This window comes from Magnolia sinica, chromosome 12 (genome assembly GCF_029962835.1).
Source record: "Magnolia sinica isolate HGM2019 chromosome 12, MsV1, whole genome shotgun sequence".
Classification (NCBI taxonomy): Eukaryota; Viridiplantae; Streptophyta; class Magnoliopsida; order Magnoliales; family Magnoliaceae; genus Magnolia; species Magnolia sinica.
This window is the reverse complement of record NC_080584.1, coordinates 42,300,117-42,444,295: the sequence shown is the minus strand read 5'-3', so window position 1 is coordinate 42,444,295 and position 144,179 is coordinate 42,300,117. Positions and strand designations below refer to the sequence as shown.

The 144,179-nt window shown below is 39.0% G+C and overlaps 1 protein-coding gene across 8 annotated transcripts; it reads right to left on the bottom strand.

Annotated features, from left to right (window-relative positions):
* Positions 1-28,533: 28,533 nt before the first annotated feature.
* On the bottom strand, positions 28,534-140,210 carry LOC131221274 (methylcrotonoyl-CoA carboxylase subunit alpha, mitochondrial). Of its 8 annotated transcripts, none has more exons than XM_058216474.1 (17): positions 139,851-140,210; positions 126,299-126,420; positions 125,914-126,061; positions 117,539-117,676; positions 110,424-110,519; positions 110,287-110,346; positions 90,851-90,943; positions 90,434-90,545; positions 65,904-66,008; positions 65,656-65,792; positions 65,258-65,489; positions 64,984-65,147; positions 47,271-47,387; positions 33,032-33,274; positions 32,854-32,949; positions 31,239-31,317; positions 28,534-28,900 (listed from the first exon to the last, which is right to left on the bottom strand). In XM_058216474.1, exons 1-17 carry the CDS (start codon positions 140,184-140,186, stop codon positions 28,821-28,823), a joined length of 2,358 nt encoding a protein of 785 aa, XP_058072457.1. In that variant the 5' UTR covers positions 140,187-140,210; the 3' UTR covers positions 28,534-28,820. The 8 variants fall into 8 exon arrangements, with proteins under 8 accessions (XP_058072457.1, XP_058072458.1, XP_058072463.1 ...); XM_058216475.1 differs by having other exon boundaries at positions 31,239-31,311; XM_058216480.1 differs by having other exon boundaries at positions 139,762-139,901.
* Positions 140,211-144,179: the final 3,969 nt, after the last annotated feature.

The following is a 144,179-nucleotide window of genomic DNA, read 5'->3' as shown; positions in this document are numbered from 1 at the left end:
AGAAATTGTCGGGGAGGATTATGGAAGTCTAAGGAATGGTACAGTCTAAGATACGGGCCTTACAACTCTCCCCTCCTAATAAAAATTTCATCCTCAAAATTTACAGAACAGACAAGGGAAGAGGAAACATCATATATATATATATATATATATATATATGTCAAGGCATAATCAATTTACAAAAGGATGGGGATACCGCTCTCTAATCTCAACCTCATGCTCCCAAGACGCCTCATCCACACTATGGTGACCCCTTCTGAACCTCAGATCCCAGATCAGAAATGATCGAAACTGGGACACCTTGCAGTCTCACCATCTCATCAATGACTAATCTAACAAGATGGTCCTAATGCCTGGTCGCGTGAATCGTCAGCGACTCCTCCTGATGACTGAGGGTCTTACTGAGCTGTATAAAACCTACCCTAAGCCTACTGGGGAGGTGTATGTCCCCCACCCCAAAGAGGTCATTGCTGCTGAAAATAGGGACACTCACGCTTACGATGCCCCATCTCACCACATCTGAAGCAAATACTCATGAACGGTCTCTGTGGTGGTGCTGAAGGTGCTGCTAGCGCTTCGAAGGATGGACGGTTCCTTTGCCTCTGCGGCCGTCGACGCTGCTGCTGTTGGGAACTACCAGAGGGGGTCTTTCCTCTTTTAGTCTCCTCTATGGTCACGGACCCTCTGCGAATCATTCCATTCTGCCTCATAAATCTAGGCCCTCTGAACTACCTACTCAAATGTCGGGAGTATATGTCCGACGACATGGCTCCTGAGGCCAAAATGTAAGTCATTCTCAAAATGGTGGGCATTTCGCTCATCATATCACATAAATGCAAGATTCATGAATCATACTATCTAGTCATGGAGCATCTTACACGTACCGTGTGCTCATGTAGGGCAACTCCACCTATCAGGGAGTCCCATAATAATCTCCCAAATGGCATGTGCTATGATCAATCACTCCTCATATCAAGCATACATATGGTGCACATGGGCATGGGTCGTGAAGCTATACTAAGCATGTTATATGATGATGATATTCTCTCCTCATATCAAAGATGGGCCTAAGCGGCCTACTCATATCGAGAATGGGCCTAACAATCATGGGGGCCCAATGGTTTGAGTTAGCCCACTAAGGGGAGATGAGAATGGGCCTAACAATGGGCCCTAGGGAGAGTTACAATGTGGACATAACCATCATTGCTCTCAAGGCATGGCCTATTATAAACATTATTACATACATCATGATGGAATCACACATCACATCAGTCCTCATATACATCGCTTTGGGCCTCATAGAAGGGCCTCACATACATCACATTGGGCCTCACTCATGGACCTCACATGCATCACATTAGGCCTCATACAAGGGCCTCATATACATCACATTGGGCCACATCTCATGGGCCTCAATATATCACAATAAGCCACATCCCATGGGCCTCGAATACATCACAATGGGCCACATCCTATGGGCCTCTCATACATCACATCGGGCCTTACTCATGGACCTCACATACATCACACTGGGTGTCACTCCTCATAACTCGAAAACTGGACTCACAAAATTTTCGATCGCCGAATCTGGTACCAACAGCCTCCGTAGTACCCCATTCTCGGCTTCTAGTGCCCATACGCCAGATTTCGATCCTGTGATCCTACAAAAAGGATTTTCAACATGAATTTCTTTGTAGATAAGCATAACCACGAGTTTACCTAAATCACAAAGGTAACATCATCATCACATATCTACTAAAATTTAAAAAACTTGAGTACAATACATGAAGGGGAAATACAAGATAAATGCCAAAAGTTCCGAAAACTCTGCCACATGCTCCTGTCTCGCTATCCTATGGGCCTCTCATACATCACATCGGGCCTCACTCATGGGCCTCACATACATCCAACTGGGCCTCACTCATGGGCCTCACATACATCACACTGGGCCTCACTCATGGGCTGGGACAATGGGCTTCATATACATCAAGTGGGCCGCATCACATAGGTCGCACCATCTACACCATACATCTATTTTAAAGATCATTTTAGAGCATTACCAAAAAAAATGGATCACATCGGAGGATTATCTGGACCATATCACAAATAGCAGTGGAGATAATGATTTTCACCGTTAAACAATTCACCAAGCCGGGGCCCGCCATCACGTTTATTTCCATCTAATCTATTCATATGGTCACAAGGACCTGAATTAAGTGGGAAAAAAATTCATACTGATCCAAAACTTCTGAGATACCAAAAGGATTTTAATGGTTGTTGTTCAATCCTCCACTATTTTCTGCAGTGTGATCCACCTAATATACAGATCTACCTCATTTTTAGTCTCAAGCCTTAAGACGAGCTCACCATTTGGATGGACAGTTTGGATGTAACACATACATCAAGGTGCGCCCCATGCAGCACCGTTCAGTGATGGACGGTGTGGATACAGAATTCACACATCAAGGTGGGTCTCATCCCACACGTGCAACACGTATGGGGTGGGCCCCACACTACTGCCAAATGGACGGGCAGTTAGGATATAACTCATACCACATGATGGGGTCCACAAGACTTGCTGACGTCAATACAGCAGCTATATCGCTGTTGTAGGTACACAGGCTAATCAGCTTCCCATAAAGGTGGGTCCCACATGGGGCCCACCATAATATATTATATATATTCTAATATATATATATATATATATATTATTACTATTATTATTATTATTATTGTACTCTAGCATCCAGGCCCTGGACGAATGGCCTGGATGTAAAACACACATATCATAGTGATCCCCCACTGTCCAAACCACTAGACGGTGTGGATAAGCATCATATACATCATGGCAGGCCTCACGTCCAGACCCTGGACGGATGGCCAGGATTTGAGCACATACATCATGCAGTGGGGTCCTCATCCCACGGGCCTTATGAATGGACGGTCGGATATAACGCATACCTCATGATCGGGGCCACGTGGCTTACTGCCGTTAAACAGCAGCCTCGTAGCTGTTGAGAGGTACTCCAGCCAACCTGCTTCCTAGCTAATCATCAAGGTGGGTGAAATTGCTATGTTGGAAACCCTAAGTTTAGTCAAATTTTGGTGTGTCAAACAAATTCGAGTTTGTGTCATGCTTATGTGTTTTATGTATCAAGCTTGTGCTTTGATTTGCTTTGAATCTTCGATGAACTTGCCAAGATCTTTAAGCTGAAGAAAGTGTGTGAGTTTCAAGTGTTGATTGAAGACTCAACTTTCAAGAACCTAATCGCAATATTACGGTTCAAGTTCGATAACCAGAAACGTCCAAGAAATTGAAGACTAAGTTCGATACATTGATTTCAAGCTTCGAATATCGCAAGAATTAAAGTTGCCGATGTAATCGATAGTTTGATGGTTCACACGTTCTATCTCACAAGTAAGGTATGAATGCCCTAGATTGACCTTATGGCATGTTAAGTTCATTTCATACTTGGTATCGGTCATTTTACAGGTTAATAGATTATTTGTTCGACTAGCCCTAGCACTGGCTCGACCAATACTAGAATTTTCTCGACCAGTCCAGGAGTTCTTACAATTTTTCAAAATTTTTCTGTTGGTCCTCGACCAGTCGAGTGAACAATGCTCGACCGGTCGTGCAGGGCTTGACTCGAATTACAGCAAGCAATCTAGCCCCACTCAACCAGTCGAGCAGGCCACTCGACCAGTCGTGGGACCCACAAGGCCAGTCGAGCACTTGTCAAATCTAATCGCGCCAGAATGTTCAGGAATCTATTGGACTTAAGGCCAGTAGAAGCGAACCTAAGGCCAGTCGAGTGAACAAATTTTTCACCTAAAAATAACACTCGAATTTCAGAGTTTTCTATTCAATTCTAATTAATTTTAAGCAATCACTCTAAGATAATTTTGTGATCATTCTAAGCTATTTTGTGCATATTTTAGATTCTTTATATAGCTCTTGTTATTTGATTTTAGATCTCTATTCCAATCTGATTTTGAAAAGGGACATTTGATTTACCCTTTCTTGAGATAGAAATCAAATCAAGATAGGCCAAGTTGATTTAAATTAAAATCATCTAGACCTAGAGCCCTATACACTTGTAGGACTAAACGTTGAACATCTACATCGTCATCATGTTAGTTCTACCGGGCTACTTCAAAATCTTCAAACAAATAAGTGTTTCCTTTTCTGTAATTCCTTTTTATTTGGTTTATGAGTTAAGCTAGAAAATCTTATTTGGTTTTTTCTGAGATCAAGTAGAAAATCTCAGAGTTTGTAGTTGTGATTGTGTGAGCCCATTTAAAATACAATTGTGAAGGTTTTAGGTGAACCTTGAAAAACCTATTTGATTAGTGAACGCTAATATCTCGAGGGAGTGGATATTAGGAGTGGAGTAGTTGTGTGATTGTTTTCAGACAGTTGGTGTACACACACGAATCACTATAATTCTCAGGCGTTTGGTGGATGTTTGATTTATTTCTTTATCATTTTATGGTTTAAAATTGTGGGATGTATTTGTAGATGTGAATGTTAATCTTTATTTTTCAAGCATTCTGTGGTGAATGTTGTAATAGATTAATTCTTATTTCTTTCATCTCCATTTGAGTTTGAGTTTTTGATTCTCACCCACATTCTAGTAAGGTTGTTCTGCCATAAATTATAGGTTTTTGGTGTCAGGTTGTCCTTAGAACCAAGTCTGTATCAACCTCTCAATACTTAATTTTAGAGGTTGCTTTCTATTGTGCTATCAACTGTTTATTAAGTCTTTATTTTCGCGCTTTATTTTTAAATTTGGCAGTCCTATTCCCCCCCCCCCCCCTCTAGGACATTTAACTTGGCCTTTTCAAGTGGTATCAGAGCCTAATAGCTCGTTTTATTTTGTTATTTGGATTAAATTCCTGAGCTAATCGATCTGTGCTTTTTAAGATGTCAAATTTTGATAGCCTCTTAATTAATAAGCCTCCACCATTTGATGGCTCCAATTATGCCTATTGGAAGCCAGAATGAGGATTTTTTTTAAAGGCCATGGATGAGAGCATGTGGCAAGCCATAGTAACCAATTGGACCCCTCCTATGTAACACCCCGTACTTTCCAGTACTCGAGTGTTACCATGTAACCTAACCTTGTGTAAATACAAGCCTAGCTTAAGGGGAACGTTCACCCTCACTCTAATCTAATTCCGACCCTCGAAAGTAATGCCAACTCACATATCAAACCGCCCATCTATTTGATCCTCAAAATGGTCCACTACAACTTCAGAGACATCTATTCTAGGATCCCAATCACTTTGGTACACCAATTAAACTGATCACCATCGACTTCAGGATATAAACATAAAGATCCACCATCCATCAAGCATGTGGCATCTTGTTCACATATTAACCCATAACTAGGTTACACAATTTTGACCATTAGACAGAAAATATATAGTTGTACCTACTCCAGATAATCATCACGATGCTTAGGACCACAGAGGAATGATTTTTGTAATGATCTAACCATTGAAGTGCAAAGTTGTTTGTTGGATTGATCGAGGCCATCAACTAAACACTAAAGCCCTCGCTGTGTGGCCCACGTAAATAAATTAGAAGAAGAAATTGTAAAAAAATAGTAATAACAATAATAATAATAATAATAATAATAATAATAATAATAATAAGTATTACAACTTATTCAACTAATAACAATTAATATTCTAAAATCCATAGTATAGGTGGTCCTGGGTGTCTGAATAGGTCCCTAGGACCCTTTTAACCGTTGACATCCGATTTCAGAATAATCTGACCGTCAGATCTTCATAGATCATAGGATAACCCATGTACTTTGAAAGTATGGCCCACCTGAGCTTCGTACCCACCTGATCTGCGGTTAAAGTTCGTACTAGTGTCCAACAAGCAAAATGGATGGAGTGGATTTATTTCAATCATCATGGTGGACCCCATACGAGGTGCATGCACACCACAACGGACCGTGCACTGGACCGCGTCTCGGATCAGCCGGGCGCTGACCCGTGAAAATTCAAAAAAAGAGAGGGAGAGGCCTCTGCCTCGTGCGTTAAACGCGATGGACGAACAAGTTCGTTCCTCACAAAATGTGGCCCACCTATGGCAACCATCCGTTAGATCCCGACCGTCCATAGGTCTTGTACCATCCGGACGACCAGACCCACGTCGGTCAATCAAGTCCCTGAATCGTTCACGTGCGCAAGCAAAGAACGGCAGGGAGACGTCCGCTGTTGATGAATTGTGGCCCATTTCTAGCCACCATTCGGACGATCTGAACCGTCCATTAGATATGGAAGCCATGGGCGACCAACCCCATGACGATCGTCCCGGCCCAAGAATGTGTGCATGTGTACGAATGACAGACGGCCTTGGACGGATCGCTATATTCTCTAAAATAGGGCCGTCGTGGTGTCCTCCACGTCAGCGATCCGCGACCGCCTCATTCCTCCCATCCCAGCCGTCCATCTAGGCCTCAATCCACGTTGTTCTTCCGCTGCCAAAAATGGGCAGACACCCGCCTGCACCAGGAAATGACAAAGGAGACATTTCCGCTTTAGGAAGGCGTCTCTGGCACGATCCGAAGCTTCCACCCGGCCACGTGGAGTGCTCTCCACCGTCCGCTGTAGGGTTGCAACATTTCTCTCAGCAAAGCCACCCATCTCACGGGGTATTGCACTCAGACGAGTTGCAAGAGAGAAAGTGGGTCCCACACTAATACCATGCCCCATCTGATCCATCCAGATGGATTGGATGGCCATTTTAACTGACCAATACGAAAACGCCATTGGAGCTGACCTCATCTTCTCCGTTAAACGGGAGAACTCACCACGATCACGTGGACCCCACCCACTGATCTAGATTACTTTTCCTGTGGGCCTCAGCACCTGGAATCCATCCCTGTGATTGGATGGACCCCACGATTAGCGGTCTCTCAAAAACGGCCCTTGCAAAGGACGTTTTAAGCTCAACCGTCGGCTGAGATGAACTAGGGTTTTCTCTCGGTTATAAAAAGCCGTTGCTGCATCTTGGGATCCACACCAGAAGGAGAGGAAAGAAAAGAGAAAAGGAAAGGAAAGAAAGAGAGAGAGAGAAAGAAAATGAAGGAGAGTCAGGAGCGAGCTGCTCGTTGTGTACACCGACTCGACTTGCTCGAGCCACGAGTTGGGTCTGGGCGTGACTGGTCGGGCCTTGTCTCAGTCCAGAGACTGTTAGATGGCAGTGAGGGGAAGATGGAGAGAGATGTGGTGAAAGAGCTTCACTCACACTGAATGTGAGAGCTGTCGCACTAGGCTATTGCACCAACCGCTCGGTCGAGTTGAGGTGTAGTCTGAGTCAGGCCTGGTTCGGGCCATGCTGAGAACCCAGCAAAGGTAGAAGTGGAAGGAAGGAGATAGTCAGGGGGTGAGTGCGTGTCCAACTTCAACCCTGCCCAACTCATGGGCTGTTGGTCGAGTTGACTCATTGCCGAGTTGAATAGACTCGACTCACTGGGGCATCAGTCGAGTTGAGATTTAGTCCAGATATTGCTGGACTTGTGATGTGAGGAGGGAGAAGAAGAGAGAAAGAGAGAGTATAAAAAGAAGAAGATAGGACAGGAAGTGTGTGCATGTGCAACCTCGACTCTGCCCAACTCATGGGTTGATTGTTAGGTTGACTCACTGCCAAAGTGATGGTTGGCGGGTCTGAAATCAAGTCCAATTAAGTCGGGTTAGGCGTGGGTCTGACCTGGTCATCCCTCGAAAGAGGAAGAAGAAGAGACCATGAAGGAGGAAGAGAGAGTGAATTTGTGAGTGAGCTGACTCAGCTAGAACCGAGTTGACTCGGTCAGTTAGGTTTGGCCATAGTCCTGACATTTCGAGTTTCCCAGCATGTGGGAAACCAACAGGAAGAGAAGAAGAAAGAGTAAAGTGGGTGGTTGTGTGAGCTGAGTCAACTCAGTCTTCAAGTTGAGACGCGCCGAGTTGACTCAGTAGGGTTCACTGAGTCTAGCAACTAAAATGGTTGCGCTAGGGCTGTTTAGGTCCAGTTATTGCAGTAAGCCAAGTTGGTGGCTAGTTTCAAAGAAAGACTCGGGTTGGGGCCGAGTTAACTCGTTAGACATTGAGTTGAGCCGCACTTATCTCCTGCCAAGGATCCAAGTCTAATTGCGTGCACACTTCCTAATAACGTTAAAAGGTGAGTCGACAAACTAAGGTGATGATTCTTCCCCTTGAGCTTTCCATCTTCTCATTAGCTTAAGTTATAGTTTTTATTAAAATTGATGATTGATATCTCCATTCTATAATTACATATGTTAACTGTTGGAATTGAATTGCTATATTACATGCTTAATGTTTATCCTGCATATTTATTTCATGCCTGTGGACTATTTGTGGATTGCTTATGGAATTTAAACTGGTACATTAGTGGAAAACCCTCACTTATAAATGTACACCCATACTTGGGATGTAATTCGAACGACAAGTTTCCATTAAACATCCTAAGATGGTAGTCTCATGGGTCGAGGATGGTGATCATGGAAAACTATACCCGAGCTGTTGACCTACGCTGGGTCATGTGCTCCCCGTAGTGACCGTGAGCTTATTTAAATTGGCTGGTTATAAACGGACTAATAATGACTTGGCTAATCATGCATACATAGCATAGACCAGCATCTATTGCTATCATACATGATGTAAGTATCGTTCCGTCTGTATGATGTGTCCCGGGTTCGATGATTGCATTGCCGATGTACATATCATTCCGTCTAGATGATGTGTCCCGGGTTAGATGATTGCATGGGTGGCGGCCCACTGTCCGCACGGATGAGCATCCCCGAGGCGTGAACGCATTACACGCTCCATGCATCTAATAAGGCTGCATTTACTCTGTTTTGGTTGTCTGGATGTTTTATACTATTTCTTACCTAATGCGGCGGTGTGTAATCTTGAGGGGAGTTCACACTGAGTTGCCCACTCATCTATCAAATATATAACCGTATAGGTAGCAGAGGTGGCCCAGGTGAAATTCATGTTTATATTGATGAGGAGGAGCAAGCTACATTTGACAGGGATGTATGATTGTGATTGTTAAGAGTTGCTACAAGATTTCATATCTCAAATTTGTTGTAATTTACTTTATTTCACATGGAGTATTATTTCATTTTGTAATTATAAGAATGGGGACATTGGTTTGTACAAGTCATTATGGGCAGCACTTGTATATTCTAAATGAAATTTGAAATTTTCCTTTATGCTACTTGTCCATTCTACGCTCATCTACTTACTCTGATAAAAGAAAAAATTTATATATACTCGAATTTGACCATCCTTTAAGGTTAACACTCGGGTTTTTGGGAAACGGGTCGTGTACTCGGGTCCGAAAAACACGGGGCATTACATCCTACCACTAAAGTGACTGGTACTGATGGATCTAAAATTGTAAAAGTTACACCTTACTTTTCTTGGATCGCTCTTCAGAAAAGTTAGAGTAGTGCCAATGCAATGGCTTTAAATGCTATTACTTGCGCACTATCACCGAATGAATTCAAGAGAATTATATCCTTTGATACTGCAAAGTAAGCTTGAGATATTTTGGAAATGACACACGAGGTACAACAATTATCAAGAAATCTAAAGTTCAAATCCTCACAACTAAATTTGAGGAATACGTATGGAAGAAAGTGAAAATTTCATGGACTTCTATACAAGAATGAATGACATTGTCAACTCTATGTAGGGTCTTGATGATAGGATCCCAAAAAGTAAAGTCTGTGCAAAGATACTGCGCTCATTGCCTGATCGGTTCAATTCAAAAGTGACTGCGATCCACAAACTTTGTGATACATATAAAATGAGGGTAGAAGAGTTAGTTGGGTCTCTCTAAACCTATGAGTTAAATTTTAAGGCCCCTAAAGGTAAGTCAATCGCCCTTAAGTCTTCTAAAATTATTTCTTATGAAAACAGTAATAATTTTGATTTAGAAACTTCTGAAAATGATATGGCTCTTATAGCCAAAAAGTTTTACAAGATTTTCAAGAGTAAAAAGAGGGTTGATTTGCAAAAACCTATTGAAAAGAAAAGATCTAGATCTAAAAATTGGAAATCTCTAAAAGATAGTCAATGCTACAACTGTCATGAATATGGGCATCTAGCAAACAAATGTCCTAAGAATGACAAGTCTAAAAAGAAAGGTATGTTGGTTATATGAGATGAATCTTCTTGTTCTGAAGTCTCTTCTGAGTCAGAAGATTCTGAAACCGAGTTGGCTAATGATGTTAAAGCCCTAACGACTCTAGCCAAGTTCACTTTCTCAGATAATGATGATTCAACTAGTGAAGAAAATCTGGGTAGTGACCATAAAAATGAAAAAGACCTTCAAGATGCTTATGATGCCCTATACAGGGAAAGTTGTAAAATAGTTGTAAAGTCAAAACTTCAAAAAGAAAAGTTTTTAAAAATAAAAAAGAATTTTGATAATCTAGTCGTAGAAAAATCACACTTTTTAGATTGCTTTAAAAAAACTTAAAATAGAGATATGCCCAAGGTGATCCTAAATTAGAAATAATTACTTAAAATCTAGACTTAGATTTCAAAACGTCCCAAGTTGAAAACTTAAAATCTGAAAATGAAAAGCTAAAACTAGAAGTCTCTTCGCTTTTGAGTTTGAAGGATACATGGAGATATGCCAAAGGTGATCCTAAATTAGAAAAACTTTTATCCGGATCCAGAAAATGTGGTAATCAATCGAGATTGGGCTATGATAAAAGTATTCCTCCCAAATATAAGAATATTCCACCTAAATTTGTTAAAGGGGAGTCTTCTAACTCAAAGGAAAAAGTCTGAATCAAAATATTCTAAAAATACTAAAAATTTTTAGACTTTAAAACCTAAAAGCAACCATATCAACTATAAAAATCAAAATCATTATCCTTTAGCTGAGAAAATTGTTAACTTACTTAAGGAGCTCTTAAAATCTAAATCAGTGGGTGGGACTTATAACAACTATAAACATAAGAAGACCAACTATGCTCTTAAACCCAAAACTGTAATGAAATAGGTCCCTAAGGTTGCTTGTTTGGTTGCTCACACCGCTTTCAAGGCTTCGAACCATTCAAAGTGGTACCTAGATAGTGGTTGCTCCAGACATGACAGGTGACAAAGGTCTGTTCACCAGTCTTAAAGACATGACTGATGGTTCAGTCACATTTGGTGATTGTAGCGACTGCAGAATTGTTGGCCAAGGTACAATTCAACTCTTTAACCTCCCTCTATTTGAGAATGTTTTATATGTAGAAGGTTTAAAACATAATCTATTAAGCATTTCTCAAATATGCAATAATAATCATAGTGTAAAATTTACCAACCAAAGGTGTGAAATTTTAAATAAGAATGGTTCTATAATATTAACTGGCCGCAGAACTTCTGAAAACTGCTACATAGTCAGTGATTCAAGCTCATCTAAGCTATCGTGTTACATGGTCCAAACCGATGAGACTAAATCATGGCATAAGCGCCTAGGACATGTACACTATCGCAACTTGTATTGATTGAGCAGAAGTGAATTCGTAAGAGGTCTACCTAAAATTTAAAAAAAAAAAAAAGTGGATAAAACATGTGGTGAGTGCTAGATTGGTAAACAAACCAGGAGTACTCATAAAAAGGTGAACTCTAATGCCACATTTAAACCACTCGAACTTCTCCACATGGATCTCATTAGACCAACTAGAACGGAGAGTCGACGTGGCAAGAAGTATATTCTGGTCATTGTAGATGACTTTACCAAGTATACTTGGGTAGTCTTCTTAAGAGAGAAATCAGAAACTCTCGACGAAGTAAAAAGGGCATTTAAATGTATCCAAACTGAAAAAGAATCACAAGTCACTAAGATCCGTAGTGATCATGGTTCTGAGTTTGAAAATAGCAGTTTTGAGAAATTTTGGAGTGACCAGAGAATATCACATGAATATTCTGCACCCAAAACACCACAACAAAATGGGGTAGTGGAAAGAAAAAATAGAGTGCTTCAAGAAATGACAAATGTAATGTTAAATAGTATGAAGTTTCCTAAAAATCTTTGGGCTGAAGCCGTAAATACTGCTTGTTATATAATTAACCGCATTTAAACTAGAAAATTAAATGGTAAAACGGCTTATGAAATGTGGTTTGATAAGAAGCCTATTGTCAAATACTTTCATGTTTTTCATAACAAGTGTTACATCTTACGTGACCAAGAAAATCTAGGTAAATTTGACACCAAAAGTGATGAAGGGATATTTTAGGGTATGCTCTGAATAGTCGAGCGTATCGGGTTCTTAACAAGAGGACTGGTGTAATTCAAGAGTCCATTAATGTGGTTATAGATGATCACTTGAATACACCTGTCTTAAGTTCAGAAAATGATGAAGCCCTTTCATTTGATAAACAAAACTCTTCATCTAGTCAAAATAACACTGAACTGCGGACAGTTAAAGACCATCCATCTGATCAAATCCTTAGAAACCCTCTCACTGGTGTGCGCACTCATAAATAAATAGAAGATATGTGCAACTAGTGTGCTTTACATCTCAGATAAAACCGTCTAACGTAAAAGAAGCCCTTACTGACGAAAACTGGATTGTAGCAATGCAAGAAGAGCTCAATCAGTTTGTTAGAAATGATGTTTGGTACTTAGTTCCAAGACCAAAAGATAAACACATTATCGAAACTAAATGAATTTTCAAAAATAAGTCTGATGAACTTGGTAATATTATTAGAAACAAGGCTAGGCTGGTTGTAGAAGGGTACACTTAAATTAAAGATATTGATTATGATGAGACCTTTGCCCTAGTAGCTCGTCTTGAATCAATCAGACTATTTATATCCATTACGTGCATTAAAAAAATTCAAAATATATCAAATGGATGTAAAGAGTACGTTTTTAAACAGCGATTTGCATGAAGAAGTGTATGTTGAACAACCAAAGGGTTTTGAAGACCCTAAGCATGTTAATCATGTCTATCGCCTAAAAAATGCACTCTATGGTTTGAAACATGCTCCCAGGGCATGGTACAAGAAATTGACTAAATTCTTGCTAAGTCATTATTTTGTTATGGGGAGTGTAGATAAAACATTGTTTGTTAAGAAACATAATGATCATATACTAATAGTACAAATTTATGTTGATGACATTATCTATGGATCTACCTATGCTAACATGACTATTGAGTTTGCAGATCTTATAAAATCTAAATTTGAAATTAGTATGGTTGGAGAACTAAACTATTTCCTAGGGTTGCAAGTCAAACAACTCCCTAATGGATTCTTTATCTCTCAAACCAAATATGCTTTGAACTTAGTTAAAAAGTTCAGATTTGAGAGTGGAAAAAATTTTGATACTCCAATGAGTACTACTCTAAAACTCTCTAAGGATTCAACAGGTAAGAGTGTGGATCCGAAGTTGTATCGCAGTATGATAGGTCGTTTACTTTATTTAACTATGAGCTGACCTGATATTGTTTTTAGCGTAGGAATTTGTGCTAGATATCAATCGGACCCTAAAGAGTCCCACCTGATTGTTGTTAAGCGCATTTTGTGATATGTCGCTAGTTTAGTTAATCTTGGTCTTTGGTATCCACATGATACTAATGTGCAATTAGCTGGTTACACGGATGCTGATTGGACTGGTAACATTGATAATCGTAAATCGACCAACAGTGGTTGTTTCTATGTCGGGAACTGTTTGGTTTCTTGGCTTAGTAAGAAACAAAGTTTCGTATTACTCTCCACAGCTGAGGCTGAATATATTGTTGCTGGTAATGCATGCACTCGCCTTGTGTGGATGAAGAGAATGCTAAGCCATTACGGAATTACGCAAGAATTTATGGTTTTATATTCTGACAATTCAAGTGTAATTAATATTTCTAAAAATCCAATTCAGCATTCACGAACCAAGCATATTGACATTAGATATCATTATATTTGTGAATTGGTGGAAGGCAAGATAATTTCATTGAAATATATTCTGACCGAGAATCAACTTGCAGACATATTCACAAACCCGCTCGACAAAAACAGGTTTGCAAAATTGAAATTTGATCTTTATATGTATAATATGAACTGATGATTTGTGCCTATTTGTATCATAATGTATATATTTATTATTTTAAAATTTTTAAAATTCAAATAGATGCAAAATTGTAAATTTTCAGTGGTGCACGACCAGTCGAGTACACACTCAACCAGTCGTGGCTCAACCGGTAGAGTATGTACACGACCAGTCGTGGAACTTAGATTTTGCCTTCTATTTGGGAAAAACACTTTTTTCTTCACTTTATTCTTCTTCTCCAACAACCCCTACCACGACCGGTCGAACCCATCTTCGATTCCTCTTCAGTTAGTGCTTCATTTTCAAATTCCTTGTAGATTTGAGTTCATTAATGTTCCTTTAACTTGATTTTACAACTTGTTTCAAGTTCTATGGTGGTTTGAAAGGGTTTCTACCCTAAATCTGATTTTCTTGGAATCCTTTCTCTCCTTTTTGCAATCCTTATTTTCTTTGAGTTGTTATTGCTATGGAAGGGTGAAATAAGAAGAAAACCGTTTGTGGTCCCTCTTCATCTCGTTCCGCACCCATTTTAGTGCATCATCTTCGGTCACCTGAAGAGGACCCCGAGTGTGCGGGATATCAGATATAGGTATGTCATTGTTGAGCGTGTTGTTAATGTTGATCATATTAAACGCTTCAACATTGTCCCCCTCCTTCAAGCTGCAGGATGGGAGAACATATTATCTTGGGGCGGTTCGGCATACCGGTCCATTGCGCAGGCCATGTATGATTGTATTACTAACTTTTCTCAAGAGAATTTGACATTTACTGTGTCAACTAGAGAAGGTCTGATCGAAGTAGAACGTCATTTGATTTCTTCTATCATGAATATACCTATTGTTGACGATAGTATTCCCATATCTACTTTGACCCTAAACCTTCTGAGAATGCAAAACATCTAATTATTAGAATTCTTTACAACATATATGTGGAATGGAACGGCGGTATTACGCTTGGTTCCAAAGTTATGTTACCCAGATATAGGGTCCTTCATCGCATTTTCATTTCAAATGTGTATCCTTGCTCAGGTAACAAGACTGAGTTAATTGCTTTCATGGCCCGTATTATGCATTTTGTTGTATCTGGTATCCATATATGTCTTCCTTCTCTTATCTATCATCTTATTATTCAGTTTCGTCTCCATCCCGGTCATAGCGATATTCCTTTTGCTTATCTTATGACTGCCCTAACTACCCATGCTTTGGTAGCTATGCCTATTGGAGAAGGTTCCATTAATCTTTGTCCCTTCAACAATTCAAATATCAACAAGATGAACCTAGACCTGAATCCTGGTCAAGTTGATGGGGATGTTGGAGGAGGTGAAGAAGCTGAAGAAGGTGACGCTTTTCCATAAGAAGATGTAAAGATGGATGATTTGTTCAATGAGCTAGATTCAGATTCTGAGGCTGATTCCGATTATCAGCCTTCTGATTTTGATGGGAGACTACATTGTCTTGAGGAACAGGTGGCTCAGATTCATGTAACCCAACAATCGCATTTCAAATATATGCGTAAATATGTGAGGCACATCAATAGGGGTTTACATCATAATGATCCATCTATTCCTCATCAGGATCTGACTAGTTGTTTTATTTGCTTTGGTTCTGTATTATTTACTTTTAACTCTCTTTCCCGTCTGTGAGTTTGGATGTTAACTTCTTAAACTTCTTACCTCTTGTGACATGCTACTTGATGGTTATTGGATATTTATCTTTTTATCATGTCCTTTTCTATCTTATTTACTCTCTTATTATCTCCATTTATCATTTATCATCTATTTCTTTCCTTTGTCATGTTGTGACAAAAAGGGGGAGAATATTATGTGGAATAAGCTTGAAGCTTGATTTTGATATGGAAAAAGTTTGAAGCTTGATTTTGATATGATGATGTGGATGAGGAGTTTAATTTGAAAGGAGAAATGGATTAAGGGGGAGAGTTGCTTGGTGTGCACAGATGGTGCATGATTCTTTATTGATCATATGTTATTGATCATTTGTTGACTAAATGGTGCATGATTCTTTGTTGAGCATGTGTTCATATTGAATATCTATAGCATAACTCGTATTTTTGTTTTGTCAAAAATTTAACAAAGGGAGAGATTGAAAATTGATATGTTGGAAACCCTAAGTTTAGTCAAATTTTGGTGTGCCAAACAAATTCGAGTTTGTGTCATGCTTATGTGTTTTATGTATCAAGCTTGTGCTTTGATTTACTTTGAATCTTCGATGATCGTGCTGAATCAATCTTGTCAATATCTACGACGAACTTGCCAAGATCTTCAAGCTGAAGAAAGTGTATGAGTTTCAAGTGTTGGTTGAAGACTCAACTTTCAAGAACCCAATCGCAATATTGCGGTTCAAGTTCTGTAACCGGAAACGTCTAAGAAATTGAAGACTAAGTTCGATACGTTGAGTTCAAGCTTCGAATATCGCAAGAATTAAAGTTGCCGATGTGATCGATAGTTTGATGGTTCACACGTTCTATCTCACAAGTAAGGTATGAATGACCTAGATTGACCTTAGGACATGTTACGTTCATTTCTTACTTGGTATCGGTCATTTTATAGGTTAATAGGTTGTTTGTTTGACTAGCCCTAGCACTAGCTCGACCAGTCCTAGAATTTTCTCAACCAGTTCAGGATTTGTTACAATTTTTAAAAAATTTTCTATTGGTCCTTGATTAGTCCTGGAAACTGCTCGACCAGTCGAGTGAACAATGCTCGACCGGTCGTGCAGGGCTCGACTCGAATTACAGTAAGTAATCTAGCCCCACTCGACCAGTCGTCTGTACTCCACGACCAGTCGATCAGGCCACTTGACTAGTCGTGTGTAACGTCTCGAAAAAATTCATACAAAAACCCGAATACCACCTCAGGCAGAAATCCTTAAGGACCGAATTCTTTAGGAATTAAACGAAAATTAATTAAATGTTAATCTAAATAATTAGTGGATTTAGTTTGAACCACTATTAATACAAATGGCAAGACCCAAAACTATTAAAATCGCTAGCTTAACACTACTTAAAAACTTAGGAGAAACCCCAAACCCAGTTGCTCTTAGGAGCACATTGAAATTCCGTATCGGACCGCGCATCAAAAGTCCAATTATCACGAAACTATAAGGTTATGACCGCCTTATTGGGCTTGACAACCATCACAGGAATCGAGCCCAAATAGTATCTAGAAACGCACAACATGAGTCTTGAGCGAAGTTTGTGAGAAACACGAATATCTTTAGAAATTGACATGAAACTTAAGTGATTTGGGCCATTCACTTTAGGATAAAATTGAAGACTTTGGACCGTCAGTTTCTGACCTAATTACACCCATGGATCATGAAAATTTTCCTGCACGTATTGGTATACTTGTGGCCCTGATCGAGTAACGATGATTGTTGATCTGATGTAAGTCCTTCACGGCCGATCAGTTTGTCAGATCGCACCATAAACACAGTCTTAGCAAAGATCCATTGTCAGGGAACTTGCTTCATGACTTAGGTGAGAAATAGACCTTCCTAAAGGCCCTGTTTATCAAAAACAGACACCCTTTGGCTATAACCTAAGTATACCATGGCCCTGGAGCCATTTACATCACTTCTGGGCCTATTTAAAGACCTTAAACCACCCCCTCTCTCTTTCATACGAATTTCTCAAACCCTAGGTGAGAGAGGAGAGAAAAGAGGAAAGAGTGCGGAGAAGAGAGAGAGAGAGAGAGAGAGAGAGAGAGAGAGAGAGATAGGGAGATCGCTGCTAGGATCCTTTCCCACGACTCTATACGCTGTTTCGTCTCCCCGCCATCGCTACACCATCGATTCTAACTGCAATTTGGGTAAGAAATCCTAACCCTAAACTTGTTTTAGAAGCCCAGATAGGGTAATCAGCGAAATAGCTAACCTATTTCGATGTTTAGGTACTGTTGTTCTGTATACGGGGACGTGGGATTCGAACCGAGTTCGAAATGAGCAATCCGAAGAAAGGTGCGGACTATAAACATTTAGGTTATGGTTTTCAAGGCTTTCAATGTCAGCAATGATTTATGTCTGACTTAATTGTTATCATATGATCTTAGTTACGATATATTTGATAGACTATACATGTGTGTGAATTATGTGAATATATAATGCATTTCATGTGTTTGCTGAAATATTTGAATGAAAGTGCAATTATGATTTATGCTTGCCATGACTATTAATCTAGAATACATGTTTGTTGTATGTATGACAACTCCTTTATGAAGGATCTGCCATAATATATGGTATAACTAATTTACTTTATGTATGTGAGATTGTGTAGTCTAAGTATTTGATAAAATGTCTGAATGAGAAATTGTTTGATGAATCGCTTTTAACAAGGGTGTTGGGATAGGATTCTCAACTGCTTTATCCACTATTGCTGCTATGTGATTTATGGATGAAATGCATATGTATAATAACTTGCTCATTGTGTTTGATAAAATGCTCAAATGGGAATTATGTTTGAATTGTTCGTTAAATACTGTTATGATTAACATATTTAACTATCTATTGCATTTGAGTATGATTGGGACTACTACACAGTCCAGGCAATCGGTAACGGCTCCCGATTGAGTGGCCAAACTAGTTTCACCATATTGATACGTTCGATGAATCCGAGTTGTACGGTGATTGTCGACAGTGGTTAGGCCACGTGGAGTGCGTATGCGCTCCATGTCGATTTATTCAACGTGCGCTCGTACTAATCAAACTTGTCAAATAACCTGATTGGCTTATTGTGTGTTTACCATGTATGGACGTTACTGTTTGAATCTAAGGTACCGCTTACCAATGTAAAGCCCGTTTTAACCATGGTACCAAGATCTGCTAAGACTCATGAGCTGGGCATGGTGTGTATGGGACACCGTGGTCTAGCTGTCGGCCTACGCTGGGGTGACGAGCCTCCTTGTAGTGACCAGTGAGCAACCCAAAACTCATGAGCTGAATATGGTGGTGTATGGGACACCGTATTCGAGCTGTCAGTCTACGTTCAGGTGACAAGCCTCCCGTAGTGACCTCGAGTATAAACTACGCCTATGCTGAGGTGCAAGCCTCCCCGTAGTAACCTCAAGTGTAAACCTTGAACTTGCCTATCTACTGCTTTCATCAGGGGTGATGCCCTACAACTTGCCTATTATATGTGATTAACTAGGATTGATGACCCTAGATTGATCCTTGTTTGGGTAAATGATAAAAAGGGAGGTACCTTAGCTTCCTGAATTTGCTGTATGAATAAGCTTAATAAATTACTTTGTTAACACGGCCATGCACCACATTGCATGTGCTTTGGCGAGGAAGCACACGTCTAGGGAGTTTGCCATGCGCAATCATTAAATGAAGTCGCTGAGGAAATGCAGGAGAGGGCATGCATCATTACTGCATATCATTCCTGCATTAACAAGAGTAATTAGGAAGTGATTGCTGTATTACTTTATCATTACTGCTTGATTGAATTGATAACATGTTAACCTTTGCCTTATAGTACCACTAAGTTGATCACTCACTCCCACTCTAGGACGGTGTTTTAAAACACTAACAAGACTCTGATTTAGATGCAGCTTATGGTGAGGCTTACGCGACAGAGTTGAATTTCTTAGACGAGGAGGAGGAGTTCTCCTACGTACAGCTCTCGGGCGGGTCTGTGTAGACCTAGAGCCGCGTCGCCGGGATTACAAGGATTACATGGATTAGTCATACATTCACATTTTGTCATTTTGTTTATTTTGAAACAAATTATATATATATATTCAACTCGATAACATGTTCATACTCTGAAGGTTATGAAACATGTATATACTTTATATATTTAGTTCAGTCTTCTGCTTGCTTATTTGCATTAACTCTAGAGTATGATATGCTGATTTGGTGTGATCTCACTCATGTTTGATACACTAATATGGACAACATTTAAACATCATTATCTATGTTGCATAAGTGATGAGTTGGAACTCGGGATATGAGCTTTGCTTGACCCTTGATTTTCGAGACGTTACATCGTGGGACCCACAAGGCCAATCAAATACTTGCCAAATCTTATCGCGTTAGAATTTTTAAAAATCTGTTAGACTTAAGGCTAGTCGAAGTGAACCTAAGGCCAGTCGAGTGAACAGATTTTTCACTTATAAATAACACTCGAATTTCAGAGTTTTCTATTCAATTCTAATTATTTTTAAGCAATCACTCTGAGATAATTTTGTGTTCATTCTAAGCTATTTTGTGCATATTTTAGATTCTTTATATAGCTCTTGTTATTTTATTTTAGATCTCTATTCCAATCTGATTTTGAAAAGGGACATTTGATTTACCCTTTCTTGAGATCGAAATCAAATCAAGCTAGCCTAAGTTGATTTAAATTAAAAATCATCTAGACCTAGAACCCTATACACTTGTGGGACTGAACGTTGAATATCTATGTCCTCATCAAGTTGGTTTTACCAGGCTACTTCAGAATCTTCATACAGATTAGTGTTTCCTTTTCTGTAATTCATTTTTGTTTGGTTTATGAGTTAAGCCAGAAAATCTCATTTGGTTTTTTTTTTTTTTTTGGATCAACTAGAAAATCTCGGAGTGTAGGGTTGTGATGGTGTGAGCCCATTTAAAATACAATTGTGAAGGTTTTAGGTGAACCTTGAAAAATCTATTTGATTAGTGAATGCTAATATCCTGAGGGAGTGGATATTAGGAGTGAAGTAGTTGTGTGGTTGTTTTCAGACAGTTGGTGTACACACACGAACCATTATAATTCTCAGGTATTTGGTGGATGTTTGATTTATTTCTTTATCATTTTGTGGTTTAAGATTGTGGGATATATTTATGGATGTGAATGTTGTAATCTTTATTTTTCAAGCATTGTGTGGTGAATGTTGTAATAGATTAGTTCTTATTTCTTTCATCTCCATTTGAGTTTGAGTTTTTGATACTCACCCACGTTCTAGTAAGGTTGTCCTATCATAAACTGTAGGTTTTTGGTGTCAGGTTGTCCTTAGAACCAAGTCTGTATCAACCTCTCAATACTTGATTTTAGAGGCTGTTTTTTATTGTGCTATCAACTATTTATTAAGTCTTTATTTCCGCGCTTTATTTTTAAATTTGACATTGTCCTATTCACCCCCTCTCTAGGACATTTAGCTTGGCCTTTTCAGTGAGTCCACACGTGTGGCCCACCTTAGCTTAGAATAAGCTGATATTTGTATTTTCCTTTCATACAGGGCTGCTAGACAGTGCCAGCAGCGCTGGACCGTCCACCCACCTGCTGGACATCGACAAGGTGGGCTTCACAGGTGGCCGGCTTGGATATATTATACATACTTCATGGTGGGGTGCATCAAGGTGGGCCACACACATATCATCATCAATCATAAGAAGAAGAAGAAGGAGAGAGAGAGAGAATCGAGTGATGGAGGGCTCCGCCACTATGAGCCCTCCTAGGATTACAATACATACATCAAGATGGGTCCCAAATAGGATCCATACCATCAATCGGTAGGCCCCACTTACTCCATCATAAAAATCATAATCTAATCCTACAAAACACCCACCTATGGCCTTCTTCTTTAGCTCCTTGGAATCCTTGGCTCCTAAGCTTCTTCTTTAAGGGTGGATGATGAAGTTTGAAGGGTTAGATGGTGAGATGAGGGGGTAGGATGTGGGCCTTGATCTTTTCTCTCCTTAGAGCTTTTCTCTCATGGAAGCTTGGGAAATGGTGGAGAGAATGAGAGAGGAGAGGGTGTTGTAAGAGAGATGGGATGGGAGGAATGGATGTTGTAAGGAGAGATGACATGGAGGGTATGGGCTTGGTTGAATTTTGGATGAGAGAGGGATGGGTGGAGAGGGAGAGAGAGAGAAAGTTGATTTTGAGTAAGGCTTGTGTAAGAGAGGGATGGGTTGTGTACCTGACTTGTGATTGATTAATTGATGTGATGGGTTATCGAGATTCTCTCGTAATTCGCAACGCGCGACGTTTTTCTTGAAATAAACGCGGGCCCACAACTCTTGGCCTGAGTATTGCATCGGCGTGCGAGCGTTAGAACCGCAGTGACTGTGCGGTTGCTAAGGTACAAGTTTCGAGTCGAGTCGATACAGATATACAGAATGCTACTTAAGATCAGGCGCAGACACCAATTACAGGTCAGGGTCGCCAGAATTCGACCGGGAGAATCACGGAAGTCTAAGGAACGGTACGGTCTAGGATATGGGCCTTACAGATCTACTATGCTTCTAGCGTTCAAGTTTTGAGAAACACCTTAGGTGTTAGCAACTTATAAATGATTTTTCATAAATCAAGTATCATTTTTCCTACATCGACAACCATTCAGCTTATCATGTTACGCTAATTGGGTAACGATCAAAGGAAGATAAGCTAGAGAAGGCACCTTCCATACTAACCTAAGTACGCAGAAATAGTCTAAGAGACGCACAGATGAGAGTCATGTAGAATTCAACCTCTATCGCCCTTCACCAAGCAATAAGCCTTGTTCAGTAAAGTTGGTAGGCAAGGAATGACAACTATCGCTACAGGGAGTTAGAATCGCACCTAAAGATCTCACTTCCTAGCTCGAGCAGGTCAAGCTTAGAAGTGAGGGGCAATAAGCATACAAGTAAACGGGAATACAAATAAGAGGAAAACACATACAAGTGAAAAATAAAATTTTAAAATAAAGTTTTTTGTTATTACAATAGAGAACTCTTAGAAATACGATGAACAAGTAGCCGAATAGAAAGCTAAAAAGATGCTACAAAAGTGAAGTGGCTAGCATTGACAATCTATGAAGGTGGGGGGACCCTCCTTTCCCCCATAGTAACACCCGTAGGAGCGAGCTTCAGTGCTTAGAAGCACCCTCTACACCTAGAGCCTCCTCAGCTCAAGCCTGCTTGACCATTTGGGAGGGCATATCAAGATCAACTACCTCCTATGGCCGAGTAAGAGTAGCAACAGGAGCATCGGCAGTGGCCTCAGTTGTTGTGGAATCAGATATGAGCATGACATCAGCGCTCGAATAAGTATGAGGAGCAGGAGAAGGAGCTGCCTTCTTCGCGGAAGCTCTCAACCTATCTAGCTCAGCCCTGATAAGAGCCCTCTTCTTTAGCCTGGGACAATTAGACATTTTTTGTGAAAGATAAAATTCTATTAACGAACCACCAACCAGTAAGAGAGAGCTATCAAGCTGAGAAACTTACCAGCTGGAGTCAGGCTGAACTATAGTGACCAACCTCCTATAGTTTCACTGGTCAATAGGTCGTAATCAAACAACCCCAACCTAATGTTGAAGATAGTCAGGAAGGCTGGGTTGCAACCTGGAAAAAATTGCAGATAGAAACAACCTAACGTCAACATTAAAAGGAAGTGAATGAGATGCAAGTTCAACAGCTTAGTGTGTGTTCTGACTTGGCGAGGCATAGGAGATCGGGACCCGAGATAGTAATCCCTCCAGCTCCGCCACTAGAGCATCTCATTCTCTAAATGAAAAAAAAAAAAACCTCTTGTCCTTCCGGCCCTTGTTGGAGGACCAATTATTGGTAATAATGGTATGGCATTTGCCCGGCCAAGATGAAAAATAGTATTAGCCATGAGAGTCGGGATTGCTCTTGGTCTGATACAAGTGAAGGAGCTCATCCACTGTGATTTCAGAGTTCCCAACTAGCTACAAGAGGATGTATCAGTCAAAAATAGCTCGTCATATGTTGGGGTTCAACTGCCCTGGGGTGAATCTAAGACAACAAAGTACCTCTCTCACTAGAAGGGAGAAAGGCAGCAGACCTCCCCCTTAGGTGGTCAGCTCAGGGAAGGTGAAGGCCCACCGAGCTAGGAATACTGTAGACCGACCTTAGAGTTTGCAGGTCGGCCACTGTCAACCTTGACACAAAAATATCAGCGGTAAGGATCAACTCGCTAAAGGAAGAGGAGGTTGGCTCCTTAGCTTCCGATCCCACCTCAGATGGGGGGATAGGCCCTAGAGGACTAGACTCAACAAATGATAGAGATACGAAATCAGAGGCAGCACCCCACTAACTCATCTAGAAGACCATCAAAATGGTGGTCGTACTGGAATCCTCCTCAATGGACATCAGGAATGATGAAATGAAAAAAAAGAAGAAGAGGAGAATGGAGCAATGGAAAGAGCGTACTGGGAGAATGCTCTAGCATAAGGACTCCAAGGGTGAGGAGATGCCGAAAGCCAGGAAGATGACGAAAGCAGGAGCACCAGCAGGTCGGCAGATCTCGGACGCCTTGCAAAACTAATGAGGAAAAATAGAAGTAGACTCCCCTCATACCACAACTACTCCTGTACAGTGCCACATGTCGGCACATGACTCACTTATCTGATGAAGCGACGCCTCGACTGATGCTCCTCTCCATGTGTCGCCATAGTGTATGCCCGCGCAAAGGCATGACGGCTCGGTTGACATGCTATCACCTCCCGATTAATGGTGCACCTCTTCAGTATCGATACAATAATGACACCTTTTTTTATTTCTGTGCCTACCACTAACTTTTCAGCTCCTGCTCTTCCAATTAGTGAAAATTTGATTGCTGAGTTCAAAATTTAAAATTCTCATGTATTTAGGCCAGTTTAAGATCTCACTTCTGGGCTTGTGTAGGCCGAGCTCAGGAGTAGGGAGTAACTGTTGTGGGGGAAACTAAACTGGTCCCCCACACGGGAAGAGAAAGTCATTTAGAAGCGATATGCTTCTAAGCTGAGGTGACCGAGGTCCGAATAGAAAGGTCATCGACACGGGACGAGCAATTCTTTCAGCTCAAAGACGAGTTACTGAGCTAAGCCAGCAGAAGATAGAGTTCAATAAGAGAGGACTGGCCCCACTAAGAATATCTACAACACGAGTAAGGAATCTGTCGGGAGGGAGCTCGGGCCTTGCATCCCGAGCTAACTAGGTCAATCATTACCAGAGAGGCAGTACGAGAAATCAAGAGCAATCTCGACCTGAATCCGGAAGAGAATGATCTCGGCCGAAGATCACTCCGACATATTGAGAATCGGCCTAAGATCACTCTGACATATTTGGGCTCAACCGAATATCACTTTGACATATTCGGGATAAGGATCCCGCGGGACTCTCCAGCGTAACACATTGGGATACGGAGGTGCGGAACTTTCTACCATGCATTATATATATGACCACTCTAAACCAAGAGGGGGACCAAAAAAAAAACTAAAGGTATCTAATCCCTAGTTTACTTGCGATCATCTTCTATAGAGATATGTTATATACAAAATGCGCCTCATAATTTGGATAGTCACGATGGTCGAACGTGAATATAACTGAAGATGATGAGTCACCACTATTTTTGGGGTAGATTATCACAGGGGTTGGGTCCAGCTCTTGAAATGCAACGGTAATACTCTTTGATTGGAGGCTCATTTAGGTCACGGACTGCAAAAGTGAACTATTTAAATGCCCATGTATGTGCCACCCGAGACATTCTTCAGGATAAAAGCCATCCATCAAATGGGCCCATGGTGTGAATGTCCTGGGCCATTCCACAAAAGGATTGTTGTTATGAGGTAAGCCAGAATGGGCTAGACTTGCTTCCCGTGAGAAATAGGGGTCTCTCTCTCTCTGTCTGTCTCACACAAATTGCTACCGTATAGTCCTAGTCCATGTGTCCAGGCGGGCCTTGTTGATTATGCTCGTTAGGCCTACAAGATTATTAGTTAGTCTTCGTCATCAGTTACTTTGATTGGGCCGATGTTGAACATCAACGGCGTAACTGGATTGATGTCAAAGTCAAATAGTTTATTTGATCAATACTAAAGATAAATTGTCATATTGGACCTATATCAAAGATGATCAAACTGATTTGTCCAAACATGAGGACCAATGGTCCAATGGGACTGATAATGAAGATGAACGGTTCAATTATGCTGGAATAGGGCCGATATTGAAAATCAAAGGCCAGATTGAATTGATGTTGTACCTGAATTGTCCAATTTTAACATACCCACTGGACTGATGTCAAAGATGAACGGTGTGAGATGAAAGATATGAAATTGGAGCTGAATGGCTCGATTAGACCAAATTTTCGAAATCAATCTGATTGGATTGTCAAATTTGATTGGCCTGATTCAATCCATACTAAGGATGAACAGTCTATTTTGGCTGATATAAAAATAAATAAATGGTCCAATTAATCCAAAATTGAAGATTAATGGTATGTTTTCGCTGAAATTCGAGATGAGTGGTCTAATTAAGATGATATTAGAAATCAATGGATCAAGTGGATTGATGTAGAGGCTGAATGGTCTGATCCGAAATCTATTAAAGAAAGACCTTATTTGTCCGACATCAAGATGAACTGTCTGAGTGGTCAGCAGTGCAAAAAAGAACCAATATTGAAGATGGCCTGTATAATTGCAAAGATATAAAAGATAAATAGTCTGGTTTGATTGATACCAAAGATGACATGTTTGGATAGTCCAAAATTGGAGATATTTCTAATTGGTCTGATTTTAGAAATCAATGGTCTGTTTGGATCGATGTGAAGGATCAACGATTAGATTAGACTGATATCAAAGATGCATTGTCTAATCGAACCAAAAGAAGAGATTATGATCCCATTAGGATGATACTCAACTGTCTGCTTAGGTTCGTATGATCAACCATCCGATCTTAAAGCTGAACTGTGCAATTGGATCCAATCAAACCATTCATCTACATTATCTATTGATCATTGATATCAACCCAATTCAACCATTCATATATAAAATGGATATAACCAAACCATAAATTTTCAATATTTGTCCATTTGGACTATTGATAACCAATATCAGCCCAATTACACCATTCATTTTTTTTTTACTTTGATATTCGATTTTGGGCCAATCACACCCTTTGTCTTTGACATTGGCCCAATTGACCGTTCATCTTTAATTTGTTTAAATTGGACGATTCAATCTCAATCAGGCCATTCACTTTCAATGTCAGCTCAATTGTAGCATCAGTCCTTCCCAATTTCCCGTCAATTAGATTGTTCGTGTTCAATATTCGTCCTATCAAACTATTGATTTTTCAATTTTGGACTAACAAGACAATTCATCTGCAATATTGGTCCAATTGGACCATTCATCTTTAGTATAGTTCGAGTGGACCATTTGTCTTCCACATTGATCCAATTGAGCTATTGATTTTCAACATTGGCCGAATCTGACCATTCATCTCTAATTGTAGTACAATTAGACCACTCATCTTTAATATCATCTAATTGGACCATTGATCTTCAATTTTAGACTAGTTAGACCATTCATATTTGAAATAAGTCCAATCTGACCGTTGATCTTTAAATTCGGACTAGTAATATCGTTCATCTTTGACATAGGTCCAGTATGACTGTTCATCTTTAGAATCATTCGAATTGGATCACTCAGCTTCGACATTGGTCCAATCATAACATTGATTATCAATAAAGGTCCATTTCAACCAATCAATGATAAGGACTTGACAACCATAAAGTATAGATCAACAGTGTGGCCCACATCATGTAGGCCCAGCAATTGTCTTTTTTTCAGGCCATTTCTTTTCAAAAGATAACTGAGAAAGTCCCATCACACAAAATGCTTACCAACATGAAATGGTTACCACAAGCACTAAAAATCACGAAATTTCATGATTAATCAATCTATGTGAACATGCCATGTGGCAAAAATCAGAAGCGACACCTGTATGTTTCTAGCAGTCCAATTTCCTGGTACCAATCTGACCTGCCTGAGTAGCACAACAATACAATCTGAGGTTTTGACAAACAGCATCCTACCATTTGACCCATAGACAAATAACACCCTCATAATTTTTACACATAACACCATCTGATTTCCTAATATTAGGTTAATAAAATTTCTTTAAAATGATAATATAATAATTGCGTGATGTGCATGGAAAATGCGGAATCAATTAATCATCTTTTCATTCATTGCCCCTATGCTCAAAGGGTATGGGAGAGGTTCCTTGTTATTTTCAATGTATTGTAGGTAATGCTGGGGACTATTGAAGATCTTCTCTTGGCTAGGTATGGAGGGGTTGCTAAACAAGATAGGATACTGAGCGTTTTGTCTTCATGGAAGTCCTATAGGCAATTTGGAGGGAAGGAATAGTCAGTGTTTTTGAAATAAGAGAGGTTCAGTGGAGGTGATTAGTAGGGTTTAAGCTTGAGGTAGTGGGATGGGCTTCCTGCCTGAAGGCTGTTATCATTTGTAATTTGCCACTGTTGTTAAGGATTTAGTTTTGCGCCTGCTTATGGCACTATTTTCTGACAATTCTGACACAAGGGAGTTGGAGCCTTTTTTTTTCTTCTTCTCCTTTTTACACACACACACACACACACACACACGTACCACATGGGGCACCCAATCCCCTAATCACAATGTTGAAAAAGAGTCTGTCTACCACTAAGCTATGGAGCCGGACCCATGAAATTGGCTCAGTTGATGCTAGCTTTCTCCATAGATGCAATTTTTTCAAGCATTTAACACAAAAGGAAAGAGAAGCAAGAAATATAACTTGCCTATTCGAAGATTACATCTTCTTTGCTTGCATTCTTCCATAACAAATAGAGAAATAACTGCCAATTTATTTTCCAGCAACACCAATCTTTCCATTACATGAGCAAGTCAATAATTTCCATATGGAAACAGGAACAGATTACTGGATTTGATATGACACCCTCGAGAAATTCTGTCACAGATTGTTTTCATACCGTCACAAAGGCCATTCTGACAGGCAGCCTTAAATTAGGAAGCATTAAGTTGAGAATGAGAATGGACTGAGGAGGTTGCTCCAACAGGGTGTCCCACCGCAATGGCTACTTGTCCTGGTCGAAAGAGTAAGATTTTAGCATGGAGGTGATGCATATATAGATAAAAGATAAAAGGATAGCCAGATGTGGAGATCACACATGCATATGGGGATCACGCATTTATATTGAATCAGACCATCTACTGGTCTGATTTACACTGTTCATTACTTTTCTACAGTGCCGTGCCTGATGAGTGGGAGGACCTGAATTTTTTAGCTAGGTGAGCTTCATGGTGGGGCCTGGCTTTCCCATGGATTCGATGTCTTTGTTAATAAGCCCACACAAGTACAAGAAGAAATTTAACGGTCTTAAAGCAACCTAAAAAAATGACTGAATGCATCAACGATAGTGCACCATTGACAAATATCAATATACAAAAACCTACTAAAATGTCTACTTCAACTCACTGTTTGCATCTTAGGTGGACCCTATTTTGTGTAGGCCATAGCCCAAAATTTGCACCATCCATAGAGACACCATGTATGGAGTGTCACCCAATTTTGATACAGTCCAAATTGAGGTCTATGATTTCATTAAATATACATCTAGTTGGACTGCTAAGTTATGGTCCAACTAGTGCATAAATCTCAATGTGGGCCATATGCCAAAAATCTCTGCCGATGGAAAATTCCTAAGATGTGATTTAAAAAGGTATTATACAATGCTCGGGCTGAGAGATTGCATAATGACATTTGTGATTTTAAGTTTGTACAAGTGAGGCCCATTGTGTAGTCACCCACACCGTTGTTACAAAGTGCCCCACTGTGTATGGTTCGTGCACCAAAAATCTCCTTAGGAATACTCAACGCCATGATCTGACAAGTTGGATAGTTAATGTAAAGAGGTAGCATACATTACTAAAGCAAATAGGTCGTACAATACCTGTTTTTTTTGGAACATTGATCAATTTATTGATTAGACGCCAAAGCCTAAATAACACAGAAACCTGAACCCAAAGAGGATTAAAATTACAACTGTAACCAGCTATCTGAAAAATGAACAATCGCCCGCCCCATTACGTGGGATATAGCCCTCCAAAACGCCTCCAATTCTCGCCTCTTTTGATTCCTGAAACATCGATCATTCCTCTACAGCCATAAGAACCAGTTACCCGCTAATAAATTTATATGCCAAACTAACACCCCCCCACCCCTGGCGGGGCACATAAAAAAGAAGCGGTCGACGGAACTCGGAATTACTCATTACTAGTGTTTTAAATAGCAGTAGCGTGTGGCGTAGCGTTCAACCCTCTATACTGTGCAGCGTAAATGCGTAGCATAAGCTACACGATACTTTCATTTTTAAATTTAAAATAGAAAAAAATATGATAAATAGTAAAGAAAAAAAAATTATAAAAAGACCTAAAAAACTTTCAAGTATAAGCATATTCAAACAAGTTATTAATTATCATTTATCAAAAGCTAATCTGCATATATAAATCAAATCAAATAATTATCACATCAAAAACTTTCTAAGCAAACCACTTGGACCACACCATAGAAAATAATGCACATCCACCCATACACACACTTCAGTGGGCCCCACATGGGCCATACCATAGAAAACAATGCATAGCCACACAAATATTGAAAAAGAATTGAAAAAAAATAAAATTGATAGAGAACAAAAAATGCAAAATAACTGGCATTTTCAAAAGAAAAAAAGAGTCAAAATACTCAATTATTTTCATTGTATATGAAAAGAGACTCAAAGGGGAACAAATGTACCTATTGTAGACTCAAAAGGAAATTCAATCAATGAAAATTTTGAAAATTGAAGCTCCATAGCCGTCCGGAACCGGAATTGGGGAAATCTGATTTCTCCTTCATTTCTTCTCCAATGATCGTGAAACTGCACCAAATGGACCTCCTTATAGGTTCCAACAATCAGCCAAAGAAGCCCCTTCAATGGCTTTTTGGATTGAAAGATTTGAAGAGAGGGAGAAAAAGTTGCATTGGCAAGGGCTTTCCAATGGGTTTTCAAAAACCCCGATTTTCTCTTTTAAAGTTAAGTTTAGACTTCTTGTAGTGTGAGTTCAACACACGTTATATGAAATAAACACCATTCTTTAACAACAAAATCAATACAATAGTACTAGCTGCTGGTTTTATAATATAAACTTTTTAAAAACATGAGTTCACCACCATTTTTAACAAAGTTATTAAAAAAAAAAAAAAAAAAGAGGTGCAGTGTAGAGCACGCTACCTATGCCACGGCCCCTGTAGCATACGCTAAAGGGGACTTACACTATTTGGCAGCGCCACGTAGCACTACGCTACGTAGCGTATGTTATGGATGCTTTTTAATACACTGCTCATTACAGGTGTGGGTTCGACTGCCCTCTTCACATTACTCGATACACGTAATTGTGGGTGATTGCGTGTATCTGTAGGGAATAGTCTCGCATCAAAAGGGGCGGGGACACCCTGTGTCTTCCAAAAAAAAAAACAGATCAGTGAATTTGATTTTGAAGTCAATGGATGTATTTTAGATAACATCTTCAACAAGCTTATGAACTTTTTGACCTTATGATCCCCAAGATTCCTTCTACATGGTGGGATCCAAATGACTTTATCACCCTGGATTGCAAAACAACTATCCATCCTCAAATCTGCCTCTAAAGCATTCTCTGCTAGTCATGGAAATAGATTGCTCAATTTCTGATCCCCTAACCATATATATCCTCCCAAAACCTAATATTCTTCCCATCTTCCAAACAGAACCCTACCACCCTTCCCAAAGTTTATTTTTATCGATGCCACCAATTTACATATATACAATGACCTATACAATGATGATGACCTAGTCCACATGCCCCCTCCCTCCACTCCATATTTCCTACTTACCACCTCTTTCCATATAACACCCTCTTCCACTCCAAACCTACAAACCCATTTTCCGAGTGATGCTAAATTCAAAACCTCCAAGCTTCTTAACCCTTCTCCCCCTTGGTCACGAGGCTTGCAGACATTCTCCCACTTAAAAAAATGAAATTTATGTTTTTTTTTTCTATATATATATATATAAAACCTCCTTATTTTTCCCAGCTTAAGCAATACCAACTTTGAGCATCTGAATAGAGACATAAAGTAAACTGGAAGATTAGACATCGCCACCTTGATCAAAGTTAACCTCCATTGAGACAACTTTGTTTCAAATCTGTCTATCACTATCCAACGTATATCTCATCGGTTTACCCATACACAAAGGAAGATAGAGATATGTAGTAGGAAAGGAACCTCCCTACATCAGAAGATTCTCAGAAAATTCTCTAGTACTTCTAGTTCATTTTTATTTGGTGCCATAGTAAGTAAAATCTCAGGGATTTACTGTAGCTTGTTTGTTCCCCCCAATTTCCCATATCTATGACACCCTAGATTTTTTTTTATTTTTTTTCCAAAACTCACAAACCTTACATTCTAGATTGGGCAAATTCCCCAAATTCCAAAACTATAAACCCAATTTTCCCGAACCCCAATTTTCATAAAACCTAGAAGGCTAGAACCTCAACTTTGCATAATTCCAAAATTTCCCCAATTTGCCTAAGCCTAAACCCCCATGTTTCCCATTTTCACCAAAGTTCCAACCGCGCACCTCTCATCCTACTCCAGATCCTAAATCTAAACATCAACCTTTAACTTCTTTTAACTTCATTAAACCCAACTGCAGCCTATTAATATATAAGCTCAAATAACAGGCCCTATCCTACCTCAAACCCTTAAAGCCAGTCCTATATTCATATCTAAGCTGCAAATCTAAACCCTAATCCCATCAAAACCATAAATTAACAGCCAATATGTGCACAGATTAATGCCCTAACCACAATTAGACATTCACACATTACACTCATGCCAGCATTTCATGTGTAAATAATTTGTGCAGGAATTTAGAATAAAGTTGTAAGGTAATGTCATAGCACAAGATATGATATGAAGAGAAAAAAAAAATATGAATATAAAGAGGCATACCTTAATGCTGAAAAGAACAGTGGTGTCAAGAATCTGTTGTCCAGAAGTGACTTTAAGTCCACGGACATACCCAGCATGCGGCGCCTTCACAACATGCTGAAACAACAACAAAACACATCAAGAACCATCGAACGTGATAAATACTAATTGAAAAGATATAAACCATGCCCACACAAACCTCCATCTTCATTGCTTCTAAGACTAAGATGGGCTGACCTTCCTCCACAAGTGTCCCATCCTCCACCAAAACCTTGACCACTAAACCGGCCATGGGTGCTGCAACACTTCCTTGAGGATGAGATGCTATCTCAAACCTTGGTTTGTCATCTGATGCATCATCAGCAGACAGCTCAAGCCCAGTTGTCTGTCTGAAATGATGATGATGCTTACCATGCCAAATATGCATGTGCTTCTTTTTTTCCTGATGGAATAAATGAGAGAGTCCAACAAGACAGATAGGGAGGGGTGAGGAGACAGTGAGAGAGATTATATTTAAAGAGAAATGCCATTCTGCAAAATTATCCAGAGGAATAGGAGCATCATTAATATTCACTTGTAGGGCTACCAGAGCATTTGTGTTTAGCAAGGAGTAAAGGGATAGTGGTTGGATGCATGGATTGGCTCTTCCATCCAGCTCTACGTAATAAAGAAGACCTTATCCCGTGATGGATAGGGAAAATTATCTTTTCTCTAAACGTTTAATAGTTAGTGCTAAAAGGAAAAGAAGCATGAATATCATCCTAGCTTGGATTTTGTTTGAAAACAAAAGAAAGGTGCATGATACAATTGATCAAAGTCATTGCAACAATTTTACTCCGCCAACAAGGGGTCTCTCAGTCACCTAAAATCCTCAAGACAATCTCAAAAAAAAAAAAAAAAAAAAAAGAAAGAAAAAAAAAGAAAAGAAAAAAGAAGTTACATCAAAGAAAGTACTAGGATCTACATGTAAAAGCATAAAGCACTACTCAAATCATTCATTCACAAAATGCAATTGTACAATTCACGTACAGAATATGCATTTGTATCCACATTAAACAATGATCGTAGTGATCATGTAAACCAAAAGGGCCTGAACATTATATTAAAAAGGAAATAGATGAGATGCCGGGTTTTTGATGCATGGTGAATGCATGCATACTAGTGTCGGCAGTGGTTTTACCACTAAAAGAGGAATCCAAGCTCACATAAATTGCCACCATAAGCTCCACAAAATGAGAATATCAATCCTTCCACCAGAAGAGAGAGCAAGGCTGATAAGATCACATTTTTATGAAGACCCACGCGGGGCAGATGACAAGGTGAACAAAATTTGATCAACAGTTTAGACTTAACTCGGATGCCACCTTTTGATGACTCGGTAGGCGGGGCCGCATTTCAAAGGATCATGAGGGACACCAACAGCTGATGAAGGCACTGTCCTTTCTGTTGCATTCCTCACTGCGCTCTTTCTACAGACTTCAGATGTTCTTTGGGATGAATGGCTAGCCAAACATTTTGGAGTAAGTTACGCATAAATCAAAAGAGAATCAGGCGTACAGTAGTATGGCCATGGAGAGTCAACTGCTTCTCATCTTGCAAATCCCCTCACCCCTCTACTTCATTGAGCTCCCATTTTTACATGGTATTAGAGCTATTCTGATCACCAATCACGCTGCAGCTCCAACAATTTCAAGACTGCTGCCCTTGTGTGATCAAAATCGAGTAAATCCTCCTTCCATTCCCTTTCTTTCTTTTTTCCTTTAAAAAAAAAAAAAAAAAAATAGAACTAGTTGGGTTCTCCTTGATGATAATGTGGATTCCATGCTTGTCTGCAACACCATGTGTTGACAATTTGGATCAGTTTGATCCATTGTTCAGATCAGATGAGGCACTACTGCATCTACACTGATGTGATCTGTTGAACAATTGCCCTCATTATCAACGTTGTTTGTGCTGCCATTGCTGCCATATCTGGTGTAGATCGTTGCTACTGCTAACGTTCATCATCCTCAGATCTACTGATAACATCTGCTGCCGTTGTGTACGTACTGCTGTTGTTGTATACTTGTATACAGATCCACTGTTATTGCTGGAGGATGAAGAGATTCGCTCATCATCATCTACTGATCGATCTTCATCAGTGTCCAAGCATCCCAGCAGTTTCTTCTGTGATTAGTGTCCAAGCATCCCAGCGTTTCAGTACCCATTGATTGATCACAGTTGTGTAAGCATTGCGATCCAGTGATTGTGGTCCATTATCATCATCTGCGATCAGCATACAACAGGTAAGTTGATCATCAGCAAGATCTATTGGTAATGATTGCTGAGTTGCTGACAATGCACCAAGCCTCTTGCTCTGTCGCTACAGCATCTGCATCATCTCTTTTGCTGGATTGTGGTCAGCATTTAAGATTTGGGGCCAGTTGGGCCAGTTCCCGTTATTCGTTGATATTGGCGGCCAGTTGGGCCAGACAAGAACTTTCTTATCATCACCAATCACCATTGGTATTGGGCACATTCCAGATCTTCATCTGCTTCATCTGCATTTGCTTCTGTGGACCCCAGCTTCTGTACATTCCATGATCTGCACGTTGTGCTGCTGCTGGGACCACAACTTTTCCTTGTTCGCTCTTGTTGGTGGCTCATTCATGTCCTGGTGCCAATCATTGAAGACCCACGGTGTTTTGCCGTTGCTACTATTTTTGGTGCATTGATATTCCTGCTATGGTACATTGATATGGTCCTCATGGATTGCTGCTGACTATAGATATTTCACTTGGGAAGAAATCTGATTGGTTGCTGGCCCAATCTGTGGTCATTCATATCTTCCTGATATTATGCACGTAAGCATTTCTTGTGAAACCGTTCAGAACATTGGCTACTCGATGAAGCATCATCTGGACTTGATATCAGTATCAGAGTGTGGTCTCCTTGATCAGCTCGTACTTCGCTGAGTAATTCATCTCACTGTGGGCCCATCAGATTTTCTTGCATCTGGCCCACCTTCTATTATGCTTGCATCAGATATTGCTGGTAGACACGCTGTTTTGCTGCAGTGCTAAGACTCATTCACATAATGTGACTGATCGGGATCATGGATCAAAAGGTGGGCCTTCGGACAAAGTCTGTGACAATCCCTTGCAACCATCTCGAGAATCTTCTATGAGGAACCAACACGAAAGAGTCTCTTCGTTCTTCCTCCACTCTTTTAGCTAACTCAGGTAACGCACTACTTGCCTCTTCTGGAATATTACCTTAGGTGATTGACTCAAGAGCCACCAACCACATGATAGGTAACAAGTTTCCATTTTTCTCTAATGACACTTCCATCACCTGCTCACCAGTTTCCTTTGCCAATGGTTCCTTTTCTCTGGTTCTTGGTAAAGGCAACATTTCACCCAGTCCAGGCATAATGCTATCCTTTATGATATATGCACCAAAATTTCCTCTTAGTCTCCTATCAGTTACTCAATTAACCAAAACCTAGAACTGTTCAATTACATTCTATCCTTTACACTGTCTTTCAGGATATCAAGACAAAGACGACAATTGGTGGGGGGTGAAGTACGTGATATGTACCACTTCGAGCCATGGGATGTTGCAGTAGCTCTCAATGTCCAGGACAACAAGAATATCTCACCTCTGAAATCTCGTCATCGTTTCAAAATAATAATAATAATAATAATAAATTAAAAAAAAAAAAGAAAAAAAAGAAAGAAAAAGTGGCAAGATCTAGAACTAGAAAAAATCTACGTCAAAAAAAAAATGTTTGTGACTTGTTGGATGAGACAAGCATGTTGGATACCAAAACCAATAGATACACTAATGGATTCTCAACTCAAACTTGAACCTAAAGAAGGAGAATTGTTAGAAGATCTTGGTATATACAGAAGGTTTGTTGGGAAGCTCATCGATTTGACTATCACCAGACCTGATATTGCTTTTTCAGGCATTGTGGTTAGGCAATTTATGCAAAGTCCTAGACCACCACATCTAGCAATAACAATGAGGATCCTCAAGTATTTAAAGGGTTCACTTGGGAAGGGTATTCTATGTAGGTCTCATGGTCATCTCCATGTAGCTGGTTATTTTGATGTAAATTATGTTGGATCAAGATATGATAGGTGGTCCAATACTGGTTATTGCAACTTCCTAGGTGGTAATGTAGTCACTTGGAAAGGTAAGAAGCAAAATGTAGTTGCCAGGTCAACTGTTGAAGCTGAATATAGGTCAATGGCTCACACAACTTATGAACTTATCTGGCCGAAGTCTCTTCTTGAAGAGTTGGGGTTCATGGTTCAAGTTTGGCCTTCACACTACGACAATTAAGTTGCAATACATGTTACCAATAATCCGGTGTTCCATGAGAGAACGAAGCATATAGAGATCGATAGTCATTTCATTTGGAATAAGATATCTCAGAGGGAGATCCACACTCCTTATATCTCGTCTCACGATCAAGTTGCAGATTTATTCGCCAAAGCCCTTGGGAAGTCTAACTTCAAAAGGCTCATCTTCAAGCTAAACATGCAAGATATCTATGCTGCAGCTTGAAGGGGAGTGTTAAATTCGTAAAAACATTAGGGTATATTGTTTTTATTTGTAGTGGGCGTGTTGGTTGGGATTTAGTAGAGTTTGGGCCCATGAGCTACTCATTTAAGTTATTGCTCAAGTAAGAGGGGTATTTATGTAATTTTCAGCATATTGCTAGAAGTAAGGTATTCAAAATCGCACGGCCGATACGTAACGGTCAACACTGTTACACGATATGGGGTCGAAACGGTGACCCCCTAAAATTTGAACTCGAAATGACCGTTACAGGGCCATAACGGCTGTTACGGGCCATAAAGGCCATAACCCCCCATAATGGTCAAACAATAACGGAATTTTTTTTGATATTTTTGTTTTTAAAATTGCGAATTTTCTCAATTTTTGTCACTTTTTTCTTTCAAATTCTTTTCTAAACTATTCTACTACAAATTTCGACCATTCTTAGCTTGAATTTGAGGATCAAAACATGTTATTTCAAGAATTTTGTTGAATTGAAGCTATGTGGGCTATTTTTCGAAAAATCTTCAAAATTAAGTATTTATACTTTTTTTTTTAATCTCTATTTTTATGGTTGAATATTATGCATTATTCAAATTAGAACATAGGAATGTGTATTTTGCATATTATGCAACTGATTTCCTTTTCTTTTCTTTTTTCGGAACATTTTTGGTCGATTTTTAAAAATTAAGAAAATTATTTTTTTCAATCCTTTTCTATTTTAATGGTTGAATATCATAGTAGAACATATCAATATGCATTTAACAGATTATGCAACTAATTTTTATATATATATATATATATTAATTTTTTATTTTCAGATTATTTTTTGTCGATTTTTAAAAATTAAGAAAAATAATTTATTTTCCAATCTTTTTCTGTTTTAATGATTGAATATGATGTGTCAATCATAATAGAACGTATCAATGTGCATTTAACATGTTATGCAACAGATTTTCTATTTTTTATTATTTTTGGACTATTTTTGACCGATTTTTAACAATTAAGAAAAATCATTTTTTCAATCTTTTTTTTTTTTTAATGGTTGAATATGATGTGTTAATCATAGTAGAACATATCAATGCGCATTGAACATATTATGCAACTGATTTTCTATTTTATTTTATTTTCAGACTATTTTCGGCCGATTTTTAACAATTATAAAAAATCATTTTTTTCAATCATTTTTTGTTTTAATGGTTGAATATGATGTGTTAATCATAGCAGAACATATCAATGTGCATTTAACATATTATATAATTGAGTTTCTTTTCTTTCTTCTTCTTCTTCTTCTTCTTCTTCTTCTTTTTTTAAATAGTTGAATATGATGTATTAATTATAGTAGAACATATCAATGTGCATTTAACATATTATGCAAATGATTTTCTTTTTTCTTTCTTTTTTTTGGATTATTTTCGGCCGATTTTTAAAAATTGGGAAAAATCTTTTTTTTTTTTTTCAATCTTTTCTGTTTTAATAGTTGAATATGATATGTTACTCATAGTAGAACATATCAATGTCCATTTAACATATTATGCAACTAATTTTCTTTTTTTCCTTTTTTTTGGGGGGGGACTATTTTCTGCCGATTTTTAACAATTAAGAAAAACATTTTTTCAATCTATTTTTGTTTTAATGTTTTAATGTGATGTGTTAATCATAGTAGAACATATCAATGTGCATTTAACATATTATGCAACTGATTTTTATTTTTATTTTTTTTTAAAGAATTTATATTCGGAATATTTTCGGCCTATTTTTAAAAATTTGGAAAAACCATTTTTTTTTCTCAATCATTTTCTATTTTAATGGATGAATATGATGTGTTAATCATAGTAGAACATATCAATATGCATTTAACAGATTATACAACTAATTTTATATCTTTTTTTTATTATTATTTTTTTCAGCCAATTTTTAAAAATTAGGAAAAATTATCTTTTTTCAATCTTTTTCTGTTTTAATGGTTAAATATGATGTGTTAATTATAGTAGAATATATCAATGTGTATTTTACATATTATCCAACTGATTTTCTTTTCTTTTTTTCTTTTTTTCGGACTATTTTCATCCGATTTTAAAAAATTAGAAAAAATAATTCTTTTTCAATCTTTTTCTGTTTTAATGGTTGAATATGATGTGTTAATGATAGTAGAATATATCAATGTGCATTTAACATATTATGCAACTGATTTTTAATTATTATTATTATTATTTTTTGGATTAATGACTTTATGTTTATATTTTCTTATTTTGGATAGGTTTTGGAGCTTTGTAGGGTTTAGAACTAATTATCTTCTTCATTGATTAGATTCAGAAGCTTGAACTTTATTTCATTAATCTATTTACATTAAGTTTCAAGATTTAATTAATTCATTTTCTTATAAAAATTGTATTTAAACTTAGAGAATCGATTAGACTCTCACATGGGCCATATCTACTTGAGAAAATATATGGGTCTGGCCAACGAGGAAGTGAGGATATTGGATGGCAACATTGTTAGAGGGTTGGTAATAGTAGGCACCAAATGAAATGCAACTATTGCGATAGACTAATAACTGGTGGAATTATGCGACTCAAACAACATTTGACACATCGAAATGGTCTACCAAAGTACCAAAACAGATAATGACCTTAATGCAAGACAGTTTGGATGAGTCGAAGGGGAAATGTACTGTTGTGCAGAAGAAGAAAGATGTGATTCTGGAGGCGGCTCAACAAAAGGCATTTGATTCGGATTATATGGACGTTCGTGATAAAAATATTATTGATTCTGATGAAGATTCAGATCGGGAAGTAACTATACTTGGGGGAGAGAGCTTGCGCTTTGCTCATGAAGAGGAAGAACGTCAGTGCATGATTAGAGCGAGGGGGTCTATGCATGATACAAGGGGGGCAATGGGAGTGGGAGTGCAGCTAGGAGTGGAAGTGCAGCTGGGAGTGCAACTACATCTACAAGTGGCAAGGTGTCCCGTATCGGTATCGGTTGGCGTAACGGTGACCTCCAAAACCGATACGGATACGGGGGCGTAACGGCCCGTAACGGCGTAAATTTTTTTTTTGCCAAAAAAATATGAAAAAATATGGATTAAATCCGGAATATTCTAAGCATTCCAAATATGCATTCATTTATAAATTGGAACATGTTTATGGTGGTGTAACGGTCCACTCTTTGGTGAGAAGTTGTATCGGACTGTCTGATGAATTTATGAACCAGATAACCTGAATTTGACTACAAAATTCATATATTTAATTTTCTAACTATCTACTATCAATGATAGATATATTAGAATGAATGTAATATGAAAATATCTTACATTTAGGTGTTTGCAATTATTTTTGAGGGCCAAAATTCATGCGTAAATAGAAAAAAATATAAAATGGCACCCCAAATATGTAAAATGCACATTAACATGTTCTACTATGATTAACACATCATATGGCATCATTAAAACAGCAAAAGAATCATTAAAAAATGATTTTTCGAATTTTCAAAAAAAGGGCCGAAATAAATGCGTAAATAGAAAAAAATATAAAAAAATATAAAATGGCACCCCAAATATGTAAAATGCACATTAACATGTTCTACTATGATTAACACATCATATGGCATCATTAAAACAGCAAAAGAATCATTAAAAAATGATTTTTTGAATTTTCAAAAAAAGGGCCGAAATAAATGCGTAAATAGAAAAAAATATAAAATGGCACCCCAAATCTGTAAAATGCACATTAACATGTTCTACTATGATTAACACATCATATGGCATCATTAAAACAACAAAAGAATCATTAAAAAATGATTTTTCGAATTTTCAAAAAAAGGGCCAAAATAAATGCGTAAATAGAAAAAAATATAAAAAATATATAAAATGGCACCCCAAATCTGTAAAATGCACATTAACATGTTCTACTATGATTAACACATCATATGGCATCATTAAAACAGAAAAAGAATCATTAAAAAATGATTTTTCGAATTTTCAAAAAAAAGGCCAAAATAAATGCGTAAATAGAAAAAATATAAAATGGCACCCCAAATCTATAAAATGCACATTAACATGTTCTACTATGATTAACACATCAAATGGCATGATTAAAACAGCAAAACAACCATTAAAAATTGATTTTTCAAATTTTAAAAAAAGGCGTCAAAATTCATGCGTAAATAGAAAAAAATATAAAAAAATTATTAAATGGCACCCCAAATCTGTAAAATGCACATTAACATGTTCTACTATAATTAACACATCATATGACATGATTAAAACAGCAAAACATATTAAAAAAAGTATAGATACCTATTTTTGACGAATTTCTGAAAAATAGCCCACCGAGCTTTGATTCAAAAAAATCTGTAATATAATGTGTTTTTATCTCAAATACCTAGCCAAGGTTGGTCGAAATTAGTAGTAGAAGGAGTGAGAAACAGTTTGGAAGCAAGAGGTTTTAAAAAAACAGCTTAAAATGAAGAAAAAAAAAAAGTTACCGTTACGGGCCCGTAACGGCCCGTTACGGCCGTTACACCCCGTAACGGGCCCGTATCAGCTGATACGGGTACAAAATCGGGTAACGGCCGATACGACCCCGAAACGCGTAACGGTTCCCACCGTTACCGTTACGTATCGGCCGTTACGGCCGATACGTAACCGTTTTGGCACGCCTTGGCAAGTGGGGGTGAGGGTGGGGGTAGGTTGGGTGGATTACGACATATGTTTGGCAGCCGACGGGAGACACTTTCATGTGATGCCCCTGTACATGTGGAAGAAGAAGTAAATGAGCCAAGGAGACCCTCTGTTGATCCAATCTTGTTTAATAAAGAATCAACCAAACAAAAGAAGATAAAATAAATATGGAGTAAAACTTTCATTGAGAAGCTAGGTAGGGCATCAACAAAGTTATTTATACATGCCAACATAACGCGGCCAATTCTCTGTATTAACAGGTGGTAATTGATGCAGCAACAGAAGTGGACGAAAGAATTAAAGTTCTCACGGCTAGGGAGATTAGGGGGAAATGGACAGATGCAGAGTATGCGGATTGAAAGCATATGTGGCTACCTTTAAACCCACATGGCAAGCCAGAGGATGCATGATCATGTGCAAAGGTAGGAATAGCCCAACTAGACACAAGATGATCAACTTCATGGAGTACTACCACTTGGGTCATGGAGTACTACCACTTGGGAACAGTGTAACATAAGTCAATTGATGCCTTGGAAGAAACAAAAAATGATAATTATATTTGTCCCTAATGGATAAAGTAGCGGATGAGATTGGATGAGAGAATGTGATGCAGATTGTCACAGATAACAAAGCAACATATAAGGCTACAGGACAAGAGACCACATATATTTTGGTCACCATGTGCTGCCCATTGTATTAATCTTCTATTGAAAGATATTAGGAAAAAGAGGAAAAGTCCTAGGTAAATGGTCGAAAGGGCAAGACAAGTAACAACATTTATTTACAACCATAATCAAGTAGTCGCAATAATGAGGAAGTTCATGAAGGGATGAGAGTTGTTGAGGGTCACGACGACTAGATTTGCAACAAACTTTATAGCCTTGGAGAGTTTATACCAGCATAGGAGAGAGTTGAGTGAGATGTTAGCTTCCTGAGATTGACTCAACACAAAATAGGAAAAAAAGACATCAGGGACACCGGTTGATGTTGTGAACACCATAAGGGACAACAAATATTGGAAGAATGTCCAGAGGATCCTAAAGGTGATGGAGCCACTAATGAAGGTACTCCGTCTTGTTGAAACCAATGAAGCACCTACCATGGGCTTCCTCTACAATGCCATGGATAAGGCGAAGTTGGCAATTCAACGTGATTGTACAACCTGGGAGTCTTATTGGAAGATGATCGACAATACAACTCCATCACGATCTTCATCCAGTAGATTACTACCTAAATCCTAGGTACAGATATGCCCAATCAATTATTCCGAATAACGAAGTTTGTGTCGAGCTAAAGAATGTGATAAAGATATTAGAGCCTGCCTTATATATACAAATAAAGGCATTAAATGCATTGTTGTTAAATGCGATCACATATGCACATACTGTTGATCAAATCACATAGCATATGTGATCCTGGCAAGTATGCCATAGCATACTTTTATATGCGACCAATATGCGATCGCATATTTCCCAATAGCCAAGAGCGGAAGAATTTTTTATTTTTTATTTTTTTTCAATTTGGAGAACTTTTTCTTATAAATAGGCACTCATATTCCCTCCATTTTCACTATTCTTTACTCCAAAGCTCTAAATCTCTTACTCTCTCTCTCTTACACCTCTTTTTCTTTTTCTCTAATCTCTCTACAATTATTTCAATTATGTTTATTTTTTGTATTTTATAAGTTGTGCTTAACTTTTTGTAAATTAAGTTGCAAGTTATAACTTGTAAGTTGTTTCAAGTTATCCATTTATCAGTAAAATTTCTTTGTTTGAAGTTTATAATAATTAGTTATCTTTTAATGTAGCTTGTTGATTGTTTTGTTAAAATTTGTATAATATAATATAAGTAATTAAATATATTACTTAATGAAACACTCAAACTATAATGAAATAAGTAAAATAACCCAATCCAATCATGTGTACTAATTAGACAAGTTTTTCCTTCTTCTTTTTTAGAATTTTTTCATTTTTTTCCTTTTTTTTTTTCAAAATTTTATTATTTAATATATATGTATATATATATGCCATAGCATGTGTGATTATGCGATCGCATATGCGAACGGCATATGCTAATCGCATATGATTGCATATGTGATTTGACAACATTGGTTGAATGAATTGGATAGATTTGGAAATCACTAGGGTGGCTTTGGAGATGCTCCTGCGTAGCATGTAGTATCTAGGTTGCAACCGACCGAATGGTAGATGAATTTCGGAAAGAGTACGAAGGCTCTCCAAAAAACTGCGGTAAAAGTTTTGAGCCAGACAACATCTTCTTCTAGCTGCAAAAGGAACTGGAGTTATTTTGCACTTATTCATTCAAAGAATAGGAATAGATTATAGACTAAGACGTTGGATAAACTTGTCTTCATGTAGTATAACATGAGGCTAAGAATGCGATGACATCATAAGAGCATTACAGGCACTGGTGACACGGACAATTGTCCAATAAACTTGGACAATATTTATGATGAAGACGACCCGCTTCTACCTTGGTTGAAAGCAATGGAAAAATATATTGAAAAGGATAGTGAAGAATTGAAAGCAATAATACGCATGGCGCAACAAGAGAGTTGTGCAACATGTTAAACCCAGAAAGAGGGGCAGAGTTCATGCAAAGTCCGGCTCAACAGAAGAGTACGATCAGTAGTAGTGGCGAGACCAAGCTGGATGATCATGATGGTGGTGGTGATGACGCACCTGATGCTCGTCCCACTTCTGGTGTTGCTTAGCACACCATACAACCGTCTATAGATAGCAAAGCCGATGAACATCGACAGGGTACACAAGGTCGGACTTATGAGTGCACTGAGTCACGATATAGCCAGCAGGAGGAGGTTAGGTCTAGTGGTGCACTGGGAGGTCCGAAACATCAGCAAGCCCAAGGTCCCGGGCATTATGATGGATATTCTTATGGGCCATGGCCAATGGGATTATAGCAAGGTGTCACGTATCGGTATCGGTTGGCGTAACGATGCCCTCCGAAACCGATACGAATACGGGGGCGTAACAGCGCAAATTTTTTTTTTTGCCAAAAAAATATGAAAAAATATGGATTAAATCCAGAATATTTCAAGCATTCCAAATATGCATTCATTTATAAATTGGAACATGTTTATGGTGGTGTAACGGTCCACTCTTTGGTGAGAAGTTGTATCGGACTATCTGATTAATTTTTTAACCAGGTAACTTGAATTTAACTACAAAATTCATATATTTGATTTTTTAAATATGTAATTTATATACTTAACAATTTGATATCATTTCTCCCAATAGTTCTTTAAAAAAATGAAATTAAATTCAGGTAGATGGCGTTGCCAATTTGGGGCTGACTTGGAGGACCAATCTATTCTCCAAATCAGCCTCAAATTCATGCCATTTATTGTCATTATCCCACTTATAAATTGGTGGACATTTATTGGATAGTGAATCATAAAAAATAAAAAAATCAAAATCAAAAGGGCCTATTTTAAAAAATAAAAGTTCACAAATTAACAATTAAAACTATTCAAATTTTGGCATTGTGAGTTAGCAATTGCAGTCCATAATTTAATTGTCAAATTTTAAGTTAATATGTCTCGTGTACAATTTTTTAAGGCTTGAATTAAGAGAGACTCGGATGTAAAGTGCAGCACACGTGTCAAAGTTTTTTGGGCCTCACCCGTGATGAATGTGTTATATCCATACCGTCCATCCATTTTGCCAAATAATTTTAGGGCATGAGCCCAAAAATGAGGCACATTCAAAGCTCAAATGGATTGCACCATAAAAAACAACAATAATTAAACGTTCACCGTTAAAAATTTATTGGGGGCTAGAAAAGTTTTAGATCAAGCTGACATGTGTGTTTTCCCTTCATCCACGTCAATGTGACCCAATTAACAAGTTAGATTGAAAATAAACATTACAGTGGACTTTAAGAAATTTTTAATGGTGAGCATTCTATAACCACTATTTCCTATGGTGTGGTCCACCTGAGATTTGGATATTACTAATTTTTTGAATCCTGACCTAAAATGACGTGGCAAAATGGATGGACGATATGGATAAAATATATACATCATAGTGGGGCCCACTCGGGTCTGATCAGATTGGATGGAAAATAAACGTTACCGTGCGCACTATGAATATTTAACCGTGAAAATCATTCTCTGTTGCTATTTTTGGTGTGGTCCAGATGATCTCTGGATATAATTCATTTTTTAGGTGGTGATCTAAAATGATCTTTGAAAATAGATGAACGGTGTAGATGTAATAAATACATCACTGTGGGGCCATATAACTTTGATCTCCTTTGAACCGTTCGTACAACTCGGAGCTCGAGGAGTGTCAGCGCTCGTCTTTGCGTGACACGTACCTACAACAGGCAGCAGCTAGCTGCTGCAAACTAAAAAAAAAAAAATGGAGAGAGGGAAACGAAAAGAAAAAAAGAGGGAAAGGGGGAAAGAAGAGATTGAGAGAGAGAGAGAGAGAGAGAGAGAGAGAGAGAGAGAGAGAAGAAGAAGAAGAAGAAGAACAGGAAGCAGGCCGAGGCCGCAGCCACAGGCCCGCAGTTGCCGAAGAAGAAGAAGAAGAAGAAGAAGAAGAAAAAGAAGAAGAAGAACCGTAACAGCCGTTTCGACCCCGTATCGCGTAACGGGTCCCACCATTACCGTTACGACCGAACGGCCGATACGTAACCGATTTGGGATACCATGGATTATAGTTATATGGAGCCTGTTCTGTCACATTTATGTTGAAATAGTCCTCTTGATCCATGTCCATATGATTATAGATATCCACATCCAAATCCAAGTTACTCATCACAGACACATTCTCAATCTCAACAACCTAAATACAGGCACCAATATGGCTATTCAACAGGCACTGGTGGATCTCCTTACTCGGGGTCGGAGTCGTTGCCTAGTTAGGATCAATCATCCTTTGGTTTAGTTGACTTGATCTTTCCCTCTAGCACTTGATATTATGGATATGCAACACCTATTCTACAGCCGCAACCTGATGATGACGATGACGTGGAGGTCGAGCAACCACAACAAAGCAGATTTTCAATTTAAAACATACTCATTCCTGATGTTAACCTCCAGAGAAATTAATTTTACTAAAGCATATTGCAAAACTGAATTTAAAATCTTTCCACATATTCTAAGAAAAAGGACCAAAAGAAATAAAAATAATAATAATAATAATATGCAGAATGTCACCTTTGAATAAAGTGCCATGCTAACATCCATGATTAACCCATTAGCATGAACTCTGAAATCAAGATCTCCTAAATGTGCAACTTTAACTTCCATCGCAGGAGAATCACTGTCTTCTATCTGAAAATATAAAACCCAGCAGTTGTATATAACTAGCTCAATCAGATAATAAGCAAATGCAGAGATCAAGATAAAAACAGCAGAATTTGTTGGAATAGAAGGTAGACAATGATAAATATACGTTTGCAGGAAGACAAACACTTACACCCCGCATAACCATTGAGAACCATCTCACCAGTTGTACTAGAGGACAAAAAGTATAAGACTTGAGGAACTAATGTTCAGACAGTACCCAACTTTTCATTAAGACAATAAGGCTGCATCAATGATTAATACATGATGCACATGCTGATAGAACACAATTAGAACCTGGGCTTGTGAGAACAACAACTACGGACCCAAGCCACACCATGAACATCACCTAGCAAAAAATCAGGCCAATCCACTGATTCAGTACCTAGACCATTGAGAGATGGGCTCCGCTATTGATTGAGGTGCCCCCAAAGATCATCCTGAATCAGCAAGGAACATCAAATCACTAGTCTGAATCACCACAACTTGAGCTCCAGATGTATGGAATATAGTGCACCATTAGGCATCAACAAATTATACATATGATGAGGCTGAGCACACTATAATTTCTCTGATGGAAATTTGAAATATCCTTGTGCATCATCATCATCGCCGTCATCATCTAAGCCTTGTCCCATACACACCTCACGCATCAATGTGGACAGAAAACAATGAAAATTATGAACAATACTAGGTACATGAGAAATTATTAAAACACTGTAAATTGCAGAGACAATTCTTGAAAGGTCAAGTTATCAAGGTAGTGTTGAATATGACACGTACGGGCAATCACAATCACATATTCGAACCTCCAAAAGGGTACCTAAATTCAACTAAATTTCCTCAAGATGATTTATTAATAGGCCGAACATGGTAATAAGAAAATATTTTAAATTGGAGACATTTTCTTACATTAGTGAAGGCTATCTCCTCAATTTGTTGGAATAAGGCTTTGATGATGACGACAATGACGATGATATTAGTGAAGATTATCTATATTTGTTTTATAGTGAATAGAACTCTAAGCCAATATGTTCCCATTCAAAGACAGTATCTGCTCGTTTATTGGTCAAAATGTTAAAGTTTATAAATAGCTAAGATTACCATTAATATTGTTAAATACTTGTATAACTACAAAATTTAAATTATTTTAATCATTAGGATCAGATGCATATTGGACATTTGTCCAATGTACAACACCCGATAAAGATTTATGGGTCAACTTGAAGTTTATAAATGATTAAGATTACTATTAGTATTGTAAAATACTCATATAACTACAAATTTTAAATTATTTTAATCTTTGGGATCACATGGACGTTTGTCCAATGTACAATACCCAATACAGAACTTTGTGATACATCACTCATTCCTGAGGTGCCGAGCTATCACAGTTAACAAGTACTTAAAGATCCGATAAGCTTTAAGAACCTAGAAGAGTTGCACCTGATAAAGTATCCTAGATCAAAGAAGACATTAAATGCCATCATTCTTCCTGTTAAAGAGTATGGATGTGGCACAACTCACCTAAACACAAGTAATAAGGGGTTGTACAGTTGTACAGACCACCTAGTAACAAGGACATCCGAGCACCATACTAGAGGAGGGCGGAGCCAGTCTCCTTTGGCTAGACAACCATTACATAGAGCCCACTTGGCCCAATTCACATTCCTAGCCATGTTGAAGACCTCACGTGCATATTCGAGCATCTTTGAAGACCCCACACTAGGAAGATGCACATGAGCTGCATATAGGAGCTTGACGGACACATTGGACCGTTGGATCGAGTGGACATGATGATTGGACCATTGGATCATCATCATCGGACATCTTGATCGTGGACCCCTATGGGCCACGAAATAGTTTAATTGTGTATATGCTTCGTTATTTTTTGTATAGCTTGTATTTGTGTTGAGATTAGGGAGTTCGGAACAACTAATTTATTAAGCATCTTTATGTTTAGAGTCTTATCTGAGGGAGTTTTCTTTGTAAAAGATATTTTCTAATACTATAAAAGAGAAAAGCAGGGGGGGGGGGGGGGGGGTGTGGAGCCCTAATGCCATTATTTTGAAGTAGAAAAAAAAAAAAAGTTTTGTGCTTTCTCCTCTTCATGTGATTTGAAGAATACTCCATGTGATTTGGAACTTGAGTATGGTATGATTCCATTTCCTATTCAAGGGAGGTGCGAGGCTTCCATCTATCATCTTTCTTTCTATAAAAATTTAAAAATAAAAATTAAAAATAAAAATAAAAATAAAAAAAAGAGGTATTTTCCCAAAAAAAATCATCTCTCTTCTTCCCTTCTTATCTAAAACCATCCAAATCATCTTTTTCTTCAACTTTTCATCATTCAACTTCAACCTCAACCAAAATCTACCATTGAGGACCCCAAAACCCTCGCCAATGACCCACACGTGTGACCGTACGGCCAGATGTGCGAGCCCCTAAGCTGACCATACAAACAACCCCTCAATCTCTTGATTTCTCCTTGCTTCCCCCATCAAAACCCTTTGATTCCCCATCCCTAACTCTACTTATAAACCCTAATCCTAAATTCTCTAATTCCCCAATTTCCCAAACCCTAAATCTCAAATTTCCTTAATTGACCAAAAATCCCTAACTTCCCTTCATCCAAAACCTTAATTCCCATCTACCAATACCTAAATCCATCAATCCTCTTAACCAATTCACCCAATTTAGCCATAATTTCATCTTTTCCCCAAATTCTAAAAAGTCAAAATACAAAATCCCTAATTCCTACAAGTCAGTCCCTTGAGTGTGGAACATGCCTATGCTAAATTTGAAGTTTTATCCTTCCATTGGACCTAGTTTTAATTGATTTATATGATTTCTTAGCATGTGGTCATGTGATTTAAGTTAAATTAGATTTTATTTCCTATTGTTTACTCTTAATTATGTGGAGGGTTAGCATCTTTTGCTAATTGAATTACTTTATGGACTCTTTCATAACTTCCACGTTGCATGTTAGCATTAAATCATGTGTCCTGCATCAAATTTGGTATTAGAGCCATAGGTTTAAAATGGATTTTTGTGTTGCAAGGTTAGAGTCACATCTAGGGTAGAACATACATCTCGGGTTATTAGAGCAATATATTGCATATAGAATCTACGATCATATTATTGATTTTTGTTCTTAGTTTGGAGTGTCCCATTGCTGAATTTTCAGCTAGGGTTTTCTACTTATACCATTGCTGAATTTTCAGCATGGTAAACTCATGTTGTCACCTTACTGAATTTTCAGTTCGTAATTTTCATAATACACTCTTGCTGAATTTTCAGCTTGGTACACTCAAATTGCCATTCTACTGAATTTTTGGGGTAGTATTTCTGGTTAACAGCTTGCTGAATCTTCAGATTAGTGTCTCTAGTATGTCCAATTTGATCTCTAGGTTGGTTTTGTCTTTGTCATAAAATTACCCTAGGATGTAGATTTTCCCCTAAGAGTTACCTTGTATATGCCAACTCGTTCTGGACGTGCCTACATCCCACTATGAATCTATAACAGATTGTCGACGCCCTTAACGCTATCAAGAACCGTCTGATGGCTATTGAAGCGCACAATAAGACCACCACAACTCAATTGACCGTGACCAATGCGCGTGTCAATCAACTTAAAGCCTCCCTTTAGGGGAACCTCAACATTGGGGAAGATGTCTAATCACAAGTTGGGAATCAAATTGAAGGAGTTGAGACTGTGCTACTTGCAATTGTTAGCTGCCCCTTAAGCCAAATTGTAGAAAGTGATGATTGGCGCAGGAATTCAATTTTCCACACTTATGCTGAGTGTGATGGCCAAACTGCAAGGTGATCATTGATAGTGGCAGTTGCATCAATGTGGTCTCCACTAGCATCGTGTACCGCTTAGGTATGCTAGTTGTTCCTCACCCTCAGCCCTATCAAGTCTCATGGGTTGATGTGTCTTCGATTCCAGTTTCTCAACGTTGTTCCATTCCCATCCAGTTTGGTTTCTATACAAACATATTATGATGTGATGTATTGCCTATGGATAAAGGCCACATCATTTTGGGCAAGCCTTGGTTGTATGACAGGGATGCAATACTATTCGGTCGCTCAAATACGTGTCCATTTCTGTATAAAGGCAAAATGATTGTTTTGAAGCCTCTCCCGCACAAAAGCACCCCAGAAAAGGAGGACGTCAAGAAATGTGGTCCTTAAGATGTGATGAAACTCCAACTTGAGTCTCTTTCTATAGGTAATGTCAAAGAGTTTGAAAGAGAGACAAAAAACTGGTTTGACGTTGTATGCTCACGTGGCAAGTGAGGTCACACGTCAGGTTATTATGGAGATGCCACCTAAGGTTACACCTAAGGGTAGTGTAGAGTTATCACTTGAGGTGAGTTCAATATTGGAGGAGTTTAGTATTGTTATTCTATAGGACATACTGGTTGAGCTTACACCTAGGGGTGTACATCGAGTCAAACCGAGTCAAGCTGGCCTCAGCTCAACTCGGCTCAGCCACTAGCTGAACTCAGCTCGAACTCGGCTCAGCTTGGTTTGGTTAGCAACTTGGGCCAGTTCAAGCCAAGATCAAGCCAAGTTTGCCATTGCAGCATTTTCACAAACACCTGGACTACACCTTCAAAATCTCACTGTATTTGAGACAGCAGTAATGGTTTTACAGGTATTTTATCAAACACCTTCTACGCAACATAAAAATCAAGAAAAAAAGGGTGCTGGTTTCATATACATACCTTCCTTGCCACCAGTCACACTTCTTTGAGTCATTTCATCAAACACTTGGTGAGCAACATCAATATCAAAGTAACTGAGTCACCGAACTGGTTCGATCCGAGTTTGATTCAAGCTGGGTTCGATCCGAGTCGATTCGAGCTGGGGCTAGCTCGAACTCATTTTCGAGCTAAAAAAATCAGCTTGACTCGGCTCGAACTCAACTTCGAACCGAGTCGAATCGAGCTTTTTGGAGTCGAGTCGAGCGAGCTAACCGAGCTAGCTCGGTTCGTGTACACCCCTACTTATACTCGTGCAGGAGATTCACATGTTGACTCTACCAAACCTTCGCCATGATCACATTAGTCCCGGAGAGGAAATGGATCTGGAAAGACAAGTAAATGAGCCTAGGACCCCATAGATTGCATAACCATGTCAGTGTTCCAAAGGCCTTCAGAGTCTGCACATTCATCTACACAACATATGCATGATTTGCATGTGGAGATTAGAAAAAGAATCAATATAAGTAATGAAACACACAAAATGATTGCTGACTCACACCGTAGGTTTAAAGAGTTTGTTGTGGGTGATGAAGTCAAGATTAGAATACATCTAGAAATGTTTCCACATGGAATAATAAAAAATTACAAGCCCATAGCACTGGACCATATAAAATCAGATACTGGGTCTGAATGCTTACTTGTGTATCTTCCACGTAATATGGGTATTAGTTCCACATTTAATGTGGAAGATCTTGTACTGTTTCATGGACCTTCCCCTAACCCACACATAAACTTTGATGATGATGCCCCTAACCTGTCCCATAACCCATGACTATAACCTAACTCCACTTCTCAACTTGAACCTGTACCATCCATACCTACGAGAAGAGAGGAGATAAAGGATATCTTAGATGAAAAAGCGATTTCCACAGGACATGGAGGTTACCAAGAGTACCTTGTCAAGCGGAAGGGCATACCAAAGTCAAACAATACGTGGATCATAGAGGCAGAGCTTCAACGACGAGACCTGAATCTCCTCAAGCATCACCAAGGCTTTATATCAATAAAGGCGAAATCTCTTCAACTGAGGGGAATTGATGAGGACGTCCGAGCATTATACAGGAGGAGGGCTGAGCCAGCCTCCATATGGATAGACGACCATTACATGGAGCTTGCTTGGCCCAATTTACATTCCTAGCCATGTTGAAGACCCCACGTGCATGTTCATGCACCTTTGAAGACCCCACACCGGGAAGATGCATGTGGATTGTATATAAGAGCTTGATGGACACATAGACTATTTGATCGGGTGGACACGATGATCAGACCATTGGATCATCATCATCGGACATCTTGATCGTGGACCCCCATGGGCCACGAAATAATTTCGTTGTTTAGATTGCTTATATGCTTCGTTATTTTATGTATAACTTATATTTGTGTTGAGATTAGGGAATTAGGAACAACTTTAAATTTATTGTCTTTATGTTGCACCTTTTTGTAAAAGGTCTTTTCTGAGACTATAAAAGAGAAATGGGGGTGTGTGGAGCCCTAATGCCATTATTTTGAAAACAAAAAATTGTGTTTTCTCTTCTTCATGTGATTTGAAGAATACTCCATTTGATTTAGAGCTTAGGTGTGGTGTGATTCCATTCCTCATTCAACGGAGGTGCGAGGCTTCCATCTATCATCGTCCTTCTCTCTTCCTTTCTATCCAAAAAGATGTATTTTCCCAAAAACTTCTTCTCTCTTCTTTCCTTCCTATCCAAAATCATCCAAATCATCTTGTTCTTTAACTTTTCATCATCCAACTTCAACCCCAACCAAAATCTACCATTGAGGACCCCAAAACCCTAGCCAACGACCCACATGTGTGACCGTACGGCCACAAGTGCGAGCCCCTAGGCTGACTAATGCAGGGGCATTTGCACACCAGGCTTGAGTGGGGTCGCCTGTGGGATGCAGGGGCACACACGGGGTGGGCGGGGCCCTCATTTTCAAGACTCCTCACCGAGGGTGATTAATGCACATTTCACACCGAGCTCAAGTGAGGTAGCTTGTGGGATGCAGGGACACACGGGGTGGGCGGCCTGTATGAGGTGGTACCCATGTGATTTGGGGCCCATGAGGGGGGTTCGAACGAGGTCCTAACCCATGAGATGTGGGGCCTAGGCTATGAGATAAAATGATTAATTCATCATGCTCTAACAGTTAGAGCTTTTAGAGTAAGTGGTTAATTATCCTACATCAAATTGGTATTAGGGCGGGAGGTCTCGTGTTCAAGACTCCTCATCGGGGGTGATTAATGCAAAGGCATTTTCACATTAGGCTCGAGTGGAGTCGTCAGTGGGATGCAGGGGCACACTCGGGGTGCGTCGGGCCTACGGGGGAGGTCTCGTGTTCGAGACTCCTCACTGAGGGTGATTAATGTGCATTTCACACCGGGCTCCAGTGGGGTACCCTGTGGGATGCGGGGACACACTCGGGTTGGGTGGCCCGTGTGAGGTGGTACCCATGTGATTTGGGGCCCACGAGGGGGGTTCAGCCGAGGTCCTAACCCATGAGATGTGGGGCCTAAGCTATGAGATAAAAGGATTAATTCGCTATGCTCTAACAATTTGAGCTTTTAGAGCAAGTGGTTAATTATCCTGCATCACTGACCATATGAACAACCCTGCAATCCCTTGATTTCTTATTGCTTCTCTCATCAAAACCCTTTGATTCCCCACCTCTAACTTTACCCATAAACCCTAACCCTAACCCTAGATACTCTAATTCCATAATTTCCCCAAATTACCAAACCCTAAATCTCTAATTTTCTTAATTGACCAAAATTCCCTAACTTCCCTTCATCCAAAACCTTAATTCCCTTCTACCAATACCTAAATCCATCAATCCCTTTAACTAATTCACCCAATTTAGCCCTAATTTCATCTTTTCCCTAAATTCCAAAAAATCATAATTCCAAAATCCTCAATTCCCATGAACCGTATTTTTTCAAATTTCAAATTTTTCCCTTCCTCACCCTAATCATAGAACCTACAAGTCAGTCCCTCGGGTGTGGAACAGGCCTATGCTAAATTGGGAGTTCTATCCTTCCAACGAGCCTAGTTTTAATTGATTTATATGATTTCTTAACATGTGGACATGTGATTTAGGTTAAATCAAATTTTATTTCTCATTGTTTACTCTTAATTACATGGTGGGTTAGCATCTTTTGTTAATTGAATTGCTTTATGGACTCTTTCATAATCTCCACATTGCATGATAGCATTAAATCACGTGTCCTGCATCACTTAGTCTTCAAGTTTTATCCATTTGCCCCTTTATTTAGTTTATTTGGTGCATTTAGCATGCATATATCATATTACAAGTTGGTGTGTGTGTGTGTGTGTGTGTGTGTTTATATATATATATATATATATATATATATAAAGGAAGAGAGAAGGGGGCGTGTAGCCCTAATTCACCCTTTGTCTATTCACTTTTTCCCATATCTTTATTTGTCCATTTCGCTTCACTTCTACATGATGATACATGGTATCAGAGAAGACTTCAATCTAATTTACATAACTTTAATCTCTTCTATCTTATAAATTCCTCTTTTTCTTTTTCTCTTTGCTCTTAATATTCCCCTTGTCCTGAAAGTTATCTGTGAAACCTAGGGTTTTGATGCAGGACATGAAAATTAAATATGATATGCGAGATTTCAGGCTTAAGATCACGTTAGTTCAGAAACAATTACACAAATTCCATATCCCACATAAAAGTCCAAACATTCAATTAAGAGGAATCTATGTGGGTCCAAGCCCACACATGATAGGGCTGGATCAATAAAAATTATGAACCAAACGATACTCAAAGATAAGAAATAATCATCCACGCATGCATAGTAATCAGTCCCTAATCCAAGAGATTCAAAAATTTCAATTCGGGGAACCCTAGGGTAAGAAAATTGGCAAATAACTTAGGGAAAATGTAATCTAGGGCTAGTATTCATGAAAAACGGCTATGAGAGGATAAAAGAGGATAAAAACCTAAGCCAAAAGACGATCCCGCGTGTGGACAACAACAATGGCCAGATGGACGTACGTGTGATCCCGGCCGCACGTGTGTGGGGCCCACTATTCAGAAAAAGGTCACCTTGACCCTGGTCGGCCAGGGATGGTCTTTAAAAACCCCAAATCTCAGCTCGATCCGATGTACGATTTGTGCGTGGTGCTTCGCCGAAGTTTCAGCTCGCCTGCGGGCCGAAATCTGGAAACCTGCTGTAATGAAGAAATCTGATGCAACAAAAAGACGAATTCGAAGTACGAATGGTGGGGGAAGAAAAAAAAGATGGAGGATGGGGGTGAATCGGGATCGATGTGGCTTCGCACCACGGTAGTTAGCCCTTCAAAAAGGGAGGGCTTCGCACCCGCTTTTGAATTCTTCCACAACTGATGAAGAGAGCAGAAAAATAAAGCAGGAATTTTTTTATTAACTTCAATAAATCAAAAGAACTACAAGGGGTGCCTATTTATATGGAAAACCCTATACCCCAAAACTCGCACCATGTGCGCAACCTATTACTTGGCGATGAAGTAAACTAAAATAAAAACCAAACAGAGAAATCTAAAGCGTTCACAATGTTCTAAATAATAACAATAAACAAAACCTAAAATATGAAATCAATCCGATGAGTGGGCCACGATTATGAGATCCCATGATGGGCTTTTCTTGATTATCGGGCCCAATCTTTTGAACCAAACTTCATCTTTTAGGTAGGAGGCCCTCCCTGGATGTTGTCATCAAGACAAATCGATGGTGGGGCCCTCCTACTCCGTGCGTACGTGCGTAGGTGAGGCGGCGTGCGTGCACGTATGCGCGAGATGTCCCCATCAATTCTCCTCGGCTGCGAAGATTTCGCCACTGGCGAAATAAAACTCCTAAACCACTCCAAGACGTCAAGATCAAGTCTCTAAAGCTCCTCCGCAGTGAGCCACGTGCTGTCTGAAGCTGGGCGTGACTTCCACTTGACCAGGTACTTCTGAAACTTGTCGTTCAACGTTAAAACTATCTGATGGTCCAGGATATCCTCTATTTCCTCTTTGGGTGTGTGAAGGTTAGGTATAGAAGGGAGTGACTGAGAAGAAATGTCAGGAAGAATAAGCATACGAGGTAGATGCTGAGAAAATGGGTTAGGACAGGTAGGTATGGGAGGTAGAGGCTAGGAAAATGGGTCGGGATGGGTAGGTATGGGACAAAGAAGCTGGAAAAATGGGTCGGGAAGGGTAGGTATAGGACGTAGAAGCTGAGAAGATGGGTCAAGACAGGTAGGTATGAGAGGTAAAGGCTGGAAAAATGGGTCGGGACGGATAGGTATGGGAGGTAGAGGTTGGAAAAATGGGTCGGGAGGGGTAGATATGGGACGTAGTAACTGGGAAGATGGGTCGGGATGGATAGGTATGAGAGGTAGAAGCTGGGAAAATGGGTCGGGAGGGGGCCATGGATCAATGGAAAGGTCTGATGAATCAGGATGGTTAGGCGAAAAGCTAGACAATGCATCAATGGCCCCTTGAAATGTAACTAGATCCTCCACATTGAATGTAGAACGAATTCCCATGGAGGGTGGAAGATTTGCCACATACGCATTGAGACTGTTTCGTTTTATAATTTTGACAGGTCCAGCACTACGCGCGTGTAACTTACAAACGGCCCCCGGAGGATACCGCTCGGGCCTGATGCGGACCATCACAGTCCCTTACATTGAATTCTTTGAAACATTTATGCTGGTCTGCAGAAAATTTGTAATGTTCATTACTAGTAGTAATCTTCTGCCTGATTTCTTGATGCCATGAATGAATGTGATGCACAAAAGACTCTGCAGGCTCTGACGGCCTATGGGACAGTGACATAGGGACAAGATCAATATGTTTCTCATGTTTATCCCAGTAGCGACGTCATAAGAACTGAGACCTGTGGACCCATCGACAAAACTATTAAACGCAAACTCGGCTATAGGTATCACGGTGTCCCATGTTCTGGTGTGCTCTATATCCCTCCTAGGGGGAGACTCATCCAGTAGATCATCAAGAAAGACATCACGAAACTCATCTACTACCGGAATGGCCTCAGTGGGTAACTTTATACTAGCCTCCGAGGCACTCTCTCTAGCCACAAGGCCATACGTGTTGTGCCACTCAAAATAGTGGTCTTGATGCCCCTGTTGGGGTAGGTGCACGAGTGCATGCCCATGACTGATTCCTTGGCCACATCCATTCATCGGTCTATCCTCCTAGCCACCTGCTTGAGATTGGACATCTACCCCAATGCTGGGATTTGTCCTGGCGGAGGCCTTTAGTTGGGTAATGCGAGCATCAAATTGATCAATGCGTTGGTCTATATATTGTTCATAGGACTTACCCAAATACTCAATTTGCTGGGACAACTTGTTCATTGACCCTAGCAGTTGCTCCATGTTTAGTGTAGGGTGCAAGCCAAAACCATGACCCGTACGTGTGGGCATACACTAGCTAACTCAACCTAAGGACTTTCTATGACGACTATATGCATCTAAAAACTAAATGACCCTACGAGACTCAATATGAAGGAGACTACACACCATTACTAAAATTCAGCTATATATGATGGACTGAATGCATGAAGGACTCAAACTAACTAAACCCCAAATATGTGGTGAATTCCCTTATAAGAACCCTAGGCTCTGATACCAAATTTGATGCAGGACATGTTAATTAAATATGATATGCGAGATTTCAGGCTTAAGATCACGTTAGTTCAGAAACAATTACACAAATTCCATATCCCACATAAAAGTCCAAACATTCAATTAAGGGGAATCTATGCGGGTCCAGGCCTACACATGATAGGGCTGGATCAATAAAAATTATGAACCAAACGATACTCAAAGATAAGAAATAATCATCCACGCATGCATAGTAATCAGTCCCTAATCCAAGGGATTCAAAAATTCCAATTCGGGGAACCCTAGGGTAAGAAAATTGGCAAATAACTTAGGGAAAATGTAATCTAGGGCTAGGATTCATGAAAAACGGCTATGAGAGGATAAAAAATGATAAAAACCTGAGCCAAAAGACGATCCCGCGTGTGGACAGCAACAATGACCAGATGGACGTGCGTGTGATCCCGGCCGTACGTGTGTGGAGCCCACTATTCAGAAAAGGCCACCTTGGCCCTGGTCGGCTAGGGATGGTCTCCAAAACCCTCAAATCTCAGCTCGATCTGATGTACAGTTTGTGCGTGGTGCTCCGCCGAAGTTTTAGCTCGCCTGCGGGCCGAAATCTGGAAATCTGTTGTAATGAAGAAATCTGATGCAACAAAAGGATGAATTCGAAGTACGGATGGTGGGGGAAGATGAAAAAAAAGATGGAGGATGGGGGTGAATCGGGATCGATGTGGCTTCGCGCCACAGTAGTTAGCCCTTAGAAAAGGGAGGGTTTCGCACCCACTTTTGAATTCTTCCACAACTCACGAAGAGAGCAGAAAAATAAAGCAGAAATTTTTTTATTAACTTCAACGTATCTAAAGAACTACAAGGGGTGCCTATTTATAGGGAAAATCCTATACCCCAAAACTTGCACCATGTGCGCAACCTATTACTTGGCGATGAAGTAAACTAAAATAAAAACCAAACAGAGAAATTTAAAGCGTTCACAATGTTCTAAATAATAATAATAAACAAAACCTAAAATACGAAATCAATCCGACGAGTGGGCTAAGATCATAAGATCTCATGATGGGTTTTTCTTGATTATCGGGCCCAATCTTTTAAACCAAACTGTCTTCTAGGTAGGAGGCCCTCCCTGGACGTCGTCATCAAGACAGAATGATGGTGGGACCCTCCTACTCCGTGTGTACGTGCATAGGTGAGGCGGCGTGCGTGCACGTATGCGCAAGATGTCCCCATCAGGTTTCTTTTTCTTACTTTTTTCCTTGTGTCAGACCTTTGTAATGGTCTGTGTGTGAGAGGGTGAATACTATGTTCATGATCATTGCTCCTCTCATGTTCAATTAGAACGTGAGGGCTAGTGGTTTTGACAAGTGTGGCATGTTCATCGTGTGAAGCGTTCTTATATATGGAGTCGACCCTCATTCTTGTAAGCATTGTAGTATTTTCTTTAATTTCTTCTTCTAATGGAGATGAAGGGTGATCAAAGATATGGGTTCCTAAATCCATCTGATTTTCTAGGGGTTCAAATAACCTCCATAAAACTAAATTGAGCAAATTACTTCCAGTCGTCCAAAACGATGCAAGTGTTTTTAAAATATATGAAAGTTAAAATATATAACCACGGATAAACCAAATGAAAGTGGTATCACGTACAATCAATGGATCTAAGAAAAATGCTGAAATCATGACGTGGTTATGGAACAGTATGGAAACATCTGCAGTGGGAATGTGATGTTTCTACATATTGCAAAGTAGGTGTGGAATACATTAAGAGAGATGTATGCATCCAATAAAAACGCATCTTGTGCATATCAGATATTGAAGAGATTTTTGCATACCCACAAGGGAATAAGTCCCTTAATGAATATTATCCGAAACTTAAAAGGAATGTGTATCAGCCACTTACCGTTGATAAATGTGATATGGAGAAACAACATCAGCAACGTGAGGAGTTTCATATGTGGCTAAATTCCTTATCTGGCTTTAAACCAGAATATGATCCAGTTTGTGCAAAGATCTTGGGAGGCAAGGATGTTCCATTTCCAAATGAAGTTTACGGTCACCTTCAATGTGTTTCTCTTGGCTCTGCGAGTGGAGTCCATGATCATTCTACTTTGGCATCATTTGTTGGATGAGGCAGAGCAGTAGTTGTGGTGGCAAGGTAATCAAGGTGGAGCAATGGGCACCGTTCTATTAGTTTTACTCATACAACTTAGCAGTCAAGTACATCCGATGACATAGTCATGCTTACCAAAGATAAGTATTCTAAGTTATTGAAGAATTAACCTACTTTTGCTGCTACTACCGCTACTATAACCAAATTCGTGAACTCAGTTATAGCTTGTTTAGGGTCCAAGTACTCTGCTCCATGCGTCAATGACTTTAGGGCATCTAACCATATGACAGGTGAGTCTAGTGCATTTTCATCTATTAATACATTGTCGAGTACATCAGTCACTTTTGCAGAAGAAACCCAATCCAAAGTGTATAGAATGGGTATCGCCCATCCAAGTTCCTTTCTTTCATAGTCATATGTTCTCTACGTGCCTAAATTTCTTTTTAGTATACTCGAGAAATCACTTAACTACTCTGTGACTTTTTTATCATTCACAGTGTTTTCTAAGATCTAAAGATGAATAAGAAGATTAGTTGAGGCCAGTAAATGGGGGGCTTTACTATCTTGACTGTGAAATAATTGAAGTAACAACATAAACAACACCTCTCCTTACCAGTGGCATTGTCATCTTGGTCACCCATTCTTAAAGATGCTCAAAAGTATTATTCCTTCATTATCGTCAGCACAGTATGAGTTAAATAAGCATCATTGAGTCACTCTTCTACCACATGTGAAAAAACAATCTAGTTCCATTTGCTTTAGTTCATTCATATGCTCGCAGACTTGTTCAACTCTCTAGTTTGTCGGGGTATGAGTATTTTGTTAATTTTGTTGATGATTTTCAAGAATGACTTGGCTTTATTTAATGAAAGATAGACCTAAATTGTTCTCTAATTTTAAGATTTTCCATGTGGAAGTACAAAATCAATTTAACTCCAAAGTGTGTGTTAGATTCAGATAATGATAAGAGTACATGTCCAATTCTTTTAACTTGTATTTATCTAAAAGGGGTATTTTGCATCAAACACTGTCTGCCCACTCCAAAACAAAATGAGATCACAGATATATATATATATATATATATATATATATATATATATATATATATATATATATATATGCCTTTTTAAAAGTTTTGGGTGGGCTGCTCATGTAGGTCCCACCTTGATGCTATCAAATTAATTAAATGCCCTCTACTATCTTAATGGGTCAGTCACCACATGCAGTTTTGTTTCCAAGTGTTCCATTGCTTTCTTTACCCCCCAAGGTTTTTAAATGTGTACACTTTGTTCATTAGTTGGAGTCGAGACACGATGAATTAGATCCTAGAGCAATTAAATATATGTTTCTTGGGTATTCTAGAATGTAAAGGGGTTACAGTTCTCGTCTTCGAAGACAATTTATGTCGATATTACCTCCTTTGAGTTTAGTCCATTTTTCTCTAATAACGGTAGACCTCTTAACTTGGAAGCTTCACCATCAATGCCTGTGCCTATTCCCGTTGAAGAAGACACTATCCAATCACCTCCTTCCACTAGTTCATTCATTCCTGTCACTATGCTTACACTCAAAGACTACTTAAGACAAAAATTGGTAGATAGTGCCTCCAACCATGACGCGCCATCCACCATAACTTCTTTCAAGCCTGTTGATCACTCCACCTATATCTCTTTATTCATCTAATATCTCTATTGCTTTGCGAAAAGGTAAGTAGGCATATACCGACCACACTATTTCCAAATTTGTTTCTTTTCAGTGCTTGTCCTCCGCCTTTCATAAAATTTCCTTGTCTTCATCATCTCATTATTTCCCTAAGTTATAGCCAACATCATTAACTATCATTACATTATGGCCAAATTAGGGGGGGGGGGGGCGCTTGTAATGGATGTTATGGGCCTACAACGTGTGACGGTACCCATCATTACCGTCGCACAACAACCTTTACATAACCTTTTTTATACCATGGCCAGGAAGCCTTATCACACAAGGGGTGGAAGCAAGCTATGGAAGAACCGGCTTCACTTCATCAAAATGACACTTAAGAGCTAACTAGTTCGTCCATCAATAAATGTATTGTTGGTTATCGTCAGGTGTTTACCATTACATTTCAACCTAATGGCACAATTTAATGATCGAAGGCTTGCTTAGTGCTACCCTTGGCTCAACTATGTCGAAACCTTCTCTCTTGTTGCCAAGCATAGTACCATGCCATTCTTTCTATCACTATTAATCATGGATAGCCCCTCTTTCAACATGATGTTAAAAATGCCTTTCTTCATAGTGATCTCACATAAGAGGTCTATAAGGGACAACTACTTAAGTTTATTGCTCAAGGCATAGTTAAGGATTGTAAATTGAGAAAAGACTATTTATAGATTGAAGCGGTCACAAGTATGGTTCGATAAATTCAATAAGGTTATGCTGGCCTACGATTTTGTTCGAAGTCATGTTGATCATTTTATCTTCATACGAAGAGGCACCACCATTCTGATTGTATTGGTTGTATATGTAGATGACATTACAGTTACAAGGAGTGATCACAAAGGAATTGAGGATCTTAAGTATCTTCAATATCACTTCCTAATGAAAGATTTGGGTCATCTTTGATATTTCCTTGGACTAGAAGTTGTCAAATCAAAAGAATGCATTAATCCATCTCAAAAGAAATATGTTTTGAGTTTTCTTACAGAAACAGGCTCTCTTGGTACCAAGCCAACTAATTTACCAATGGATCTAAATCATAAACTAGTTAGTGATCAGGGAGATGTGGTTGAAGACCCAAGAAGGTATAGAAGATTAGTCAGAAAACTTATCTACATAACAATCACTAGGCCAGATATATCGTATGTTATGTGATAAGTCAATCTATAAGTTCTCCTTGGGTGCCTCACATGGATGCAATTGTTCAAATTTTGCAATATCTTAAAGGAACACTAGGCTAGGGAATTTTACAAAGATGAATAATCATCTTCAAGTTACAGGGTATTCTGATACAAATTTGACAGGCTCCCGGACTAATAGGCAATCTACTACAGGGTATTGCACATTTGTGGGAGGAAATTCGGTCACGTGGGTGAGTAAAAAGCAGTGTTGTAGTTAGATCAAGCGTTGAAGAAGAATATAAGGCAATAGCTCATACCACTTGTGAGCTTGTGTAGATTAAGAAATTGTTGCGGTAAATGGGTTTTGCAGTGAGCCTACCAATGCAGTTATTTTGCAATAATCAAGTAGCCCCTCATATTGCAAACAATCCAGTTTATCATGAGAGAACTAAGCATATTGAAGTCTACTATCACGTGAAAAGGTTTCTAGTGGTGAAATTCTACGTTGTATGTTCAGCCTCAAGATCAACTTAGTGATGTGTTTACCAAAGCTCTCGGTTGGAATCAGTCTGCTCGTATTTATTCCAAATTCAACATCGATGACATCTATGCTCCATCTTGAAGGAGAGTGTTGACAACTGTGCATGTGGGTCATACAACTATACTACCCACCTAGATGAATGTAATAAGGGGTCGTACAGTGGTACGGCAAACCTAGTCTTGAAGTTTTGTCGATGGGCCCCGTTAGTGAGTCTATTAGGTGCATTTAATATATATGTCATATTGTAAGTTAGTGAGGTGCATTTTTAGGATATTTGCTTTTTCAACAATATATTAAGAGAGGAGAGGCATGTATTTGTGTGTGTGTGTGTGTGTGTGTGTGTGTATTTGTGTATATGTATGTGTGTATTTGTGTATACACATACATACATATATATATACATACACACACACACACACACACACACACACATTCTCTTTTCTTCCTCTTTGCTAGTTCTTTTCACTTCAAGATAATTCTACACTGCCCAAACAGGCACTCCTTGCTCACTACTGAACTATATTCAATGTAGAGAAAACAAAATGCCAACCACCATCAAACTATGTTGCTATTGAGTACAAGTAATCCTTTTAAATGATCTAATCCATCCATCCACAAGATGACATCAAAATGGCTACAGTACACTTTTCAAGTTTATTGATTAGATAACATAATGCAGCATATAAACAAATTAAATACCTCAATAAAATAGTTTCCATCGGATTGATTAGTAATATCAAGTTTCATCTTAGAATCAATGCCATCAAACTCATTCTCCCACTCAAGTTCCATTGTTCGTCTTGCAGTGTGATGGAGTCTAAAAGGTGGGTGTGCATACCATAACGAGAGCAAGCTGTCCCCTCCTGTACATACCAGCTGATAAGAAAATTTGAACTAAACATGCCAAAACAACTAATAAGGATGATGGGAGATGTTCTACTGACAAGTGTAATGTACGATCAGGTCATATTACCAGTGAAACTTTCCTTCGAGGAAATCTGCTCCAGTTTGCAAACACAGGCAGCAACTAAAGTTGCACTTAGCTTAGCAGAAGCCCAAGAGTCCTTCGCTATTGTATCAGTTGAAGCAACAAATAGATCATCTTTAAAATGCTCGATAAAATGCGTCTCAACCTGGCCATTTTCAAAGGCCCAATGATTGGCAAGCCTTTGAAGGAAGCTGATGTTTGTTGGTAAGCCTGCAACCTGTCAGGATGGTATTTGCAACAGATTAGAGGACTCCTAGAAAATGGCCACTGCTGTTAAACAATTATTGAATCATAATTAGAGCAACACCACGAAATTGAAGAATTAATCAAATGTGTTATTTTTTCAACATTCCAATGATGAGAACCAAAAATAAAAGATGTACCAGAAATTTTAATAAGCAGTCATTAAGTTTAACTAATGCCACATTGCGATTTTCTCCCCATACTACAAGCTTGGCTATCATTGGATCATAATGCATACTAACAGAGTCTCCTTCTTCAACACCCGTCTCAACTCGCACTGCCCAAGGATTGCGTCCAAAGTACAAAAGCCGTGAGACAAATGATGCCAAATGATAAAAGGAAATTGCATTAAAAAAATTGAGAAGTTCCATTAATACATATGCATAACCTGTTGGTGAAACAGGAACGGGACGGTAGTGATGGAGAACACCAGCAGCTGGAAGAAATCCCTTCAGGACATTTTCAGCATATATCCGAGCTTCAAAGGCATGTCCTGTCAAATAAGAAATATGTTGAAAGCCTACCACATAATACAGCATTAACTACAAGGATGGAACCAAGGTGTGCCGTATCAGTTTCAGGGGGTGTATCAGTGTTCACCAAAACCAATACAGGTATCAGCCCATGATGGTCTGTTTTTTTTTCAGAAAAGGGGGGAGAGGAAGGGAATATGGATACAATCCCAAATATTCAGAGGATTCCAAATATGTATTCGTTTTTTTTTTTTTTTTTTACCATGATTGTGGTGTAACGGACGGTCCACTCTTTGGTAAGAAATTTGTCTCAGTCAGTCTAATGACTTTATTATCCTAATAGGCTTAGATTCTGACTAATGCACATTCTTAAGTAGTTGACATCACTATCCCCAAGAAATTTTAAGAAATTTTTGAAACTAAATTCAAATTAATAATGTCGCCAATTTAGGGGCCACTAGAATGCTCCCAAATATTCCTGAAATTCATGTAATGTATGGCACTCATCCTACAAATGCATATCCCTAAGGATTTGATATCACTCTCCCAAGTAATTTTAAGAAAAAGAAAATTAAATCCAGATGATGAATAGTATTGCTGATTTGGGAAGCCACTCAAATGCCCCCAAATCGGCCCTAAATTCATGGAATCTATTACACCCATCCCCTAATAAATATTCCTAACCATTTGACATCATTTAGGGGCCACTAAAATGCTCCCAAATATTCCTGAAATTCATGCAATGTATGGCACTCATCCCACAAATGCATATCCCTAAGGATTTGATATCACTATCCCAAGTAATTTTAAGAAAAAATAAATAAAATTAAATCCAGATGATGAATAGTATCGTTGATTTGGGAGGCCACTCAAATGGCCCCAAATCGACCCTAAATTCATGGAATCTATTACGCCCATCCCTTAATACATATTCCTAACCATTTGACATCATTTCCCCTGATAAATTTTAAGAAAAAATTGAAATTCAATTCATATGAAAAGTGTTGATGATCTGGTGTCGATTTGGGGAACCACTTGATGCTCCAAATCGACCTCAAATTCATGTAATCTATCGGCACTCATCCTAGTAATGTAATTGGCCAAAAATTATACTTATTTCATCACCCAACTATCAAATAGGTGGACATTTATTCGACGGTGAAGATTGAAAAATATCCAATGGTCCTATTTCAAAAAACAAGTGTCCGAGGAGGATATTTATGCAAATCACAATCACTTGTGCCAAAAGCAATTAGACAAGGAGGATGCTCCGAAGATGCTCTTTTTTCAGTCTCAAAACCAAAGATCTTGGGCTAGTCTAATTTCCCGATAATAGTGATATTTGATTATTCATATCCTGGGCTCATCTAGGCTCATATATTAGAAGAAATTTCCCATGCTTTCATATATTTCTTAAGCATGAAGTTTGTATATACCGTTATAAATAACCGTTTTGGCATACCATGCTTTTTATTAATGTCAAGTAGCTTATCTTTTGTTAGTATGTCCAATATTCATGTAGTATCTGAATCTATAAAATGGCATAACATATTGGGATATATAGTAAAAGATTAAACGACGAGGTTAGTGTGGGATGGATTACTGGAAACATTGACAAAAGTAGATTGGCCCTTTTGCAAATATTGTGTCAGGAAAAGCGACTAAAAAACAATTCCCTAAGGCAGTTAGATCAAAAGAACTGTTGCAAATTATGTGTAGCAATATATATAAACCTCTAAATGTGCAAGCTTGAAATGGCTGACAATATTTATAACATTTATTGATAATTATTTGCGATATAGAACGGTATATCTAATTTTCCAACAGTTAGAGGCACTCAACTACGTTAAAAAATATAAATTAGAGGTAGACAATTAGTTAGATAAAATAATCAAAGTATTGAAGATGGGATTGTGAAAAATACACATCAGATACAGCATCATTCGTCGATATAGTATGCCTTGCACTTCTCAATAAAATATTGTAGCCAAATGGAAAAATAGAACTTTGAAAGATTGATCCCTACCAGATTACTACAATGAAATCAACCATTAAAAAACATGTACTTGACCACGATTCAGAAAAATCGTATTTAACTAGCTAGGTTCTAACCAAAGTTATCAGCCACCATGCATAATCAATATAAACTATGAAAGATTCGTCCCTACGAGATGTGGGAATCCCATTCTAACATAGGATAGTCCCAACACTCAACTAGATTGATGATTTCAAGGTTTAGACATAATTTGGGGCTAAGGGTTCAAAATAGGAAACTTAGGGTTACGCTTCAGGTGAAGATTAGGGTTAGGGTTTCAAAGAGGGATGGAATAGGGTGTTAGGGTTAGGGTTTTATGGGAGAAACAAAGTAAAAAACAAAGGAGAAGTAGCTGTCCACATGGACAGCCTTGCACGCTTGGCCGCGAGAAAGGGTGCACGGCTTAGGGTTTTAGGGTTTTGGATGGGTTGAGTGTTTGGCGAGGAGAACAAAGGACGAAGAGAAATAGAGAAAAGAGATGGGGTTTAGCCGTTTAGGGTTTGAATAGGAAGTGAATAAAAAGACAGAGAGATTGGGACTTACCTTTAAAGAAGAAGAAGAAGAATGGATAAACAAAGATCACTCTCGAGGCTTCGCACTTCCTCTCCAATCCCTGGAGAGTCTACATCTTCACCTGCAAATCTCATACAAGGAAGAGAAGAGAGTTTTTTGTTTTCTTCAATATTCTTGGGCTAGGGTGTGGACATCCCCCCTCCCCCCTTCCCTTTTCTTTATAGTCTCAAAAAGCAAAATTTACAATAATGGCCTTAGAACTAAACAATGTGCAAACTCAAAAATAATGAATAAAAGTCATCAAATCCCAATCCAAACCATCAATCACGTCCAACATAAAGTAAAAAATAAAAACGCCCACAACTAGGGACCTATGTGATCCAAAATCTGAGTGAACCAGCGGTCCGATGGCCCACAGATGATGATCTAACGGTCAGATGGGCCAACAGTCGAATGCTACTATAATAGCAACCCACATACATCTTCCCAGTATAGGGTCTTCCAGACGCATGATCCATGCATGTGGGGTCTTCAAGGTGGCCCATTGGGCCCCATAGAAATGTCTTCCACCCATAACGAAACTGGGGCTATCGCCTAGGCCCTCCTTTGGTAGACCTTATGTGATGGTCTGATGTCCTCATCAATCCTCCTTGCCTGAGAAAGATTCTCCTCTGGCGAAGAAAAACTACAGAACCACTCGAGAAGGTCAGGATCCAATCGTTGAAACTCCGCCTTTGTGATCCATGTGTTGTCTGATGCAGGTTTGTCCTTCCATTTCACAAGGAATTTCTGGAATCCTTGCCTCGTGGAAACCACGTGGTGATCCAACACATCCTCAATCTTATCTCCTCTCAGGTAAGGATGGTAGAAAAGGTAAAGGATGGGGTAATGGGTCAAGCAAAGGCTAAAGACTAGCGGACAAATCTAGTATATTCCAGTCTATAGGAGGGCTAGTGGGTGCAATAATAGGTCCATCACAAGAAACCAGGTCATCTACGTTGAATGTGGAACTAATGCCCATGCTGGATGGGATGTCCATCACATATGCATTAGCGCCCATTCTTTGCAAAATTTTACAGAGACTTACACTACGAGCATGAAACTTTGCAACGGCTCTTTGGGGAAACCGCTCTGGTCATATACGAACCATGAAGTAGTCACCCACTTGAAAATTCTCTGAACCCGTGGTGAAAATCAACATGAATCTTATACTTTTCATTACCTATACTAATTCTTCTTATGCTGTTCAAATGCAGATGCTGACTCAGATGGCCTATGTGAGATGGACATGGGGATGAGATCTATTGGTTTCCTAAGTTTATACCCATGCACGACTTCAAATGGACTCATACCTATGAACCTATTCACTGAATTGTTGTATGCTAACTCCGCTACAGGTAAAACTACATCCCAGGTCCTAGTATGGTCTCTCACAAGACAACACAACAAGCTTCCTAGGCTCCTATTGACCACTTACATTAATCCTTCTTTTGATCTCAACGTGCAAATCATGGATATGTTGTTCAAATGCATATGCTGACTCAGATGGCCCATGTGAGATCGACATGGGGATGAGATCTATTGGTTTCCTAAGTTTATACACATGCATGACTTCAAACGGACTCATACATATGAACATATCCACTGAACTATTGTATGCTAACTCGGTTACAGGTAAACTTGCATCCCAGGTCCTAGTATAGTCTCCCAGAAGACAACGCAACAAGTTTCCTAGGCTCCTATCGACCACTTTCGTATGCCCATCGATTTGAGGATGGAATGGCGACAAGAAATGAAGTCTCGTGCCCATCACATGCCAGTGTCTTCCAAAAGTAACTCAAAAAATGTACATCCCTATCAGACACTATGGTCTTCAGCAAATGACCTCCCCAAAGAAAATCTTAGCTATGTTGGAGGCGTTCAACGTTTTTGAACACGGCAGAAAATGTGCCATTTTAGAAAAACGGTCCACCAAGACAAAGATAGAATCGTGCTTCTTGATAGTCTTGGGAAGCCCAGGCACGAAATCCATACTAATGTCCTACCACGGAGCTTAAGGTACTGGCAAAGGCATCTACAACCCTGTATTTTGCCTTCGCTGCTTTGCCAGTTGACAAGTCCTATATTGCCCAATAATTTTAACTACATCTCTCTTGAGACTTGGCTAGTAAAATATGTCCTCTACAACGACAATAGTCTTGTCCCTCCCAAAATGACCAGCCACCCCTCCAGAATGAAACTCCCAAACAAGAAAATCTCGGAGTGAGGTATGAGGAATACAGAGTCTGTCACCCCTAAATAGATAATTGTCAATAATGACTAACTCACAATCATCCCTCACCTGATCAGCTAAGAATGATGCATACAACTTTCCAAAATCCGGGCACCAAGAATATTCTTCCTTCAAACACTTGAACCTAGTGACCTCAACACTCATGGATTGGAGTAGCATCACCCTGCGGCTAAGGGCGTCAGTTGGTTTATTTTCAACATCAACCTTGTGTTTTAACACAAACGAATACTCCCGAAGAAACTGGACCCATTTGGCATGCCTTGGGTTTAATTTCTTTTAAGAGTTAAGATAGCGCAACGCCTCATTGTCAGAAAATACGACGAATTCTTACGGTAAAAGATAGTTAAGCCAATGGCGCGAAGACTGCACAACCACATAGAACTCCTTGTCATAGGTAGAGTATCCTTGCTTGGCCTCATTTAGCTTCTCACTAAAATAAGCGAAGAGGTGCCCCTCCTAAGTAAGGATTCCACCTATACTAACCCCTAAAGTATCATACGCAACTTTGAAGACTTTAGAAAAGTCAGGAAGGTGCATGATGGGAGCCTCTGTCATCTTGCCCTCCTTAATCTCCTTAAAAGTTCTGGAGGCCGCCTTAGTCCATTTAAACTCCCCTTTCTTTATACAATCTATGATGGGAGCCACAATGGAACTAAACCCTCTAATAAACTGCCTATAGAAGGTGGCTAAGCCATGAAAGTTGTGCACCTCATGAATGTTTTGTGGTTTAGGCCAACTCACTATGGCCTTGAGTTTCTCGGGGTCCGCAGACATGCCCTCAGACAACACGACAAACCCTAAGAAGATGACTCTATCTAACATGAGCATACACTTCTTTAGGTTCGCAAATAACTTTTCGGCTCTAAAGACCCCGCAAACATGACTCAAGTGGTGATGTTGTTCCTTAGTGGTATTATAAATAAGGATGTCATCAAAGTAGACCACTAAGAACTTCCCAACGAAGGGTCTCAACAACTGAGTCATCACCCTCATAAATGTACTCAGAGTGTTAGTCAAACCAAAAGGCATGACCAACCACTCGTAAAGCCCATCCTTCGTCTCAAGCAGTCTTCTATTCATCTCCTGGGCGAATACGTATTTGGTGGTACCCACTCTTGAGGTCGATCTTCGAAAAGATCGTGGCATTGGTCATCATATCTAACATATCGTCAAGATGAGGAATGGGAAACCGATACTTGACTGTGATCTTATTGATGGCATGACTGTCCACACACATGCGCAACGTGCCATCTTTCTTAAGCATGAGAAGGGTGGGTACGACGCATGGACTCATACTTTCCTATATGAAACCTTTTCTGAGGAGCTCATCTACTTGCTTCTTCAACTCTGCATGCTCCATAGGATTTATCTAGAGTCGACCTAGGGACCAAATCTATGACATGTTGCATGTCCCTCATGGGTGAGAGTTTGTCCGACAAATCATCAGGAAAAACATCTCTAAACTCTTCGAAAACCAAACTCACCTCATGTGGCAACCCTCCTAACCTGGGGTGTAACCTCTTTAGCTATGAGGGCATATAGCTCCGAATAGGCCCTAGTGTCTTTCTCAAACTCACTAGCATTTATGATATGTAGAAGCTTAGGGTGGGACTTCCTTAATACTTTAAGATCACTTTTCTTAATGCTCTCCTTTTCTGGGGTGCTCTTGGGTGGAAGGAGGACCAACTGATTTTCTTGCCCTTGTTTATGAATGAACAAGTATTTGAGAGGCCGAATATTGTCACATCACGATCGAACAACTAAGGCCTACCCAAGATGATATGGCCTACATCCATGGGCAACGCATCGCACCAAAGCATGTCCTTATAAGATCCAAACTCAATAGGAACCTCACACTGCTGGGAAACCGGAAGAGAAGTATTATCTACCCAAGAAACTCTATAAGGCTCAAGATTAGGGCTAGCTTTCAACCCTAAGCGATCCAGGGTGCTAATGGAGATCACATTTGAACAACTTCCACTGTTTATGATCACTTTGCAGTTCTTCTCTCTCCACACTCGGTGTAAGTATAGAAAATTGTACTCTTGCACCAAGCATCGTTACCCATAGCCTGTGCTAGGGCACATTTGACAACTGTAAGTAGCATGGCCTCATATTCCTCCACTTCATCACTAGCACCTTCAATAGGCTCATGCACTTCTTCATATTCGCCATGTTCTTCGTCATCCACCTCTCCGATAACTAGTGCATTACCGTGCTCTTTTATGGGGCAATGGTGCGCAAAGTGGTTGTATCATTGGCACTTGAAACATTGGGTGTGCTCATTAGCCGTAGCACTCGTACTAGCTACCCCTTTTCCTCTAACATCTCTAAGACTAGGTTGTGTACCACTGAGGGCCTTAGTTTGATTACCAATACATGGCCTGGCTCTATGAGGAGTGGGCCTAGTATTCTTATCAAGCCGCCTCACGAACGGGAGTTTAACGTACTGCTCCAATTTTTGCCCCATCTAATAGGTCATGCTCTAAGGTGCTTACATTGTGAGGAATGAGCTCACGCTCAAGCTCGGAGTGGAGGCCCATCCTAAATCGAGATAAAGTCACGGATGGGTCCTCCTCGACATTACATCGCATCATATACTCATTAAACTTAGCAATGTAATCAAGGTATTCAAAATCGGTTACGTATCGGCCAATACGTAGCAATAACGGCCGATACTGTTACGCAATACAGGGTTGAAAGGTTGACCCCCCTGGATTTTGGAATCGTAACAGCTGTTACGACCCGTAACAGCTGTTACGACCCGTAACAATTTAAAAAATGGCTACTTTTTTGTCTTTTTCTTTTCTTTTTTTTGAATTTTTTTTAAAAAAATTTTCGGAAGATTTTTAAATTTTAAGAAAAATCATTTTTTTTTTCCAATCCTTTTCTGTTTTAATGGTTGAATATGATGTATTGATCATAATAGAACATATCAATATGCATTTAACAGATTATGCAACTGATTTTATATTTGTTTTTAATTTTCGGATTAGCAACTTTATGTTTATATATTTTTTTATTTTGGACAGGCTTTGACTTTGGAGTTTCATAGGGGTTAGAACTTAATTTCTTGTTTATTGATTAGATTCAGAAGCTCGAACTTTATTTCATTAATTTATTTATATTAAGTTTCGATATTTAATTAATTCATTCTCCTATAAAAACTGTATTTAAACTTGGATAATCGAGTAGACTCTCACATAGGCCATATCTGCCTAAGAGAATGTCTCGGTCTGACCAACAAGTGAGGATATTGGATGGCAACATTGTCAGAGGGTAGGTGGTACCAAGCACCAAATGAAGTGCAACTATTATGATAGAGTAATAACTGGTAGAGTTACGGGACTCAAAACAACATTTGGCACATTGAAAGGGTCAAGTTGCGAGATGTACCAAAGTACCAAAAGAGATAATGACCTTAATGCAAGCCAGTTTGGATGAGTCAAAGGATAAACGTGTTGTTGGGCAGAAGAAGAAAGACAAGATTCTGGAGGCGGCCCGACAGGAGGTGTTGGTTCTGAATATATGGGCGTTCCTTCGTGATGAAGATATTATCGATTCTAACGAAGAATGAGATCGGGAAGTAACCAAAGTTAGGATAGAGAGCTTGCACTTTGCTCGTGAAGAGGAAGAACGTCGATGCATGTTTGCCGCAAGGGGATCTATATATGAAACGGGGGAGAGTGGGAGTGGGAGTACAGCTGCATTTGCAAGCGGGGGTGGGTTAGGTGGATTACGACATATGTTTGGCTGCTGACGGGGGGGCATCTTCACGTGATGGCCCTGTACATGCGGAAGAAATGAGCCTAGGAGATCTTCTGTTGATCCAATCTTGTTTAGGAAAGAATTAACTAAACAAAAATAAAAATAAAACAAATGTGGAATAAAACTTCCATTGAAAAGCTTGGTAGGGCAATAGCAAAGTTATTTATACATGCCAACCAAGGAATGCCAAATCGGTTACGTATCGGCCGTATCGGCCGATACGTAACGGTAACGGTACGCACCGTTACCCGATTCGGGGCCGAAACGGCCGATTCCAATTTTTGTACCCGTATCGGCCGATACGGGGCCGATACGCCCGTAACGGCCGATACGGGCGTAACGGTCAGCCGTAACGGTCAGCACCGTAACGGTCGAAAAACGGCAATTTTTTTTTGCATTTTAAGCTCCGTTTTTGATGTTTTTTCGAAACTTCTTGCTTCCAAACTCCTTTTCACTTCTTCTACTACTAATTTCGACCAACCTTGGCTGGATATTTGAGGAAAAAACACATTATATTGGCGGATTTTGTTGAATCAAAGCTTGGTGGGCCATTTTTCATAAATTTGTCAAAAATAGGTATTTATACTTTTTTTAATATGTTTGGCTGTTTTAATTATCTGATATGATGTGTTAATCATAGTAGAACATGTTAATATGCATTTTACAGATTTGGGATGCCATTTAATATTTTTTTAATATTTTTTTCTATTTACGCATGAATTTTGCCCCTTTTTTTTAAAATTCAAAAAATCAATTTTTAATGATTGTTTTGCTGTTTTAATCATTCCATATGATGTGTTAATCATAGTAGAACATGTTAATGTGCATTTTACAGATTTGGGGTCCCATTTTATATTTTTTAAATATTTTTTTCTATTTACGCATGAATTTTGCCCCTTTTTTTTAAAATTCAAAAAATCAATTTTTAATGATTGTTTTGCTGTTTTAATCACTCCATATGATGTGTTAATCATAGTAGAACATGTTAATGTGCATTTTACAGATTTGGGGTCCCATTTTATATTTTTCAAATATTTTTTTCTATTTACGCATGAATTTTGCCCATTTTTTTTAAAATTCAAAAAATCAATTTTTAATGATTGTTTTGCTGTTTTAATCACTCCATATGATGTGTTAATCATAGTAGAACATGTTAATGTGCATTTTACAGATTTGGGGTCCCATTTTATATTTTTTAAATATTTTTTCTATTCACGCAGGAATAGTGCCCCTCTTTTATAAAATTCGAAAAATCAATTTTTAATGATTGTTTTGCTGTTTTAATCATTCCATATGATGTGTTAATCATAGTAGAACATGTTAATGTGCATTTTACAGATTTGGGGTCCCATTTTATATTTTTTAAATATTTTTTTCTATTTACGCATGAATTTTGCCCCTTTTTTTTTAAATTCGAAAAATCAATTTTTAACGGTTGTATTACTGTTTTAATCATGCCATATGATGTGTTAATCATAGTAGAATATGTTAATGTGCATTTTACAGATTTGGGGTGCCATTTTATAATTTTTTAATATTTTTTTCTATTTACGCATTAATTATGGCCCTTCTTTTTTAAATTTAAAAAATAATTTTTTAATGATTATTTTACTGTTTTAATCATGCCATGTGATGTGTTAATCATAGTAGAACATGTTAATGTATATTTTACAGATTTGGGGTGTCATTTTATAATTTTTTTCTATTTTCGAATTAGTGATTTTATGTTTTTATTTGCTTATATTGGACAGGTTTTGCCTTGGAGCTTCTTAGGGTTTAGTTAGAATATAAAATCATCTTTATTAACATAGGTCATACACTCATACTCAAATCTAATTATCTAGTGTCTACCTAAGCCTAAAGAAATGTCTGGATCTGGCCAACAACAAGTAAGTGATGATATTGGATGGCAACATTGTGAGAGGGTTGGTGGTACTAGGCACCAAATGAAGTGCAAGTATTGTGATAGACTAGTGACTGGTGGAATTACCCGTCTCAAACAACATTTGGCACATCGAAAGGGTCAAGTTGCGCCATGTAATAGAGTACCGAAAAAGATAATGCTTTTAATGCAAGCTAGTCTGGATGAGTCGAAGGGTAAACGTGCTGCTGTACAAAAGAAGAAAGATGATATTTTGGATGCAGCTCGACAGGAAGTGTTTGGTCCTGAATATATGGGCATTCGTGATGAAGATATTATTGATTCTGACGAAGATTCAGATCAAGAACTTACTATAGCTAGGAGAGAGAGCTTGCGTCTAGCTCGTGAAGAGGAAGAACGTCGCCGCATGTTTGGCACGCATGGGTCAGTGCGTGATACAGGGGGGGAGTGGGAGTGCAACTGCTTCTGCAGGTGGGGGGGGGGGGGGGGTAGGTTTGGTGGGTTACGACGTATGTTTGGGAGCCGACGACAGACATCTTCACATGATGCCCCTATACGTTTGGATGAAGAAGTAAATGAGCCTAGGAGACCCTCTATTGATCCAATCCTATTTAGGAAAGAATCAACTAAACAAAAGAAGATAAAACAAATGTGGAGTAGAACTTCCGTTGAGAAATTAGGTAGAGCAGCAGCAAAGTTATTTATACATGCCAACATACCTCCTAACACAGCCAATTCTCCATATTGGCAGGTGGTAATTGATGCAGCAGCAGAAGCAGGTGAAGGAATAAAAGCTCCCACGGCTAAGGAGATTAGGGGGAAATGGACAGATGCAGAGTATGCGGATGTGAAAGCATACGTGGCTACCTTTAAACCTGTATGGCAAGCCAGAGGATGCACAATCATGTGTGATGGTTGAACTGGCCCAACCAGACGCAGCATGATCAACTTCATGGTATACTGCCACTTAGGAACTATATACCACAAGTCAATTGATGCCTCAGAGGCAACAAAAAATTCTACTTATATTAATGGACTAATAGATAAAGTTGTGGACGAGATTGGAGAGGAGAATATAGTACAGATTGTGACAGATAATGAAGCAACATATAAGCTTGCAGGACATATGTTGATGGATAAGAGAAAACATCTTTTTTGGTCACCATGTGCTGCCCATTGTATTGATCTTATATTGGAAGATATTGGGAAGAAGAAGAATGTTAAGGAAATGGTCGAAAGGGCAAGGGAAGTGACGACGTTTATTTACAACCATAATCAAGTAGTTGCAATAATGAGAAAGTTCACGAAAGGACGAGAGTTGTTGAGGCCTGCGGCGACTAGATTCGCAACAAACTTTATAGCATTAGAGAGTTTATTCCAGCATAGAGAAGAGTTGAGTGAGATGTTCGCTTCCCGAGAATGGCTCAACACAAAACATGGGAAGAAGACATCAGGAATACCGGTCGAAGTTGTGAACACCATACGGGACAACAAATATTGGAAGAAGGTCAAGGCGATCCTAAAGGTGATGGAGCCACTAATGAGGGTACTCCGACTTGTTGAATCCGATGAAGCACCTACCATGGGCTTCCTATATGATACCATGGATAAGGTAAAGCTTGCAATTCAACGTGATTGTAGAAGTTGGCAGACTTATTGGAAGATGATCGACAAGAGATGGACAAACCAACTCCATCACGATCTTCATGCAGGTTACTACCTAAATCCTAGGTATAGATATGCCCAATCATTTGTTGCGGATGATGAAGTTCGTGTCGGGCTAAAAAATGTGATAAAGAGATTAGAGCCTGACTTAGATCTGCAAATAAAGGCATTAAATGAATTAGATACATTTGGAAATCGCCTTGGTAGCTTTGGAGATGCTCTTGCACAGCATGCAGTATCTAGATTGCAACCGGCCGAATGGTGGATTAATTTCGGAGAGAGTACGAAGGCTCTCCAAAAAATTGCAGTAAAAGTTTTGAGCCAGACAACATATTCCTCTAGCTGCGAAAGGAATTGGAGTTGTTTTGCGCTCATTCATTCAAAGAATAGGAATAGATTGCAGACTAGAACATTAGATAGACTTGTCTTCATGCACTACAATATAAAACTAAGAATGCGACGACATCATAGGAGCATTACAGCTGCTGATGACGGAGACTATTGTCCAATAAACTTGGATAATATTTATGATGAGGATGACCCACTTCTACCTTAGTTGGAAACAAGGGAAAAACAAATTGAAGAGGATAGTGAAGAATTGGAAATTGATGACCCAGAAATACGCAGAGCGCAACAAGAGAGTCGTGCAGATGTGTTGGACCCAGTAAGATGGGCAGCGTTTATGCCACGTACAGATACGGCTCAAGATCAACAAAAGAGTACGAGCAGTGGTAGCGTGACCGTGTCGGATGAAGACGATGACCCCCCTGCCCCTGGTGCTGGCACTTCTGGTGTTGCTCAGTGCCCTATACAGCCGTCTACAGATCACGATGTCGATGAACAGCGATGAGGTGGTACACGAGGTCGGACTTATGAGTGTACCGAGTCACAATACAGCCAGCAGGAGGTGGGTACATCTAGTGGTGCACCGGGTCCGAGAGGTTCGGAACATCAGCAGGCTCATGGTCTTAGTTATTATGATGGATATTCTTATGGTGAATTGAATTATGATGGTTATACTGAGCCTGTTCCATCACATTCATGTTGGAGTAGCCCTCCTGATCAATATCCATATGATTATAGATATCCAGATCCAAATCCAAGTTACTCATCACAAAGCAGACGCACTCTCAATCTCAAGATTCTCAACACTGAGTATGGGCACCGGATGGCTATTCGACGGCACCGGTGGATATCCTTATTCCGGTCGAGTCGTTGCCTAGTCGGGATCAGCATCCTCTAGTTTCGTTGATCTAGTATTTCCTTCTGGCACCGGATATTATGGATATGTAGCACCTACACCTATTGGACAGACCCCGATGGTGACGATGACGATGATGTGGAGGTCGAGCAACCACAAAAAAGCAGATTTTCATTTTGGTGGTGACTTGTGATTGTGACTTGTGAGTATATATTTGTGTTAAGATAAGTATTTGTTGCAGCAGACAGCTCACAACAGTATTATTGCAAGAAGCCATGCACACACTTGACACTGTCGAACTTGTATTTAAAATAGCTCCCCTGACAACCAATCAAGTAATCCTTAATCAAGTTGCAGGGGAGTATATCAGACACTACTAATTATTTTTTTTTAATATTCTTGACTTGAGGATGACAGGTCATAGACAGGAATTACACTATCACAGTCACGTGCATGGTGCACCACACTGCACAGGACCACAGGTATGTTCGAGAAATTCCTCAAAAATAATTGCAAACACCTGATGTAAGATATTTTCATTTTACATTCATTCTAATATATCTATCATTGATAGTAGATAGTTAGAAAATTAAATATATGAATTTTGTAGTCAAATTCAGGTTATCTGGTTCATAAATTCATCAGACAGTCCGATACAACTTCTCACCAAAGAGTGGACCGTTACACCACCATAAACATGTTCCAATTTATAAATGAATGCATATTTGGAATGCTTAGAATATTCTGGATTTAATCCATATTTTTTCATATTTTTTTGGCAAAAAAAAAAATTTTGCGCCGTTACGGGCCGTTACGCCCCCGTATCCATATCGGTTTTGAAGGACACCGTTACGCCAACCGATACCGATACGGGACACCTTGATGCCAACATACCCTTAACGAGGTCGATTCTCCGTATTGGCAAGTAGTAATTTATGCAGCAGCAAAAGCAGGAGAATGAATTAAAGCTCCCACGGCTAGGGAGATTAAGGGGAAATGGATAGATGCAGAGTATGCGGATGTAAAAGCATACGTGGTTACCTTTAAACCTATATGGCAAGCCAAAGGATGCACAATCATGTGCAATGGTTGGACTAGCCCAACCAGACACAGCATGATCAGCTTCATGGTGTACTACCACCTAGGAACGGTGTACCATAAGTCAATTGCTAATTATATTTTTTGCCTTATGGATAGTGGTGTATGAGATTGGAGAGAAGAATGCGGTGCAGATTGTGACAGATAACTAAGTAACATATAAGATTGCATGACAAAAGTTGATGATAAAGAGCCCACATATATTTTGGCCACCATGTGATGCCCATTGTATTGATCTTCTATTGAAAGATATTGGGAAGAAGAAGAAAAGTTTTAGGTAAATGGTCGAAAGGGCAAGACATGTAACAACATTTATTTACAACCATAAACAAGTAGTTGCAATAATGAGGAAGTTCACAAAGGGACAAGAGTTGTTAAGGGTTGTGGCGACTAGATTTGCAACAAACTTTATAGCCTTGGAGAGTTTATACTAGCATAAGAGAGAGTTGAGTTAGATGTTCGCTTCCCGAGATTGGCTCAACACAAAACATAGGAAGAAGACATCAGGGATACCAATTGACGTTGTAAGCACCATAAGGGACAACAAATATTGGAAGAATGTCTAGACGATCCTAAAGGTGGAGCCACTAATGAGGGTACTCCGTCTTGTTGAAACCGACGAAGTACCTACCATGGGCTTCCTCTACGATGCCATGGATAAGGCGAAGTTGGCAATTCAACGTGATTGTACAAGCTGGGAGTCTTATTGGAATATGATCAATAAGAGATGGACAACACAACTCCATCACGATCTTCATGCAGTAGGTTACTACCTAAATCCTAGGTACAGATATGCCCATTCAATTGTTGCGAATAATGAAATTTGTGTCAGGCTAAAGAATGTGATAAAGATTGTAGAGCCTGACTTAGATATATAAATAAAGGCGTTGAATGAATTAGATAGATTTGGAAATCGTCGAGGTGGCTTTGGAGATGCTCTTGCACAGCATACAGCATCTAGGTTGCAACAAGCCGAATGGTGGATGAATTTTGGAGAGAGTACGAAGGCTCTCTAACAAATTTCAGTAAAAGTTTTGAGCCTGACAACATCTTCTTCTAGTTGCGAAAGGAATTGGAGTTGTTTGTACTTATTCATTCAAAGAATAGGAATAGATTATAGATATTGGATAGACTTGTCTTCATGCAGTACAACATAAGGCTAAGAATGCAGCGACATCATAAGAGAATTACATGCGCCGGTGACAAGGACTACTGTCTAATAAACTTAGACAATATTTATGATGAGGACGACCTGCTTCTACCTTGGTTGGAAGCAAAGGAAAAACATATTGAAAAGGATAGTGAAGAATTGGAAGTAAATGACCCAATAATACGCATGGCACAACAAGAGAGTCGTGAAGTTGTGTTTGACCCGAAAAAAGGGGCAACTTTCATGCAAAGTCTGGCTCAAGTTCAACGAAAGAGTACGAGCAGCAGTAGTAGTGAGACCAAGTCAGATGATCATAATGATGGTGGTGATGACGCCCCTAATGCTGGTCCCACTTCTGGTGTTGCTTAGCACACCATACAGCGGTCTATAGATCGCGAGGCCAATGAACATCGATAGAGTACACAAGGTCGGACTTATGAGTGTACCAAGTCACGATAGAGCCAACAAGAGGAGGCTAGGTCTAACGGTGCACCGAGAGGTCCGGAACATCAGTAAGGCCATGGTCCCGAGCATTATGATGGATATTCTTATGGCTAATGAGATTATAGTTATATGGTGCCTATTCCGTCACATTCATGTTGGAATAGTCCTCCTAATCCATGTCCATACGATTATAGATATCCCGATCCAAATCCAAGTTACTCATCACAGACACATTCTCAATCTCAAGATTCTCAACAACTTTAGTACGGGCAACAGTACGACTATTCGACGGACACTGGTGGATATCCTTACTCAGGGTCGGAGTTGTTGCTTAGTCAAGATCAGTCATCGTCTGGTTTCATTGATCTGGTCTTTCCCTCTAGCACTGGATATTACGGATATGCAGCACCTATTCCACAGTCGCGGCCTAATGAAGACGATGACGTGGATGTGGAGGTCGAGCAACCACAACAAAGCAGATTTTCATTTTCGTGGTGACTCGTGAATTTTATTATGGTAACTATAAGTATATATTTTTATTAAGGTAAGTATTACTATATACCCATTAATCCATTACCCACACATTCACCAAGCAAGCACACACTTAATACTACCGAACTTGTACTTAAAATAACTCCCCTGACAACGAATCAAGTAATCCTTAATCAAGTTGCAGGGGAGTATATTAGACACTACTAATTTTTTATAATATATATCTTGACTTGAGGATGATAGGATAAGAGAAGTCTCTGAGATGTTGAAGACTTTAAAATAGAATGAACATTATAATTTATGCAAGTCCTCACTCCTCAGGCATGCTAATATAGAATAAAGTATGAAAAATAATTGCAAATACCTACACATGTAAGATGTTTTGATATTACATTCATTCTAATATATCTATCATTGATATTAGATACTTACAAAATTAAATCTATGAGTTTTGAAGTCAATTCCAGGTTGTCAGGTTCATAAATTCATCAGACAGCCCCATACAACTTTCTCACCAAAGAGTAGACTGTTACACCACCATAAACATGTTCAAAATTATAAATGAATGCATACTTGGAATATTTAGAATTTTCCAAATTTAATGGATACTTTTCCAGATTTTTTTTACCAAAAAAATTTGACCATTACAGGCCTCGTATCAGTAACGGTGGGGACCATTATGCCCACCGTTACCGCAATGGTACACCTTGGATGTAATCTGTCACAGGCATTGTTCCTTGCCTTGGGGGTTGCGACTAATTCAAGAGTTTCTGGCGGTAGGAAAGTGGAAGGTACTTTTCCCACAGCAATCCTTTCATCTCAACCCAATGCACAATTGGCTCTTCTCCACGCCTTCCCATGGTGCGCTCCATGTTAGTCCAAAATAGTTTACTTCAACTTAGTGAATTTGACCTGGCATTGATCAGACACGTCATACCACTCGAAGAAGTGGTCCATGTCTACTAGCCAGTTCAGAAAAACTTTGGGGTCCAAGCAACCATCAAAACTAGGAGAGTAAACCTTAACACTCTTCATCACCCTATCCTCAGGATCCTAGTGACCTTGAAACTCTCAGCAGGGTGGTTGGGCACAAACCCCTCCACGACCTACTCCCTGACCTTGGTACCTCACACGTCCACTAACAGGCTCTTTCCTATCATACCCACCTTCAACTTATTCCTCAGCTTGAGAATGGTGATCTTCCCCAATGTTGGGGTTAGCCGTACGGGACGCTTCCAACTGAGGTACGCATTGGACACTAGCGGTTATCTGGGAGGCAGTGGTCCACTAGTTGTTCTCAATATTTGTGAGACAATGGTTGATATTCTCAGTAGCCTCGGCAAGTTGTTCCATGTTCAACGTGGGAGAAAGACCAAAGCCATGAACTCTGCGAGTGTGCATACACTAAGAAATTTACTAGACACCACCCTAAGGACTTCTAGACAAGGACGGGGGTTATGCAATAACAAAAGCTAACTTCTATACCTAAACACTACAACATGATGCACCTATACTCTATAAATGACTTTAGATGCTCAGCCCTAGGACACTTCTAATGATGCAAAAACTGAAAATCCAACAACCAGGGACTTTAAAATTCACCAAATATGGAAATTCCAGCAATATGGGAATTTTAAAATACCATGTTAGAAAAATTCAGCAACTTATCCATGCCTACATGTACTACAATAAGTTAGGAATTTCGCCAAACACTTCTACGTAGACCTAGGCTCCGATACCAAAATCGTTGCAAGATGAAGGTTTTCTAAGCAAAAGTGATAAATGAGATCAATTTCTAGATTACTACAATTAAATTAAGCATTAAAAAACATGTACTTGACCACAATTCAGAAAAATCCCAAAGTTATCATCCACCATGCATAATCAATATAAAATTATGAAAGATTGGTCCCTACGAGATGTGGGAATTCCATTCTAGCATACGATAGTCCCAACACTCAATTAGATTGATGATTTCAAGTTTTGGACACAATTTGGGGCCAAGGGTTCAAAATAAGAAACCTAGAGTTAGGGTTAAGGGGAAGATTATGGTTAGGGTTTCAAAGAGAGATGGAATAGGGCATTAGGGTTAGGATTTTATAGGAGAAACAAAGCAAAAACAATAGGGAAGTGGCTGTCCACCTGGATGGCCTTGCATGCCCATGTGTACGTGCATGCGCACGTGCGTACGGCCACGGGAAAGGGTGCATGACCTAGGGTTTTGGATGGGTTGGGTGTTTGGAGGATTGAGGATAAGAAAGGACGAAGAAATAGAGAAAAGAGATGGAGTTTAGGGTTTGAATAGGAAGATAATGAAAAGAGAGAGATTGGGGCCTACCTTTGAAGAAGAAGAAGAATGAGGATCACTCTCGAGGTTTCGCACCTCCTCTCCAATACCTGGAGAGTTTAGATCTTTACCTACAAATCTCATGCAAGGAGGAGAAAAGAGAACAAAAGAGTTTTTTTTTTTTTTTTGGTTCATTGTTCTCGAGCTAAGATGTGGACGTCCCCCCCTATTTATGGTCTCAAAACACAAAATCTACAAGAATTCACTTAGTGTTAAAAAAATGTGCAAACTCAAAATAATGAATCCAAGTCATAAAATCCCAATCTAAATCATCAATCACGTCCAACATAAAAATGCCTACAATTAGGGACCCATGTGGTCCAAAATCTGAGTGGACCAGTGGCCCAATAGCCTGCAGATGATGATCTGACGGTCAGATGGGCCAACGGTCGCAATCCAACAGTTGAATGCGCCTATAATAGCAACGCACATGCATCTTCCCAATATGGGGTCTTATAGATGCACAATACATGCATGTGAGGTCTTCAAGGTGGCCCGTTGGGCCCCATATAAATGTCGTCCATCCATAATGAAACTAGGGTTGTCGTATAGGCCTTCCTCCTCTGATAGACCCTGTATATGGTCTGATGTCCTCATCACTAGTTGATCTTCCAGCTAGCCGTAAAGCAATGTAAATGTTGAAATCCAAAAATTATGGTGTTGGCGCCGCCCAAAAATATAGCGATGGCATGGCCTAAGGAATGGAAATTTTCCCCGCAGGCATGGACTTGGAACCCGCTAGCGCAGGCCAACCAATTGATGCTGGTGCAGCCCATAATCTGGGTTGTGCCAACCCCTTGCCACATGAACGGATGAGATTCGTCGCCCCGCCATGTCAGCATCAGTCCCTTCTAATGCGGTACAACTTACACGTGTCACAATTTCAACCAATGGGAGCTCACCACCTCATCAACAACTCCCCTTAAATGCCTATAAATACCCCATTGATGCCCTTTTTCATCTTTCTTTCTTCATTTTCCTAAGTTTTTCTCCTTTAGGCTAGTGTAGTCATCCCCAAGTGAAACTTGGGGAATTTTACAAAGGAAATAAGCCAACTTTGAAATTGGCGCAACCATGCCAACCCGCCTGCCAAAGAAGGGTCATGCTAGGTCTTGTAGAGGAACACATCAAGTCCCTTGTCATCGTCCCTTTGTCATCCAATCATGTTGAAATGTTGCCAGATCATCTATCACAGCCGCGCCAACTCCTTTATGGGGGCATCCACCCTTATTCTTCCCCTCTTATACCTTTATTTCATTTCATCACATCAGGATTATTGGTCTCATCTATATTGCCACCCACATGGTGATCAAATACACTATCAACGGAAATACTCATTATTCTTTGATCTAGTACGAATTCATGGACAATATTCCATATACAATCTAATTCGGTGCCACAACACTATTCTCTATATGCAAACACGCGTTCTCCAATACAAACAGTACTTCACTCCCTATCTCGGAGATTCATACACATAATGTGCATAGCTCCAAATCCTCTCTATATTGTCATGAATTCATACTAGAAAGGAGAACACTAAAAAGGTTCCCATATCCTAATATCTCACCATGTGAGGAGGCCATAAAGACTAGACTGGTGATCACATAGTTGATCCACAAATTGTCTAAAGACAATGGTCCTTCCATTCATCATTGCATATCATGCATCTCTCGCTTTCTATTACACATCACCGTTTTGTCACTATATCTATATTTATCATTGTATTGTCACCATATTTTACCTTAGAATCAAGGGTTATTTTATGAAATGTAATTAGGGGTTTGTGGTAAATCATAACCCGGAATATAATAAGAAACCCAAATAATAATAATAAAAGCTTTCTAACTACATGCGCTCGTATCTCTCTTGTATAGACATAGCAATGTGATGAGAATGTTTTATGAATGTTAGAATGTCTTATGGATGAATGGAAATGAACTCAATCTTTGATGCAATATTTATGTCATGCTTATATCCGATCTAAATCCCAATCAACAATAAATAAGTAGGTGTCCAAAATCAAAAGAAAGATGGTTCAATTGATAAATATAAAGCTCATTTAGTGGCAAAAGGTTTTACAGTAGTACAAGGTGTTGATTATTATGAAATTTTATCCCTAGTGACCAGATTTACATTGATTCGCAATATTTTAACTATTATAGTGTACCTCGATTTAGAGTTATATCAAATGGATGTGAACACAACTTTTGTTAATGAATATTTATAAAACATTTGTATGGAACAACATGTGGGATATGTTAAGGTCAGGAAAAACAGGTCCTTTAGCTTTTGAAATCAATCTACAGGTTGAAAAAAATCATCGAGGCAAAAGTACATGAGATTCTATGAAGTCATTACTTCCTTTGAATTTTCTATGAGTGAAGAAAACCACTGCATAAATATGAAGCACTCTAGGAAGCACTTCTTCATATTGTCTTTGCATGTCGATGATATTTTATTAGCGGGCAATGATAAGAGAATGCTACCCTCAATCAAGGAATGACTATCTTCCAATTTTGAAATGAATGACATTGGTGAAGCATACTTTATACTTGGAATGCAAATCACAAGAAAGCTCGAGAAAAAATAAAAATAAAAAAATTAGGTTTGTCATAGGCATCATATATTGAGAAGATAATAGAACGATTTAGAATACAAAATTCCAAGTCAGTCGAAACTTCGATAAATAAATATTTCAAATTGATTAGAAGTATGTATTCCCAATTTGAAATCAAGAAGCAATCTGTGTTATCCATACCTTATGTTAATGCAATAGGCAGCCTTATATACACCATTCCATGTACCAAGCCAGGTGTATATTATGTTGCAGGTCTTGTGAGTCAAAATTAAAGTAATCTAGGAAAAGCTCATTGGTAGAAAGTTAAAGAAGGTTTTCCATTATCTTCAGTGAACAAAAGGACTACATGTTATGTTATCAATGCATTGAGTTAAGGGAGTCGGATTATTCTAATGCATCTTGGGGAGATGATCAAGATAAAAGTAAGTCCACTTCAGGTTTATATGTTTATGCTAAATAGAGTCGTTTCATCGTGCAGTAAGAAACAATCTTGAACTTCCCTTTTGACTAGAGAAGCTAAATATATTGCATGTTATGTAACAGTTCAAGAGGGTGTGTGGATTATGAGATTTTTCAAAGCCTTGCATATTCCTGCTACTAGACATCCTCTCCTGATAAAGACAGACAACACATCGGTTGTTAAGCTCACGAATGATCAGAAACACCACAAAAAAATCCAAGCACATTGAGAGTAAATATCACTATGTCAGAGATCAGGTGAGAAATGTGCAAGTTGCACTTAAATATATTCCCACTAAAGACATGTTAGTTGTCCCATGACAAAACCCATTACTAGAGATTATTTGAAATACATGTTAGGCATCCGAGAGTCAAAAGAGTTTGATATCTCTTGCAAAAGTGGGTGTTGTAATCTTATGGGAACTTTTCAACCGTGTTCCCCACAGGTAATGGTGGTAGAGATCCCATTGCGCAATATTTGAGACTTGTGCACATGTGTTGGGCTAGAGTCCTTGTAACCCTGAGAGTGGGTGATGTAAATTATTGATGTTTTACATTCAGAATCCTTTTTACGAAATGAATCTTCTAAATACCTCAAACATTAATTAAATATTCATGAGCAGTCAATTTTTTCTAGGCCTTGATAATCCGCGGTGACCATATACTATGTTTTTCGTTGGCAGGCCGGTCTTCCCCACTTGCACGAGAATTGACCACCCCCTAACACATGCGTGGAAGGCATGTTCAAGATGAGGAAGCATGCTGAGGTGCACAATGTGCACACTTTCTAGAAAATACAGAAAATGAGAAAGCACGAGTTAAGGTACGATCACCTTCAATCACAACTATATATATTTATTATCCATGGTGTGTTTAGATATATTTTGCACATGTTAGTGCTTATTAACCTATGCTACCACATAGTGGATAGCTTGAGTGACTAGGGATAAGACTCTAAGAGACGAATGACATTTATATTGGTAGTGGGGTCATGAGTTACTGTGTTGAGTCCGCACTCACGCACTTTTAAGTGGAACCTCTATTTAATGAGGTTAGGAGTTTTTGAGTCAGTACTCCCGCGCTTTAAGCAGGACCTGTCTCCTGATAATGTCATGGCCTGTATAGAGCCAAGGAGTTGTTGACCTGTCTCCCAATCGTTTGTGGACAACATGAATCACAAGTCATCCCAATATTTTAGCTCCGGGCCTAAATTAGGATGCGCATATTTTAGCTCCGGGCCTAAATTAGGATTACGCATCTAATGGTCAGAGTAGATCTTACATAAACATCACGGTGGGCCCCGCCCAAAATCATTGCCTGACATCCCTCTCCAACTGTACAGATCGTACTTTAAAAATAAAAGACTAATGGGATGCCCCTCTTGATTTTTGACAGGACCCACCATGATGATTATGTAAGATGCACTCCTACCATTAGATACTTAGTCCCATATTAGGACCAAAGGCAAAAGATCAGGCTGATCTGTGATTCCGATGGGCCATACCAAGGGAAACAATTGGGAGAGGGACGCCTATCCTTCATCTTTACAAGGCCCACCATGATAATTATATAAAATCCACTCCAATCATTATATTCTACAAAACATTTAGGCATGCGTCCCAAAAATTGTACCCATCTGTGATTCACGCAGAACACTAATGGAAACAGTTTGGAGGGCGAGCATTGCCCTGTACACTATTTTCAATTATGTGGTCCACTTGAATCACAGATGCAACTAATTTTTAGGCCCTTGGGGTCACATGGGGTGATGCACCTAGTGGTCGAGCGGATTTCACATAAACATTATGGTAGGGCCCACCTGAACCACCCACCCATTGGGTAACTGGGCGGCCATGAAGGAAGGTAGTGGAATGATAATTATCAATTAAAGAGGTAGCATTTTGAAAAACTTTTTGAAAATGGTGCCCAAATGTAAATTCCATATTAATTAGGTAGTTTTTTTGTAAAATTCCCTAAAAAATAACTTAAATTTAACCTGGCACGCTGTTCTGCTGCACCCAACACAGGTTCTATCCGGAAATCTGTTGATGCTCTTTTTAATTGCTCATGCCAGAAAGTCATTAAGCCGTTGAATATTGAAAGAAAGATTACACTGCCCATGAAGATATGTGCAGGAAGAAAGGCATATTTTTGGCATGCTTGAGATGATATTTCCATTACTGAAGTAGTTTGAAAGAACAGAAGAATTATTATAATTAATGAACTTAGAACCAAGTGATTCATATTACAACTCGCAAGATCATAGCAATTTAAATCTCTCAATCCCCTCAACCATGTCCAAGAACAGTACGCAACAGAAAAGGGAAAAGCAAAGTAAAATCAGGTCTGACAATTCTGGAAGCCAAGTAATATCAAACAAAAGTGAAATAAAAGTTGATGTGGAATTCCGAACAATTCCAGTGAGGAATGGTTAAATTGATTCAAATTAACATATCATGCAGCATACTTTTCTAGCTCGTGTCTGATGTCAAGTATTGCTTCTTGGATAGCAATTACCTGATAAAGGCACTTGTGACTGAGTCAAGGGAAGAGGTTCTCCATTTGCTACACGGATCTGCCACTCTACAAGGTCTTGGCCAACAATCATCTCAGTTACAGGGTGCTCAACCTGAAAAAGGATAATGATACGTTCAATCACCCCTACGATCACCATACATGCAGCTTCAGAACAAAGATATGTCAAGAACACCAAATAGGAATTGCTGGACAGATGAGACACCACTCAGAAAAAAAAAAAAACTTAAAAATAATGAAAACCTTGTATTTTCTCTGCATCATTATCATTCAATAAGAACACATTACATAAAGCCAACCCCAAATATCTAGAACAAGGCTATGCTTATTATGTTGAAGACAATGACAATGACAACATTACTGGTAATGTGATGTTAGAAAAGGAAATAAACATAGCACCTGAAGACGGGTGTTCATCTCCATGAAATAAAATTGGTCAGACATCGTGTCCACAATAAATTCCACGGTCCCAGCATTGTGATAACCAACTGCCTTTTCAGATACTCAATATCAAACAGAGGCTATTCAAGTCAGTGAAAATACAAACAGTAGGAAATTATAGGAACTTGAATCACGATGTAGCCAGAATCAATAACAAAGAAAACCCGTACATGATAATAGAAACAACAAAAGGAACCACGAAATAATGAAATAACAAAGTATAACAGAACATGGAGCAAACTCTTGAGGAAGATGAGAAAAAGACGTCAGATAAGATATTCTAAACTAGAACATTTGTAGCCAATTCTACAGCTTCTTCCCTGGTGAGAATAAGCCACAAGCTGGTCCTAGTTTGCTAAATTCAGCGTAATGTTCCAAGACGACTTATAAAGGCCAATTAGCACAAACTGACGTAGAAGATGTCAGTCTATGCTCCAAAAAATAATAACTGCATAAACTACAAATATGTATGAATTAATTACGAAATAATACATTAATCAGAGTATAACACTCACAAGAGATCAGTAAATAAGGTCTGAGACTATCCATGCAAAGTTTTACTCAAGGAAAAACAAAATGAGTAAAAGAAAAGTGTATTGAGTAAATGAACATGCCATAGTGAAAGAACTGAATAAAACAAAAATGGCGAATACTAAACCATGTGCATCCATTGATTATCTGCCAAGGCAAATCAATGGCTACTAGTATATTTTGGGCAATATAGAATGTCATTTAGGTGAACAATTTGGAGCATAGATTGCATCTTCCCATATTTTGGGCAATATAGAATGTCACTTGTGTTTAGAATTGTCCGAGAGAAAAAAGCCTTACAGAGATAATTGAAGGCGAAGAAAAACTAATTAGGGCTGGACATCCACCCCCCTGCTTATTTATATTCAGTGTTGTCCTAAATTACAATATATATATATATATATATATATATATATATATACCGTTCGAGTTAAGGGAAAAAGAGGAAACATAATAAGAGAAATATGAGGAGAATAAGAGAGGACCCATGGTCCAAAAATATATATCTACACTTCCCCCCAAGCTAAGGCATAGATATCAATCACACTCAGCTTGCTAAGAATACGCCATCCAACTAAAAAGATAAGAACCTCAATGGAGATATCCACAAGTTGACCAGTAGATGGAACAAAGGAAGTAGAAATAATGCTAGCACAACCTTCTTATGAATAAAGTGACAATCAGCTTTATTGTGTTTTATCCACTCATAAAAACAAGATTATAAGCTAAATGAATTGCAACTTGATTGTCACAATACATAAGCACAGGAGTCTGCACTAGAAATCCTAATTCAACAATAAAAAAAATTAACCACAAATTTTCACATGCAGTATTCGCCATAGCATCATGGTACTAAGCTCAGTAATAGACCGTGCAAAAATTGTATGTTTTCTAATCTTCGAGGTAATGAGATTACCTCTGAAAAAACTACAGTATCCTATAGTAGCACATCAATCATTTGGGGAACCTCCCCAATCTGCATCAAAATAGCCTTCAATATCAAGATTATTGTGATAGGCAGCTAAACAAGATGATACGTCCTAAAGAAGACTTAATGAAACATAAGATGCGACGAACTGCCTTAAGGTGACTGGATCAAGGAGTATGCATGGACTAACCAAACACACTGCTTGTGATGAATCTACCTGAATAGTGGTCAAATATATCAACCAACCACCCAGACGCTAGTACATGCAAAGATCATCCATAAATTTTTCACAATCATTCCGAAGCTTCTTATTAACCTCTAACGATGAATCAATAAGTTTAACACCAAGATTACCAATTAAAGTCAATAAATCAAGGACATATTCGTAGAAACATGCGGGTGTATGTGCATGTGAGCTTATGACTAGGCCCATAGGTACAAACACCTAGGTCTTATATGTTATGGTCCCTCTCTCTATATAATTTTTTAGCCTTTTATCTTTGTTTCATGCATTCCACATTTGCCCATTAGCCTTCCATTAGTTTTTCCTTCATAAAAGGACATACATGTAATTTTACCTCTTCTTCTATTATTATAAATAAGAGAAGGTTGGACATCCCAACCCCATACGATCTCTCTCTCAAATTCTTTTTTTCTTAACATGGTATCAAAGCCTAACTGCTTCAAGGGTTTCTTCTTCTTCTTTTTATTCTTCTTCTTCTTAAGGTTTTTTCTTTTTCTTCTTCTTCCTCTTCTTTTTCTTCTTCTTCTAGGGTTTCTACTTATCTTCTTCTTCTTCATTCCTTTTCCGTTTGTTTCCAGTCAAGAGGCCTTTTCCTCACTAACTTGTGATTCGTGAGAGGAGGGTGGCTTGCAGCAGGAATTTTTTTTGGGTTTTAAATCATGAGTTGTTGGATTTGAAGCCCTTGCTGACTTTTCTGCTGTCCAATTGAAAATGTTGCTGGAAATTCTTCTTCAATTCTTTTTTTGAAGATTTTTTCTGAAGGACTCGTTGATTTTTGTTGAATGGTTGAGGGTATTGCTGTACATTCAGATTTGACAGATTTTTTAAGTTGTTTCCAAATTTTCAACATCTGGTTTAAGTTGAAGTAGATTTTGGGTTGCCTTAGATAGGGGTTTGCTGGATTTTTTTGTTGAAGCAGATTTTGTGATGCCCTTGCTAGGGTTTGCTGGATTTTTCTATTTAAGTAGATTTTTATGCTACCCTAGCTAGGGTTTGCAGAATTTTCCTGTTGAAACAGATTTTTTTGTTGTCATGGCTAGGGTGTGTTTAATTTTTCTTGTTGAAACAGATTTTTGTGTTGCTCTGAATAGGGTTTACTGACTTTTTCTGTTAGGACAGATTTTTAGGTATTTTTCCCTAATTTCCAGCCACCATATTTTTGGACAGCAATCGAGTTATTAATCTTATTTTTTAGCCTATTTTTTCCGCAAGACCCTCTTTCGTGTGTGATTGGGTTTGGACATTCGTTAGAATTTCTTATTACAGTTGTTCATTCTCCTTGCTATTTCTATTTATAGCATTATTCTGCCATTAGTGTGTGAGATTCTATATGGCTTCATCATCCACATCTAAGACTATCCACCGCGTCGATTCCAGAATGGAACGGTTAGTTGTTCATTCTGAGAACCCTGGCCTGCAGATTACAACACATAAACTGAAGTCAAGTAATTACCTTCGGTGGTCTAAAGCAATTGAGGTGCTTATTGGAGGCAAACAGAAGTTGGGATATATAGACAGTAGTATAAAAGAACCACCCTCTATCACTGATCCCTCATATGCTAAATGGAAATAAACAATGTGTTGGTTACATCCTAGCTCTTAAACTCTATGAAACCAGAAGTTAGGGAAGGTCTTTCTTGCTATCCACTGCTCATGAGATTTGGTTACCAGCCAATGAATTGTAAACTAATTAGAACAATCTACCCAACATTTATAATATCCAATGTTCAAAGTATCGGTAGAGGTACAAGTTTTGCTGGCTGAAGATACGGAAATAATATCGATATCATTGATAATATCCCCAACAACCGGACATGCGGGGAAACATGCGGAAAACGGTAGAATTTTCGAGTGAAACTTCAGGATATGCTAAAATATACATATTTGCATATTTAGATTAAAAAATTACAAAAAGAATGCATAAATATTAAATTCTCATTTAATTGGGGCCTAAAAGCATATGTTGTCATTAGAAATCAATCCAATTGTAACTAAAATTAATTTATATAGTACAAATGCAGGCACCATACAATAATTAAAACATATAATAAAAGTAAATCAACTCGAAAAACACATCCATCTGGCCATCCAACCATCTCATTCATCCACCCATCCATCCATCCCATAATACACACACACACACACGCACATTCCATCAATCCATCCATCCATACATATATCTACAAACATAAAAACATGCATTCATCATACAACCATGCGCCCATAAAAAATTTGAAATGGAAATTTTTTTAATAAATAGATTTTTTACAATATCAATACATTGGGGATATTATCAAAATATCGTTGATAAACTGGCAATACAAGTGACACCTAGAATTTACATAGCCGAAGATATTGGCGATGTTAATACATTGGCAACACAAGTGACACCTAGAATTAGGGCTGTACACGAGCAGAGTTAGCTCGGTAGCTCGCTCGACTCGACTCAAAAAAGCTCGATTCGAAACTGAGTTCGAGCTTACTCGAGCTCGACTCGACTCGGATCTAACCCAACTCGAATCGAACTCGGATCGATCCAGTTCGGTGACTCGGTTACTTTGATATTATTGTTGCTCACCAAGTGTTTAATGAAATGACTCAATGAAGTGTGGTTGGTGGCAAGGAAGGTACATTATAGAGAATGCTAGTGTATTGTTCATGTGGTTAGTGGCCCCTTTTAGTGTAAGTGCATGTGCACACTTCTCTCTTCTCCTGCGGTGTACTATATACTTTATTATAATAAAATATTATGTGTTAGGGCAAGCAAGCCTAACACAACATCTCTCCCAAACTCTCCTTCTTCTTCTTCTCTCTGAATATTCTCCTCTCTTCTTCACATTATCATCATCAATCATTCTCTACTTGGTATCAGAGCTTAGATCAAGGCATTCCACATCCAACAGATTGAGAGGCAACACGTCACCTTGCTGACGTCAGCAGCCGTACGACTGACGTCAGCATTGTACGGACACATGGACTCCGTTTGAGCTACAAGTTTAGGGGTTTGATAGATCTTGATTTTAGAAGATTTGTCATGATTTTTTCACAATTTATTGGACCTCCTTTGATGGTATTTTGGGCGAAATAGAGAAATTCGAAAATTGGGCCCATCTTCCGTTTTTCTTCGATCTAGCTCAAATCGGTAAGCTTTTCTTTGGTTTCTTAGCTCAAAATGGACCGAAATCTTCCTCCCAAACTACCCATGGAGGATTTTTTACTTAAGATCAATGTTTGAGAGGTTTTTAACCTCAAACAGACGTGCGGCTGAGCCATTTTTCACTCGGTTAGGCATTTTTTGACTGCGTTTCATGGTATTTTGGATAATTGATATTTGTTTGAGGTTTATCTCTTCTAATCTTGAAGGATTGAGTGAGATAGAGTTGCTTGAATCAATCTTTCTTGGCGTATGGGCTCTCTTGACATAAGTTTATCTCTCTTGGACCCTCCAATGGCTGACAAAGGGCCCTCATCTCTTAGCATAGGGTCTCTTGAATCCAATCCCTTGCCGGTTACCTCCACTAAGTTGAATGGTGACAACTATCTTCAATGGGCACAATCTGTAAAAGTATTTTTAGGAGCCCGTGACAAATTGTCATATATTTTGGATGATCCCCCAAGCTCTACAGATGTTACCTACAAGTCTTGGACAAAGAAGAATTATCAAGTTATTGCATAGTTGTTGAATAGTATGGATTCCTCGATTAGCCACTCAATGATGTTTTTATCCTCGGCTAAAGGCTTTTGGGATACGCTTCATGATATGTTCTCGGAATGTCAGAATTTTTCACGAGTATTCCAGCTTATTCAAGAAATTAGTCGGTTCCAACAAAACTCCAGATCCTTAAAAGATTACTATTCGACGCTTCAGGGTATGTAGGATAAGTTGGATATGTATCAGCCTCTTCCTTCCAAATGTAAAGAGGATCATGAACATGGTCATAAGCAGCGGGATGATACTCGTATCATGCAATTCTTAGCTGGGTTGAGTTCTGATTATTTTCATGTTCAAGATCAGGTTGTTATGCAAGATCCTCTTCCCTCATTGACGACAGTCTATGCCATGTGTCAGCGTGCTACTGTCTCTACTCTTCCTTCTCATTCATTTGTGCCACCCAAGTGTTCGGTGCATCTTGCTAGCGATCAGTCCTCTCTTGGTCTTCGGGTACCATCCTTGAGTTCAGGGCGCATTTCTGGTTTTGGTAGTCGTGGTAAAGGCCGCGAGGGAGATCGCATTCGTGGCGGCCGTAGTCTTCGTGGTCGTGGTGGACGTAGACGTGATGGTTCCCGCATTTGTTCACATTGCGATCGAACTAATCACACTGTTGATTATTGTTGGCAGATACATAGTCATCCTACGTATGCCGATGCTTCTGTTGCATCCACTGTTGCTTCTGAGACAGTCTTCCACCCCGACAGCTGAGCAGTCTACTTCAGGGGAGTCTCTTATCATTTCTCGGGCTGCATATGATGCCCTTATGCGGCTTCACATTCGTGATATTCCTGAGCCTTCTCACGCAGCTTCAGCCCAATCAGGTACTGCCCTTCTTGCGTCATCCTCTCCCATCTCCTGGGTCATCGACTCTGGAGCTTCCTCCCACATGATTGGTAAGTTTCAATACTTTTCTTCTTATTCTCCTTCTCCTCACACTCAGTATGTCACAGTCGCAGATGGAACCCAATCTCCCATCTTTGGGATTAGTTCCATCCCTCTCTCTTCTTCCTTGTCTTTGTCCTCAGTCTTACATGTGCCTCGTTTTTCATTAAACTTATTGTCTGTTAGCTCTCTTACTAAATCATTCAATTGTTTCATTACCTTCTTCCATTCTTATTATTTGTTTCAGGACCTACAGACGAAGAGAGTGATTGGTGGGGGGCATGAGCGAGGAGGCGTTTGTCTTCTCGATGATACACCCGTTGCCACTTCTAGTACCCTTTCTCTAGATCGAGAGTCCATGACTCGGTCGCATTGCCGCTTAGGCCACCCATCCATAGCTAGATTGAGACTTTTATTTTCCTCTTTATCTGTCACTAAACCATTGAGCTGTGATATTTGTGAATTGTTTAAACATCATCGTGCTACGTTTCCTCCTAGCTCTTCTGGGAGGAAATCTCAACATTTTCTTCTGGTTCACTTGGGTGTTTGGGGACCAGCTCCGGTTACTTCGACTTTTGGATTTTGATATTTTGTTACCTTTGTTGATGATCATTCATGCATGACTTGGATTTATCTTTTGAAATCTAAAAGTGAAGTGTTTGATGCGCTTAAAATGTTTTATCATGAAGTGTGCACTCAATTTCATTGTTTCATCAAATCCCTCCATTCTGATAATTGGGGGGGGAGGAATACATGTCTACTGCCTTTCTATCCTTCTTGCAGGAACGTGGTATTTTGTCTAAGACGTCATGTGCTCGCACACCTCAACAAAATGGTATTGCAAAACGAAAGAAACATCATCTTCTTGAAGTTGTTTGCACTCTTCTGCTTGATATGCATCTACCTAAACATTTTTGGGGTAATGCTCTTCTAACTGCTACTTTTCTTATTAATCGTATACCCTCACGTATCCTATCTTACAAATCTTAATTTACTATATTGTATCCTCATGATAATCCATTTCCTCTACCACCTAAAGTTTTTGGTTGTACATGCTTTGTTCAAATTTTGGATGGGAGTAATGATAAACTTAGCCCTAGGGCAATTACATGTCTTTTTAGGGTATACTCGGAGTCAGAAATGGTATAAATGCTTTAACCCATTGACTCCAAGAAATATGTCTCTGCCGATGTAACCTTCTTTAAGGATATTTCTTTTTTCTCCGCTCCAGGCCAATCCCTTTGTGATCCTCTTGCGAGTCAGGGGGAGTATGACTCTTATCCTCTTTCCACTAGTGATCATGGGAAAACTCATCTCCCCTCTATTCAGCATCCTGTTGGTGATATGGGTGAGCCTAAGCCTCTGCGGGTGTATCATCGTCAAGAAAAATCTTCACACGTTTAGCCATCCACCCTTCCGCTTACTTTGGTAGGTGACTCTCCTACCTCGAGTTTAAATCTTCCCATTGCCTTGCGCTAAGGGTCATGTTCTTGTACTCAACCCCCCATTAGTAATTTCGTTTCATATGACCATCTTTCACCGTCTTTTCAGTCGTTTGCAGCTTCCCTTTCATCACAGACTATTCCTAGATCTCTCTCACATGCTCTTCAGAGTCCTGATTGGACAAAGACGATGATAGAAGAAATGTCTGCTCTTGAGAAGAATCATACTCGGGACCTTATGCCACTTCCTTTATGTCATAAACCTGTTGGTTGTCGATAGGTTTATACGATCAAGTTTCTTCCAGACGGCCCAATTGATCGTTATAAAGCCCGTCTTGTTGCTAAGTGTTACACACAGACTCATGGTGTGGATTACTTCGAGACATTCTCTCCAGTGGCTAAGCTTAATTCGATTCGCGTTGTGCTCTCCTTGGCCGTTAATTTATCATGGCCCTTGTTTCAGCTTGATGTTAAGAATGCATTTCTCCATAGGGATCTTGCAGAGGAAGTTTACATGCATCGACCTCCTGGCTTTGTTGCTTCTCACAACCCTGCACTTGTATGCTGGTTGAAGAAAGCTCTTTATGGACTCAAACAATCCCCACTTGCATGGTTCGAAAAATTTAGTCAGGCTCTCTTGGAGTTTGGCTTTGTTCGTAGTCATGCCGATCATTCTCTCTTTATGTCGTCGATCGATGAGCATCATGGTTCTTATTGTCTATGTGGATGATATTGTTCTGTCTGGTAGTGATTCTGCTGGAATGAGAAAGGTCAAAGATTTTTTGAGGACCAAGTTTGAGATCAAGGATCTTGGTCTTCTTCATTATTTCCTCGGAATTGAAGTTGCTCGCTCATCATCCAGATTGGTCTTGTCACAACGAAAATATGCGCTCGATCTTCTCATGGAGACCGGCATGTTAGGGTGCAAGCCTGCTACCACTCCCATGGATACTTCACAGAAACTTCGACCAGATGATGGTGCTCTCCTTACTGATCCCGAGATGTATTGATGACTTGTAGGCCGACTTATTTACCTGACTATTACTCGCCAAGATCTCTCCTTTGCAGTGGGGGTTATTAGCCAATTCATGCAAGCTCCCCGAACTTCCCATCTCACGACTGTCTACCGCATACTTCGATATTTAAAATCAGCCCCGGGTCTTGGCCTCCGCTTTCAGTTGCATGATCATCTTCATCTTTCTGGCTATTCCGATCCTGATTATGCAGGTAGTACTTTTGATCGCCACTCTACATCCGGCTTCTGTACCTTCCTAGGTGGCAATCTTATAACCTAGAAAAGCAAAAGCAGCCAGTTGTTGCCAGGTCCTTGGCTGAAGCAGAATATCGTACTATGGCTCATGCGACGTATGAACTCATGTGGCTTCGCAACCTTCTTGAGGAACTTGGCTATCCTCCTTCGGATCCTATTTCTCTTCACTATGACAACCAAGCGGCCATCCATATTTCTCGTAAACCAGTTTTCCACGAGCGAACCAAGCATATTGAGGTCGACTGTCACTTTATTCGGGAGAAAGTCGCTTCTAAGGAAATCGTCACTCCTTTTGTTCGATCTGAGGAACAACTTGCTGATGTTCTTACAAAGTCCTTGAGTCGAGATGCTCTTCATCGTGTTCATGACAAGTTGGGCATGATCAACATCTATGCTCCGGCTTGAGGGGGAGTATAGAGAATGCTAGTATATTGTTTATGTGGTTAGTGGCCCCTTTTAGTGTAAGTGCATGTGCACACTTCCCTCTTCTCCTGCGGTGTACTATATACTCTATTATAATAAAATATTATGTGTTAGGGCAAGCAAGCCTAACACAACATCTCTCCCAAACTCTCCTTCTTCTTCTCTCTCAATATTCCCCTCTTCTTCACACTATCATCATCAATCATTCTCTACTGACGTATATGAAACAAATACCCTTTTTTTTTCTTGATTTTTATGTTGCTTACAAGGTATTTGATAAAATACACGTAAACTCATTGTTGCTGTTTTATAAACAATAATATTTTGAAGGTGCAAACCATGTGTTTGTGAAAATGTCGCACAGGCGAACTCGGCTCGAACTGGCCTGAGCTACTTAACCGAACCGAGCTGAGCTGGCCAGTCAGGCTCAAGGAACGAGCCAAGCCAAGTTCGAGATGGGGTCAACAAGTGGCCGAGCCCAGTCAAGTTGTGCTAAGCTCGACTCGGTTCTACTCGTGTACACCTCTACCTGGAATTTACACAGTTGAAAACATTCGTTACAACGATCCATCGGGCGATACTTGGTGATAAATCACCAATACCTGGAATTTCTGATACTACCAGTGTTATCGATATTGCTGAGTTGGAGATACGGATAATATCAAGGATATTATCATAATATTGAGGATACTCAGAACAATGATAATATCTATCAGGAGATTAGTCACTTGCGACAAGGGAAGAGATTTGTGTCTGATTATTATGCCAAGATACATGGTCTGTGGCAGGAATTGTCCTTTCTTGATGATCTTCCATTCGTGTGTTCTACAAATGCAGACGCATACAAAAAGTATTGAAAAGAAACAGATCTTTGAATTATTAATGGGTCCTAAAACTGTTTTTAAACCAATTCGTGCTCACATTCTTGGATCACTTGCTTTACCATTGCTTGGTACTGTGTATGCTTTGCTATTACATGATGAGAAGCGTCATATAGCTATCAGTTCAACTGTGGTTGAAAATAATGCCCTAGTGACAAGATTTAGAAACTATTATCATATTAGTATGGTTGTGGATGGCGTATGGGAAGAGGTGGTCGTGATGGTGGTAGAGACTGTGGATGTAGTCCTGACCGTGGTCGTGGCATCCATCGGTTGTGTACTCATTGTGGCAAACATGGACGCACGGTTAGCAGTTGCTAGGTTCTTCGTGGTTATCCTCAGGGTAGAGTAGCAAATTATGTTGCCTTTGATGGTAAGGACTCTCAAATTATTGTTAGGGAGGCAATACCTTAACACTACTTCATTTGTCATTCCATTAGTTGGTGATGTGGTTCATCTCTCAAAATCCGAATATGATATTCTTTCATGGGATGCAACTCAAAATAAGGCCTCCTCGTCCACTTCCTTCACCTAGACAAGTAGCACATCCACTGTCTTTCATACTATTTTTGCGTCAAGTCCTTAGATTATTGATTCAGGGGCTACCGATCATATGACAAGTATATCTAGTTCTTTTTCTTCATTTATTCCTAATCCAAATTTAGGTCGTGAGAAACTAGCATATGGTAACCTAACACCTACTAGGAGTAAGGGTTCTTTATTTGTTTCACTGTCTCTCCTTGTAATTTGTTTTATTGGTTCCTAATATTGCATCTAATTTGCTATCAATTAGTAAAGTTACAAAGGACCTGAATTATAGTGTGACTTTTTATCATGATCATTTTGTTTTCCAGAATCTAAAGGTGAAAAGAAGTTGCTTGGTGGTAAACATGAGAGTGATGGTTTATATATTTTTGTTTAAATACTTCAAGTCATGTTAGTGAGTGTCTTAGTGTCAAAAAGGAAAATCTTTCCATCTAGCTTTGTAGGTTTGGTCATCCCTCAAGTTTAGACTTAAGTCCTTATTACCCATGTCAATCAAGTCTAATGATGTTAAAAACTAAAAGTGTGAGGCTTCTGTCTCGCCCAAACACCATAAGTCTGTTTATCCTCCTATGAAGAAACGGTCCAATGGAATTTTCTCTAGACTTCATTCAGATGTGTGATGTCCAATTCCTATTATTTCTAATATATTTAAATATTTTGTCCTGTTTATTAATGATGCATCTCTTACAACGTGGATTTATTTAATGAAAACTGAAGGTGAGGTTAGCTCTAATTTCAAAATGTTTCATAGGTGGGTCAAAAAATTGATTTAATGTGAATATCGGAACTCTTCATACAAATAATGCAAAAAAATAAATAATAAAAAATAATTTTTTTTTAAAAAAAAGTGTCTTTCCCATACTATGTTATCTTATCTATGGTATTAATTCTTAGACCACGTGAGTATATACCCCGCAATAAAATAGAATTGTTGAAAGGAAAAAATAAACATCTTTTGAAAGTCATGCGTGCTCTCCTCATTAGTATGTCAGTTCTTGAATCTTTTTTGTTAGAGGTTGTTCTCATATTGTTATCCAATTAAGCATCTTCCTACTAAAGGTCTTCTTAAATTCTTACATGTCCAATATTTTTCGACCTTTTATCCAATCCCTGAAATTTCATTGCAGGCCTTTAGGTGTATATGTTATGTCTATAATAATGACCATCTTAGAAATAAATTGTCAAATCGAGCTGTCAAATGCATTTTTTAAGGATATTTGTTTTCACAAAAGAGGTATAAATGTTTTGATCCAATTACTAAAAAGCATTATGTTTCAATGGATGTAAAATTTGTTGAATATGCTCAAAGTTTTTTTTTTTTTTTTTTTTTTTTTTTTTGGTGAAAAGAGGAAACACCATTCTATGGTTGTTCTTGTCCCCGTCCTTGAGTCTAATGAAATAGTGATTGTTCCATCCAAACCTGATAATGTTAGAGATAAGGTTGTTACTGATTCTACTGAGTCCAACTTAAAGGTATAAGAACGAAGGACTGTTCATAATCCTATTCTTCCTTAGGACACCACAGCATGCTCATTTGCCCACAGTACCGATAGTACTACTTGTTTGCCTATTTATATTGATATGTATTTAGACGGTCCTTCTATGGACTTACCTGTTACTATTAGAAAAGCAAAAGGACAGTGCACCTCTCATCCCACTCAACACTTTGTTTCCTATCATTATTTATCTCCTCAACACAGGTCCTTTGTTTCTGCTCTTGAGTGCTCTTCCTCCACCATTCCTAAAAATCTTAAGGAGGTTCTTATTTCTCCTCTTTGAGAACAAGCTATGGAGGAGGAGATGGTAGCCCTTAGAAAGAATCATACATGGAGGATACTTGCGTTACCAGCTGGGGAGAATCCCAAGGGTTGTCATTGGGTTGTGCACTCAAGTACAATCCATATGGAAGTATAGCTCGACATAAAGCTCGCCTTATTGATAAAGGCTTTACGCAAACGTTTAGTCAGGATTATTCTGAGACCTTTGCTCCTGTTGAAAAATGAGCTCTGTTCAAGTGAATATTTCTCGTTGTTAATCTACATTGGCCCCTGTATAAGTTGAATGTTAAAAAATGTCTTTTTGAATGATGATTCGATTGAGGAAATCTATATGCTTCCTCCCGAATTTACTCAAAAGGGGGAGGAGAGGAAGATATGTCATTCGAAGATGGCGATATATGGTTTGAAGCAGGCTCCTCAAGCCTAGTTTAATAAGTTTAGCGAGGCCTTGATCAATATTGGACTTTTCATATTCATTCTGATCATCTATGATTGCCAAGAGGCATGTGAAGGAGACCATTTATTGTGAATGATATTCTTATCACAGGTGATGATGCTAACGGCATTTCTGAGTTGAAATTATATTTGAGCAAGGTGCCTGATATCAAAGACTTGGGACCGCTAAACTATTTCCTTGGAATTGAAGTCTCTCGTCCCAAAAAAGGCATAGTTTTGTCTCAACGAAAACACGCCCTTGATTTGTTGACTTCAACTGATAATCTTGTGTCAAACCTATTGATTCTCCATCATAAGTCAATAAGAAGGTTAGGGAAGATGATGGGGAGCTTCTTGATTACCCTCGCATGTACCAGAGCTTGGTTGGGAGACTAATATATTTAACAATTACTCGTCCAAATCTGCCTCATGCTATGAGTTTAGTTAGTTAGTTCATGCATGATCCCCGTTCTAGCCACCTTAAAGGAATTCATGACAACTTACGCTACATCAAATCGTCTCCTGAATGTGGCTTGTTATTTAAATGCCATGATAAACTTAATACCAAAGCATACTCTAATACAAATTAGGCAGGTTCTCGAGATGATCATCACTTTATGGCAAGCTATTGTACTTTTTTCAACGGCAATTTAATCACTTGAAAGACTAAGAAGTAGACAGTTGGAGCACGGTCCAGTACCAAGGATGAGAATTGTGCTGTGGCGAAGACTATGTCAAATTATGTTGTTGAAAAGCTTTATCTCTGAATTGGAATTTCCTGTTAAGACTCATGTGCCTATGTATTACGACAATCAAATTGCTACTCACTTAGCTTTTATTCCAGTTTTTCATGAGCGCAAAAAACATATTGAAGTTTATTGTTACTTTATTTGTGAGAAGGACGTTACAGGTGTTGTTTCCACTCCATTTGTTCCGTCCTCCAAGCAGTTAGTACATATCTTCACAAAGGCTCTTATAGTGTAAACTAAATAACGTGTTCTTAACAAGCTAGGCATGATTGACATCTATGCCTCATCTTGAGGGGAAGTGTAGGTGTACGTGTGTGGGCCTGTAATTGGGCCTGCAGTACATATACCTAGGCCTTACATGTTATGGACCTTTTATCTTTAATTTTTCAGCCTTTTATCTTTGTTCCATGCATTCCTCATTTGCCCCTAAGCCTTCCTCTAGTTTTTCCAGTGCATATATGTAATTTTACCTTGTCTTCTAATATTATAATTTATAAATAAGAGTGGGCTAGATGTCCCAGTCCCATATACTCTCTCTCTCAGATTCTCTCCTTCTTAACAAGACAAAACAACGCCTTCTTAGAATGAGATCTACAATTCCAAGAAAGAATTTAAACAATCCCAAATCTTTAATGTCAAAAACCTTGCTCAGATAGTGTTCAACTAAAAAATTGGTCTAGCAACATCACTAGTAACAATGATATCATCCACATACACACAATGATGATACCTTGTACATGTTGCTTAACAGATACGGAATTATCAAAGTCAATGCGAGTAAATCTAATATGACTTTGGGCCCCACTAAACTTTTCAAACTAGGCTCGAGGAACCTGCTTCAAAATTAATATAACCTTCTTAAGACGGCACCTCTTCCCTCCCCCCTTCTAACAAAACCAAGAAGGGAGGCATTTTCAACATTTAATTGGTGCAACACAACCAATTCAAATTAACAACAAGAGAAATTACCACTGGTAATAAATTCATCTTAGCAAGAGGAGCAAAACTCTCAAAATAATCATCACCATATGTCTATGTTAAACTATTTAGCAATAAGATGAGCTTTACATCGAGCTATACTACCATCAGGGTTGTACTTAGGAACATATACTCGGTAAAAACCCAACAGATTCTAACTGGAAAATCAGTCATCTCGCATGTATGATTCCTCTCAACGGTAGCGATCTCTTCCTCCATAATTTATCTCCATAAAGGAGGAAGAGCATCTTTAAGGTTTTTAAGAATAGTGAAGTAAAACACTCAAGGGCAGAAACAAAGAACTTGTATATTGGAGACAGAATAATCTTAAACAAAATATTTAACAGGAAGAGAAGTACACTATCTTTTTGATTTCTTTGATACCAATAGGCAAATCTATGGATGAGTCTAAATATGGATCAATATAAATAGGCATGATAGTAAGAAAAATATCAATACCTATTGCCAAAGAGCATGCTTCGTGGTGCCCGAGAAAGAATTTGAGTGCAAACGTTCCTTTCATACACCTTCAAGACTGATCTAGTCGATTGTGAATAAAAAAAACAACTGTATCTTTAACATTATCATGTTTAAAAGGAACAACGGAAACAACCAAACCACATACAAGAATAGGAACGGGAAGAACCATAGATTTGTACTTCCTTGAACTATAGAAAATAATAGGGGCGCCTTGAAAAAATTTAACAACTATAGAGACTGCGCTTTTTAATGACCAGATCAAAACATTTATATCCCTTGTGTGAATATAAATACCCTAAGAAAACAAATTGGATGGCACAATTTGGCAATTTATTTCAATGAAGATCAATATTATAGATATAGCAAACACACCCAAAGACCCATAATGAGGATTTTAGGGATTGGATAGAACGCCTAAAACTTTGATTGATCAGAAAGACATTAGTACGCAAACGATTAATCAAATAACATGAAGGACAATATCTAATAAAAAAAGGATTTATGAACGAACATATCAATGAGAAGAGCACAAGTAACTTTTAAAAGATGTCTATTCTTGCTTTCCACAATTTCATTCAACTACGGCGTATACACACAAGTGGTTTGAAAATTAATACCATGTTCATGAAGATATGACATCATAGAATGGGAAAGATATTTCTTACCATTATCTATATGAAGAGTACTAATATTTGTATTAAATTGATTTTTCAACTGTGAAACACTTTGAAAATAGAGCCAACCCCATCTCTATTTTTCATCAAATAAATCCACATCATATGAGATGCATCATCAATAAAATACTTAAATTAAATAGAAATCATGGGAACTGGACCCCATAGATCAAAATGAACCAAAGAAAAAATCCACTAAACTTTCTCTACACAAGAGAATAAATAGACGTACGATATTTGGTTAAATCACAAGTTTCACAATATAAACTCTTGACATTACTACACTCAATTGGTTGAAATAACAAAGAAAAACTAAACTAGAAAGATGACCAAACCAACAATGCCAAATATAAAGTTCTTTCTTTTTAACACTAAAACACTCGTTAAACTGACTCAAAGAATTTAAATAAAGAATGTATAATCTAAACTTCTCATGTCCACCACTAAGCATCTTCTTCATCTTCAGATCCTTAAGACACAATGATTAGGAAACATGTCACACTACAATTTAGGTCCTTTGTAATCTAACTAATAGATAACTAATTAGAAGCAATATTACGAACTAATAAAAAGTAAGACAAGGAAAACAAAGGTGAAACGGAAACAGTACCGTTTCCCCCAATATGTGTTAGAGTTCATTTGCTAATTTCATATGGCCTAACTTAGGATTGGGGATAAATGGGAGGAAAAAAACAGATGCACGTATCAAATGATCGGTAGCCCCCGAATCAATTACTCAAGTGCTTAATACAAATGCAGTGTAAAGAGTTGTGAAAATATTACATATTTGAGCTAAAGATGCAAATCAAGAGGCATTATTCTGAACGGTCCTTAATTAAGCACTATACTCACTTTTTGAGAGATGGACCACATCACCAACTAGTGTCATAATCAGCTAACCATAAGTGAATTTGCCAATGGTATAGCTTCACCGACAGTATTTTGAGAATTCTTACCATCTATAACTACAAAACTAGCAGCTCGGCCTTGAGGTCTATCATGAAGTGCCCAACAATAATCAACAATATGTCATATCAACCGCAATGAGTGCACAGATGATCCATACCACAACCATGACCTTGGCCATCATCACGACCTTCTCTTCGTGTACCCTTACCTAAGCCTACACCAGCATTATCAAATTACTAAATCCTGTCAATATGGCAGATTTTCCAAGCACGGTTGATCCCATAGCTGTATAATGCCTCTCATCTCATAAAAGCAAAGTATATACACTATCAAGTGATGGTAAAGGAGGAGGAAAAAAAAAAAAATTTGAGCTCAACTCAAAATCAGAATTAAGGCCGAGCCGCCCAGCAACAATTTAAATATCATTTTCTTTTCAACACTTACTTTTGTATGCCTCTGCATCTGTAAAACAAATGAATTAAAGATCATCCAAGAAAGACAATTCCTATCACAAACCACACATCTTAGCATAATAATTAGACACTGATCTCTCCGTCTCAATTGACTAATCTCCTGATAAATATTGTAAATTCAAGTCATATTATTCTGATAATCATGTAATTCATAAGCAATCAACCAAACCTAATGTGCAATAGACACAGAAAAAGTCATTCACCAACCTCTGGTTCCATAAAATTCAGGAGCCAGGACAAAACTAACAAATTGTTCAATTTCCACTCTTCATAAGAAGGATCAGTTAGTCAGAAGAGGTTTATACTGCTATCTATATCCCAACTTTTAATTTCCCCCAAGAAACCTCTCAACAGCTTTTGACCATTGAAGATTATTGTTGGAATAAAATTAATGAGTTGTAACCTACAACCCAAGATTCTCGAAATGAACAATCAACCTCTCCATCTCATAAGTGGTGGGATTAACCGTCTCAGATGCTAATGAAGAAGCCATATTTAATTCCAAACAATTGAAATACTACTAAACATCAAGATTTCATATCAATCAATATTAAAAATTGCTATAACCAACTATAACTTGCAGCAGTCTCACTAAAATTTGTTATAACCAACTATAACTTGCAGCGGTCTCAAAAAACACTAAAAATTATCAAAAAAGGCACCTATCCTCGTAACTCCAAATCAAAAGACCAAAGAGGAAAACAGGATCTCACCACTAAATACACTAGATATTAACAAATCTTGAGAATCTTCAAAATGAAAAATAAATCTCAAACACGTGATTGCTAGCCATCTCTGTAAATCGAGATGAAAAAAAAAAAACCCAAAAAATTGTCCAAACAAAAATATTCAGCAAACCCCAGCTACTGCAAACCAGTTTCTAAAAAAATGAAGAAAACGCTCCAAAAAACCTGATTAAAACTAAATGTCCAGCAACCCTTCAAATAATATCAGAAACCAACACAAGATCCCTCCCGTTAATCACATTCAATTGTTGATTAGGCTGCAACGACTCTCAAACCAAGAGAAAAATCTAAAAAGAATAAAGAATAGAAGAGAAGAAGAAAACAGAGAGGAGAGAGGAGAGAGAAGGGAGGATGAGGAGAAAACCATAGGAGCTTTTTTGCTCCGAAACAATATCAGAGAAAAAATCCTTGGAGAGACAAAAACTCTAACTAGGGTTGGACATCCAATCCTGTTATTCTTTATATTAAGTGATATTCCAAATTAAATTATATACCCTTGGAACCAAGGTCAAAAGAGGAAAAATAAAAGAAAGAAAAATAATAAGAGAAATAAGAGGATAATAAGAGACGACGCATGGTCTAAAGAGAGAGCCCACGGTCCAGAAAGTGCAGACCCACAATACAAAAATATACATGTCAACAAGAAAAAATGTCAGAACCGGTCATTAGCTGGTAACATCCCCATTACATAGCATATAGAAATGGTTATAGCATATAGAAATGGTTAGAGCCTTGGACAATAATTTGGACAGCGAAATTACAGAAAGATAACACGAGAGAATACTCCAGGAATTTTTTTCTTACAACAAAAGATGACACTACAACTAAAGGATTCCAGGTAGCATCTCACTGAAGTTAACAAGTTCTCAATTCTCATAGAGGACTACCATTTGATGGTTGAAATCAACATATGGGTTTCCGTTAAAAAGACCCTTTAAACCTTGAATCAAATGACTACAAAGAACGAAGTATTGATTTCACAATTTGATGAATAACAGAAAAGACGGAAAAAGATAAGAGCTTCAAGAGCCTGATGGAATATTCCCAAAATTCCGATCTCCTAATCATTTTCATTGAATATAGTCCTATTTCCAGCCTTCTCTTGACTACATTGAAATATTTGTCAAAGTAAAAAAATAAATCAGCATACTAAGGAGCTGTCAATCTGTCATGCTAACAAGAGAATCTCCCTCCATTCTAGTTCCTAAGCAGAAGAGCTGTCAGGGAATGACACTATGCAAGGAACAAGACAAACAAAAATACATCTTGCTAGTAGATAGAATAGTTGTGAAACCAAAGTTCAAAGGCTATACCTTGGCTGCAGCAACGGCCGCTTCACCCAGGTGGGAGCGGAACTCATTAACAATGTTTGGCTGCATTAATGGACTTGTTATGACTATTGAAAATTCTGAAACAAAAATGTAAAGCAGCAAAAGAATGCAAGCCTTACTGCTGGAGCTTCTTCAATTATCTTCTGGTGCCTTCTTTGCACACTGCAGTCTCTCTCATATAAATGTAAAACATTACCATGCTTGTCTCCGAATACCTACAAAATGCAGCAGATTCAATTAGTAATCATTACGTCCTTGTAGACACTAACAAACAAGTTGTTATAAGTATAATGTACCAACGAGATAAAATATGCCATCATCATCATCATCAGTGTTCGAAATATCCGTATCGCGCAATATATCGCACCCTTGGGATACAAATACGTATCGGTTATCGCACGGGATATATCATTTGTATTGCATAATTTACCGCACTTTTTTGGGAAACGTGGGGAAACATTGGGAAAATTGTTGAATTTTTCAATGAAACTTCAAGGATTATTTAAAAAGACCCTAAGGGCCTGTTTGGCCGGATGGATCCCATGGGCTTAGGAGGGATGGGATGGATTTTAAGGTAATGATGGTGGTGTCAATGGATTGGTTTAAGAACCATGGGATTGTTATATCCCGGAACAAGTTCGCTGAGTCTGTTTGGCACGCCCAGCATATCCCGGGATTTTACCTTCCAATCCCTTCCAATCCGTCCAACCAAACACGCCCCAAGCAAGATTGAATGGGATTAGGAGGGATGGGATCAATTTTAAGGTAATGATGGTGATGTCAGTGCATTGGTTTAAGATCCATGGGTTTGCTATATCCTGGGACAAGTTCATCGGGTCTGTTTGGCTCGTTTGGCATATGCCGGGATTTTACCATCCCATCCCTCCTAATCCCTCTTAATCCGCCCGGCCAAACAGGCCCTAATACACACTTTTAAATCATAAAATCTCAAAAAAGAAGTGGACATAATAGGTTTCCTTTGTATATGGTACTAAGCTATGCGCTATTCAATTGAACTAAGACAACTATATTCAGTATCAACCCTTTCCATCCGTTTTTTCATATCATTTTAGGACATTATCCAAAAAAATGAAGCAGATCCAATAATCAGGTGGACCATACCATAGGAAACAATGATGATTGACCATTAGTGGGCCATAAAAGTTTGGATCAAGCTAATAATTGTTTTTTTCTCTTCATTCAAACTTATGTGAAGTTATCAACAGATTAAGTGCCTAATAAAATATAGGGAAAATCAAGGTGCGCACTAAGAAGTTTTTGATGGTACCGTGTTCAACCACCATTGTCTCCTTGGGTATAGTCCACTTGAGACGAAAAATAAGACAAATCTACCAATCAAGTGGACCACACTAAAAAAAAGCAGTGGGGGGATTGAACGTCTGCCATTGAAACCCTTTTGGGGTTCACGGAAGTTTTGGATCAATATGAAATTTGTTTTTCCTCTTCATCCAGGTCTTTGTGACCTTATGAACAGATTGGATGGAAAATAAACATTATGGTGGGCCCTACGAAATTTTTAACGGTGAAAATCATTATCTCCGCTGCTATTTGTGGTGTGGTGCAGTTGATCTTTGGATATGATTCATTTTTTGGTTAGTACTCTAAAATGATTTCGAAAAATGAAGAAACGGTGTGGATATAATAAATACATAATTGTGGGGCCATGTACCTTTGATCTCCTTTGAACCGTTTGTACAACTTGGAGCTCGAGGAGCGTCAGCGCTTGTCTTCGCACAACACGTACCTACACTAGCTATATAGCTAGTGTGTGGTACACCAGCCAATCCGCTTCCTCCTGTAGGCTATTCAAAGTTATACGGGTCCACAATAATATATTTATTATATCCACACCATTCAACCATTTGGAGAGATCATTTTAGATCACGAGCCCAAAAATAAGTAATATACAAAGCTCAAGGGAACCACACCACAAATAGCAGTGGGACAGTGATTCTCACGGTTAAAACATTCATAGGCCCACCATAACTTTTATTTTCCATCCAATCTGTTCATGAGGTCACACAAACCTAGATGAAGAGGAAAAAGAACTATCATATTTATCCAAAACTTCTGACCTCAAAGAGGTTTCAATGGTAGACGTTCAATCTCCCACTGTTGTTTGCAGTGTGGTCCACTTGATCTTTCGATCTGTCTTATTTTTCGGCTCAAGCCTTACGACGAGCTCGCCAAATGGACAAACGGTTTGGATATAACGCATACCTTATGATGGGACCCACAAAACTTGACGACGTCAACACATTAGTAAGCGGTGGTGTGCGGTACACCAGCCAACCCAAAATCATGTAAAAAGGGCTCGGACGCCCTTTTTTCGACGTAGAGAGGGTTCTGGCCTTCCGGAACCCTAAAATCTCGCCCAAATCGATAATTTTTCAGATCTTGCGATGATTTCTCCGGATTTCTCCAGATTTCACTTGGATTTCTTCGGATGTCAACAGATTTCTCTCCTATGACCCGGAAATGTCAACCACAACCCACCAAATTCAGTAGAAAGCTTCGCTTTTAGGCAGATTGAATAGGTAATAGTTTTTTTTCTATATATTTTTGGAATTTCTGGATGGGATGCGGATAAAATGTCATGGTATGTCACGTGGCTACAGTTCTACGCAAAAATCTGCCATATCATGCATTATCGTGCGATATATCGGCGATATCTCACGATATTTTGTGATATATCGCACGATAAATGGAAGTTTGGCAATTTTCAGTATTTTTTTTTTTTGTATTTTCGGAGGGTTTCATATCGCTGACTACCGATACCGATATTATCGGCCGATATTATCGATATTACGAACACTGATCATCATTTATCATCATTCATCACCATCATCATCATAGCCTTGTCCTAGCAATTTGAACTTGGCTTTCATGATCTGCTTAGAAAATGTCTCATGTTCAGCTCCGAGCCTGACAACAACCCTCCCTTACAGGGCTTGAGACTAGCTGGAGAATTGCTACTCGTTACTCATCTATCTAATCATTATTTTATCATTTTAGTGAAAAGATGAGAGGAAAACAAAGAAGAAGAAAAACTTACTTTTATTTGGCTTGCTTCCATATCTAGACATCATATGAGAAGGAACATGAATGCATGATAAGGATAGAATTCTCATATGAGCTAACACATCACATTGAGGTACCTCTTACCCTCAACGTCTCACCCTCAACAACAACATAAAAGAATAGACTTTAGGTGATGATCCAGGCCACACATCACACATTTATTGAATGAGAGACAAGATGGACCCAACTGATCACATGTATGATAGATAGCCTCTTGAATGTTATCTGATGGACGACGGATCCACATGTCACTGGATATTGCTAAAGGGTCCAAAAAACCAACCAGTAGCCCGTGTATACAACCATATAGCAATGAAATACCACATGGTTATATACAAGGCTAAATGGTTGGTGTAGATAGTAGTAGAGTTGGTTTTGAACTCATACTGTCAGTCTATTTATGTTTCCCTGATGGATGACGCTCTTTTATGAGCAGTTTGAGCGTGATTGTGACTAATAATGTGGACCAACAGTGTCTAATTTATGTCCTGCATGGATTCCCTTGTAATCTAGCCTATAAATAGGTGCCTACGCCTCGCATATATAAACATGTATTCAACCAGAAAACCAATATGTGTGTGTGTGTGTGTGTGTGTGAGAGAAAGAGAGAGTGTGAATAATTATGTGGACCGCTAGGGTCTAATTCACGTCCTACATGGATTCCCTTGTAATCTAGCCTACAAATAGTGACTAAACCATGCATATACACACCTGCATTCAACCAGAAAATATGTGTGCACACGCACACGTGCGAATACACACACTGATTTTCTGGTTGAATATATGTTGTGAGGATTCTTCATTACTGTGAGCATTGGATATGTGTTAATACTAGTTTTGACGAGTAGGCTACCTATTTGATCTTTCTTCTTGACCGTATGCCTTCTTGAAGTAGAGTGAGAACTCTATATTGGGTAATACTTACAGATTTCTGCAATGCTAGTTCTACAGCCTCTTTTTTCTGCATCATTGGGCTCCTCGGAACAACACAAATTTGTGAATTTTGAGCTGCAAATAAATATTCTGAATCGCTAGGTTTAGCTTTTGTGAGAGAGATAGAGAGAGAGAGAGAGAGAGAGAGAGAGAGAGAGAGAGAGAGGAGTGGGTGTGTCGGTGTGCATGCGCAGGCGTTGATATACCTCCTATGAAATTTAAATATCTTTTATTTATAGATTCAGGACCTCCAGCGCATTAACTTGGAGCTATATGAGGGGTACGTCACAATTAATTCTACTAACCCAAGTTCTTCCAGGCAGAGGGGAATTGATACATCCAGGAAAGATATAATGTCTATCAAAGAAATGCCAAGATGGACGCCAATTGATTGCACGTGTGATAGCTAGCCTCTTGAATGTCATCTTATGGACTGCATAGTCCACATGTCTCATCCGAAATACCAACAGGTAATTGATATATAGCCTAGATATACAACTGTACAACAATAAAATACCATATGATTGTATCCGAGTATTATGTAGTTGATGTAGATACGAACAGCGCACTCAATGAATTTCACAATTAGAAACTACCAAAATCCATGAAGTATGTCAATCCGAAACAGCCCCTAAGACTAATGCATTCTGACCACACTAGCTGGCTGACAAAAATTAAGCCCATCAAAGGGTTGATCAAGGATCTAGATAAGAACCATAGTCTAGTGATAGATCCAGATCAAATCACAGTTACATCAAGTTGTGGGCCCCATATGATTAATCAGCCATTCTAGAAGTCGATAGGTTAGTTATTTATTAGTTCTTAGAGTTAGTTGAACCAATTTCCGTGTAGTATTTTGTGTTTTTTTTTTCTGGTGGGCCACTATTTGGATATCAAACATTGCCACGATGACACTAAATTGGTTGCGTTTGAAAGACTATTAAGTTAGCTTTCAAATGAATCAAAGATCATGCGATTCTCATACCATTCGAGTAAGTTATGGCTAATTTACATAAAGCCTGTATAGTTGTGACAGGATTCAAGCGTGTTTGTTCATTGTTAATATTTTATTTAAATGGATGGTTAAGATTAAAGGGATGGTCAGGAATACATTTGGGTTTCCTTTGCTTTAATAATAAGTATCTAAACATGTAAAGATTCTTTTGGGAAGAGTTAATGGAATGAAAAACAAAAACTAAAAGGAAGTTATTTTCTTAGCTTATAACATAGATTGCTTCCCTTTCAGAATGTGCTGCCTGTGGTGGAAGAAGAGCGACAAATATTGTCATTACTAGCATAAAAGCAGACAGGCTGTTGAATATCAATCCATAGTCATTGTTCTTCATTTTTTGTTGCAATTGTGAAGAAATTATGGTGTGAACTTCAAAATAAAATAAAATGAAAAATGTATTTATCCAAATTGAGACACTCCCTTTCAATTTGGTTGCATCGACTTTGGTATTGGAGCAAGTTCATTTCCACAGAATTTGTTTTCTTTTTTCTTTTTTCTATTTTTCCTGTTCTACTTAAATTTCCAATAGTTTCCCATCACTACCCAAAAATTTTCCTAATCACCATAAATCTTCATATCCCTGTTTCGTACACCCAAGAAGTCTGCATTAAAAAGTGTTTTTTTTTTTTTTTCTTTAATGGCTATATAATATCTTTTTAAAATATAATAGATCAAGAAATAGTGATAAACATTGGAAATAATGAAATTTCAAGTAAGAAGTAATAATCATTAGAAACATGCAATCTTACAGTCAACATAGATCATGAGAAAAAGATTCATCATTTATAAGAGCCACTCACAAAAATAATTTCGGAAAAACCATGGTACATTTGCATAAATAACATGTTGGTACATATAACATGTTGGTACATATAAGAGAGTGAGGGCCAGAAAGAAGGACCTTGCTTATGGGTGCTTGAGTGAGATGCAAAGCATGTGCATGATCAAGGCAATCATAAGGGCTCACCACCCACAAGGGGCATTTGCAAACAGTCAAATGTCTAGAGCATGAAATGCATTACTTATGGGTCTTTGTGTGAATGAGATACAAAGATTATGTATGGACTCATAAGGCTGGGTCCACAGTAAACATGTTTAGCTCAAATGTTATGCGATTCCAATCAAAAAGTGGGCCACATCCATGAAAACATGTTACCTCGCATGCCTCTTACTACAATAAATGTTCAAACCATGCTTTCGTATTTAGACCAATTATCTGATGAGACTTGTCTTGGATTGAGGATAACCTAAAATTGGAAGATCATAGTCATCTGATATTTATTTTGCTACAAGTGTTGGATCCTTGTTGGGAAGACAGGAGTTCATATGCATCTATTCTCCAGTCGGTAGGCCCATCTGACGATTCAAATAGGCTCCACAAGAGCAACGTAGTAGGCCCATCTGATGAATGGATGGGATCTCGCATTGATATGGAGAATGGGCCCCACAAGTATCCAAAGAGAACGAGAGACTGTAACCCAGACAAGTCGCGCGTAACATGACCAGACTCAACCCCAGTCATTCCAGTTAAAAACCAAATGACACCGCCGACTTCCAGTTCACTGGTGACCCACAGCCGAGACACCAAAGAAACAGGCCGAGTCACTTTATAACTTCCTATGTACACAGAACAAACAAAATTCCTACTGTACTAACGTTTTTCTTTTTAATTTTTGGCATGGATTACATAAGCATTTCAGACAGCTGGATTATAAAATTAGTTCAGGCAGAACTGAAACCAATATTACATCAGATGGACTCAAGCACGCATCTCCCCTCACTAACCAGCTGGATCCAAAGCCATGCTGGTTTTTAAACCGAAAACCGCACTTGGCTTCTCATTTTCCTAAGCCAACATTCATCATACTAAATCAACTTCAATCAAAGGAAGAATCCCACTGATACAGTGTCTATCCTGACAATCATAAGATATGTAGATGGGCCTCCTGAAAATAATAGGATGAACCCTGAAAATATTAATTGATCATCATATCCATTTTGAACCAACCTCATGCTTGATTCATGCACAAATAGAATGAAAAACATAGATTGAAATACTGTTCTACCAAATCATAATCTAGTAAGACAAATTAAATAGAATGACAAAATGATATACAAACAAAAATGAAAAGCATGATCGACACAATTATTTTAGTCTCGTTAGAGAAAAACTAATAAGAATTGTACCTGTACTTCTATATGCCTTGGACGAGTGATGTATTTCTCCAGCAAGATGGTATTTATGCCAAAAGAAGCAGCAGCCTCACGTTGTGCTCCCAAAAAGGATTCAACAAATTCATTTGGTCCATTCACTATCCTCATACCCTATTATGCAACCAATTTGAAGGAACCGAGTTTCAAATTGGATGTGTATCTCTTAGGTGATCAAACCACAAAGTCGATATATGAGCTAAAAATAATGAAATGAAGGAACACATTTCAAGAGAAATAGAGAAACTAATGCTAAAGTTGGAGAAACACATGCAGCAAACCACGCTATAAAATATCAAAGAATTCATTTAATAATCCATGTCTATAGTTCATACATATGGCAATAGTCTTATACATAGATATCATGTAAAGGTAAAAAACCAAGGAAAAATCCCCTTGGTAGATAATTGTTCGCTACAATTGCATTTCTTTTGTCATGATTTAACATCGTGTTTTTTTTTTTTTTTTTTTTTTTTTTTTTAAACACACGCACGTTCACCCCACACACTCACGCCAGTGGAATTTCACCACCTATGGATACTCGAACCCTTGACCACCATGTTGGAATTTTATTAATAAACATCATGTTGTTTATTAACTCCACTATAAATGATATGCACCCAAATATACCTTTTTGAGAGGCTTTCATTGATCTAGGAAACAACTAGATCCCAAGCTATAGTCTAGCACAAGCCCTTTGTTACATTCCCTAGTGGAAAAACCCTTGATTAAAAGGTAAACACCAAAAATAATAAAATATTACATGGTACAAAAAAGCTAATCCAAGTGATGCATAAAATCCTAATCTATACTCCTTCATCTTCAAGGTATCCAAATCATTGATCAGGTTGAGGGACAAGCAATAGCCATCAGCATTTGGCCATCTCATATAGCTAGTGGGCATTAGGATTCTAACATTGATGCGTAAAGTATTCTAATGAGCATCGGCATCAGATAGCCATGGAGCCTTGTGGCGTACACTGGTATAATCATTCTAGCATTGTCGAGGATCTCACATGCCAGAGATGATAAAGAAATGCATTAGGGTACATATAAAGAGGAGCACAACTTTAAGGGGGAGTGGGAATTAGAAAATGGAAACACGGCCTGCAATGCCTTGTCATCGAGGCCTGTTCTAAGACTAACCTTGGCAAGCTACAAAAGTATCACGTAAAACCACTGTTGGACAACACTACAGGGGGCACGAGACCATCTGAAGGAGCCAGACCTAGTATGCAACCTCTCTAGGGATAGCCATATCCAAGGGCGTGAGGCCTTCTTGAAGAGGCACCAGAGCTTGAGCACGAGACCTCTCAGGCATACTGAGAGAGGTGAGCAAGGAGCTAGTTGAGAGGAAATGAATCGTTAGACTCTTCCATGCTTAACCTGTCTTAATCACACTTAGCGAAGAGGAAGGGGGAACTCTCGAGCCTCAAACTAGAAACAGCAACAATTCCCTACGAGAGAAAGCTGAATCATCGAACATTGCAAACGAGGACCCCAAGAGGGTATTTATAGGCTTTGGAGGTAAGTTTCCCTCCCAAAAGGCTTTTATTTCCTGCCTAATGAGTCGTTAGGTAGTTATTCTCTACTCAAATGACAGTTTTAGACACGTGTCGCAAGCTGGTTGGACAAGTTGTAACTTCCTATCATTTCAAAAGTTGGTAGACACTACAGCCTCAAAAGATAATTCGCGCTCCTTGAAGGACTCCCCACTAGCTCTAGGTACACGAGCTATAAACTAGCAAAAGCCTATTTGAATGATGAAGGATATCGAGCTCCCTATTGGAGGTGGTGTGTAACCTGCTGTTTCACTTGGAAAATAAAGTGCATCATATGGCTGGCATGCAATCCAAGAGGCCAAGGGTACGACATGTCCACACCACGCATACAGTAGACTACGAGATGGACTTGGTAAAATTTCAGACCCAACAGGTGATCCCCACTCACATTACATGGGACTTGGGAGCGCAACCTGCTTTGTCACAATGCGCAAGTTTGGAGGGTAGGCTAGTGCGTGACAATTTCCAAAAGGTGGAATGCACAGCACGAGTGTCGTGTGTCCTACCCTTTGGGTGCCGCATCCATCTATAAATAATGAAGCCCCTTGGCCATTATCACGTTTACTTTAAGTCAAGTAATGGGTGAATTTTGACCAAGAGCGTGACTGGGACTTGAGCGCGTTTTCAAGTTTAGGAGCAGTGCATGACAAGGTGTGCAAGATGTTCCTTAGGTCATTTTCAAAACCTTTAATACATGACTATATTTGTACAGTTCACACTCTTCTCTTGCCTTAGCACGAGGGGCCTTCGTGCCTTAGCGCAAAGGGGAGTTTTGCCCAGTTGCAGAGTGTCTTCTTGCGTGGATCGAGAGGCGTACCTAGCCTAAGTGCGATGTGGCTACCTATAGCGTGACATCACTCATGCATACACGAGGTGGCCTCTACCTACTTCAACGTGCGAATAGGTCTAAAGGGCATGACAAGGAGCATAACTATCAAGTACTTCGAAAAAAATTTAATTTCAAATTTCAAATTTTAAAATTCTTTAAAATTTAAACCTTGGCCTTATCCAATTCCTTTACTCACCCTTCCTGCAAAAAAGCAAGAGTTAAGAAGACAACTCGCCCAATTCAACCAAATTTAGTGCTCTTAAGCCCATCAAATGTATCCGACACATCACAGATACAGATTTCTAAAAACCCGACCCAAGAAACAATGGATCGCATCACTCCAATGGCGGTTGCTACTAAGCGTCTTAGCATAGAGGATGCAACAAGAAGAGAAAGAAGAGAAAGCAAACACATTGAGTTGGTACTAGTCGATTATGGCTATCACGCCTCCCACAATCCAAGACTTCTCAAGGAGAGTGGCTAAGTTAACGCTACACATTTTGACCAACATTGTGATGGGACTGATTTTGCCGCCACCAATCCAAGGGACAGAGGAGTGGGCTAACTGGATAAGCAGCATCGGTTACAATCCTTCACAGTCCACCACCCTAGATTCTGGGATCGGTTTTCAAGCATTGTCTGGTTCCAAGGCCGCCAGAGACCAGCAAAAGAAAATCTTGAAGAAGAAGCCATAAGCAAGCTTTTCTAGCCAAAGGCAAAGGTTGAAGATGATAAAGAGTGCTGACCGAGGCCGATTGGGCTTCGATGAAACTAGCATTGGCGAATATCAAGTTCTAGTTACCAAAAAAAAAGCAGTACATTATGCACGATAATTGCACTGCCACCTACCTATGATAGGCGGAGAGTCGATGGATGAGCACAACCCCCGAGAATACTGGAAGGTTTACAATTGATGCCACCAAGAGGCACATCTGCTTGAAGGGAAGATCTCTCACCAAGGAAAGCAACAGAAGAGGAGAGAGATCTCATAGATGATCCTACTCACACCATTCTATGATACCCGGAGACATTCCAATTGCACTACTTGGAGACGATGCGTAACATTTGTGGGAGACTCCGAGAGAAGTATTTTCAAACAAAGAGTTTCACATTAGAAGACCCGTACCCACCATCCAAGTTTCAAGGATTCGACAAACACATCCTAAAGAAGCACAGCCCTAGGCTCGAAGAGGTGAGCCTCTATGACACAATAAGGGCGACATGCAATTGGTTTCAACACAACGACAATACAATGAAGACCTTCTTCAAGTTTTTTAGCCCAGTGACCAACTCATTCCACCTCCCATGTGAAAAGATAGCATCACCTTCTGGTACTTGCACTGCATGGTGGGGCTGCCGATTAAGGGAGCCTTTTATGAGGAGTACATCCCCAGCAAGTCCTAACTATGCTCAAAGAGGGCTAACAGACGGTCGTGCCATCATTCTATCAAGACCCTGGAGTTATTTGAGGCATACAAGCAAATGTTGTATGCTAAGAAACAAATGTACACTTAGTGGGTAGCGTACTTCCACCGAAAGACACCAACGTAGGTTTCATTCTCCACTCATTTCCCTCGTATTACAAGACTAGACTGCATCTACTGGGTGCTTGTATTATTCTATTAGTCATTCTTAGGTTAGACAAAGCTAGAAAGCATCTAACAAAGCAAGAGCAAGAGCAGATCAAGCGGCTGCAACAGGCAGACGCTTAAAACCTGTCATGATTTCCGACAGATGTAAGTTAGCGACATATCTACCGTTATGGTTGTGCGCAATCCATGGTGTCATAACGGATATTACAAGGCCGAATCGGCTGTTATGTAATGGGCACGGCGCCAACTGTTACACATTACAAGGTTGTAATGGCCGTCATGGTAAAAATAACCCATATCACCCCCATAACAGTCGTTATAGGGCCAATATATAGTACAGGTTTTTTCAACTTTTTCAGAGAGAGAGAGAGAGAGACCGTAATGACCGCTACGACCATCGTTACCATTACAACACACCTTGGCGCAATCACTCTACCAAGTATTCACCAAGCTGATGCAATCGGGCCATCTACCTTTGCAATGGTCAGCCTGCTGGCATTGGGGGTTAATGTCTCTTAGGCCCCATCTGTGTAAATAAGCATCTTGCAGCCTTGGAGATACTGCCACCAATCCCCGAGGACCGGGAACTAGGGGCCATACTTCCCACTACATTACCTATGCAGGTGGCTTGGTATCTACTTCCCATGGACCTATGATGAAGAGTATGGTGCCACATTGGATTGCATTGACTACCTATTGTCATACTTCCAAGAGAAGGAGATGACAAAGTTCAATTATTGGCAGTGCTCCAAACGAGTGATGAAGACAAAGAGCCCGTACTTCTTTTAATTCCCGATGTCTGCAAGCAAAGAGGATCAAGACTTAACAAATATCGACACTCTCCCAGAGCTCGAGACAATTTTTTATAATGATTTACCACTACTGCTTGCCACTTCGCAAAGGGATCAAATACCATAGAGAGCCATACTACCCAAATCGCTTCGCTAGACAATTCGGGTTGAATCAAGCTATGCCTAAGAAATGGCATGATCTTAAGGTCGACTTGGGAATTCGAGATAGGGCCAAGGGGAGAAGAAAACAAGAGATTCAAGCACCACGAGAAGAAGTGGTGCTTGAATGGTTATATAAAGGTAGCTCTTATCCTCCCCAGTGAAGTCGTCATTTTTGTTCATTACAATTTTGTTTCTTTCGCCATGGTTTGATTTATGTTGTTTATTAACTTCATGGTAAATGATATGCACCCGAATATGCCCTGTCAATATGCTTTCATTAATCTGGGAAACAAAATACATTCTAAGTTGTGGTTTGGCACAAGCACTTGAGTATGATCCTTGGGGAAAACCCTTGATTAAAAGGTAAAAATTGGAGAAAACATATCTACTACATGGTAGAAAGTAGTAAGATGCAAATGATGCATGGAAAACATAATCTATCATCCTTTGTCTTTAAAGTATTCATATCCTCGATCAGGCTAAGATAATGGTGATAGCCCTTGGCGTTTAGGTGTCTCGTATTGCCAACTAGGCATCGGGATACCAGAAAATTATATGTATCATATGTATCCTAAGAGGCATCACCTTTAGATAACCATGCAACATGGTGGCATACACTAGTGATAATAATTCCAGTATTGCCAGGGGTCTCACATGCCAAAGATGATGAAAGGAATTCATCAAGCTACAACCTGAGAAATGGGAAGCACGACCCTTTAACGCCTTAGCACTGGAAATGCAACTATGACTACTGTTAGTTAGCTCAGTGGGATTGAGAGAAAAGATGACAAAGTAATGATTAGGGTCAAAAATTAAGTCATATAGATATACATATGTATCTTATAAAATTCAAGCTGGGCCACACGGACTACATTGGGCCAAAATGATTGAGCCTAAACCCGGGCCAACCCAACAATTGATCAGGCCATAAATGCAAGGCCAAAGCCCAGCCGACAAGCCTAGTTAATTGTTCCAAGCTTAGTCCAACACTGGGCCAAGGAGGCAGCCTGCCCATTTGCCACCCCTACCTAGCACAATTATTAGGCCGATCAAATCATTAAACAGGCCCCAACATAGAAATAAAAGCATGGGCAGAGATCTTTGTTGTTTTGCCATAAACATGGCCATGGGCTATTGGCCTACATCCTGGAGGGAATTCCTTGTCAAAGTTGAATAGGAAAACTCATTTTGGGTTAGTTAAGCCCTAGGAGACACATAATAACATTGCCTTTGAGCTTGGTTAGAACCTAAAGAAGTACGGAAGCCATTCTTGCAAAGGCTTCATCTGGTCACGGAGCAAAACCACTCTAGCTGAGAGTGAAGACACCCTCTTCTACCACTAAGGTATAGTAACAATGGTGACTGTTACACTTATGGGGCATAACAGCCGTTATGGAAAACTTGACCCGGCCCCAAACAGCCCCATAACAGTCCGTTACGGGGTTGAAATAGGTTTTTTCCAAAAAAAAAATTGTAATGGTTGTTATGACCCGTATCATAACAATTACGGTGGTGGCTATTACAACCATCGTTACTGTTATTAAATACCTTGCCTACCACATGGCATAAGCCACAGGAATTGGAAGTCGGTTGGGCACAAGGACCACTAGAGGTCCTTTGCCCCAGGAGTTATCGGCAGACACTCTCTGTGAGGAGCCTTGTTGCTTCTGCTACGTGGCAGGAGCTGCAACACTTAGGTGGTTGAGCATAAGCACGTTTAGACAGAAGGTTGAAGCCTTCTTTTATGCATGAGTTGGTTCACAAGGTAGGATTGCCACATTGGAAGCCACAGCAACGACAAAGGTTCCTCTCTCCAAGTGGCTAAGGTTGTGGCCTCCTGAGTATGACATTTCAAACTAGAACAAATGTCAAGCCCGAATGCATGCCTATCGCCACTAGAACTAAGCTCAATCTCTTTGATGTGAGCTCAGACCAGGATTCATGTCATTGTCACAGTATTGTAGGGACTCTTTCCACATCTCTCTCAGTCTATTGGATTTCTTCCATGTTGCCAATCAGGATTACAATTCCATGCATGCTTCTATAACCTAGTACATTTTTCAATTATCCAAAGGATTCTTTTCTCTTTGAAAGGAGCCGTGAAGCATGAATGCTACATTGGCACCTGTTTTGCCTTCATGGTTGTTGCATGTAGCAACACTAATTAGGCTCGCAACTCCCAGTGATCAAAGATTGAACGCTATAATGTGTATCTTGGTCCAATTCTCATTTCTTGGTGTGCGAATCATCAACTGACTGTTTCCTACGATACTGTTGAAGTTAAATAACAGTCCTTAGCTTCTGCCACAGCTGATAGCCTAATTAACAATGAATGTGTTTTTTTCTTGACACGGTTGTCTCTACCTCCACTTCAGTCACCACGTTCTGTAGCAATATCAATGTTACATATATTGCTTCCATTCTTGTCTTCAATGCTCAAACTAAATACATCAAAAGTGACTGATTTTATTCAAGAAGAAGTCTTAATTGGTGATGTGAAAGTTCCTTGTCCCATCTGTCGGTTCACCAACATCTTTGCTAAAGCATGATCAAATGATCAGTTTCAATGGCTCAAGAGAAAGCAAACCATCTCATAACCAGGGACACTATTCTTGAGGGGTAGTGTTAATGGATTTGTACCAATACTGCAATTGCAATTTTTTCATGGTACACTAGTAATTATACGGTCTTTCCAATCTCTAGAATCCTCCTGGGTACTCTGGAATCTTCCTAGATCAGGTCCTAGAGGTCTATAAACATTGTACATTTCATTTACTATAATCGAACAACACAATTGTCTCCAGTTTCTTACAACATTTACCATCAACAGGCTTCTAATGTTGAGCTTCCAACAAGATGAGGAAACCTCCCAAAACCATCATAAAGAGTCAGCTTGCAGTTTCCAACATTATCTACCCATCTCCTTTGGAACTTGCCAGAACTATAGTGTGATTATGTCAAACATGTATTTTAATTAAGCATGTTTACAACCATATGATAAAACCACATGCAGATAGTAGCAGCACAAGACACAAAGCCAATAGTTTGACAAAGGACCCTTGATTGAGGTGGTAATTTATTTATTTTGGAAATTGTTTAAAAGACATGTACTCTATTGATGAATGCCACCAAATTCTCCTTACCTAAGTTATAACCCTAATCTCCACATAACTTAGTAAAACCAAAATGTCTTAGTTGAGATGATTGGAAGCTACATAGCATTGCTACAAAGACAAACTTCCACATTTATGGGACCATAGTAGTTGGGCTGCAAATAAGAAAAATCATATAGAGAATTATCGCTTGTAAATCAGTACTTTGTAAGTCAGGAATTTTGGTATTTGGCACTGCAATTTGACATATATAAAATGGTTTTCTAGAGCTCGCACTAACGTATCAATAGGAAAAAGCATACCTTTCCACCACCACCATGGGTGGGCTTTATCAGTATAGGATATCCAATCTTCTCAGCTTCTAACTTCAGAAAATCAATGTCTTGTTCACTACCATGATATCCAGGAACAAGAGGTACCCCTGCTGCCCCCATTATCCGTTTCGACGCACTGTAGACACATGGAACATCAAAGAATAAGGCAACTTCCTCTTTCTAGACATGGAATCAGAAATAGCTCATAGTATACAATATGTTAACATGAGAGAACAAAGATTGCACCACAAGGTAAGGACAAACTTAGAAAAAAGGCGGAAAAATTTTGGAAGACAACTAGCGTTCAACAAAAATAAAAATAAACAAACAAAGGAAGGAGAATAAAATCAAAGGTAAAACTGCATCTTAGTACCTCTTATCACCCATATCTCGGATCGCAGATGCTGGAGGCCCAATGAATGTAAGCCCCTCAGCTTCACATAGCTGAGCAAATTCAGCACTTTCTGATAAAAAACCATAGCCTGGGTGGACAGCCTGCATCAGGGGGGAAAAACACTATATACTTCAGTCTTCTGAAGTCCTCAGTCTCTGAGTTACTATTTGGTCCTGATGATCCTACATGGCTAGCCTGAGCTAATTTAACAAGGGTGTAGTTGTAATGTAAGAAATCCAATATTATGCAACTCTTAGAGTTATTTTGGGACCAAAGATCGTTGTTTTAAGTAACAATATTTTAATCAGTCAGTCTTCTATTTACTGGTTTGGAAACATTTTTGGCATCTTACTGAAGGAGCGAAAGTTTATTCATAATTGATATTAAAGCAAATGAAGAATTAAACATGATAATGAAGAGGGAACAAGAAGTCGTTGCCACCTCTAGGCACAAGGTTCTTATTTATAATAGATAAGGGAAGTACATTTGTAGAGTATGTAGTATAGTACATTAATATAGTAGTCCTCAGTCATAGTATACATGGTACCAAGTTTCCCAAAGGGTAGCAATAACACTACTACAACACTAATTCCCAGCAGCATATAAAAATAGATTACTATATTGCCCCCAGGTGTGGGCCAAGGGGGTATGGATTAAAGTCACATCAAAATTTAATGACATGGTCAATTGGGTTCCCCAAACATTATTGATAGAAGTGAGATTCAATGTTGGAAATGGGAAAAGAATTTGCTTTTGGAAAAATCTTTAAGTTGCCTGAAATACTCATTGCATCAAATTTCCCACGCCTTACTCTGTATCCCCTCAAAACACCTTTGAAAGATTCCTTCGAGTTTGTGGGAGATATGATACTATTGTCGCTTCAATTCCAAAGAAACTCAAGGGACCCCAAAATTTTAGTAATCATGGAGCTCCTAGACCTATTGAATTTTGTTTGCTATAAATCCTACGTTGGCTTGGGTGGAAGAATGGGGTACAGGATAATTGCCCCTACTCTGGTGGAGGTGCTCATGTGGGCAAAAATACCAACAAAATCCTCACTAACAACCTCCAAAATCAAAATTGGACCACTACAATATGTGCTTAGAGAAAAAATGATGCAGAATCTTTGAACCACTTATTTATTCATTGTGAGCATGGTGTGCCGCAAAGGCCATTACATAAAGGTAACGGTGGCAATTGTTACACGTTATGGGGTCATAATGATTGTAACAGTCATTATGGAAAAAATGACTTGTAACCACCGTTAAGGGCCTGTTACACCGCCTGTAAAGGTCGTAATAGCCCGATAATGGCCTGTTACAAGGCAAATACAGGTTTTCCGGATTATTTTTTTAACGTTACAGGACAGATACAGGTTTTTGGGGCTTTTTTTTTCAATTAAGAGAGAGAGAGAGAGAGAGAGAGAGAGAGAGAGAGAGAGACTGTATTGGCCGTTATGTGGGTTGTAACAGCCATTACAACCCGTATTGTAAACATAACGGTGGTGGCCGTTATGGCCACCATTACCGTTATGAAATACTTTGATTGTGAGGCAGGTGGTATACATGGAGTAGTTTCTTAAATCTCTTTAAGATCCTGTGGAGTATGTTCAATTTATGGGGAATTTTTGAGGAAAGAAACAAAAGGATTTTCAAAGCATTCCATCCATGGTGTGCACATATATTTGCATGGTTGTGTGGGTCATGACTCTCTGGACCATGGCCCAAGACTCTGTAGACCATGGGGACCATGGGTTGTGACTCTCTTGTTCCTCTTGATCTTTTCTTTTTTTATTTTTACTTTTTTGCCCTTTGTCCCAAGTGCACTTTATGTAATTTGGCATTCACTTAATATAAAATAGAAAGGGTTGGACTTCCAACCCTAACTGTGCATTTCTCTTCCCAAGTGCTTTTTCCTCTCTAACATGGTATCATATAGAAAAAGTTCTTAGGGTTCCTTTCTAATCTTCTCTCCTTGATCTTGTCTTCTTTTTCTTTCATCCTTTATTAATCTTCTCTTCCTTTCTTCTTCTTAGATTTTTTTCTCTCAATTTGAGAGTCGTGGTAGTTTAATCCCTAATTGAATGCGATTGATGAGGGATCTTGTGGCAGTCTTTGGATTTTTTATTTTTTTTTTTGAAATATTTGCTGGACATTCAAATTCTATCACGTTTTCAGGTCATTTTTCTTCCAGTTTTTCCAAAACTAGTTTGCAACAATCAAGGTTTTTTGGGCATTCACAATTGGACTTTCTTTTTGGGTTTTTTCCTTCCAAAATGATAGAGATTTCTTTGTGACAATCAAGATTTATTGGGTATTGAGATTTGTCCAGTGATCGGGTATTTGAGATTTATTTTTTCTCTCAAGATTTATTTGGGTTTGTTGATATTTGGTGATTTCAGCGTAGGATCCCCTTCTCCTCTTTGGTGGTTTGGTTTCTTGGTATTTGGAGCCTTTTAATGAATTTTTGGGTATAGTGTTGAGATTGTTGCGAGCTATGTAAGAGTAATTTGATATTGATCCATGAGAAGCTTTGATACTTAGTATTCTTCTAATTCAACGTCTGAGACAATTGATCCCATCAACTCCAAGATGGAGAGCTTGATTGTTCATTCTAAGAATCCTGAGTTACAGATTATGATTCATAAACTTAAGTCCACCATCTTCAATGGTCCAAAGCTATTGAAATGTTTATTGGAGAAAAACAGTAGTTGAATTATATAGATGGCAGTATATCAAAACTTCTCATGACTAATCATTCCTATGGAGAGTAAAAATCCAACAATTTTTTAGTTATCTCCTAGCTCCTGAATTCTATCGAACCAGATGTTAGTAAATGACTTTTCTATTGTCTACTATGCATGAGATTTAGTTTACCGCTTGTGAGTTGTATGTTGATTAGAATTATATGAGTTGAATTTATAATATTTATTGGGAGATTGATCATTTGAAACAGTGAGAACGATTAGTATCTGATTAGGACACTAAGATGCAAGGTTTGTGATAAGAATTATCTTCCCTGGACGATGTCCAATTTGTTTGTTCTGTGGAAATAAAGCCATATAAAAGAAGTGTTGAGAAGAAAATGATATTTGAATCATTAGCAGGTCTTAATTCAGAATTTGAAACTATTCGAACTTAGATTCTTAATTCGCCTACTTTACCCTCACTGAACAGTGTACATGCTTTGCCTAAAGAGATGAAAAGCGTCGTACAACTATGAGATCAACTGTGGTTGAGAAATCTGCTATTGTAATAAGATTCAGGAATTTTGATAATACTAGTGCTGACCGAGGTAGAACCAGGAAGAAGAGATTGTGAATCATGATGGTGGCTGAGGTCGTGGTCACAGTATTGGCCATGGTCATGGTCAATGTTTGTCAAATGCGATCACGTATGCGCATACTGTGGATCAAATTGCATATGCCATGATGGCATATGCGATCTTGGAAAGTATGCCGTGGCATACTTTTATATGCGCCTAATATGCGATTGCATATGCGAGTATGCGATCACATATTTTCCAATAGCCATAGTGGAAGCAATTTTTTTGTTCCAATTTGGAGAACTTTTGCCTATAAATAGGCATTCATATCCCCTCCATTTTCACTATTCTTCACTCCAAAGCTCTAAATCTCTTACTCTTTATCTCTTACACCTCTTTCTCTCTTACTCTAATCTCTCTACAATTATTTCAAGTATGTTTTTTTTTTTTTTGTATTTTGTAAGTTGTGCTTACTTTTTGTAAATTAAGTTGTAGGTTATAACTTGTAAGTTGTTTCAAGTTATCCATTTATCAGTAAAATTTCTTTGTTCGAAGTTTTTAATAATTAATTCTCTTTTAATGTAGCTTGTTGATTGTTTTGTTAAAATTTATATTATATAATATAAGTAATTAAATATATAACCAAACTATAATGAAATAAGTAAAATAATCCAATCCAATCATGTGTACTAATTAGGCAAGTTTTTCCTTTTTTTTATAATTTTTTCAATTTTTTTCTTTTTTTCAATTTTTTTTTTTTTATTATTATTATATATGCCATGGCATATGCGATTGTGCAATCACGTGCGAATAACATATGCTGATCGCATGTGATCACATATGCGATTTGACAACATTGGTCATGGTATAGATCGTTTGTATACTCATTATGGTTGATATGGACATATTGTTGATTATTGTTGGGTAGATAGACCTCAAGGACAGGCTGTTAATTTTACAACAATGGATGGTAAGGATTCTCAGAATACTATTGGTGAAGCAATACCATTAGCAAATGCACATGTGATTCCACCAGCCGGTGATGTAGTCCATCGCTCAAAAAGTGAGTATGATGCTTTACTAAAGGAAGCCATTTAAAATGAGGCCTCTTCATTCACATCTTTGGCTCAAACGGGTAATACTTTCACAACTTTCACACGGCTTCCACATCAAGCCCTTGGGTAATTGATTCGGGTACAACTATTTTTTGTTCAGTTTACCACCAATCCTCATTTATATTGTGTAAAAATAGCGGATGATACCCTAACATCTAGTGGGGGAAAGAAATTGTTTCCATTTCACCAACATTCTCATTGTCGTCTATTTTATTGGTCCTTAATATTGTTTTTAATCTATTATATATTAGTCAGATTACAAAAGACCTAAACTGTAGTGTGACATTTTTTCTTGATCAATGTATCTTTAAGGATCTAAAGACAAAGCAGTTGCTTGGTAGTGTACATGAGAATGAAATATTACAAATTCTTCATCCAAATTCTTCGAGTTAGTTTTATGGGTGTCATAGAGTTAAAAAGGGAAGAACTTTATATTTGGCATTATCGGTTTGATATTGTTCTAATTTAGTCTTAAAGTCATCGTTGCCTCAATCAATTACGTCTACTAATGTCAAGAGTTTACAATGTGAGGCTTTTTTAAGGCAAACATCATAAGATTGTTTATCCTCCAAATAGAGAGGTCTAATAAAATATTTCCGTTGGTTCATACTGATGTATGGGATCCAATTTCTCATTGCTTCTAATGGCTTCCTTTATTAATGATGGCTTTCAAATGACATAAATTTATTTGATGAAAAATAGTAATGAGGTCGATTCCATTTTCAATAAGTTTCATGTTTGGGTTAAAAATTAATTAATACGACACTCTTCGTACCGATAATGTAAAGGAATATCTTTCTCATATCTTATCTTGAAAAGCTTCGTATCAATTCTCAAACTACTTGTGCATATACCCCACAACATAATGGAATTGTTGGGAAAAAAATTAGGCATCTCCTATAAATTACTCGTGCTCTGCTCATTGGTATGTATGTTCCTAAATCTATTTGGTTGAATGATGTCCTTAGTGTTTATCATTCGATTAATCGTTTGCCTATAAGGTTCTTTTTAGTTAGCCTCATATTCAATATTTTTCTGTGTTCTATCATTCCTGAAATTCCAATACGAGTCTTTAGGCGTGTTTGTTATATTTATGATACTGATTCTCACTGAACTAAATTCGCAAATCAGGCTGTCAAATGTATTTTCTTCAAATAGTCGTCTTCTCAAAAAGGGTAAAAAGTGTTTTGATCTAGTCACTTTTAAAAAAAAACGTTATATCCATCTAGAAATTACTCATCCTCTTCTCATTGGTATGTCTATTCCTAAATCTATTTGGTCGAATGATGTCTTTACTGCTTGTTATTCGATTAATCGTTTAACTATAACGTTCTTTATGGTCAATCTCATATTCAATATTCTTTGATGTTCTATAATATTCCTGAAATTCCATGGCAACCGTTAGGGTGTGTTTGTTGTATTTATGATACTGATCTTCACTGAATTAAATTGTCAAACCAGGCTATCAAATGTATTTTCTTGAGATATTCGTCTTCTCAAAAACGATAAAAGTGTTTTAATCCAATCACTAAAAAATACGTTTTCTCCATGGATGTTAAGTTTTTTTTTTTTTTAAGATGGTCCATATTTTTCAAAAGGGTCAAGGGGAGCACAATTCTAGGAATAATCTGGTGAGTTATTGGTAGGTGTATGTTCTCAAGTACAAACCCGATGGTAGTATTGCTCAGTATAAAGCTCATATGGTTGCTAAAGGGTTTATACACATATGGTGAAAACTATTCTAAAACTTTTGCTTATGTTGCTAAGATGAATTCGGTACAGATAATAACTTCTCTTGCTACTAATCTTAATTGGCCGTTGCACCAATTAGATGTTACGAATGCTTTTTTCAAAGCTAATTTGACTGAGGAGTTTTATATGCTTCTTCCTTCGGAGATTAATTTGGTACGGGTAATAATTTCTCTTCTTGCTAATTTGAATAGGTTGTTGCACCAGTTAGTTATAAGAATGCTTTTTTAAATGGTTTTAAATGGTGATTTGACTGAGGTGATTTATTTGTTTCTTATGAGGGAAAGGAAGGTATGCCATCTTAAGAAGGTTATCATCATCAACTTGAAGCTTCTTATTAATCTCTAATGGAGAATTAATACATTAGACACCAGTCAAGGGCAGATTTTCGTGGAGACAAAACATAGTGTCTTAAAATGAGAGACTTGATTCCAAGAAAATTTTTCAGCGGGTCAAAATCTTTGATGTTAAATACCTTGTTTAGATAGAATTTCAACTCGGAAATTACACTAGCATCATCACCTGTAACAATTATATCATCCAAGTTCACAATGACAATGATAACACCCTGTTGTTGCAATCGCCCCGCATCCCACACGTGCACGCTCTGCACGTGTGTACTGTCAAACAACCATTTACTCCAAAAGCTTAAGCTATCAGAGTGTGGTGTATCAATGTATATCAAAGGAACTTTATCACTTCAACACACCCCCGCACGTGCGGGGTGGGAACTCCACACGGGAACATACTAACAAGGGTGGAAGGACACTCACACCATAAATAGGCCGGGCTTGATTTCCGGGTCCCTAGGCCGGACCTAATTTTCCTGACCCCCCATGGGAGAATAATATATTAGCGAGACATATTTGCTACTCTCGAGATTCAAACATAGGACCTTCCGCTCTGATACCATGTCAAACAACCATTAACTCTAAAAAGCTTAAGCTGTCAGAGTGTGGTGTATCAATGTATATCAAGGGACTTTATCACTTCAACATGTACAAGAAAAAGACCACCTTCCTTTTTTAGCTATCATCACTTTCCATTTTTCTCAAATCTCTAAATTAGGAAATATGCTCTTTCTTTCATATCTTTATTTTTAGGCAGGGAATAATCTTAAATATTTTCTTATCTAAGTATCTTCTTATTTTAGGTACTCTCTTAATTATAGAATGCCTTGTTACTTAAGTCTTTTCCTATTTCAAATCTCTAAATTAGGAAATATGCTCTTCTTATAACGTGCCACCAGTTAGTTATATCTTTTATTACAAATTGTAAGGTTGATTATAAATAGGACCTATGTCCTATGGAAAAACACAAGCTGATTAATATTCTCTTTATGAAATTTTCTTATTCTCTACGGTAGCTGTTGAAGGGGGGAAAGTGATCTTTAGTTCTAGACTAGAGGACTATTGAGCTTGCTCACAGTCTTGCATTTGTGATTTCTGGCATCCGGCTAGAGGATTGTTGGATCTTTTCCACAGTCTCTTTCTTTTCTTATTGATTGCTTTCCCTTTCGGGTTTGCATCAAATTGGTATCAGAGCAAGTTTTGCTCTTGGGAAAATTAGAAGGTAATTTTTTTCCCCATCTCAATCTAACCTTTCACCCTTCCCCTTCATCCATCCGTCATCTTTCCCTTTTCTTTCCTCTTTTTTTCCTATCTCAAAATCATCAAACCCTAACTTTACAAAAAAAAAAAAAAAATTGCTTGCTTGCAAAAGTCCGTTGTCTTATGCGCCACACTAGAAGAGGGATGATTTACAATCCTGATATGGCCACACAACCTCGACAAGAAATTGTCACAACCCTGCAACAAGTAGTTGATTTGATCACAAAACCGATGGATGACCTAGAGGCCCATTCCATAACCAAAATGAATGCGTTAGAAGGACGTATTATTATTCTTGAAAACACAAGCAAGGAAATCAATCCAGACCGCCAAACATCTATAGATGACCCTGATGGAGAATTGGAGTCCGGAAATGTTGACTCAAGGCATCCTGCTCGGAACGGTAATTTCCAAGACGAAGAATATGAGCCTGGCTACGGGGCCCAACAACATCACTATGCGCAACCAAGAGTCAGGGGGATGAACAACCTCCGACGGGATCATCCAATTTATCCCAAAGGAGGGAGGAATATTCATACTTCGGATCCTGCCAAGCATATCAAGATTGATATTCCAGATTACGATGGTAATTTGGATCCCAAAGTGTTCGATGACTAGCTAAAGTTGATGGAGTGATATTTTCGTTGGTACAAAATGGAAGTTGTCAAGTTGTGTTTCGCTACCTTGAAACTTAAAGGTGCAGCTCAAGACTGGTGGTACGCCATCGAAGAAGATCTACAATGGTGTGGCCTTCCTCCCGTAAGCAATTGGGAGGAAATGAAAGCAAGAATGAAGTGAAGGTTCTTGCCGCTAGATTAAGAGACAACCTCTTTTCAAGAGCTCCTCACACTTCGACAAGACAATCTGACCGTGGAGGAATACACGCAGCGTTATTATGACTTAGTCATTCGATGCCGCTTAACAGAAACGGGAAGACAATAAGTGGCACGTTATTGTAATGGGCTACGGTTCAAGATTCAAAGAGAGTTGGTAACTGTTCGGCTCAACAACGTAGACAAGGCGTATCAAATGGCCCGAAAAGTGCAAGACCAGAAGTTGATGACAAGGTGCGGTAACCTTCAAGGTGGGGGTTATGCATCCACTCATTCCACTACTAGTGGCTCCACTTCACGCCCACAACCATTCGTGCCCCGCACTAACTTACCTTGGGATTACAAAATCGGTTAGAACTCCACCCAATATGCTTCCAATCATCTTCCCCGAAACGGTGATACCAAGGGAAAGTCTGTTGCAGTAACGCAAGGCAAGTCGACCAACAATTGCTTTAAGTATGGTAGTTGTGGACATTACGCGACTGAGTGTCCCTCTCGCAATCTCCAATTTTGTGAGACAGAAGACTTCATTGCAGACCAAGTGGAAGATGAACATGCAAATGATCCAGAAGATGATGAGCAAGAACTTGAGAAAGGCCTCAATGGCCTAGATGAAAACAAGTTATCATTGGTGGTCAGAAGGATTCTGACAGCACCAAAGGAGGAGGTCCAAGAAGACTAACAGCAAACGAATATTTTCCATACATGAATATCATGTGGTGGAAAGGCTGTCAAGGTCATTATTGACAGAGGCAACAGCATGAATGTGGTCTTACAAAGCATGGTGGACAAGTTGAAACTGAAACCTCAAACGCATCCCAAGCCATACAAGATTGTGTGGGTGAATGACACGTTCATCCCTGTGACTAAGAGGTGTTTAGTCAACTTCTCTCTGGGTCGTTATGAAGAATCTCTTTGGTGCGACATTATTCCAATGAAGGTCACACATATATTACTGGGGCGCCCATGGATATATGACAGGGATGTGACTCACAAGGGTCGCAAGAACACATACAGCTTTATAAACAAAGGAAAGCCCATTACTCTTAACCCTATGAAAGATGACAAACTTGAAGAGGAAAAGTCGGCTTCCACAATGTTGAGCATGGCCCGATTCATGGAGGAGAGTCGTGAACGTGGAATCACGTATGCTCTTGTAGGATGCAAGATCGATCCAGTTGATAATGTTGTTGTTCAACCACCCGAGATTTTAGACATTTTGTCTCAATTTCAGGATTTGGTCCTTGATGAACTACCAAGTGAGCTTCCACCCATGCACGACATTCAGCATGCTATTGATCTAGTACCTAGAGCGCCATTACCAAATCTTCCAGCATATCGAATGAACCCGACAAAGCATGCAGAGCTTCGTCGATAGGTGGAAGAATTATTAACAAAGGGGTTCATTCGTGATAGTCTTAGCCCGTGTGCTGTGCCAGCAACGAAGGATGGCAGTTGGCAAATGTGCAATGACAGTCGCGCCATCAACAAGATAACAATAAAGTATCATTTTCCCATTCTGTGCCTAGATGACATGCTAGACATGTTGGTAAATGCTACAATTTTTTCAAAGATTGATTTACGAAGCGGGTACCATCAAATAAGAATTTGTCCTAGCGATGAATGGAAAACTGCTTTCAAGACAAAGGATGGATTATATGAATGGCTAGTTATGCCATTCGGCTTGACGAACGCACTTAGCACATTCATGCAGGTGATGACGCAAATTCTACGACCATTCATTGGCAAGTTTGACGTCGTATACTTTGATGACATCCTCATTTATAGCCATTCACAAAAAGATCATCTGGACCAGCTTCGCCAAGTGATGAGAGTACTACGCCATGAGAAACTCTACATCAATTTGAAGAAGTGTACCTTCATGAGTTCTAGCATGGTTTTTCTCGAGTTCATCGTTTCAGCAGAGGGCATAAAGGCTAATTCAAAAAAGATAAGGGCTATTGTTGAATGGTCTGCTCCCGTAAACATTCATGAGGTTCGTAGTTTTCATGGGCTTGCGACATTTTATCGAAGGTTTATTCAGAACTTTAGTTCCATCATGGCGCCAATTACTGAATGTATGAAGTCCAATCCATTTGAGTGGACTAAAGCAGCAACAAAGGCATTTCAAGAAATCAAGCAGAAAATGACAGAGGCTACACTTCATAGACTTCCTGATTTCGAAAAAGTGTTTGAAGTTGCCTGTGACGCATCGCACGTAAGCATAGGAGGTGTTCTTAGCCAGGAAGGACATCCAGTGGCCTTTTTCAGTGAGAAACTCAATGGGGCACAAAAGAAGTATTCTACTTACGATGTGGAGTTTTATGCTATTGTACAAGCTCTGAAGCATTGGCGTCATTACCTCATTCATCGAGAGTTTGTGCTTTATTCTGATCATGAGGCATTACGTTACTTGAATTCTCAGAAGAAGTTGAGAGCTAGGCATGCTAAGTGGAGTGCTTATCTTCAAGAGTTCACCTTCAACCTCAAACATCGCGCCGGTATTGAAAATAAGGTAGCAGATGCCCTCAGCCGAAAATCACACCTTTTGTCTACCTTATCAGTTTCCGTTGTTGGATTTGAAGAACTTAAACGGGACTATGCCACGGATGATGATTTTGGAAAGGTATTTTCAACACTCATTTCTGGTGCAGGTACCAAGTACCCAAGGTATAGCTTGCACAATGGGTACTTATTCTTCTACATGAGATTGTGTCTTCCTAAGAGTTCCTTGCGAGAGCTTGTTTTACGAGAGCTTCATTTAGGGGGCCTAGGTGGTCACTTTGGTATCAATAAAACGACAGCTTTTGTTGAAGATTGTTTTTACTGACCAGGTTTAAAGAAAGACGTTGGGATCGTTGTTCGTCAATGTCGAGCGTGTCAGCTTGGTAAAGGTAGCAAGCGGTCTTTATACGCCATTACCTATGCCAGATGCTCCATGGGAAGACATCAGTATGGATTTTGTCTTGGGATTGCCTAAGACTCAACGTGGCTATAACTCTATTTATGTTGTCTTTGACATGTTTTCAAATATGGCTCAATTTATCCCTTGTAAGAAGACATCGGATGTCATGCACATCGCCAATGTTTTCTTTAAACAGGTGGTTCTTCTACATGGTGTTCCCAAAACCATTGTATCCAATCGTGATGTCAAGTTTATGAGCTACTTCTGGCGCACCTTATGGTCTAAGATGGGAACTAAGTTGAAATTCTCAAGTGCATATCATCCGCAAACAGATGGGCAAACTGAAGTCGTAAACCGTAGCCTTGGGAATCTACTTCGATGTTTGGTTGGTGATCATATAAGTTCATGGGACATTGTGTTACCACAAGCTAAGTTCGCTTATAATAGTTCTATGAACCGCACTACGGGACTCTCTCCTTTCGAAATTGCGACCGGAATGCAACCACGACAACCTATCGATTTAGTCTCACTTCCTAGTATGACTCGATCGAGCCAGGACGTTGAAGCTTTTGCACAACATGTTAAGGAGATACATGAAGAAGTTAGGCGAAAGATCACCCTTAGTAATGAAAATTACAAGGGATATGCAGATATTCAGCGACGTTTTGCACAATTCCAAGAAAGAGATAGAGTCATGGAGCGACTTAAGCCTAAGTGGTTTCCAACAGGCTCTTATACAAAGCTCCACTCCAGAAAGGCAGGTCCTTACCACATTTTGAAGAAGCTAGGTGATAATGCATACATAATCAAGTTGCCACCTGAAATGAAGACCAGCCCCATTTTTAATGTGGAAGACCTTACAATTTATCTTGGACTTCATACAAACGAGAGCACAGAAGAACAGGCTATCCAGATACCTGAGGTACCACGCCAGCTCGAAGAAATCATTGAGGACGTGTTGGATGATCAGATAATTTTCACACGCCAAGGGGGGGTATCGGAAGTTTCTTGTCGAATGGAAGGGTTGAGCAACGTTCAACAGCACATGGATTTCAGCAGAGAATTTCAGGCGCATCAACCTAGAACTCTATGAAGAGTGCATTGCCATTAACTCGACGAAGCCGAGTTTTTTCAAGCTGGGGGGAATTGATGCAGTCGTCCCACATCCCACACGTGCATGCTTTGCACGTGTTCAAGAAAGGGACCACGTTCCTTTTTTACCTATCATCACTTTCCATTTTTCTCAAATCTCTAAATTAGGAAATACGCTCTTTCTTTCATATCTTTATTTTTAGGCAGGGAATAATCTTAAATATTTTCTTATCTAAGTATCTTCTTATTTTAGGTACTTTTTTAATTATAGAATGCTTTGTTACTTAAGTGCTTTCCTATTTCATAGATTTTTAGATTTTATATCTTTTATTACAGATTGTAAGGTTGATTATAAATAGGACCTATGTCCTATGGAATAACACAAGCTAATTAATATTCTCTTTATGAAATTTTCTTATTCTCTACGATAGCTGTTGAAGGGGGGGAAAGTGATCTCTAGTTCTAGACTAGAGGACTGTTGAGCTTGCTCACAGTCTTGCATTTGTGATCTCTAGCATCCGGCTAGAGGATTGTTGGATCTTTTCCACAGTCTCTTTCTTTTCTTATAGATTTATTTGCTTTCCCTTTCGGGTTTGCATCACCTGTACATGGCACTTAACAAACACAGAGTGATATGAGTGAACATGAGTCAATTCGGACACAGTGGGACCCGAACAGAGTCACCAAGCTTTTAAACCATGAATCAGGTATGTCGAAGTATCCTATCTCTGCCAAATTATCTCAACATATCCACAATATTGGAAGGATCTTTAAATAGGTACATGCATAAAGAAATCAGCAATAATATTCTCATCAACGATAAAGACACAAATAGTAGTCATGAGTCATGATTTTAACTAAGATGGGTTTCTACCTAAAGGATGGTTCAAATCTTTAACTGGACATATTTCAAAGAGATGATCCTGACCCTCTGCTTATGATCTGCGATGAATCCTATCTCACCTGGGCACCAGTTCGAATAGCGGCCTGAATGATGGCAGACGCACTGAGATAGCTGGATCGAGCAGGAGGTGGGCCAATGCGAACAGCTTCATCAGCAGATTTAACATGGAGGCTGTGTTGGTCGGCGTCACTGTAGACAGCAACGGTTCGAATGCCTAGCCTCTTTGAAGTTCTCATGATCCGGCAAGCAATCTCTCCTCTGTTAGCGATCAGGATCTTCTCTATACTCCTTTCCTTCTTCGTTGATGAAAAGGGTTTTATTTGAAAGAGGAGATGATTCTGCCCAAATACTTTCATAGGGATTTTTCGACGAATCATGGACGCCCTTAACGACATCCTCTCTCTCTCTCTCTCCCTCCGTAATCTGAAGCCACTCTGGGATTTAAACCATGTGGAGTGATATGATACTCCGGCTGCCTATGACGCTTGATACGCAGGCACTCAAAAATTTACACATGGAATATATTAACTCAAAGAAACCGACTAGATTGTGCAAACCAATGTCTCCAAATCGGACTTCCATGATCAGATTGGTTGAACTAACCTCTGATTCGTAGACGCTTACTGTGAAAATAAGACCGTTGAATTTTTTTTCATTTTCAACCGTCCATTGATGTCCACCAATCCTATGTTTAGATAATCTAATAAGCTTAATTATTTTACCATAATTTGGGCAGTTCAATCTTAGTAAATGAACACCACGTTTTCAATTTTTAAGTACTTAAATTTCTCAGTGGATGCGTATCATCCATCACACTCCGGCAAAGAATCAAAGTTTTATCTCTTTAAACCATAAGGATAAAAATTTGATACTCTGGCAGTTTGGTGGATGATACGCATGAAATTCAGTAAAATTAAGCTTTTCAAATTATTTTTGGTAGTTTAGATATATCATTTGACAAAAATTAGGCTCATTCGACCATTCGACTATCAGATTGATCTTGTAGGACAGTTACAAATGAAAAATATATAACGGTCCTGGTTCTACAAACAAGTGTCATAGAATCAGATGTTAGACTTGTTCAAACAATCTGATTTTCTGGTTGTGATTCGGCTGCAGTGTATCAGGTGCATAATATCTGAGTCCCTGCGTATCAACCGTCACACAGATCGATACTATCGTATAACTCGCGAGACCGTCACTGGATATAGAGATGACAATGCCACGTGAGACTTGCGGCTGCTGTGGGAAATGCTATTTTGACCCTCTCTATTAGAGGAATGCTTCTGTACAGATAGGTGCATACGTGGCAAGAATATTTCGAAACTGTGAACGTTGATATGGTAGGCCATGGGTGCTGACGGTGACCACTTTGGATAGACGCGGTGACCACTTTGGATAGACATGGACCCCTCCCCTCGTATAAAGGACCATTTTGAGTCTGGATCGTCTGTTATCCCGTAAACACGGATTCTCTGATTGCCTAATCCTCATTGGTCCAAATAAAAAAAAAACTTCCGACTCCAACCCATTAAAAAAAAAAAAATCAGAAAAAGAAAACGGGAAGAAAAAAGCGGTGATTGGGATTAATACACATGGAGAACCACGGATTGCCAAATTCTATTATTATCAGGTTACTCTTTTAACCCTAACTCCCTTCTCTCTCATTTCCTTTCGTCTTCTTATTATTTTTACAAGAAAACGAAGAAGATGTTATTAGAGAGAGAATCATATTAGACACGCTTTTCTCCTCATCTGCTGTGTTCTTCCTGCATTCCTCAAAATATTGCCTGGGGACGCTAATTACAATGACTTCTTTTCTTTCAAAAAAAAAATTAATTAATTAATTTTGAACTTCTCTCCTTGAGAGGCCCAAATCCATAATAGAAATTTGAGAAGTCTCAATACACGTCGAAGAGATGAAGATAGAAAAGACCAAATCTCATTCCCAAGCAAATGGTCTCCTTCTCTTCTTTAGCACACGAAACAACTATTAGGGATCATTTGGATGCCCGTAAATGGGCACTCTTGCTTTTGGATGGCTTTTTTTGCCCATAAATCATTTTACAGACTGTAAATGATTTACAGCATTTACAAGCAAAAAGTTTGGATTTCATTTACAGGCTCAATTGGTTCTCCATTAACATGACTTCAAATTTTTTATAGGCTATCCAAACACACAATCATTTACCCGTAAATCATTTACTACTTAAAGCCAAACAAAACAGGCACCTGTAAATCATTTGCAACTTAAACCATGCCGCAAAGGAAGGAAGTCTCCTCTTAAGATGTTCACATTTTATCTCGAGGGTGGTGATGATACAAAAAAGAAAGAAGTGGTCCGATGCCTCTGAAGGTGCTAAATTTTCCTATTTTTTGTCGATGGTGTATTGTGAGACCCATATCCTAGCCCATACCATTCTGTATGCCTCCGCGGTCCTCCCGGTCGGAGTCCGGCGACCCGCGATCTGTTATCAGCGTTTGCGCGCAATCCTGAGTCGTGTCCCGTATATCAAAGTCGGCTCGACTCGCGACCGTGCTGTCGCTGTGGTTCCGACGCTACATCTCGCACGTTGAGGCGATACCCGAGCCAGGAATGTGGGCCCGCGTTCAGTTCGAAGAAAACGCCGCGTGTTGCAAATACCGAGGAAATCTCTACGACACATCATATCAAATGTCAAGTACAACCATTCCATCCCCAAGTACAACAACTAGAGCTGGGCATCGGTCCGGGTTAGACTGGATTGGGCCAAACCTGATCAGATTCGAAATTTTAATAGGCTGACCCGAAATTGATCCGATCCGAGACCGAGTCCAGGTCGCCTGACTCGGACAGATCCGATGCCACATTGACTTGACTCGATCCGAGTCTGACTCGGTCAGGGAAACCAAGTCGGATCGGGTTGGGCACTATTCGAACCATTTGATATGGTGTGGTCCACTTCAGTTTTTAATGTATCATAATTTTTTGTTCAACGCTTAAAATGATATGTCAAAATGGATGAACGGCTTAGATAACATATATACATCAAGGTGGGCCCCACATGATCTCATTTGAGCCATTCGTACAACTCGGAGATCGAGGCGCATCTCCCATAGCATTTGCACGACATGTATGTGCCCTTACATGCCGCCTACCAGGTGCCTGCTGCCTGTGTTGTCCCATCGGGCAGGCTACTGAAGTAACGCCACCAAGTTCTATAGGCCCCACTACGCTATATGTGTTATATCCACACCGTCCCTCAATTTTGAGATATCATTTTAGGGCATGAGCCAAATAATGATGTAGATAAAAATTTGTAGTGGACCACATCACAGAAAAAAGTGAGGAGAGTGATCCCCACCGTTAAAACTATCCTAAGGCCCACCGTAATGTTTATTTGAAATCCAACCTGTTCAAAAGTTGAAAAATACAGAAATAAGGGAAAACACAAATATCAGGTTAATCTAAAACTTTTATAGCCCTTAAAAGTTTTTAATGATAGGCGTCACTGTCCATAGAGCTTTCTATGCTGGTGTCCACTGGAGCTTTGGATTTAATTCATTCTTTGGATATTGCCCTGAAATGATCTCTCCAAACGGATGAAAGGTTGGATACAAAACATACATCATGGTGGGGCCCAAGGAACTTGGTTAAGTCACTTTAATAAATACTCTTGCAACCTACTGTGTTGACGTGCAAAGCACGTAATACAGAATACAGCTGTTGCGGCCTGTTGACGTGTCGTGCAAGTAACTCATACTCACAGGCGAGTGAACTCTATTGGGGCCCACCGTGAATGCATGTGGTGTAACCACGCCGTTCATTCATTTTTTCAGATTATTTTAGCTGTTGAACCCAAAATTGATGAATATCCAAAGCTCAAGTGGACCACACCATAGGAAAAAGTAAAAGTATTGATTTTCACTCCGGATCTGGCCGGATCGGATCGATCCGGATCCATTGAGATCGGAACGGTCCAGATTGACCATTACCCGATCTCGATTTGAAAACTAGTCGGATCTAAATGATCCTACCCGATCCTCACCGATCCAAGCAGTCGATTCGGTTCAGAACGGGTCGGATTGGATCTGAATGGGTCAGATCCACCGGATCGAGTCAAAAATGCCCACCTCTAATAACCCCCCACCCCAAAGTCAACTCTCTCTCCCTTACACAAGTACATCCATCCATCACTCACATCTCTGTCCCATCACTTCTCTCCCATCATCTCTCTCTCTCCATTCTCCCAGGCAACCCCACCATGAGAGACGTCCAAGCTATCTCCAAGAGAGGAGAGCTTGGTGTGGCCCACCTCCCTATCTCCCATCTCCGCCGTCCAATCACCATCATCCTCCATCTAATAGGTAGCCGAGGAGCTTAGCTTGCCATTGATCCAGGAAGAAGC

Coding starts and splice junctions, on each gene's coding strand:
- LOC131221274 (XM_058216474.1), bottom strand. CDS start 140,186: ATGTCGTTAAGGGCGTCCATGATTCGTCGAAAAATCCCTATGAAAGTA. Junction 90,546..90,850: donor AGATGAACACCCGTCTTCAG/GTGCTATGTTTA, acceptor ATCCTTTTTCAG/GTTGAGCACCCTGTAACTGA. Junction 65,793..65,903: donor CGTTCCTGTTTCACCAACAG/GTTATGCATATG, acceptor ATCCTTGGGCAG/TGCGAGTTGAGACGGGTGTT.